Here is a 136,666-nt window from a genome sequence, read left to right as displayed (position 1 = left end):
AGGCTACGGTTACTACAGTCTGCCTTTGTGTTGCTCAAAGCTGTTACTACATGCAACGGGAATCTATTTGTGGCCGTTCACTCAGCCTGGCAGTGGCTCGCCCACAGCCATGTTCCATGATTTATATGAAAAATGCCCCTCTCCGCCCAGCTCGGGGTTTGCGGTTAACTGTGACTGGCACGCGACACATGGTATTTCCTCCAGAATGATAGTAAGAGAGTCACACACCGGCACTCTCGAGGATAAACAAGGTCCTGAAAGGCACACGGGACGTAAACACTGGAGTCTCTATGGCAAAATCACAAGAGGACAAAGAGGGAAAGAAAGAGAAGAAGCAAAAGACATGGGCAAAGTGAAACATCAACAGCGAAGGAGAAAGAAGAGGGAGGCTGAGGTGAAGGGAGGTTTATTTATATAGACTCTTTCCAACGCAGAGGTAATCACTAAAGCATTAAGTGTATTAAACAAAAAAGATAAAACAAACCAGGAGAATATGATGGATTATATGAAAACACACAAAGAAATAAACCTTTAACAGAGAGGGGAAATAAAAACACGTTCTACAACACCGTCAAGAGGGACAAAGTTATTAATTTACACGTTAAGATGTTTCATCTATCTTCGACAGATATTTCCTGTTTAATATTTGCGGATTTTTCCACTCGTTCACGTCTCCAACTGCAAATGGAAAGAACCCCGATCCCGTGAATGCCGGATCTCCCAACGTTTGCAGCATTTGGGACTCGGGAAAAACACCCGCTCCATTTTTTCTATTTCGATCCGGCGACGAATTCGTAATCTCTCACAGCTGTACACCGCCACAGAGACACAAATATAAAAAAAACAAAAAAAACACAAAGACGCTGTAACTGTACTCTGCCGCTGGGTTGTGGCTGCAGTGCAGCATATTATGTTGTTTTGGAACAATAGCACCCATTTGCATGTTTAAGTCACATCTTAATTCCTGTCTGCTCACATTTGTGGATGGAGCTGCCGTGGGATGTTTTCATGACTGACAACTATGTTTCTCTGGGTTTTTTCCACTTAGCGAGAGACACGACAAAGGCTGAACGGCCAATTTAGCCGCTGAAGCTGTTGTCATCATTGGTTCAGATTTAATTCATGAAAGAACCGCCTCCAGATTTATTTTAGTCGGACTTCCCCTGCCACAAGTTTGAGTGAGTTTCAATGGGATAAAAGCATCGCGCCGCAGCAGAGGGTCATTCAGCCAGAGATAGAATTATTCATCATCAGTGAATTTGATTCTGTGTCCCCTCTACTCATGCGTGGCATAAGGTCTTTGGGGCTTGTTTACGTTTTTATCCAGGAACATATCGTTTACCTGAGCCCCGGCCTAATAATATGCATCCAGGGTACATGTGGGCGAGAACCAAGTGTCAGCAGGACATTTGAAAACAACACCATCAACAGCACAGCGCTCGGCGCGGCTGACAAACACCGGTCGCTTGATCCTAACAAAGCTGCGTGTGTGTTTGGAAAAATCTGGCACCGAGTCGCAGGTGGAGGCAGTTCGTCTCCGAGCCCCAACCACAGGATTTATCTCATCATCCCTGTCGCGGTCAAAGATTTGTCTTCTGATAAAAGAGTCAACAACATCATTGTCTGGCTTTTTTTTTTTTTTTTTTTACTTTACTATGTTACTATGTTGTTTCGGGCTCTGGGCTTTCCCCCCTGTACATTGACTTTATAGAGTGCGCTTTTATCAATGGCACTACGCCCTGGCCAGTCCCACGAATTACAACCAGACCTCCACATGGTGCGTTAAGCTCATTGTTTTATCAATCATTGTCTCACAAAGGAGACACCATTCAACGAGCTGACCACAATCTCTGCCATTTAAGACACTTTCCTCGCCTTCACAGAGCTGTGACACAAGACAAGTGACAAACAAACAAGCCAAAAAAATAAATAAATAAATAAATAAAGCAACCAGTGATACACCCAGCACAGAACAAAGCGGAGGAAATGGCAACCAAAACCCACTTTTTGTTCCAATTTATAGAAAAGCTGTTTTTTCATCTTTTGAGAAACCCAGACTTTTGCCTCAGCTTTGTTGTGGTGAACTCTCTTGCATTGTAATTCAAGTTATCAATTATTGAAGCTTTGTTTACAACCTCCCATCAAATTTACTGTTTGGGCTTTTATTTTTAAAGGTTTTATGCGGCTAAGGGGCTATAAAAACGAAACAGAAAAAAAAAATAAAATAAAAATGTCTATGTTGGGACATAAACCATGAAACAAAATGTTCTCAGTTGAGTCAAAAATGTTCGGAAACAGCGTGTTCTGTGTGAGGGTGGCGTCGCCACGTTCCATCCATTGGCTGACCGCGGCCTTTCTGCATGGACTTTGCATGTTCTCCCTGTGTCTGCATGGGTTCTCTCCGGGTACTCGGGCTTCCTCCCACCGTCCAAAGACATGCTCATTGGGTTCATTGGTGATTCTGAATTGGCCGTAACTGTGAATGTGAATGCGATAGACTGCCGACCTGCAGAGGTTGTGCCCCGCCTCTAGCCCAACAACAGCTGGGACAGGCTCCAGCCCATCCACGGCCCTCCAGAGGAAAAACATTGCTTGATTTGCTTATACGTTTCTTAAAATGCACACTGGTCTTCTATTGCCGTCACTGTTCTAGAATAATATGTATGAAATATATAAAATTATATTAACCACCATCCCTTCCCCCTTTCAGTGTTAACAACCTGTTAATGATTAACGTGTAATTTATTGTATGTGGCAAAGACAATCTAAGAACCCATCGTAATATAATTTTATGACCAATGCTATGCTCATACTTACTATGTTGAAAAACTAGGCCAGCCACATTGGCCGTGAGTCTCTTTTGAAGTGTTGCCAAAGTGTCCTTGATATAGTTAGACTGTCACTTGAAAGGTCACATAACGAAACATGTGATTCGTTGCATCAGCATCACGTGACGTGTTAGCAGGTGCAGGTCCTTTAATGGCCACTAGGAGCTGGCTCCAACAGCGAGTCAATGCTCCTGGACTTCTATGTTAAAAAAATAAATAAAAATAAGTAAAAAATTACATCAGAAAAAAACAGTTTTGGTATATGTAGCTGGTTTTTCCTATTCATGACAATTGCACAAGGGTGAATCTCCCCTAAACTCGCTCTTAAGGCTTAAACCTAAGCATAATTCCAGGTAACTATATTAATCATTAGCTGGGAGAAAAGCTGAGTCAGGTGCTGCCAAGATGGCGACGCCCGGAGACGCCACCCTGAGCTTCAGAGCCGCTCTTCAACTAATCAGTGTGTGGCATCAATGAGAGTTTGTCCATCTTTAGATACACTGCGTGAGCATTCTGCCACTTTTGCTGTTGCTGTCAAATGCAAGTGCAGCCAAATTTAGATCTGATTGGTCAACAGTGTTTGGACTACAAACAGAAACCAGAAAGCCTCTGATATGAAAATCTTGTCACTTGCGTACAGATTCCCTTTAAAGACATGGACTAAAAGAAAAGAAAAATAGCCACCAAAATCTGGCAGAGGGTGGTTTTCTGAGGGTGTCTAGAATTGGGAACAAACCACAGACCACAAAGATTCCCACTGTGCAGCCCGTGGGGGATTAAAAGGTCCAGGACTGTTTAAAATCCCGGTTCTTTCTGTTACACGTGTGTTGTGGTATTGACTGGTAGTTTCTCATAAATAGGCGGCACAGAATCCGACCGATACTCTCTGAGCCCTTTTACTATGGCCTCTAACAATGTTATGAGGTTAGCCCTCTGCGGTTGGCCAAGTGTGTGTGTTCTGAGCTACTCAGTTATTGACTTAGAGAGTTCAGGGAGGAGCTGATGTCAATAAGCTGGCCTGCCCCATGCTGGCTGCACCATATGGAGGTCTGGTTGTAATTCGTGGGACAGGCCGGGGCATAGTGCCAGGGAATTAGAGAGGCGGGTGGCAGGAGACATTTTAATTTGTGCTGCCATGCGCAAAGGCATGCACCTCTAGCCCGGGTCGGTTCCTGTGATTAGGCCAGCTAGCGTATTCTTAGAAGAGGGGAGGAGCAGAAAAACATGGGAAATGAAACAAGACCCAGGAAATGCTATTGACCGCATGACATGCACCGTCTTAATATAATGATGCGATGGTCTTAGGAGAACTTCTACCGTCAAAACAAAAGTTTTATCAACGAGTCATCCACACATCGTCTGTCATGACCTGTTTTTAATTGTGATCACTGATCATTGAACGGTATCACAAACTAATTTCTCCTGGTGGCGCCTTGACAACCGGCTTCAGACAGCATCAACTATACAACACCCCCGACCAACATTAATGAAACGCCCAATTAAAAAGCTTCATTAATCAATGTTCCGATGTCCACGTTGTTTAAAATGACTCTGTCACAAAGAAAACAAGCCACCAATCCAGTCACTTCAGCTCTATAAACACTCGTCAGCCGTCGCTAACTCATTGTTTTGATTGTTCAAACTATGCTTTCATTAACCCTGTCAGCCAAAGACAACTCATTAACCAAAAGTAAATGTTTGGAGGTGTTTGGATGTTTTCGCCCGCCTGCTATATTTCAGCACAACGTTCCCTCTCTTTATACGTTCCCCCGTGCCAACACACATGAGGGAAATATCTGCCTCTTTCTTCGCTAACTAGCCGACTCGTTTGTATCTGTCTGCTGTCTTTGGACTGAGCAGGTAGAGCACGGGAGTTTTTGAGGGCTTTTTGACTGAAAACAGCTGTCAGCTGTGGTTGAAAATGATGCTAGCAGAGTCGACCAGAACAGTGAAAGCAGTGAACCCGTGAGATGAAACTCAATATGATGTTCCAGAGGGCTTAGGGGAGCTGTGAACTTGGATGATACTTTTCTGCAGGTTCATCAATATGAGCTACTCCTTTCGCATTCTCACACCATTTTGACAATCTAATTCTCACTTTGCCCTTTTCCTTGATGTCGCTTTTGCTTTGGGGTTTTGCACATTTTCTCCATGGGTTACAGTTACTCAGGGCTGATCAAACCTTTATTCATTCAGCCACGTGTTGCTGCTTCTGGAAACATAAGACCTACTCTGCATATCTTGTCTCTGTTTTGTAAACTATGCTGTTGCACAACCTGATCTCTGGCAGTGGGCTTGCACTGTGCATTGAGTTGTCTCTTTCGTGTATTTGTGTCTTTTTGTGTCGTCTGGCTTTGGTCTTGTATGCTGATGGTGAACCTTGTGCTAGTCATTAGCAGAGTTAAATAAACAATGGACATTTAAATGCACGCTCCAAAGAGTTTACTTTAAATGCATTTTTTTTATGCATTTCTGAATCTGTTTTCAACTGCTCATCTGATTCTATCGTCTGTTTGTTGATATCTGTAAACATACAGAGTAGGACACGATGCACAGTATGGCCCAGGGTCCAATTTTAACACGTAACACACAGGATCATAACTGTCATGTAACAGTTAAGCTCTGCGTCTCCTGATCGTCTCATTATGAGAAATCAACCTGTGCATTGCTGAGGATGGATTCGGTCCAGGGGGAATGTGTTGTCGTCTCTCCTGGCTGCTGCAGGCAAGGAGCACCTTTACATCTCCACGGTGACAGACTCCCATGAAAGGAGCGGAGCAGCAGCACTCTGAGCAGCGACCGAAAATGAAGACTTACTCACTGCTCACAGATATGTATTATCAATCTAGAACCAACATCTCAGCTATAGTCACTTCTCTGGCAAAGCAAAAAAGAAAAAAAAAATCTCTAAATAGGGCCGAAATTATATTGTATATCTTATACCTGCAGAATATTTTTGATATTCACAGTGAAGCCTTTCCCTCCCCCCTTCCTGCCCTTGGCTCACATTCAGTAAAGCCTGCGAGGCAACTCAGAGCTGATTGAATTCCCCCGAGGTTTGTCAGGTATAAAGCCATTAAGCATTCCCCTATTTATTCTCGACTGTGGGATTATGGGATATAGACAGCGAGATTTGTCCAAACCTGAGGCAGCCTGGGTAGAAGGAATGGCTGCGGTCTCATTAGTGAGCTGGGAAGTTGGTGGCAATTACCACTCCGAATCCCGCAGGAAGACGGCGGCAACTCTAAAGGGTCTTGTTAGGTGTGTGATACACTGTATGTAAAGGTGACGCCTTGTCCTCACTGTGAGATGCTGAATGTGATTCTTTCCCAGAAAAGGTCACCGCTACATGTAAGTTTGAGTTTGAGGGATCACTTATTACTATTATCTTATATTGTAATAACTATTAGTATTATAAACAATGGCATGTTTGCAGTGGGTATCCGTGCAACTGAAAATCACTGTAAAATAATGGAGAATCATGAATGTGAAGCTACATTAGCAAACACAAATACACTCAGCTAACCTCATTTGTAATCCAAGAGAACAAATTATGGAGAGTACACATTACTCTATATGGTCTGCTTCCATCTTACTGCATGGCTGCGGACAACCAGAGTGAGTTTTGTTTCTTTTTATTTATTTATTTATTTTTTTGCGCAAGTTTGTTGGACACCACAAATTTTTCTGCAACTTATTTTTATGTTTTTGACCTTGATTCACCATTCAGAGACTATTTTACTCCGTGGGTTATTTCCTGAGAAAAAGGGATAAAAGAAAACGACCAGGTTTGATCAAATCATATCAACCAAACATTTTATTTACACGTAAAATTACTATTGCAAGTAAAAAAAAACATCAGCCAGGTTTACATGGAGCCAAATATTCCGATTAGAATTGATTTAGAAGCCCAAACCGAATAAAAATGCTCCATATAAACACCCTATTCAGAACAAAGAGGCCCAAACGGAAAGAAATTTAATTCTGTTTCGCAGGGGTAGGATATTCCTTTTCCCAAACTGATTGAAAGTCATGTAAACGATGAATCGGAACGAAGTCGAAAAGCACATACAAAAGGTCCTGTTCGGTACGCCTTCTCCTCCACAGTGCCTCCAGTAAAAGCGCCTTAGAATCAAGATTTTGCTTTAATAAATGTGTGAAATCAATCACAAATCATGATTAGACGAGAGACCTCAATCTTTGATCAGTCACGTGATGTTTTCAATCGGTATGCACATGTCACAAGTCTGTTAAATGGCTGTGCAGATTAAAAGTAGTGGAATAGATTACCTCACATGTAAGCAGTTGACCTGAAACCTTCAATCAGAATGAGCAAAAAGTCTCCATGTAAACCCACACACTTCTAATCGAGCTCATCTATTGGATTTTACATCTGCTTTATATTTGACTGTACTGTACGTATCACAGTGTGCGTATTGTCTCCCGGTGCGGTAAATGATGTAGGTAACTGATTAAAATCCATTTGTGCTTGCAGGATTAGTCATGTTGAATTCTTTAACGTTGAGTTTAATCTTGCAGACTGTCTTGTGGGCGGAAAGAGGTGGTATTTGGGGCATTTTTATGTACCTCTCATGTCATAACTTCGTTAATGGCACCATGATGGGATCTAAACGCATGAGCGCGGTATGCCAACTAAAATAACCGAATTAGCCTTTCTCTCCATTTCCTCACTAAAAGGTAGTGTAATGGAAAGGCCTTTAAAAGGATGGTTTATCTTGAGAAGCATTCATAGAGGCTATTTCTAAAGACACGGAAATGTAACATTAATAAGAAAAAATAAGGGAAACAGATATAGATGAGAATCACTTTGAGGCACACTCATACATTAGTGTTAGTGTTACTCAGTATGAGAAATGTGCGCCTGCCTGTGTGTACATCGTGTGACAAAGAGAAGCTGTGAATGTGTGTGTGTGAACCAATTCAGTGTTGCTAATGACTGCCTTCCCATGAGCTTAATCAAAGATTTGTACATTTAATTGCTGTCAAGTCAGTGCTCACCACCTGCCACGGCTTGCCACACGTGTTCACCCCCTCTCTGGGAGCATTTCCAGCTCCATCTATCATCCCTGGCTGAAGCCTGAGACAACACAGCCTGCTGAGCAACCTGCACTCAGCCGTCCAGCCGGGCCCCGGCCAGGCACAATCAGGCCTGCGCAGCATGGACCCGGAGAGAGCCTGCTCAGCGTGGAGGGAGGTCTGTCAGCACCTGGGCCTTTACAGTTCCAAAACCATTCCTTGCATTATTAGAAACAGACTTTCCTAAAGCTGACACCGAATGGAGTCAGTGAGATGTCTGTTTTTGTTTTCTACGCTCGCGGAGACGTTCACACGGCCGCTGCTCAACCCGGCCGTGACATTAGATACGTATCAAAGCACTGGAGATCTGTGAGTCGCCGCCAACCCCGCTCCTCTGTAGGCCTCACACTTACACCCATGCATTCAGCTATCACGATGTGTGAGAACTGGTAGTCTGCTTTGTCCCTCAGTGCAGCCCAGGAAGGAATGTGGGCTTGATCTGTTATCAGTCCCGGCTTGTTTTCCCAGCTGATGCCCACAGGCCTGGTGTAAACGCAGCCACACTCTTGCGTGAGCTGGGCAAGGATCTGTCAGGACTCCTCACTAATGCCTCTCACCTCTGGATTTGTGGCGCTATTACAGTGTGCATGACAGACATTATTAGTCCCCACAGACCTGAGCATCCCAGCGAGCTGTAATACGACACAGCTTGCAGCATCGCATGGATTTTGAAAGTATGGGGGGCGGGGGTGGGCAATTCTGGTCAGGTTCACCTCTGCAAGATACGGTAGTCTTAATAATAAACAGTTACTCTTAATTTAGACACAAATCATACACTGTACTCAAGGTTTTATTAATGCTAATAAGTACTTTCAACTTCACGGTGATGGCGAGGTGCTTGTCTAACCTCCTCAAGGCAACAAGTACATTGACCAGCTGTCAAAAGGCAGGCATACCAGGGTTCCCAGGCTGCATGGAGCACTCCCTGATGATCTGGGAACAGATTCAGACAGCCAAACGCAACAAGTCCATGTATTTTGGCTGGATCTGGCTAATGCCTATTGGTCTGTCTCCCACCAGCTCATCTGGTGCACCCTCAACTGCTTCCACTTTCCACCATGCATCCAGAGCCTCATAACCACATACTTCAATAACCTCCAAGTGTGCTACTCCACATCAACAGCCACAACTGGGTGGTACCAACAGCAGAAGCAAATTCCCAATGGGTTGTTCAATCTCCTCAATTCTCTCCACAGCAGTCTTTGAGGTCATCGTAGTTGGACGGACAAATGAAGAAAAATGGTTAAAGGAGTCAGGTCCCAAGCAGAGCAACGACTTCCAGCCGTCCAAAGGCGTATTGGTGAGATCACCACTCTTCTCCAGGCAGCAGCATGCACTCACAGACTCTTAAAGAGATTTGAGGAACTGTTGACACGGGCCAGGAAGAAGATAAAGTCATTCAAGTAGCGCGGTGTCTCAAAGGAGCCAGGAGAGATGACATCTTCTCAGTGAATTGGCGAGGAGATTCCATGCCTGGCAGAACAGCCGGTGAAAATTCTGGGAGGGCTATGCACAGCTGACCTGTCAGATAAAAACATGGCTGTCACTGTGACTGCACAGATCACAGCTGGTCTAAAGAATATCGACCAAAGCCGACTACCTGGCAAGTTTAAGGTCTGGTGCTACCAGTTCCCCCTGTTCCATCGTCTCATGTGGCCCTTAAAGCTGTGTGACATCCCCATTTCAGCAGTCCTGAAGATGGACGCTAAGGCAAACAATTACATGTGGAAATGGCTAGGCATTCTCGGATGCCTGTCAAGTTCAGGTCTATTTGGAAGGAACACCTTGAGACGCCTGACCCAGTGGCACACAGTCCAAGTTCGAACAGGAAGCAGATGGGATCCAGCTGAAAACACCATTATGACCGTGCTATGGGAGGATGGGCTGGAGGCTGCCTTTGAAAGGATAGAGGAGATTCACCTGCGTGCACACAAGCTGGGCAGAGAGCACACACCTACCCAGTGGAAGTTAGTTGCAGGTGGTGATTCCTCAAGATCTTTAGGATCAGAGGTGCCAAACTGGAGGGAGTCCTCAAATAGCTGGCAGAGGAGACAGAATAAAAGAGCTTGTGGCTCTGGCTCTGTAGAATTGACAAGGCTTGAGTGAGACCCGGATCCTGGGGCTGGGTGCAGGAGTCGGCAAGGAGGCTCCCCTGCTGCTGCTGCTGCTGCTGTTCCACCACCCGGAGAGTGGGTGTCTCTTGGGCTGATGACCAAAAGGCACATTAATCAAAGGTCAGTGTTATCTATATTAATGTCTTCATAAAATATACGCCCATTGGGCATAACATTATGACCACTGATGGGCGACGAAAATAACATTGACCATCTTGTAACAATCTTGGGAAACCTTTGGATCTGGCATTTTTGTGGGTGATACTTAGACATGCACCCGCCACCCCTGACTGATGGAGGTCTGAGAGTGGCTGGTAGTTAATAAAATGCAGTAATTCAGAAGTATTACATTTTACACTACATACACCAATCAGCCACAACATAAAAACCACCGACAGAAGAGGTAACATCGATCAGCTTTTGACAATATAATGTTGTTATGACTGAGGTCATTTTAGAGGGCTGCCTGTGTTTTTCTAATCCCATATGCAAATAGGCCTGTGCCACAGCAGAGACGTGATTGGGAGAAAGGGCCACACCTAATCTGCGATTGGCTGCAACGGGATGCTCTACCACCTTTTTAAGGAACCAAGATGGCAGCCGTTGGGTGGCAGCAGACTACATCCTCCGCATCTCCCAACTGGTCACAACCTCACGCAACAGCTTAATGACTTTAGTCCAGTTATCTTTGAATAGTAGGGATGGACTGCCATTTTGTTTTGATCGCTTTCTCCTGTGTATTTTAGTCAGGAAGGTAAGCCTTTATTGTTTTGTTTTTGGAGGTTAGTTTCTTTATTTTCCAGATAGAGATTTTTTTTTTTGTTGTTTTGGCCTTGGTCCACCCTCAAGCCATTAGTTACTTTATCAGAAGATTATCGGTATGGACAAATTAGTTTCTTCTATTGTAAGTTAATCCTTTTTTTTTTTCTTTTTTTTTTTCAACCCAAAAATCTACTGGTGTTTGCTTGGGACTTGGGGAAGATAGTCACTTTTCATGTTGTGCTCTAGGCACCCCTAGACTGGGGCATAACAATGTTCTGCTGGGAAACCTTTGGAACTGGCACTTGTGTGAATGTCACTTAGACATTTGCCACCCAACATGATCAGACCAGACACACCCATCATAGCAATAACACTCTTTGATGGCAGCAACCATCCCCAGCAGGATGCAGACTGACACAGGCATACACACAAAAACGGTTTAGGAACAAATCAAAAAAACATGAAGAACAGCACAAGATATTAACCTGACCTCCAAATTCAATAAATCCCAACTGATCAAGTGTCTGTGGGATGATCCACAGAGGCCCCTCCCCTCAAGCCATAGGACCCAAAGCCCCCCCCCCCCCCCAGTATGAACATCCTGTTTCCAGACACCAGAACACCTTCAGAAGGCCCTTGTCCATTCCTGAATGAGTCACAACTGTTGGAGACATAAGGGAGACTTACACAATATTAGGTCATAATGTTATGCCTGATGTACAAGTTCTAACCAACATAGACCACGTGAGTTCACATAACTGCATCATTGGGGCTCAGGTGTTACAGTTAATCCAATGTTATACTCATCCTTGAAAGTTTCTTAATTATTCCATAGAAGGCTCCAGGCTGTGCGACGGAAAACAGGCCTGACCTGTAGGTTGGGACTCGGTTCGACTGTCAGGTGGCAAGTCTGGACAAGGATCTCTGTAGTCTGCCATCCCCCGAGGCTGGAGAGCTCCATGCAAGGTGTGATTCAAACCCGCTCCCGTGGGTGATTGTGCCAGGGAGCAGGTGGAAGGCTACAGCTGCCTTTTTGACTCCCCAAGCTCATTAGTGCCCCAGTATTTTCACTGGCTAGAGGATAATAGGCCTTCCAAAACCATATTATTTCCTGCACATTCTTTCAATCAAGGGATTTTTTTTTTATGAGGATTAGTAGCCATTGAACATTATGTCTGAGTGAAGGACATGAAGGCTGCTTGGTGATAATGACCAATTTAAATCCACTTTTAACATTTTCTAGCTCCCATTTCTAATTCACATCTGAACTTTACATAAAATAGACATTAACCCCTTCACACCCAGCTGAATTCATTGGGTATTAATCTGTATTTAACTTTAAAATATAAAATATGGTTCATTAACATATGATAGTGTAAACTCTAGCTTTTGGTTTGGCCTTTTGTGCACAGATTTGAAGGTCCGTAGCCTCAGTCCGTGCAGCACCCAGCAAACCAAGTTAAGTCATAGAGGTGCGTCATAGATCTCTCACTGTTAGAGAGTTTAAATTCAGACACTGTGAAACACAAGAGTTAATGCGGAGTAGCATTTCTTGTTGACGTTGGGATTTAGTAGGATTGAGATGACAAAGCACCGCAAATTAAGAGGTAAATGACTCTACTGCTGATAATGCATTTTCATAAAGGTCATGCTGTTCATTTACAAAATACTTGTGGTCTGCATCACAATCACTACACCCTGTTAGTCATTATGCTCTTTTCTTTTGATATGTTATATGAAATCAGATTTAGGCATAGCATTATAACCACCTTTCTAATATTGTGTGGGTCTCCCTGCTTCAAAAACAGATGTAACTCATCAGAGACTGGACATGTTGTAAGTAGGGGAGGGGCCTCTGTGCATCATCTCACGGATACTTAATCCAGTGAATTTTTATTGTTTTTTCAGTTGTTCCTAAAGCGTTTTTGGGCTGCTGCCATTAAAGAGGTGGGGGTACCCTGTCTGGTCTAGGTGGGTGGTACATGTCTAATCCCTGAAAATCACGCTCAGAAGAAGCAATTTCGATGTGAGATTTGCGTGACTGCAACACATAACTATTATCTCCTTGTTGTATAATCCAACATGTGCCGGCTCCGGAATCATTCGGTATTTGTTCATCTTTGAGCTGAACCTGCAGAAAACCGAACCAGACGAATGAGTTTTAGGGCTGAACCATCTGAAAAAAAAAAGGCTCGACCATATGGCTTCTCTTTAGGGAATTTAAAAAAAAAAATTACATCGAGTTCATAATCTCTCATATCGTGACAGCAGATGCAGTGAGTGGTCTATTTCGCTGACTCACATGTTTGGGCCACCCACGTATGAGAGTGGCAAGCTAAAAATCACACACTGTTTCCACGACAACCATAATTTATACCTTCAAAACAACTTTTTCTTTCATCTAGCACAAAAAAAAGTGTAATTAGAAACTAACTTGTGCACTCGGCATGTCATAAATAAAGCATATACGGCACGTTTTGAGCAATGGAAGTGTCACATACTGTTCCTGTTGGCCCTCGGTGCACAACAAGTGCAAGTGAACTGCGATAGATATAAGGCCTGTGAGACAAAATCTTTGAAAACAGATGTTTGTGACGGCTTGGCAAGTTGTCTTTACAGATGTCGAACAAAAGGAAAAACAGCACAAATCCTCGTAAATCACACTGCAGGACAAGAAGAAAAGTGTTTTGAGGAAGCTTGATCCTCCATTCTTGAATTTTATCTAACTTCCTTCTGTGATTTCCTATTTCAGGTCAAACGCAGCTTCCTACTTCTTGATCAATCCGGAGAAACGTGTACGTTGTGGCCAAGATATCACTTAAGAGAAAGTCAGGACCTTTCGGCGTATGAATGGGAGGAAATTGCTGGAGGGTTTACCCACCAAGTTGGCCATTCAATAAAAACACCCTTTCTATGCTTCTGTGCTCTCAGGTTAAATACCAAAGATTGTTTTCTCTGCGTGGATTTGATTTGCTTCCACGATTTGAAAGTGACCTTCCGCCTCCCCTCCGCCACCCCCGCCATGAAAACAGGGCCCGATCTGGCCCGAGGCCCCGGCACCCGGCTTGTTGGGACAGCTGCTCAGATGATCTGGGCCCTCCGCAGGTTCCATGATTCATTTTCTGAGTCAACACCGTGAACTTGAGCTTCAACCTCGATGTAGCTTATGATTCACAGCAGATTTGTGCATTTGAACGTTGAACGTCAGTTTTTTTTTTTAGCGCACCACAAAGGCTGCAAAAAAAAAAAAATGGACAAATTAATTTTTGCAAAACTGGGGCACTTCATGGTATTAATTATTAAAAGGAAAAGAATGAAAAGTTGGCAGAGACTCTCTGTTCTGGTCGTTTTCTAATTGGACACAAGACATGATTTTCTCCCAGTTCGCCGTCATGAGATTTCAGTTTTAGAAATTATTTGGAGATAATAAGTAATCTTGCATTGATAGGGGAGCGGCTGAATCGGTGCAACAGCTAACGGCCGCGCATGTGAGTTCTATTACCTATAAACGGATCATTTGCTTTTTCTTGTTTTTCATTTGTACTGGCGGAGGGGAAAACGCTGCTCTGCTGCTTTTGCACTTCGCATATTTAGTAAAAATAAATAATTTTTCCTTGGAAGCTTGTTTGCTGGGTTTCCCCTGATTTTACTTAACAAATTATTAGTCACTGAAGACCTTGGACCATTGCTATCATGCAGTGTACCACCAGTAAAGACCTGGTACCTGTATACAGCCACCTGAGGGATCTTCGATGGGTTTCTAGCGTTTGATACCTATTAATCAAACTAACCAATGGGGTCTTCTCTGACTGAGCTAATATGAGAAAAAGTCTCTATTTAAATTAATTAAGTCTTATATAGTCCCGAACAATACAAATTGTCTCAAGGCGCTTTAAAAAAAATTGTCCTGAAACCTCCAGAGAAAGCCTGAAGGCGACGGCGGCGAGGAAAAATTCCCTTTTAACAGGAAGAAACCTTGGGGAAAACCAGCTCATACGGAGAAACAGAGAACATAGAGAGAAAAGAAGAGCAGGAGAAACAAGCTAAACAAACTTCTGTCATAGATAAATCGGACTGGAGGAACTAGAGTCTAATAATACATGATATAGCTGATGATCTTATGTCATAGTTTGAGAGTATGCGAGGAATCATGGGCGGGTTGGAGAACTGTTCGTCGAGGTAGGAGTGGATAACCTGCAGGTCATGAAGGGCAGGTTCCTCCACAGACACACATCCAGTTCTTCAGCAGCTCCAGTGGCTTCATATAAAATCCCTTGTTACACATTGCATATTAAATACATATTACCTTTGTGTCAAATTCTGTAATACAAGATCCCGTTACTTACCTTCACAACCAAGTTCTGGGATATCTGTCTGAACTCCTCCCCGACATTCATATCCAGACAATTCCTGGAAAGTGCCAGGTCAGTTTCCTCATTCTTAACTGCTTATATTGTGCTTAATGCTGTTTAAAAGACTTTTATAGTAATGCAATGTATGTGGTACGATGTCATCCATTTATCCCACCGTGGGAAATGCAGTCACTTAAAAATGAAAGATAATTTTTACATATTTCTGCTCGTTTCTCAGTCAATCACATCAAGGAACTGACACATGAGAATGAATGTGTACTTTGAGAAAGCACAGTCTTGTTTTTTTTTTTTTTTCCTCTTTTTCTTCCTCCCCCTGACACAGGGCATCACCCGGTCACACCCACGCGGTGAGGGAAAGGGCGCCGGTTTCAGTGCGGCCGATCTGGATCGCTCTGGTTCTGCTGCTCACCCCCTCAACCGGTACCTCCCTTACCAGTCTGGCATGGCAGAGAGAGTGTGTGTGTGAGAGAGTGAGTGTGTGTGTGTGTGTGTGGGCTGGGACGGATTAATGATGTCAGGCCAGCAGTTTTTGTCACAGCCACTCCCAGTCTGCGTATAAAGCCACTAATCACCCATCTACCTTCTGCAGACTGCCCCGAGTTCCCTGCTCACGCTAAATATTATTGTTGTGAGTTGTAGGTCGGGTGACTCATGCTTTCCATCGACATCTCGCTCATTCAGCCGCTACAATGAGAGGGAGTGGCTTTCTGCTGACACACATTCCCACACATTTCACCATCCAGACATATTCATCCGTAGTTTACCCTCGACACATTTAATCCGCGTATCACTTTAAACCAGCGTAAGCCTTTCCTCACAAATCCACCACTGACTAATTCATTGCAGCAGCACAATAATAATAAAGTTCCACGTTCGTGATACGACAATGCAATAACCGGAGCCATAATCCTGCTACTTTTTTTTTTTTTTTTTTTTTTTTTTTTTACAGGCCGATTGACCTACATAGCTGTGATGTTTTACGATATCGGTCAAGAACAGAAGTGTGTCAGTTTAAAGGTTAAAATGGGAGGAGACGGAAAGATGAGCTCTGTGTCTCTAACTGACGGAGGTTTGCGCCGTCAGCTCCATGAAGAGTTTTTAAAACCCCAGAAATCTCTCGCACAAGGGCCACGTCAAAACTGAGCAGATGTTGGGTTTTAATTTGGGTCGTTCTGTGCGACGGGACAGTCAAAGCAGCACATTCCACCCTAAAGCGACGTCCGGAGAGAAGAAACTTCTGCTTAATGCACTTGTGTTTGCGTGAGCTGCTGGCTAAGCTTTCTTAGTGTGCGTGTGTGTGTGTGTGTTTGAGTGCACTCTATGGGGAGTCAGCATACAGGCTCACTTCACGTGGTTCGAAAGGTGAAGGGCTATGAGGGGAAAGGTGAGTATGGGACTGCTGCTATGGGTTACTCAGTAACTGGGGCTCTGTCCTTCCCTCCTCAGGCCTCTGGTGCTGCTAGTGCACAACCACCCCCACGCACACAAAAACACACGCTGCAGCTGTATCAGTGTGTTCTCGCCTTTCCTCGGGATCCTTCTCCGAAATTAGAAAAAAATAACGAAGCAATAATTCACTTCTCCTGTCCATTTCCTATTTCTTTACCTCATAGTTTGGTCATTGATGACTAAAACTTAAACAACAGGAGCCAGTCCCAACACAGAGATGTATTACCAGATGAATGTATTGGACTGATTACGACAAACTAAATGTCGCCATATTCGTCAGCCTCAAAACGGATCTGATTTGACAGAGCGTCTGCCCAATAAAATTTTGTAATTCGGGCAAAAACACGTCAGCGTGGTGGTTTCGTTTCCTTCGCTTCTCCCATTTTTAGGAGAATCGTTCATGACTCACTCACTTCTTTATATTTGGGACTAGCCGCTCAACAGAAATGCCATTATTTGGCAAGCTATACGTTGAGATACTTCGTGGTATTAAAAACGCTGCAGTGGTTAATTCTCGGAAATACAGCAGATGTGAGGCGGAGACCGACTATTGACCTTAAGTGAACGCAGTAAAAATGTTGTAATTCGTCAGATAGTGGAAGAGTTTCCAACCTACACCGATCAGGCATAACATTATGACCACACCATTATTCCTTGTGCCTCCAAAACGGCTGTGACTCATCAGAGAACAGACATGGGCCTTTTGAGGTTATCCTGTGATGTCTGGTAACACAGTGTTATTAGTTGGGGGGGGGCCATTGGGTTTGAGGCGGATCATCCCACGGATACTTGATCAGTTTGAGATCCAGTGAATTCGGATGCCAAGTCAACACCTTCTGCTGTTCTTTTTTTTTTTTGAGTTGTTCTTGAACTGTTTTTGTGTTTATGTAAGCCGGGGACACCTACTGCCATCGAGGAGTGTTATTGCGATGGGGTGGGGGTGTCTGGTCTGGTCTTGTCTGGTCTGGGTGGGTGCACTCACACAAATGCCAGATCCAAAAGTTTTCCCTGCAGAATACTGAGTTCTCACAAGATGATCAGAGTCTTTTGCTTCTCCCGTCTGCGGCTTTAATGTTTATGGCTGTGGCTGGAACCGGAGCGGATGTAGCCACCTGTGACTTGATCAAAGCCTCGCTCTCGTTGCATCACCGACCAGGCGCTGTGGCGTCAAAACACAGCCGCGTGTAATGCGGCTACAGCTTGTGCTCGCGGTCCCTTTTGTTTGTCTGTCCCTGGGCACAGACACATGAAAGTGGGATGACCGGGTCTGTAGCCGTGACCCCGGTGACAAGAGCAACCCCCTGTTCATATAATCGCTGTCTTTCTTCCTCTCCTGCACACACACACACACACACACACACACACCGCTTGGCCCAGATCTTTTGCCTCAGGACGGGAGTCACGGGACTGTGCTCTTTGAAGAAGCGCACAGCACGGCCGCATGAGGACCAATGGGTGCGAAGACAGTGTTCTCTGTGTGAGTAATGATTGACAGCATGTTGGATTACTCACCGAGGCATTAGTCACAGTAAATTTGTTACATGTTCTTGTTCTCTGTTCTGTTAGTGTGAGTAGGTCCAGAAACCTGACAGACATCAGGTTTCTGGATTGGGTCTGGTGATCTTTCAAAAGTTTGAGGCGTCTAAGTGTTTAATTAATATTCGTCGGTTTAAGGTTTCATAACAAAAAAAAAAACAAAAAAAAAACACGTCACTATTGTTCGTAGAGTTCTTACAAGGGAGGAAAAACCCAAATCCAACAACAACACAGGAAAAATCTGGTCATTAGTGACACAATTTGGAAATCGCTGAACGCGCCTGTGCTCAGTCCAGGACTCTGTACAAAGTGTTCATACCAGCAAAGGCAAACATGTTTCTGCCGAGAGGAAAAGCTTACACAATGAAGTATCAGCAGCCACACGCAATACTGTACAAGCATTCTGGGGCACCATCGGGGGGTCCAGCCTCTTCTAACAGTGCGAGGGCAAGGCAGCTCCATCATTGGCTAATCTCTGCCCGGAGAGAGCCAGTCAGCTCCGCGCTCTCCTCTCATCCCACAACTATCCAAACACTGCGCCGTTAGCGTCTCTGATATGCTTTGTTTATCGGGCCACCTGGACATGCATCTGGTCAGCCAGGGAGTATGCCCGTCAATAGCAGCGGCCAGATGGATGCGCATTAATATCTCACGTGTCAAAAATCACAAGCGGCAAATGCTGACTTCTGAGGGAGCTTTCAAGCTTCTGAAGCCCGCGTGTTGTGCGGAGTGGAGTGAATGAAATGCTGATTAGGGTGATGGGAACAGCAGACAATCAGAGAAGAAAATTAATTACTGTGCACTCCTGTTTCAGGTCAGTACTTCACAGTGTTCAACTTCCTGTGCTAATAGACAAATTACATAATAGCCTCTGAACAGAGGTTTGACATAAGGTAACCTTTCAAAATAACAAAAGCAACGCGGAGAAATAATTGCGGTAAGTACTGATACGAGGCAGGAGATGAGATGCATGACCATAGCCTACACTTCGAGCAGCGAGGGCACTAGCACGGACAGCATGCTGCATAATGGATGTCTTTATTCTAATGAGGTAAATAGGAGATGATGTTAGCACGAGAGGCTCAGGATTTGGCTGTGGCGGTAAATTCCAAAAACAAACTATTTTCCGAGCATTGAGTAACACTGTGTTACTCACAGTGACCGATAAATTAGATTTCGGGGGATAAACATGACCCTGCCCCCCACCTAACCACCCCCCACCCCCACCACCGACTCACCCGTGCACAAAGTTTGTGTTCAGTATTTGACAGGAAAGCAGGGCATGATGTAAGTGGCCATAATCTGCAAGTACGGCACAGTTTGTGAAATGAAAAAGCTTGACGGAAACAGATAATACATTAACGCTTTACGCCGTAAAGTGCGCTTATGTGGGGCATTACGGTCGCAAAGTCCATTATTTCGTCATTGATTTCCTAACAACTTCCTGTTTGATAGGACGTTATCTATGTGGGAAGATTAGAGCTGGAAAGGAGAGAAGAAACAGCGTGTTCTAAATGCCTGAGAGTATTGATTTTCATTTAGGTCCATCTGAGGTTAGGAGGTCAGACGTTTGTACGTTTGACCTATAATCAAACATTTGAAGAAATGTCTCGAAATGTGTTTTCTATTAAAAGTCTAAACAAAAACTAGAAGTCACTCTTTACTGTGTCATGAAGCTGTTTTCTACGACCTTTTCTATGCAGACGACACTGTTTTATATATCAGAATTTATCCACCCAGCATTTACAGCCTTTTCTATTTCCTGCTTGGGCTGGTTCTCGCCTGTCAAGAGTCGTAATATTTTGGTCATGTGTTGGGCTCATTTACAACACTTTCAACTTCAAAATGCAAACACATTAGTTACCATGCAACTTAATGAATTTGCAGCCGCCTCCAGCGCATGCAAGTTGATGATGCAAACAGGAATTTTGGATTGCAAACCTAAACTAAGGTGTCACTTCCCTCAAGGCTTGCCACAACAACAACAACAAAAAATAAAAATAAGACAGCGGATCCTAGAACTGTTGAGCAGCGCTGAGAACTAATTAATGCTGTTAAAACAAAAAAAAGGAGGTGTGTAATCAAAAAGTGAGGTGAAAATTAAATTAAAAGTCAGCTTTTTCAACATTTGACATACTGAGTGCGTGCTACTTATCATTAAAGAGTTTTTTGAAACAGAGTTGAAACTTCAATAACTAAATACGTGTCCCTCTTTATATTTAGACTCATAAGACTTGTTGAAACCTAACCTGTAACCTACAGTTACGGAAAAATCGATTCACTTAATATAGAGAAGATTATCTCTTCACTAGAAAATTCTGTTTAAAGTATTCTGCGTTTCTAGACAGTTCGCAAAAAAGGTTCATTATTAGACCCAAGTGATTGAGAATAGTGTGTTAGATGTGAAAAAAAAACAAACAAACATGAAATTTATCCGGTATCATGACTTTGACTGAAGTCCATCTTAAAGGCATTACCCTGGAACACCTTCACTGTGCCTTCCACAAGATAGCAAGTCATACTTTGAGGGGATGATGACTCATTTCCAAGCGAGGAAGCAACACATTGTATTCCTGACCATGAATGTGAAGCACATTTGATTTTTTGCGGTGGCTGTGAATTGCTTGAAGTCATTTTCCTTTCAAAGCTTCTGCTGAGGCTAGAGATAAGCCTCAAGTTGTCATCTGCCTCGTCATCGGCGTATATCACCCGCCACCGGAGCGTAAGGAAGGGGGGGGGGGGGAGAAGAAAAAAAAAAAAAACTCTATTCCTGGTATTATCCTTTAACCCAGATTCCCGCTGGGTTCACGCTTCAGCAGGCAGAAGCTTGGTAACTGTTGTCATATGGAGCGGATGATGGGATGAACGTTCGCCGCCGTGCTCACGACTACCTGCCTCTAAGTGGTGACTCCAACGCCTCTCGCATCTGCTAACTCATTAATACGCACCGTGGAAGGAAAAGCTCTCTCACGCTGAGCCGTGCAGGCCCACATGAATCCACACACCACTGACGCACAGCTGAGTAAGTGAAGGCGTGTGCCATTGTTACATATGCAGAGTCTCGTTATTCAATATTCCTGCTTGTCAGACATCATCCCGCTTTCTGCCAAAGATTGCCGAGTAAAAATACTGGAGAAACCAGCTCGTATCCGACCACAGCCAAGCAGAACTGGAAAGGAGCGTCGGGCTATTTAAAGGGCTTAAGAACACCGTCCAGATGCTGAACTTTGTGGTATTCCATTTATTCCCAGTACTCAATGTCCTGGCCAATGCTATCCGAGTAGCATCCGGCGAGCTGGGGAAATCCTGGGACTCAGTGCTGGCAGTGCTGCCAAGATCAGGCCTGCTGCCATGAACCTTGATGTCAGATAGCAGAAATGAATTGTTGCCTCGCAGAACAACAGATGGGATCGATATTCACTTATCTCCATTGTTTCACTGGAGTTTTTATTGGGGATAACGTTGGCTGGGTGGCGTCGGATTTTCGGAGATACGATATTATGTGTCGTCACGTCACAAGTGTCCATTGCTGCGGTGTCGAGAGAGATGAAAATTGAATCAAATGTCCTTTTTGTGCATTTAGAGATAAGTAAGACCCCCCTTTTTAGGATAATCCCTTTTTACGGGCCAGTTCTTCTAAGGTTTCACAAGTTTTCAAAATTTTGACTGTGATCCATCCAAATAACAGATTTTAGTTTCTCGAACTTAAAGCAGTATTCGGATAAAAAGACCATAAGAGTATTGGGGGAAAAACATTCACCAACTAAAACTCGTCGCAGTCCTGTATTCATATCTTAGCTCTATGGCAGACATTGTTTAAAAAAAGACAACTGTGATGGTAAGAGAGACTTTCCATTATAGCCCTAAAGCTCAACAGTGTTAAGGTTAAAATAAACATGACGTTTGTGCTGAAGCCTCTGAGGTTCCCCGTTGGCATCGCCGCCGAATTTTTCCTGACCACTTCTGAGCGAGGGAAAAAAAAAGACAAGCCTCTTAAATTCATAGTTTCTTTTTGTTTTATAGTGTTCGATATTTTCAATAAAAACTCTTTCTACAATTATAGAATCCGGGAGCGGTACATGGTGTGAAAAACAGACGGAGAAGACAAAGAGGGATGGATGCCTGCACCAGTGACAGTGAATGCATCGTACACATGTAAAGTCCTTTCTTCTTATATACAGCCACGTCCCTCTCTGAGGTCAGCGTGCCAAACTTCCCACCAAGAACCCCACCTTTACAGATACTTATGTGCATTGTGTTATTATACCACGTAAATTACATGGCTCTTTAAATAACCTGCAGACTGTCCTCTGCGGGGGGCTCGCCGGGTGTCTTTTGAGATCGTAGCGCTTCTCAGGACAGCAACGTCTGAACTTGCTGAGGGGATCTGGGTAGCAGGACTTCTGGGTCCTTGTAGGCATTAGCCGGGCTGGTCAGAGCCGCGTAAACCTCCCCATAGGCTCTGCACACCAGCTCTGTCGACTGACGGAAAATCTGCTCCCTGCACCAACAGAGGAAACTATTGAGAACTTGTGCTCACTGGACAAAGTAGCAGTGGTAAATGGGAGCTTTTAAACATTCCTAAATCAGACTTGTAAAGCTGTGTTGTAATTAATCACAGATCAAGAGCTGGAATAAGTCAGCCCAGAGTGGGAATTTACTTCTTTTTTTTTTTTTTTGTTCAGTGACCACTGTGTGCCCCCGCTGTATCAAAACAAAGAGTTACAGTGTGTGGTGTACACTGCCACCTATGGACACTCGTAACAACATCAAGACACGAGAATCAAGCGATTGCCACGACAACATATGCCGACTTCAATATAATGAGATGATTCAGTCAAAAATAATTTAACACATTTTACTGAAGTGAGGAGAATATTTAATTTCACAGGTGTCTGGATGCAATTCCACAGAAGATGTAATTAAGCATCGCAGACAGGTCTGTATTTATTTGGATTGAAGTTAATTTTCTTAAAGATCATCTGATTTATACACCTAAACATTTAAAGGCAATTAAACGGCAACTGTTCTGGTGTTTGATTAACAGTTAAATCATCAACACAAATGTTCTAACTTGTCAGATCACATACACTGAATTATTAGGTTTTGGAGAGTAGGTTAGAAAGAGCATTTGAAGATGTGACGTTTTTTCTATTCGTCGATTAAAAAATAAAAGGATCATATTTTAATTTAGAAGCAGTGCTATTTTCTTGATTGCCTAAAGTCAGGCTTGATTTCCTACCATCTCCATTTCAAAGTCAGGTTTGAGCGAAGAACATAATGTGACTATTTCACGCAGAGGAGTGCATATGGAGGATGCAACGCTTGGACCGGAGAGCCCGGCGAGAGGACTCGAGGACACAGTGGGAGCGTCTCGGTTGTATCCCACTCGGGCTCTTGAGAATCCATATTTTTAATTGGCCCGCAGAGAACACGGCACCACAGCGCTGTGTATAACACCTTGCTTCACACCGAGTGCAAAATGTGAAACGAAGGGAGTCTAAAAATCACATTCCCATTTTTTTTTTTTTTTTTTTTTTGCGAGCTCCGGGAGTGTTTTCAGAGAGCTGCTGGGTGTTTTTCTGCGTTTCAGGTGAGCAGGGAAGCAGCCGTGAGAGATGGCAGGAGGGAGAAAGACAAAGAGTGTGAGTGAGAAATGGACCAGAAGCTAATTAATGGCGTCCTGCCCATCAGTCCTCCCATGTCCATTAATAGAGAACATTAACCTGAGGTACAGAGTGCTCCTCAAGCCTGCTGCACTTCCCAGTAAACGTAACTCATAGAAAGAGCCCTCCAATGTAGCAGCTGGATTGAGCTAAAAGCATGTGCATTTTCTGATCAGTAACACAAATACAGGCAGGGCTGCCGGACGTGCTCTCAACGTGTTGGTGGCTTTAGCAATTTAGCATCCAAACTCCCCCCTGCATTTCGTCGAGTGTTTTGTTTAGAATGCAGTAATGATCGTGTTACATCTGGGAAACTAATGAATGTTGGACATTATTAGGTCGACTCTCCTGTTCTATTTTTAATCCCCCTGAACGCGCTCCTCATCCTGTTATTGCGCCACGTGATGTGGTAAACATTTAACTGAAAGCCCGGGCCATTCCTTACATTAACAGACAAAGCCACTATCCGCACATTAAGGACTCACTTGATGGCTGCGCTCAGCAGGAAGTTGAGCTGCGGCATCACGAGGGTGTCAGGCGACGACAGGTACCGATCAAACTGGACCTGGCGTTTTGCGAGCGGGACATGAGAGCTCATCGATCAGGAAATCTGCGGGTAGAATTTATCGATGCGCTGTTGTGCAACTCACCATTGCCGCTTTCACAGAAGAGCTGTCCATGCTGGGGAGGAGGGAGAGAGGACCCTGAGAAAGGAAGAAAGGAAACAAAAGGGATCGTGCAACATCAGTTTGGAATCCAATGCAAGGTCGCAGCGTTTGAACGGCAACAATGTTGAATCTCAGAACTGAATAAAAGGTCTTCGGGCCTTCGTTCATTCATGTCTGCACGGAGCAATGAAAAGGTTACTTTGTGCTATTTGCCTGCAGCAGCTGCAGCAGGGAAGAGAGTGAGGTCTGAGTGAATGGTGTTACTATACCACCAACCAACTACCTCCAACCAATGTAAGAACTTTATTAGCAAAAAAAAAAAGAAAAAAAGATCTTTTACTGTTTGCTGTTCCTGCGCTTAAAACGGAAAACTGATTTAAACTGTGACTTAGACAGTGTCATCTAATACAATGTCACATTTATCTCAGTAACTACACATCAGTGCGTGGCACATCCTGTCAAATGTCTCATATCAGTTCATGTGCTTAAATTTGATACCCTCATCATTAAATGCTCATTTATTGCCCTGAAAAAGATTTATTGGCAACAATAATCGACATAATCCACATTTTCTTTTTTTTTTAAAAATAACTGAACTTTGTAAATAAGAGAAATTTCCTCCTTAAATCCTGCTAACTAGACAGAGTAAATTACATGTCTGACTCTGTGTACACAACAGCAGGTACCTTTAAGGCAATTAGCTGTCACTGATTATCCAGAATGGTAACATTAAGTCAAGCTTAAATGGCTAAATTGCCAACATTAAAAAACAGCAAATAGAAGGTAGTGCAAGGTTCAAAGCACTAGTACAGCACCTAGAGTGGTTTTATAGGAATATGGGCACATTAACAAACATACTGTGAGCCGACTAACTCGTCTGCTAGTGACCAACATCGTGAGCATTTTTAACAGCGGTTTTCTTGTTTCTGACTAAAGCAGAAAAATAAAATGCCGCGCAGATAATAAGAGTAAAAAAACTTTTCAGTCACTGACATGTGGGAGGCCGTCGAGCACGGAGAGTGAGATCTAAAACTTGATTAAATGGGCGACCACTTAAAGAAAACCACGAGACACGGGCCACCCGGGGAGAGGAAAAGGCTTGCAGAAGTATGACAGTTTGTGATTGAGCTTTGCGTTGAGGAGGAGCAGCAACAGCAGCAGCAGCAGCAGGAGCAGCAGCAGCAGCAGCAGCAGCGTCAGGGTGTGGTGTGTCCTAACGTGACCCACAGTAAGGACTCGCATGCTAAACCACAACTATGGGTCTCAGTCAGCCCAGAGGCAAAGTGTGTTACAAAGACAGAGGAAGGCTTCAGGGCATCAGTTCTCTTATCTGCACAGGACGCTTCAGGAGGAGCAAATATATTTTAATAGAAAATGATGCACTCTGTCTTTCTCTGTCCCTTTCTCCGCTGAAAATCTGATAGAAATGCTATTATGCTCTAACAAAGACATGTGATCATGTGGTAACCATAGCAATGACAAAGGCTACAAATACTGCCCAAAGAGGTAAACAATGCTGCTCAGGTTCTGTGTCTATGTCTATGCTTAGAAGAAAAGAAGAAGAAAAAAAAAAACACAGTGGGCCATTAAGAAGTCTAAAAGGAGAGATGTGAGAAATAAATCCACAGTTCTATGACTTCACGAGTGAGTGCACGCAGACATGTGAGACCTGTTCGGCGCTGTGCTGCTGGACGCAGCTGTAGATGTAGCTCAGTCCGGCTCTTGTCAGCACGTAGGACGCCTGCTCGTTGATCAGAGTGTCAAGGTGAGCCTCGATCTGAAAAATGCGGGAGAGAGAGTGGCTAAAAACCCGAGTCGCGCGGCCTCCATTGTGAGCCGATGGTACTTGTGGTTAATGGAGAATCAGTGTGCTACTGATAATGAAACTTCTACAGGAGCTCTTGTGGTGCTCAATTACAAAAGGCGCGCTAAAAATAGAGGGATAGATGGCGCATGTGAGCACGGGAAACAATGCATGACGCACGCCCCTTTTATGTGACGGCAAATTAAATCTTTTTAGCAAAAGATTTGGTCTTTATGGATTATCATAGAAGAGATGAGAATAATTAACCATTTACAATGGACAATGCAGACAATGTGACGCCTGTTAGTTAAACCTACATTTTAAATAACATTCTTGTTTCATGATTCAATTTGTCTTGTACTCCCAGAGTGTAGTATATCATTACATTTACAGCTTTGACTAAATGATTAATTAGCTGCTGAAGGCAGACCTGGAACTCGAGCATCTCGAGCCTCTTGTCGGTGAACTCGAAGAGAGCCAGCGTGGTCTTCATGACATACAGCGAGTTGACCATGTAGGTAGCCATGTCAGCTGTGCCGAGGTTGCTGGCTGAGACGGTGCACAGCTGCAGGAGGGGATCCAAGATGCAAGAGAGCACCTGGAAGAGACAAAAGCAGACAGAGCCTTGAGCACTCAGTGAAGAGGTGTTTGTTCGTCGCAACTATAGTAAGCAGAACAATAAAGGGAGGCAAGTTTCACCCTGATCTTATTGTAGAAATGTGTGTGTTTACCTGAGCAAAGTCGGCCTGGCGGGCATCCAGAGGAACTACAGATGAGTCATGGGAGGCCAGCACCTCCCTGAGGAGGGAGAGGGTCTGAGTTATGGAGGCTGTGGGTCCCAGGTCTGCGGGAGGCAGCTCCACCTGTTGAGCCGAGGGGGGAGGGGGCGTACGACAAGATATAGGAGCAAATCAGCAAATGTGCACTCGGAGAGGTTAGCTTTGTGTGGGCTGTAGCTGTCGCAAAGAAAAGAAAAGTAGTTCTTCAAACATCACCAAAGCAAACATCACCTAATGAGGAGCGTGATAAGCCAAATGTACAACTACTACCTGCTGTTACGCTCAGCCTCAGCCAGTGCAGCTTTTGTAATGAAGAGAGTTTTGATTTCATTCACCTTGGGCACACGGTATAGAACTGAGCGCGGCCACCTTTGCCCACCTAATAGAGCAAATTATACGAGGGCTGTGTTCCTAGAATTAGATGGAATTGACACCAAACCCCTGAGGGTCTGCAATTTGATTAACATCGAGCTACCGGGATAATTCTTGTAACTGCTATTGATCAGCCCACAGCCAGCGTGTAATGTGGAAAAGCTCGTGCCCGTGCTGAGGTATATTTGGACGTCAATTTAACTAAACGGTAACAAGTCTGGCGTTTCTTGGCAGCCAGCGCCATCTTGATGCTGTGGCCAGCAGGCCCAAACTGTTTACAAGCAGAAGTGCTTCAGAAATAGCCTTGTTTTCTTTGAGGCTTCAGACACGGAGCTGGAATACACAATGTGTGTTCGCAGGGTGTAGCACTGAACTTAACTGCACTGTCATTTGAGCATTTTTATGAAAGAACACTGCGAACGGCTCCGTCTCCTTGTTTTGCCGTCAGTCACTTTCTCACATCTGCACGAAAAAATGAGGATCGTCCGAACACCAATCACGCTGCACATACTGCACCTTGTCCATGAGCTTGCTGGCATGAAGGCTCAGGCTGTTGAAGAACATCTTTTTGCTGAGGCAATGCATTTCCTCAATATTGATGAGCAAGGAGGCCACACTGGTCCCAATGATAGAGCTGGACAGAGATCAAATATAGGAAGAGAAGTCAATTGGGGAATAATTTAGTGATTCTCTTAATTGGCATCATCAAGAAGAGTTTATACTGTCAAATACCTGATGGTGTGATGGTAGAACTTAAGCAGGTTGGACAGCTTGTAAAGCAGGACGGCTCCTGGCTCTGCCACAATGACCTGTTCTATCCGAACCTGAGGGGTAAATAAATAACAGAGAGAGGAGGACATAGCGTGCGATCAACATAAATAAATAAAATAAAAAAAACAGCTGTAGAGTCTGATATTTATTTTAAACTAATTTGGCTCCCCACTTTCAGCGGCCTGCAGACTCCCTCTGTGATGTGACCAACCACTTCCTGCATGTTCTCCTCCAAACCTGATGTGACGAGAGCACACAGAAATACATGGGCGTTATAAGTAGAACGGCCAGTGAATGCAGCTAGACAACAAGAGTTCGTTAGACTGTGGGATATGTTTATATAGACAATATACTTCAACGCAATCCCCCCTGATGAGAGATTACGATTGTTTACATGGAGACTAAATAAAATAATTGAATTATCGTGGGTAGCGTGGGTTTCCCCTGTGCCTCCAAAACAGTTGTGGCTCATCAGAAAATGTCCTGTGGTGTCTGGTAAAAGGATATTGTTAGTGGGGGGCCTTTGGGTTGAGGGGAGGGGCCTCTGTGGTCACCCCACACATACTTGATCGGTTTGGGATCTAGTGAAGTTGGAGGCTAGGTCAACATCTTGAGCTGCTCTTCGTGTTTTTTGAGTTGTTCCTAAACAGTTTGTGTGTGTGTGTGTGTCTGTGTCAGGCTGCAGGGCTGCTGCCCTCAAAGAGTGTCATTGCTAAGGGGTGGGGGTGCCTCGTCTGGTCGGGTCTAGGTGGGTGGTACGTGTCTAAGTAACATCCACATGAATGCCGGTGCCAAAAGTTTCCCGACAGAAAACTGAATTGTCACAAGATGGTCGACGGTGTTTACTTTTCCTGTCGGTGGTTTTAATGTTGTGGCTGATCGGTATATGGCCGACAACATCAGTCAGAACTTTTTTTAACATGCACAAAGTGGCTCTGGCCGCTGTTGTGTGATGAATTCGCCTGTTTTAAGCGTTGCTGCCCACACTTCATTCATCATTTTAAACTCTTGTTTGAACAAGTGGTTGTTTTTCTTCCTCCTCGTTTCTGTCCTTCCTGGAAAGCTGTCACGTCACATGATGTTTACCCCACTTGGGGCAAACATGCACAGAGGGAATGAAGAAACGAGCAAAGAGAAACAATCGGGCCAAGAGATGGTTGATTGGTGCTAATGCCTTTATAATTTAACAGATTATCAGCGATTTATAGCACCTCTCTTAATCTGATCGGAAACCCCTCCTGATGCGGCCAGTCTGTTCTGATTGAGGAGGTTAAACTTGCGAAGATAATACATCTATATATGACTCATCAAACCTTGTAGAGTGACTTGCTTCAGCAGAGCTTCTAGATGCTCTTTCTCTGAGGCGGTAGCTTGGTGCAGCCAGGCCAGCATGTCCCCGACATACCTGCAAGAAACGCAAAACACTCCGCATTAAAACACTGCGTCCCTGTTAGAGAGCCAAGCCGAGGGCTAATCTTACAGCGCTGCGACCACAGTTACATCATGGGTCATCATGTTTCGCTCCCCTCACAAACACACATGACTTTGGGTGTTACGTAATAGTAGAAAACAGCCAGGTTAAACTTGAATTATTGTTTGTAACTCTGTGTCTGTGTGTGTGAGAAAGGGAGAGAGAGAACATAGGGAGCTGAGAAAGAACTTGATGTTCTCAGAACTGCTGATGTCTCCGACAAAGTGGAGGTGATTTTGTGTTCCCCACATGGCTGGTATTCTGAGAAAATCTCCCATTAGGCTCCTGGGCACAGGAGGAAGAGGGAAGAGAATTTTGTACAACAGGAAACAAAGACACACCGAGACGCCGTGTGATAAAATAAGGCATTTAATATCTTCCTGAATTGGATATTAAGGGACAAACTGTTGACTGACTGATTCACACTTCAGGGATGGTGGCGTGTATGCTCATATATTCACCAGATACAGCTGAGAAGATCATATTAATTTCGTATTAGGGGACTAATTGTATTTTGAGGAACTGTATTTTCCAAGAAATCTCGATTGAGACAACCCCACTGGTCTTATTTGAATGTTTCTGACTAATTTGGATTTCTGGAGAAACTCTTTCTCATGACTGCAAAAAGAGAATGATGAAGAAGTGCTTTCACAAGATCATGCAAAATTCTAATAATTGCAACACAGTCCGGCACTTCTGGTTTCTGCAGTGTTTACCGTGTTGTGCAAAGGTTTTAGTCACCCATAAGGCACAAGACTGACTTCCATCCGTAATGCAATAGCTGGGAAATGACTGACTTGTCCTTTATATATTCTGCAGAATAACTTTTGTCTCAGTGACAAGAAGAGCATTGAGCATTGCAGCAGTTTTTCATTATTCAGCATAATTTAAAGAGACTAAAATAGCCAATGTTAGTCAAGTAAAGTTTCCCTCGTCATCATTACGTTGCAGTGGGACTTAGCTGTACCTCATGGGGTCATGTGAATGCATCTCTATTGGGCGGGGGGTTCCTCCCGGCCCACCGCGGGTGAGGGCGTCGATGAAGCCCCGTACCACGGCAGACCTGCGTGCAGTTCCAAACTCATCCAGGGTGTACCTGGTCGGACAAAAGAGGAAAATCAAGCAACATTCAACAACCGAACCCGGAGCGAAAATCGCAAAAAGAAAAAAATAGATAAAATCGCAGCAGGCTGGGGAAAGAGGTGTTGTGCAGAGACTGTGTGTTGTGGTCAGTCGCTAAGTTCAACAACGTAGGCAGCTTTTCCAAAAGGAAAGAGTTTGAGGTCGTTCTGATGACATGGCGACAACAGGCTATGTGACAGACTAAACAAAAGATAGCGCTGAATTAAGCGGATATCCACTGCCTCAGCCTCAACATACACAGGCACACAAGAGGGACCTTGGACACTTTGCAGGAACGGTGACAGGTGTACTTCCGAGAACACAAGGCAGAAAAAACATGAAAACATACCAACGTGTGAAATTTTAAGCTTAAGCTTCAAAATATCTGCGTGTCCTATGCATTTATTTTTTTTTCCCCCATCTGCGGACAAATTACCCTCTCCCGAAGGAGATGTTCGTATAATTTCTACAGAAATTGACATTCACTGCTTTAAAAACAGGTTTCTTCATTGCCTGTGCATTTCCTGTTACTATCAGTGCGCTACTTTTCTTCTGTTCTTAAACCTCTGTGCTTCAACGTGACAATTAAAATAAAATAATCAACAGTAGATTATAAAATGTAAATGTAACTGTGCATGAGGTAGCGTCCAAAAAGTAAGTGGACAGAAATAGAAACAGCTTTTATTTTGACTGTGATATATCCTTTTTAAAGATTCAAAACTAAACAGACAATGTAAATCGAGGACATTGCACAATGCAGATGTAGCAATAGCAAAGTGCATGAGTGCATGCAGCTGAAATGTAGGTCGGTTTTAAAGCATGATAAAACCAAAATAATACTACATACATAAATAAATTTGATTATCTTTCTTGTTATCACTGCTTTAATAACTGTGTGCAGACATATATTTGGGGTAATTTATGCTAAATATAGATTGAAAGAAAGAGACTGAAAGAACTGCACTGATTTGTTACAACGCTAGCTTTTGACTGATTTTTTTCTTTCTTTTCTTCTAGTGGCTCTGCATTTGCTTGTCTGCGGGCTGTTTGCTCTGTTGTTTTATAACCGAGAAGCTCTTTGTTTCTCCCTCCCAACGCGATGCGACACAAATGCCCTCAGCTCTCACAATTTACCTGTGACTGACTTCCCAGAGAAGACAGTGGCAGAGTAAAATACAGAAAAAAAGACTGGGGGAAAACTGGGACTTTTTGAATTTAAAATAAACCTACATGCTTCCTGTATTCGTGTTAATGTGCGGTTATTTTTTACTTGTAAAGGACTGGTCGGTCCTGCAAGGCTTCCATGGCTTGTGTCAAGACGGGGCTGATATCACACGTCTCCTGGGTCAATCCCCTGCATTCATCTGTGTAGAAAGAAAGAAAATAATACAATAAATGCATCTACAACTTTGTGGACCATGGCAACCCTGTTGGTGACTATCAAAGCACCAAGAACATTTGTCAGTCAAATTTTTCCATGAGTGTTAAGACATCTGTTAGTTTACTTTATGTTTATATAGTACAAACAACGGATACACAGTGACCAGTTTTCCAGAATGTGACTGTAAAACTGAGTAAACCCTTCATCTGCTGTCGGCTGTAACCGAGGCTGAAAATACGATTGTTCTACAAGGCAACATTTTAGTAAACTGGCTGACAAACGCACAGAACACAAGCCGAGAAATCACCAAACCAACATTACAACCTACAGCTTTTTCATTTGACCATCATCAAACTTTCACTTGCCAAATTTCGGGAATTCTGTCAGTTTGGCATATTTCAAACCGCAGCGAACCATGTGTCTGTAGACAAACTCATAATTTAGCAAATACTCTATATTTTCTTATTGCGTAACTTCACCAGTGAGGTTTCTGTGATCTAAACGGTTTATTCCCATTTCCATTTCAATGGCAAAACACAGCTGTGGAATTTATTGTTTTCTGGCATTGTTTTAGTAGAGACAGACAGAGGACGTGAGTCACAAGTGTCCTTAAATATGTCTTTACACGCAATAACTCTCACTTGAAAGGGCAAAGTTTTGTATTACAATAAAAAAAAAAATGACTAAAACATTATTGTCGAGGACCAAAAACAGAACCCCTGACCAAGCAAGTACACTTTACCATAATAGTGACAATATGCTCTTGACTTGGATAAAGAGAGTCATAGAGAGTCCTCAGTGTACTCGTGATTGTAAGTGAGTGTACTGTACTCACTCTGAGCCCAGCGGTAGAGCTGCTCATATGATGTCTCCTGTAACACAGCCATCTGCTCCATGATCTCTAACCTGGAACAAGCCAAGACCACACGTTACATACTCATAACCCTGGAGCACAGAGTCACAACACTGACAGTGTCCCAGTTTACATGCAACGGAGATAATCGAATAACTGACGGGAACATGTCCTCCACCTCCACACTAGGTGGCGATACGCGCCTTGTCCGGTTGACCTATTACATCAAATAATAAACAGGAGTCGTTCGTGCGGCAGACTGGCATTTCAAACAGCAACAAGATGGATAATAGTTCAGCTTTTTTAATCTCGTACGTAATGTGTGTGCTACTTATGGTGCTGATAAGATGTGCGCTATCCCTCAGATGAATCTTCTACTGGCTCTGTTTACCTTCTTCTACTGCGACCGGCTTTCTTGGATAAATTTGTTCGTTGTGGAGTATGCACACACGTGTTGTCCAGTTAAAGTCTGATTAAGGTGTATACATGCCAGGGAAAATCAATTTCCAGTCGCATTATCTGGGTGTAAGGAGAACTCCTACTTTAGTCAGAGTAACGTGTTTACATGCACCTACGTTGTCCAGTTGAAGTTGGATCAAAGCAATAATCCTGTTTTTTTCACAGGCGTGTAAATGTACTGAGTGATGTGGATACTAAACCTGGATGTTTTTATTTCCACTTTCACCTTTTAGGGTTCGTGATAATTGCAAAGACCTTAGCAGCACTTACAAAGTCTAATTGTGCGTCTTACCCTGCAGTTTGTTGGTTGGTTCGCAAGAGGATTTTCACATCCTCGTGGATGTGCTTCACCCGGCTGAGAGCTTTGAAGAAATCCTGGGAAACACAGTAATTAGTGTACTTTTCTAGCAAAACACAAACAATAACAGCTTTGTAAAACTGGTTTTGGGCATGATGGTGTCTCTGAGATCATAAAATGTCACATTCACAAAATGGAACCTTGATTTGTGTTCTACCATTAGACATTTAAAACTACTCACCAAAACCAGAGCTTAGACTTAGACTTGGATAGTTTCACACACAAAAATACTTTTGAATAGGTATAATATAGCTTGAAACTCAGATTTTACACAACACACATAGCATGAGTCTGTGAGCAACAGAGCACAGTGAAAGGAGTTTGTTTCTTCTCTGAGAAGTTGGTGCAGCTCTTCATCTAACAGCTCACTATGGCTGCCCTGTCTTGTTCCATTTACTCCCCATGTGCACTGCCTGGCCAAAAAAAAGCCTTTAATATTTGGTTGAGCCGCCTTTAGTTTTGACTACAGCAGCATTCGCTTTGCATTGCTTAAATAAGAAGCTCCAGCAATGTCACAAGATTCATTTCCATCCAGTTTTGCATTAATTTTTCACCAATATCTTCTTCATCTGCCTCTCTTCTTACCCTGATGGCCCATCACTCTGGAACAGAGTACATCTGGACTCATCAAACCACATGACCTTCCTTTGCTCCAGAGTCCAATCTTTTTGCTCCTTAGCAAACTGAAGCTTTTTAATCCCAGTTAGCTTCACTGATTAGTGTTTTTCTTAAGGCTACGCAGCTGTTCAGTCCCAGTCCCTTAAGTTCCCTTTGCACTGTACGTGTGGAAATGCTCTTACTTTAACTAGATATGAGTTCTACTGTTGTTTTTCTTCAATTTGATTTCACCAAACACTGAAGTGATTGTCAATCAATCAGGATTTGTTTTTTTTTAAATCGTGCATTGGACAGTTCTAAACACAATTTTAGAGGTTTCTACTTCAATCTCTTTCAATGTTTTTGCATGTCAGTGACTTGAGCCTTCCCAAAGAGACTAACATCTTTTCCAATCACGGGATGTGACTTTCTACATGGTTGTTTCAGAAATGAGAAGTTACTCATTGCATCACTCGAAGTTAAATAACTTGTTGTCAGCTTATCCAATAAGAGGCGTGTACGTAATTGCTTTGTTAAATACATGTCCTGACTTATTTATGGCCAGGCACTGTATATGTCCAACTGATCCGCTGCATAAAAGTTGGAAGTAAGTGATAACCTCACTGACAAACCACACTGAATTTGCATTGTGAAGCAGCAGCGGCGGAAATCTCAAAATCCATCAGTTATCGTTCGATGACTATTTAGCATTCTGCATTCACATCCAGATCTCTTTATAGAGGATGACATATGCATTATAAACATTGCAGTGGTTTCTTTAATGGACCATAGCCAGTTTTATGGACTTAATATTCCGATCACATTGCAACACATCACATTTTACAGCACATTGGCACTTCAACCAGAGGATGCAGCTAATGGCAGGAGACAGCCTCTGTGTCTGATTCTATGTGCTCACATTCTGTGGCTGCCAACGGGAGGATTGTTCATGATGAAATTCATTAGCACACATGATAATTGAGATTACCTCAGTAATGGGAGCGTCCCGAGCCCCTCGCAGCGTGGCCATCTCCTCGTTAGATAGCTGGAACTTGGCAAGGAAAGCTTGAGCAACCTGAGCTCTCACCTCCAGACGTTGACTGAAGGGAAAGAGATAAATGTTGTAATTTCCTTCATGCATCATTGCTGCTCTTTGATATATTTCTGCAGGCATCCCATTCATCCCCAGTAGGAGTTTTATCTGTATTTTCTAGTGTTTTCCCACAAACAAAAAGAACAGCAACAATATACGTGTCCATTAAACTAAAAATAATAGACGCCATCAACAAGCTGTAATGTTCAAAGTCCTACAGCAGATGGCAATCACACTCCTCAAACACAGAGTTCAGTGACAGAGCGTGAGACAACTGGGTGGGACACAGAGTGAAGATATCATGTGCGGCAGTCAGAAAATGAATGTCAGGGGAACACAAGAGAAACAAAGCAAACACGGGACCAGATACCGGCCAGGATTTGTCACTATCAATAACGGCAGAGCGATGACTATCGGTGTCACTTTAAGTATCTCAACACAATAGTGACCATGGCAACTGTCCCAGTCAAACAGGGAACTCTGTCACGGGATAGCTGAACAACAGCGAGTCCTCCCTCCCGTTTCCCACCTCTCCAACCAAACCTCCCCGTCTGTACTCCCCTCCCTACTGGCGAAGGGCAGATCAGTAAATCACCAGGTTATTTTGGTAGAGCAGGAGAACCCAACATTATCGGACCATTGTCTCTCTCACGTGGCTATTACCAGGGCTCAGACAGCTGAAAGTAAAGGGTTGTAAAACGGTTACAGGAGCCTGTGATTCAGTGTTTGTCTGCAAGCATCATTTATAAGACCTCAAGGCTTCTTTTTGTTTTGTGTGTTGAGATTTTATTCAACACGCAGAAACACGACTGATGCAAAGAGACTTTAAAAGTTGACGTCTTTACAGCTACATCCCCAAAACTGTGGCATTGATGGCAGTGTTTCTTATTCTTTAGAGACACTTCCACTTTGGAAGGACTTTTCAGATTGCCAAAATCAGTTGACAGTTCAGTCTGTTAAGTACACACCGATCAGCCATAACATTAAAACCACTAACAGGAGAAGTGAATGATGTTGACCAACTTATTACAATTCAATGTTCTGCTGGGAAACGTTTGGACCTGGCATTCATGTGGATGTTACTTAGAGATGTAGCATCCACCTAGACCAGACAAGGCAACCCCCACCCCATAGCAATGACACTCCTTGATGACAGCAGTGATCTATAGCAGGATGCAATCTGAGACAAACACACACACAAAAATACTTTAGGAACAACTCAAAAAAACATAAAGAACAGCACATGGTGTTGACCTGGTCTCCAAATTCACTAGATCCCAAACTGATCAAGTATCTGTTGCATGATCCACAGAGGCCCCTCCCCTCAAAGGCCCCCCCACTAATATCACATGACACCCTCAGAAGGCCCATGTCCATTCTCTGATGAGTCAAAACTGTTCAAGAGGCACATGGGAGACCTACACAATATTAGGAAGGCGGTCATAATGTTACGCCAGATCATTGGTTGTGTTTATAGTACAATATTTAGACAATGCAACAGGACACAGTTACATGTTTTGCATCAAAAGCACACGCGTGAAAACAACACGCTCCAAAAAACAGATGGAATGAGAGAACACGTAACTCTGCTGCGAAAAAAAAAACAAATTAAAACACGCGGCCCTGATATCCCACCGCAATTACAATGAAACATAAAGAATAACAGGGTATGCAAATGAGGCCATAAATTAAAATGAGGGACGCATAAATTAGAGTATCTTATAGTTATTTGCGTGCGAACATGCTTGTCTTCACACACAGCACATGAGCAATATTAATACGAAACCTGTGGACGCGTGCAGAGCGAGGAGCTACAGTCGTCTCAGGGAAGGCAGTTTATCGCTAATATGCAAATTTATGCAGCGAGCTTTTACAAATGTCTATCTGAATCATCTGTTCTATAGACTGTGGTGTATCATGGTATTTCTGTCATGTAGGGCTCTTGAATTATGATCTTCACAAAAGGAGGAAAGAAAAACAAGCAACACACCCACAGACAACAGGGAATAAAAAAAACTGAGCACAATGGAAACTTTCATGTCTACTGCCGACGCTCTTATGGTTAAACAAACTTTCCATGCCGCGTACAGTATGACCCGATGAGTATTATATTAAAGCTGCACTTGCTCCCTACGGTTCCCCAATTTATTTTCCAAGTGTGATCGTGTTGAACTTCACAGAGCTGGCAGTGCCAGCGGAGAGAGAAAACCTTGCACGCACGTCAAACTCGCAGCGGATTCCCAGCACAGAAGATAAGAAATGCCCTCAATTTCTCACATCCAGGCCAAGAGTGGCAGACCTGTTCCTCCAGGATGTAAATCACAACAAGGAGACAAGCCGCACACGCCCATACAAGGTGAGGAGAAGGCAATTGTTGGAGCTCCCTGGTTGGAGAGAAAAAAAAAAAAAAGAAAAAGGAAAAAAAAAAAGAGCACACCAGAACGGCACAAGTGCAGGATCATTTTTCCACAGCGCTGTCAGGACATGACACATTCTTCTCCAAACTGCAATCACTGAATGCCACAGAGAGGGAACAAGCAGCAGCGTCACACTGTGAGGAACATGAAGGGCTACTGCTTCAGAGGAAAATGAAGTCAATAATGTAAGCTATCTCTTGAACAATCCCCTACAAGTGAAAATTTTAATTAGACCCAGGTTACACGAGGGGTTGAAGACAAGTCGCAGAGCCTCGGCTCGCGTCGCTGTGTGTGTGCGAGAATTTTTCCCAATTGATTTTGCCCATCGAAGCACAGAAAAACATTTGAGCAATATAATACGGCACAAGCTCATAAACAGCTCTGTCAAACTGCAAAATTACCGGCGGCTGCTTAATTACCTCACGGAGCCAAGCTTGCTCATAAAAACTAAGGGCTCGATCACAGAGCAGCGTTTAGCAGCCTCACTAACTTTTATACCGAGCGACTTAAACACATAATTTCCATAAAAAAAGATTTACACATTTTATTATATATTTTGACTCGTAACAAAGCGGCTTGAATGATCAAGCTGCTCTCGTAAACAAGCGAACGTCCGATGAACCTTACGAGTTGCCAACCACGTGGGTCGATTATCCGTTAGCATCCATTAGGATGCATCTGGGGCCATTTTCGAAAGAACCGCGTGGAAATTTGGCAGTCGCAGAGCTGCTGGTTAGCCGCACGCCAGCGATCACAGAGTCCGCGCAGTTACACCCGACAACACGAAGGCACACTCACAGCAATATACTCATTAGCAGCAAGCAGGGCCTTAATAACGCTCGAGTGTCATTTTAAACAGGTTCGTCATTTACTCTCTGACTGTTCTCTCGAGGGCTTCATCAACCTTGATTTATTAATGACCTACACAGAAGTCGTACTGAGCGCGATCGCGTATTTTTTTACCACGAGGAAAAATAGTCACAACGGCACACAACGAGGCTTCGGGATAATTCATCACGTGCCGTGGGAAATGAGATAAATTCTTCATTGTGGCTGCTGCCGCCGCATGCATCTACGTTGCACTTTACAATGTGGACACGTAGGCTTCGCTGGAGCTGCATGACCGGTTCAGTAGAAGCTGGTGAAACGAATCCAACGCTCCATCCTCTTCGGCTCTAGCCGTTCACGAAGGCGCAGTGTCAACAGGAACGTCCGTTTTAGCGCCGCGTTTCAACTTGTTCGGCGTGATGACATGTCACCCTAATACAAAGATTACACAGGGCAGGGGCAGGGGCAGGGGCAGGTGCGTAGCGCCGCGTTTCATTATGGAACAACACACAACACCTATTAGCGCCGTCGCTGACAGCGTCTCTGAAAAGGACGAGCCCAGAACAAAAGAGCGGCCGGCCCCCCGAAAGGCAGCGGAAAACACAGGTCGGCCGCTCGCAACCGGCTCACCTCGTCTACCTTTTGCATCTGCACACTACGAGCAATCTGCTGGTACTTTCCGTTTCATTAGAGTTGACAAATGACACAGTGCCACAGGCATACAGCAGTAAACAGGCTTCCTCTGCCAGTTAAATACAAATCAGGATCATGTGCGGAGCTTTGAAGACCCTCTCAGCAGAGCTGCCCTAGATATCGAGCACAACATGTGAGATAATGCTGCAAAAGCTGCTATAATAAGTGTCAACAGGACAAAGGCATAATATGAGAGGGTGGCTTGGGACTGCAGAGACGTATGCGTGTGTGTGTGTGACCCTGAAATAGAGCTGACCAAGAAGACCAGAGCGGGGAGGTGCAACGGGTGACTGGAGGAGGACAGCTTGACTGCACTCTTCCCCTGGCAGCTCTTCTGAGACAAAATTGCTCAAGACAAGGTCAAAGCTCGGCTCGTCCGCACAATATCCAATTGGGATGCGGGGGTCATTGTGGTCCCGCGAATGAAAATGTCACGTAGACGGACAGCAGGTCCCAACGGGGGCCACTGCGGAAATAAAAAGGGCGAGGCGAGGGGACGCTCAGAAGGGCGTTGGCGCAAAACCTCCGACCACTTACCATCAACGAGCCCCGTCTGCACGGGGCGACGTCTGAATTCATTCCCCGCACGTGCTCACGGGGAGCTTTTATCCCTACTAGTGTCTCACGCCGCTCTCAGACTCAGAACTCAGCGTGTCCTTCCCCCTCAATCTCGCCTCCCTTCCCCTCCCGCGTCACCTTTTTGTCGAGGAGGTCCCGAGGCTGCGCCAGCGGAGCACGGAATTGCCGCAGTACATCACAGCTGCCAGGTGCGTGTTTTAGCAGAAATCTACATTATCTCCACCCCGGCCTCCGCGTCAACCCCCAAGGTCACTGAGCACTGAGGTCACATCTGCCACGTATGATAATGAACGCCGCAGCACACCCCCCCTCCACCGCCGGCTATCAGCCGACGGGAGAGAGCGTTTCATTGTCACACAGCTGGCAACGCTCCAGCGGGTTCAAATATTAATTATGCCGAGATTCGTTTTATTTTGAGGCTTTCATCCCAAAGAAATCCATCAATATTCCAAAGAGTCGTGATGGAGCGAGCACCTACGATTTGACTCTAAGTCATGGTGAGACGCATATATAAGATCTGCACGTCTCCTTCTTCTTCTCGGTTTGTGTTCCCGGTAAATCTCAGTGCAAACAGTCAACTGCGAGGACACACCAGCAGGCCGCTCTCCAGTTTTTATAATCCAACTTCGCCATGATCAGGGAGTGCCGCCGTGTAAACAGGAACTACTTTCATGTAAATCTCACGGCCAAACATCACAGAACAAGACGGATAAAACAAATACAGTTCCATTAATGATGACTGCTGCCCCACGTATGCAAATAGACAACTGCAGGAGAAATATTAATCAACCTCATGAATCATTCAGCCCCTCTCATCAAAAATGAAAAGGCGCTTGCTAGCTCTTCCTGCTCTGCACTGAATCTCCCAAACTTTTACTGACTAGAAAGGCAAGTCTTCAACTCTGAAGTTACTTAAAGTGAGAATTTGAGAGAATGTTTTAAATGATGATGAGGACGACAATAAGAGGCGAATCCTGGCAGCCCAGGAAGGGCCAACATGGTTGGTTCTTCCAAATACGTGTGCAATTTGGAGCGGGTCAGCAAAGTTTTAATGAATTGTTATCTGTCTGGAAAATTGACTAAATAGAAAAAGGGTGTAATGATAAAGCAGTGAGAGCAAAATGTGGGCGTCTAGTTTCAAGTTGATGAAAAATCAGTGACACATGCGACGGGTTCTCCTGAACGGATGAGAGGAGAAATGATGGTTTGAGATATCTTTAAAAATTTCTGCAGGTAATTTAGAATAAATGTTGTCAGCCTGTCTCACTGGTCTCGCCCACATTCTCACTTTAGAAGTTGACAGCCTCATCATACGCTCCTATTTTATATTAACACTCCCATCACTATTAACTCCTGGGCCAACTTTATTAGTGGACCATGCAGGGCTTATACAGCACCTTGCATATAAGGTCACTGAATCTGCCGATGGTGCATTACGTGTGCTATATACACCGATCAGGCATAACATTATGACCACCTGCCAAATAACGATTTGTACTTATTAAACGTGCCTAAATCTCATTCTGAATTTGGTAAACACTGTTTTAAGTTCTCTGCACCTGCTGCTTGGAACTTACTGCAGAAAACTTTGAAGTAAAAGGAACTTGTCACCTTTGGATCTTTAAAAACCCGTGTGAAAGACCTTGGAGCAGCTACATATCATGCTTGTTTTATTGTTTGTGTATTCCATGTATGTATTTTATTTGTGTTGTGTGAGTTGCTGTCTGTTCTTAATTGGCGCTTTCCTGCGCTGCTGTCTTGGCCAAGCTTCCCTCAAAAATTAGGTCTTTGTATCTCGACGGGATCGCCCTGGTTAAATAAAGGCTAATAATAATAAAAATTATAATAATATTTTATATGTCTCCCTTCAGGCTTGTTCCAGTGGATACCACAGATACGTGATCAGTTTGGGATGTAGTGAGTTTAGAGGCCAGGTTATTACCCTGTGCTGTTCTTCATGTTTTTTTTAATTGTTCCTTAATCGTTTTTGTGTGTCTGTGTTAGGTTGCATCCTGCTGGGGTGTCGTTGCTATGGGTTGGGGAGTGCCTTGGTCTGATCTAGAGGGGTGCTACATCCACACGAATTTCTAATCAAAACACTCTATTACCACTAGATGCTCAATGTTATTTACTTCTGCTGTCACTGATTTAAATGTTGTGTGCAGATGAAGTGTTCCATAGTTGAATGCGTAATACTAAAAGAAATGCCAAATATTTGGTCCACCACACATAAGGAGCAGAAGAGCAGAAAAACCGGAAAATGTAATTTCTAAATATGCAACAACTGCCTCAAAAGTTGAGGTGAAGCTCATTTACTTCATTTGTTCTACACTAAGTTTTCAAAACCTAGATCATGATTCCTGTAGCTACAACACCAACAATGTAAACCATGAAGCCTAAATGCTAAAATATTAAATTAAATTTGTCAATTGATTTCTTATCTCTATATTATTAGATTAACAGCTACACACACACAAAAACAAAGAGGAAATGGTTGCGCCATAGAATAAACTTACTTTTCTCCCTGCAGCTTGTTGGTCTTTACTATGAGGTCTTGAGTTTGCGCTTTCGCAGCCTGTGGAATAAAAGTGACAGTGTTTTTAAAAAGGGGGTTTGCAAATATTACGTCGTCTCAAAAAAGTAAATAAAACACATGCATTTTTAAAGATCAGATCTGGTCCACATTATACTGAAATAATGTTAAGCTTAGACAAATATACTACTCTCCATTAGAACATCAGTGCACTTAAAGAGTGACATGTGGAGCTACTACATACCTTTAATCTGTTGGTCATTTCTTCACAACATGTGCTCATGGCCTGAACATCTTCATTAACACTTTCCAGCTCCTGCAGAGAATATGAAGTTATAATAATACATATTCAGACACAATTCTGTCCAGGCATGAAAATTTAAAAGACATGTGACTGGGTGCTGTGTTAAGAATGTATTGTTAACTTTAACATAATATTATTAATATCTTTAGTTTTAATTGCAGATTGTTCAAGGGAAAATACCTCAATCAGAATGTGTTAGTACAGCACATCCAGTAACTATTAACTATTTAAACCATTAATGTCTAAATAAATGCAAAAAAGCAGCCGACTTGAATCACAAGCTGTATTTTTTTTCTGCTTCGTTTTCCGATCTTATGATTATTCCTGCTAATAAACTCAGTCTTACCTCTTTGACATCTTTAAATATACGGGCAAACTCCTCGTTGATCGCCAGACTTCTCCTCTCTATGTCACCGCGAAGATTCCTCCGGGTGCGCAAACTGTTCTCGGTGAAGAACACAGACAGAGCCTTCAGAGCCTCCAGCATTTCCTGGAAAAGCAAACAAACACGTTGAAGATACTCATCCAGGGAGCGCGAGGACTCGTAAAGTAAAAGCAAGGTTCTACCCCTGTTGCCGATAAACCAGATTATAACTACAAACCGCAAGGAAATTGCGCCACTTTAAAAGAATATCTAATACAGTGAAATTCAATTTGAACAATTTTAAACAAACACAACCTTTCATAACACTTGACTAACACAATCAATGATTCACTTAATTCACACATTGAACTGGCAGGTGTAAATACATGTAGAATCAAAGAACCACTCATAAAAAATAATTGAAGGTCCTTGATAGAACACCAGTGCAATGTCAAAACATTTTTTTAAAGCAAAATTTAATGAGCTTTGAGAATTTCATTTTATTGAAAATTTGCTTGTGTGGTGGACAAGGTTTTATGTGGACTTGCTGTACCTCCTATGTCTGCCTTTCTTTAAAAAAAAAAAGTCTACCACTTTCCGTAAGGGAGCGTCCCACATTACAAACATTGAGAACACACCTCAAGCAACAGATGAAAGCAAATCAGTCTTGTAACCACTGACTTTTAGATTAGATTCAAATTTATTGTCATTACACATGTACAGGTAACTTACACAGCAACGAAATGCAGGTTAGCATCTAACCAGAAGTGCAATAAGCAGTAAGTGCATGTAGCATAAATAGCGTGGTATATGGTGCGGGTTGGCTTTATAACATATCAACAATATTTACAATTGGAAAACTGTTTACAGGTGAGACCATATATACAGGTGAGTGAGCAAGATATACACAACGATTAATTGAGGTACAATGAACATATTATACAGGCGGATTTGTGCGTTAAATGTAAGTGGACTATAAACAGGAACTACAGTATAATTTACACCACAGGATGTAGGCAGACGATAAATTAGGTGATACAAAATACAGATAAAGTGAGCATTAAGCAGTGCATAATTAATAAGCAGCAGCTACCTAATCTAACTAAACTAGTGCAATGCTTGGTACATTAGCACTGTGCAAACATATTGTTTAAAGTGTGCGTGTGCAGAACAGTCCAGTAGTGCAGTGTTGATGGTGTAACAGTCTTTAACTCCTTAGCAATGTTTTCATGTCTTGTAATGTGCTCTCTTATTGGGATCCATTGCCCTGTTCTATGTCATGTTTTTGTGTTGGGCTTTTGGGATCGTGTTTTTGTGTTACTTCCTCGGGAACACGGATGCAAATTAGCATTGTTGCTATATTCCGGCATATTTACGCCTATTGCTGTCTGAATAGTTAATGTGCACTATCCATATCAGTTAAATAAACAAATAAATACATACATGAATAAATAAATAAATACATACATACATACAAACATACATACATACATAGATAGATACATAAACTAGCTTCAAGACGTAGCTACTGTTAGCCACCCTCTCCCTCCTTCCTCACCTTGTCATTGTCAAGTCTCGTCTCCAGGATTTTGTTGAGCTTCCGTGAGAGCGGGTTGTTGGTCTGAGACGGCGCATTTGAATTCTGCACCGCATTGGAGCCGTCAGCTGAAGTTTCTACTTTTGTATCAGCCATTGTACACAGACAGACGGGTCCACGTCAACTATCAAGAAGGATGTTTTGGTCCGTCTGTGATTAACGTCCGGGCGACGTGGAGACTCCAGGAGGGAAACGAAAGAACGTTCCGCTTCGTGGTAATTCGTTTACGTCAGGGGCGTTAACGTAGAAAAAAAAAAAAAGTTTTTGTTTTTATAAAGCGAGGTTTGCCTATGATAAGCTGACAAAAATAAGCCCAATGGTAGAGAGTATGTGGCAGAAGGGGACAGTTTTTTTTTTTTTTTACTGTTAATAGTCTGCAGGGTCTGTTCAGTCCAAAAGATGAGACAAAGGACAGATTGATGTTGTCTCACCTTCATATGCTTAAGTTCACTTATTGTACTTACTTCATCTCCTTATTTGAAAGCAGTTTATTTTCTTTCTTCTGCTTTTTTTTTAAACCAAATGACAGCTTTGTGACACGGTAGTTTGACATTAAAGCAATTCTAAAGCTCTGACCCTACAATCACTGCTAGGTGTCAAACTCATTTTAGTTCAGAGGGCCACATACAGCCCAGTTTGATCTAAAGCAGTCCAGTAAGAAGACCGGTAAAATAACAGCATAATAATAGCGACAACTCCAAGACTAAAACAGTGGATTACAAATAAGGGACAGCAGTTATTTTCACTGAAAAACTGCAGACTTCTATGTAATTTTTGCAATTTGCAAATTCATGCTGTGGGCCGTATGTTTGACATCTGTGATTAATGTTTAATTAAGTTGTAATTTTCAGTTGTAAAGAAAGCTTGATGATAGTGCTACTGATATGACACTAATACAACAGCCTCCTCTCCCCATAAAAGTAGTTTAAAGTGGAACATAGAAAAGAGCATTAAAGTTTCATACATATTAAGTTACATCATATTATTATGACACTGTGATAATCCCAGTTACTCAATAACTCAAAGGGCATGAACACTGATATGCGTCACATGTACATGCATATAAATACTGTTCATAATATCCCACTTTTGAGTGTATCCAGTGACATGTCTTAGAAAAAAAAAAACCACATGTTTCTCACTCAAAGCTGCACCCTTTTAAAACGTAACATTTTAAAAAGTTAAATCATCTGCTACTTCACAACCAAGACAAATAATTTCCGCATGAATGTTAATAACAGTGGTAGGAGTGCTGCAAATCGCTGAATGACTAATAATTAGTGGGGTGGTTTCCCCAGCTGCAGCAATAAATTATATTTTTGAGATTATAGTGCAAGTATATAATAAGTCACCAATTAAGCTAATACGTTTACAGTCCTGTACTGCTGTGGCTTGTAAATCAGCCTGTTTCTAGTTTTAGTTTAAGCAAACGCTGATCTACAAATATTGCCTTTTTTTAAATTATTGTCCAGGCAGTGTAATTGATCCATATATTGCATGTCCATGAGGTAGAAAGTTAAAACAAAGGCATTATTTATTGTTGTTGTCATTGTGATCGAATCGAAATTGCACAGGTGAGACCATACATAAATCCCCTGAAATCAAATGTGATATAATTCATCACACTTATAATCATCGAAAGAACCGTTGTTGAAGTAAACTAATCAATCACCTGACGCTGCATAATCGATTGTCTGGCCTGGTATGTTAAAAGGTCAAATATTAAAAACTAGGGCTGTCAAAATTAATCCATCATCATGATTAATCTGATTAAAAAGATTTAACACAATCAACCCATCTGCAGCGCATAATGACTCTGTGCAGTTGCAATCTGGTGGTGACAGGCAGTAGAACCAACACATAAAGGAAAGGAAAACGCCAAACAACATGTTGGCCCTCTCCATGGGAAATCTGAGTACAGAAAAGAAACAAAAAACAAGACTGTTCCATGTGAGAGACTCTTCTCAATTGCAGGCAACACTGTAAATAAGAAGCAGTCAGCTCTCCTCTCGGATAATGTCAACAAGTTAGTTTGTCTTAGTAGCTGCCGAAAGAGGAGAAACAGGGCCACACTGATATTTGTTTTTGTTTTAAAAAAGATGTAAGAAGATGTTAAGTTGTTTCAAGTTGTTGAAACTGTTGAAGGTGTTTAATAAACATAAGTGTATATATATATTCCCTTCTTTCTTAAGTTTGTTTGCTCATGCAAATTTAAACGCGATTAATATAGATTAAAAATTAATGATATTTAATCGTGATTAATCGAAATTAATGCACAGCAACCGTACGATTATCTGATTAAAAATGTTAGATGTCAAAATTACAATTACTGTAATATACACGTTTTATTTAATATTGGGACTTTAAAGGTTCACGATATCAATGCAAGGCTTCATAACACGCATGCATTTCTACGATTCAACTCTTTCGTTCTGCACGAACGCGATAAAGTGTTCCGTCTTCGAGGCGTTCGTGAATGCACCAAAAGCACCGTAGGAATGGTAGTAGCGGTGAGTCCAGCCCCTGGGTGGAGAACAGGCTGATTGATAGTCACCTCCCGCCTCTCCTCTCTCTCTCTTTCCCTCTCTCTCTGCCTCTCTCCCTCTCTCCGAGCAGGAATGTGGATCAGGAGTCCAGTCAGTCAGCGCAGCGCGTTTCTGCACCGCGCAGGAGTAAATTATTGATCATCGCCTCGTCTCAAAACATTGATGAGGAGGAGGAAGTGATTTGCGATCAGGATACTGCGGGTGACTTTTTTTTTTTTTTTTTGGGGGGGGATTTACATTCATCGGCTCCAACGCATTGCCCTCCTCTTATCCCTCGACTGAAGTAAAAGTTTGCTTAGAGAGCCAACACAGCTGTGGGAGTCCGCAGATGGAAGCAGCCTCTCCGCGTACAGCGAGCGCACCTTTTTCCGGAGGTCTCCCAGCATGTAAGCCTTTCCTCCTGCCTTCTCTCCTTCTTTGCCGAGTTTGCTTTATTTTCATTCCGGCGGTGTAAGCACTGCGATAATGGTAGTGCGTTCCTTGAGGTCACCCCTAACGAAAAATCATTGTGCGCCGCTGGAGCGGCTACTCCTGCAGGGACTGTTCCCTGAACTAAACATCCATTGATTTACGTGGGTGCTTTACATTATTCATACTTAATTAACATGTCATAAGCTCTATTCTTTCTTGTTTTGCCATGTCTGCAAGATAATTTAAAGTTTATAATATGAACAGTGTTGCTGTTTTTAGAAGAATTAACACTTTTTTTTAAAAAAAAAAATACAAAGCTCAAAATAATTTTCTCAGTGACTGTGCATAATTATACCAGTTGATTTAAGTTTACCCAGCTGCTGCTCTTGCTGCTTTTTTGTGAAGTCATAACCATTATTTCCTATGTTAAAGAGAAACGCCTTGAACAAACAAGGAAGATGGAGACCAATGATTAGTAAGGTTAAATTAAATATATACCTGCCAAAGTTAATCAGGACTTTATTACTGTTTTACATTGATCAAATCTTAATCTTATTAAACAATGCATTCCATTTAATCTTGTCCACTCTGGTTTAGTCTGGTTTAGTTCACCTAGCAGAACTTGGTCATGTTATTTCTGTGACTTTGTTGAAGAGTGGCAACCCCGTCATAAGTTCTCTTATATTTCTGGTTTTTATGACTTATCTTAACTTTGTGTTCAACCGAAACAACTTCTTCAACCAGATGTTTCTCTTCTCTCCCCGCCTGACAGGGACCCGGAGTCACTGAGAAGGTGAAGACTGCTCGTGTTAAATGCTCCCCGCGAGGCTCGGTGCAACACGGCAACTGCTCATATAACTGCTGTTAGCTCAGTTACTGTGTGAACCGTTCGCAGACTGTTTACCATGGCGTCCAGTCTGACATGTACGGGTGTTATCTGGGCCCTGCTGTCCCTGCTGTGTGCTGCTGCCTCCTGCGTTGGCTTCTTCATGCCCTACTGGCTGCTGGGAGCGCAGATGGACAAGCCCGTGTCCTTTGGCACGTTTCGCCGCTGCTCCTACCCAGTTAGGGACGAGGAGAGCCAGACCACGGTGATGCTGGAGCAGTGCGGGCGCTACGCCTCCTTCAACGGCATCCCCAGTCTGCCGTGGAGGATCTGCACGGTGGTGACAGGTGTGGGATGTGGCCTCCTCCTGCTGGTGGCGCTCACGGCTCTGATGGGCTGCTGCATCTCTGACCTCATCTCTCGCACAATCGGTCGCGTGGCCGGCGGCATCCAGTTTGTTGGAGGTGAGTCGCTGTGGTTGTGCTGTGCTGCGAGAACTTTTTAACAGTCATCTCACTCTTCCTGGTAGTACTCCAGATTCTCCATCACTCTTTGAGATGTCGATGTTTAAATGTTACTATAGTGGCTTCACATCAAATTGTTTAAAACAAACACGAATGAGAATCACATTAGTGAAGAAACAAGGAAATCTCTATACTTTACTTGGCCAGCAGACCTGCTGAGAGCCCGTTGTTTCCTCACACGCTCAGCTGCACAGGAAATGAAAAGCCTCCCAGTGAGAGCTGGGGGTCCCGTTCCACACTTAATGACTTTGGATCATTTTACGTTTTCTTTCTCAGCGTTCTGCACATTTCTGTGTGGGATTAAACAGAATTTCTTGTTTGTTTCACTTCAAGTGAGTGTTTGTGGACATCATGTGCACATTTTGTGATTGGCCTTTGGCTGTGCACAACCTCGGTCCTGTTCGAAGTTAAGAATGTGGCGGAACATAATTTGATACAGTAAAACAATATAATAGTTTCCTGCGTTTCATTTCATTCTGAGCAGCGCTTTTCCATACACTCTCTTTTATGTGCAGCAGACTTTTGGCATCAGTCCACATCGTTTGTTTGTAGTTTGGTGAAATGATGGAAAATCATGCGCCTGCCCACGGTATGAGTGCGTGACTTTCTGCTTTGTGTTTGATAGTTCTGAAGTTTGGAAAAGTTGACTCGCATCGACGCGGCAGCTTTGTCCCCTGCAGGCTGCTGTTGTTTCCCTGTTTGTTTTGTTGCAGTAAGTGGACACAGCTCCACAGCATGGCTCCGTTTGTGCGTTTGTGTGTTGATTTTGCACATGTGCACACCCGGGATGTGAGGTCTGGGGGAAGGCTTCCATCGGAGCTGCAAATTTCTCTGCCCTAGTTTAAGAAGCTGCGGCGCTGCAGCCCTCTCATTAACTCGGAAACGTTTGCTCGCATGCTGCGGCTCACCGCTCTGCTGTTTTTACGATCCCCATCACTTCGCTTTGGCTTTAAAAAGTGATGTGACGGAAAAGCAGGTTGCAGACAGATTTGACAGAGCCGCCAGGTTTTTGAGAAGGATAAATCTACAGAGGAGCACCACAACATGCCATGTCCTAGTTCTAAAAGGCTTAGCTACTTAGGAATATCAGTATTAATGATGCATAATGTGGAGGATGATTAAGGTGAAGGCTGGCTGGTTTATTCAGAAATGTGCACTTTTCTGTAAGGAAAGCTCCTTTTAAGCTCACAGCAGCCCCATACATTGCAGAGTCACGGCAAGCTACTATTTTTGGTCATAGGCTTAAAAAAAAAAATAAATTCCTGTCTGTCTTCCTCTCGGTTTCCCTCTTTCGCAGACTCACAAATCCAGGCACGCATGAATTTAGAACGTGGGAGTGTGAAGGAAGGCTGCTCACAATACAAGGGACGCCGCTCAGATCTTTTTAACTCGAAAGCTGGTGAGCCAAAGGGCAGAGATGTCTCTGAAGGGCTAATTGGAAGTGACACGACTGGGAAGCTCAGTGGGCTGTCCCCTGTATTGTCTCCTAAACAGCGGCGAAATATCGGGGCAGGCAGGGGAAGTTCAGAGAGAGAGGGAGACAGAACAAAAAGTACCTGACGATTGAAACGTTCAGCGCTCGCTTCTCATTAACCGAGAACTTGGCTGAGGAATAAAGATCTGCGGGGGCAATGGCTGATTCGGGTGCTGAGGAGTGTGTTCAAATCTCAGCGATTAGCGGGGAGACGGGGAGGGGGAGTAAGCGTGGTGGACAGTTTGGGACGTCAGGGGTCTAAAATATTCACATCACATCTGTATTATATAGTAGATTAGCCGCAGCCACGACAATAAGACCTTTTATTGTGGCTGTTGTTGTTGTTTCTAATGCTGTTTTCTTCCCAGGTTGTTCCCTCGCTTTGTTGCTAACAACCCAGAGGGCCAGATTTCTCCTCTAGCATGGAGTTAAAGTAGAGGCTGTGTTGCTCATAAATCAAAGTTCTGAGAGCTTTTCGGTGCTCACATTAAACAACTGCCTGCTTGTCTCGGTTCTGCAGCGGTGTGGACTCTAAACGACGGTGGCACAGATGAGAGGTTCAGACTTTAAAAGATTCTTGACTCGGATTTGGTTGTTAGGGATTTTGTTCCTCCCCCTCCCGCGGAGCCGTGCCTTGTCTTTTCGGGCGCGTCAAGCCGAGCTGCACGCAGCTGGGAAGCTGGAGTTATTTAATGTTCAACTTTGCTATGATTTAAGCACTTTCTGTGACATTTTCCCCAACTTTGTAATTCACATTTGATTGCAATAATGTGCCTTTAAACCTGCAGCTTTTGTTTGCGCAATTTTCTTTTTTCTTTGACTGATTGATGACTGACTTGAATTTGACAGGTCCTGTGAAAGGATACCTTGTCTGCCATGTTTTCGCTGTGTAATAGCTCTGATTGGTTGGAGCTTATTAAACGGAGGCACCCGATCTGCCCCCTGCTAGTTTTTAGAGGAAAATATCTCTCACAAGCAAACTTAAAATATTTAAAACTTTTTTTTTCTATCGCTGCGGTGGAATTGCAGCTTGAGATTAAAAGATTGCAAAAGTTTAACTTTGTGTGAAGTCAGATGCGTTAAAAGAAAATAGACAATGAAGGCTAGATGGAGGAGCGTTTGAAATAGAAAGAGAGAGTGGTTGAGAAACTAAGAAAGCCAGAGATAAATAGAAAGAGATAAAGGCCACTTAAAACATCTAGACTGATGACTGTTTGATGCTCTTTTTATGGAACTGTTTCATAACCGTGACCCTCACCATCAGGTCTCTGACCTTCCTGCTGGATTGTCTTCCGCTTTCTCTGGCTTTGCTGTTCGTTTTCCTCCAAACCTGCCTCATGTGTCATACTCACACTGCAGAAAATACTGCAGATTCTGCACTGAATAACTTCAAAAAGGTTTACAAAATCTGCAGATGTCTGAAAACGCTCAATCCCTGCCTCAAGCTGCCTCTCAGACCAGATTGAACCCGGAGATCTCAGTGGCAGCCGTGTGCTCCGAGTTGGCTCCGACGTCAGGATTTTTGTCTCAGATCTAAAGACCTCGTCTGAGACGGTCTAATTCACGCGCTGTGTGACCGGCCTTAAGGGATTAATAGGCTTGTGATAAAGCCAGATGCCAAACCCAACCATAGCTTAAAAATGAAATCTGAAAATCATTTTAAAAACTGGCAGGGAAACAACGTAGGGACGCCAAAAGAAGTGTGACCTATTTTTACTTTTTCTTTCCTCTCACACCTGATCAAAAGCCCGGCACCCCAGAAAAAAAAAAGAAAAAGAAAAAAAAGGGAACAATGGATGGATAATTAGAGCTGTTGCAGTTCGCAAAGTAAGAAAAGATAAAGAGATTTGTCTCTACATCGCCAACAATAGAACAGCCAAATTTGAGGAATGCCTTTGTTGTGCAATGAAAGAAGTATGTGTTGTTGGGTTTTTTTTCTGGAATCAGATTCGACATTGTTAGGCCAGAAGATGCACTGATTACTATTTACTTGAATTGCAAATGAGGAGCCAGTTTATTATGATGCAGAAAAGTATTCTCCGTTGCCCTTTCAAGGCAGTCAATCAAATTAAAGTTACTTGTCTCATTAGGAGAGAGAACATGTGTAGCCCTGTCCTGCAGCAAATGTTGATTAAAATCCATTTAGCTGTTGGTAAAAATGTCAGGAGCTACTGTAAGGCTGGGAGGGAGGGAGTGGTGTGGGGTATTTTTATTGAGTAGTACGCTTCGAAGTGGTGCATCTTTAGCAGTCAATGTCATGGAAAGTCATGGATCGTATTGTGAAAACAATACGATCCATGACAAGCTGCACATTTTAAGGTGGTTTGCTGGGAAAGTATGTAGGGTGCTATGAAAGGACTGCTGTTTCAGAGGAGGTGTAACATCCCCCAGGGATGTAAAACAAGTTTGAAATAGCTCAACGCAGCATTTTCTTTTTTTTTTTACTGCCATAAGAGAAGTCTGCGGTCAGCAAGGGAACCTATAAAGTTTTAATTTTATCTGTGATTGTTGGGCCAAGTGCATAGAACTCTCTTGGGCGAAAATCCAATGGCATCTCCATGCGAAGTATTTATTATTGATTAGGAGCATTTAATATCTGGTACATTAAATATTATCCCGGGTTCTTGACAGTTCTTTGATGAAATGAGATCAGAAGAAGGTGGGGTTTTCTCTGCTTTCCGCTCCCCTGTGATGTCCCCCGAGTTATATGACACACATTTATGTTTTGATCAGTTGTAAAGGTTTGGAAAAGCACAAAGAGAATTGAATAGGGGTGGGTATTTGAGTCAGGATAGGATACATTATTGCGATATTATGATGTTACGATATATTGCAATATTCTACATTGTCCACTGAGAAATTTTAAATGCAGCTTAAAATACAAGCTGTATATATGTACATCTGATGACAGTGATGATTCATTGAACAAACTGAGTCAAAAAACAATATTAATTCAAAATATCTATTTCCAATTTATTGCACCACAGAAAACGTGGATCCTGTCTCTTGTCACTCAACTGTCGAAACACAGTTTGCAAACTGCATCCTCTTTGTCCACCTTCTTCCATTTGAAAGCAAAGTGCCTCCAAATGCTTTAAATTTCAATGGCCTTTTACGTTTTGCGGCGTCTGCTGCTTGTCTGTCCACTTCTTCGACCTGCTCCTCAATCGCCAATGCAGGAAACATGACGCAGCAAGGTGGAGCTACAGCAACGATCACGATCGACCGAAAACATGACTTTTTCTTTTAAAATCGATATTCAGACATTCAAAACGGATATTGTATCTGATTAAGTATCGCAGTATGTTGCCATATTTTTCCCATCCCTAGAATTAAATAGATGAAGCTGCATTAGTCCTAGTGGAGGGACGTGTTTGTGTGGGGGAAACTAATGCTGCGGACTGGCTCTCGCCTCGGCCGTTTGAACAGATCTGCTGGCCGTGCCGGCTGAACACCTTCCCACACTGGTCTCCACTGAAGCTGCGGCTGATCTGAAATATCAAATAATTGGCTGCGTTGCCTCCTGGGAAAGCTTCTATAGTCCGTTTTCTGGTTGATTGGCTCTGTTTACACCTCTCTCTGCCGGTAACTCGTTTGCCCACACCCACACAGCGTGGAATATCAGTAAATGAAGAATATGAAGCTGCAGAGAGGATACTCGGCCTATTTCAGTAATGTTTCCCTTTAATATGAGTTCGCCATTCCCTTGAGGATCCCTGTTGTTCCTGCAGAGGTGACCTGTGGCACACGGCATGTATTATAGCATCCTGGTCATGTGTAGTTCGGGCCAAATGAAATTAACTTTCTCAGGTCCGCCTGCACTACCTCGGCGGCTCAAAGGGTATATCAAGGGCAGGAACGTGAGCAATAAATTTAAAGACATATGAATAAATTACAGATGGGCAGCCTTTGTGGCTTCTATAATGTTGCCAAGGGCTGTTTGGCACGGTCTAGTGTTGTCCTGTTTCGGAGCCATACCAGCACAGCCAGGAGCTTTGTCCTTGTGTCGGGCTTTGTGAGTTCTTGCCAGCTGGATCCCGCCCAGTCCCAGAATGTGTGCTTCCACTCCCCTCTCACAGCCAGCGTTCATTTTCAAGAGGTACAACTAAATGAAATCCATATGCGGAAGGCACCGGCGATGAAGAGCTCATCTTTCCTGGGGAATATTCTTTCTGAAACGGCGTGTCCCGACAGCCATTGTTGAATGGTGTCAGATCACGAGACATTTCCGGGACGATGAGTAAATATTTCCTTCGACTTCCAAAACCGGAATCGGTATTCCTTCCTCCTCAAGGGGCTGCCAGTTTGGTGTGATGATGATGGACTGCACTATCTCATCTGTCATGTGGGGAGAGATGATATGCAGCGCTGGTCCATATGTTTGAAAGGAGAAAACTGGAACTTCTCACTATGGATTAGGGCTGCACGATTATGGCCAAAAAGAAATGTGAAATTTCCCAGTTTGGGATTAATAAAGCATCTATCTATCTATCTATCTATCTATCTATCTATCTATCTATCTATCTATCTATCTATCTATCTATAAGAACGATTATTTTGATCAATATTGTTTATATATTTTTTACTTTAATTTTCCCCCACAAATTTATATTTGTTTAAATACACATTAACATGAATTGGCCCGCAATTGGCCAAGAGCCTACGCACACTTTCAGTATTATGGCCCCCCTACTATTTCACATGTTTGAAAAATTAATATTCGAACCTGTGTATTATTTGAATAGTTTAATTTTGAATGCAATGAATGTATATTTAAAAATAGCACTAGGCTCAGTTTAATAAAGAACACACATAGTAGATAGGGAGTCCCTAGTTAATCTCTTCATCAGTGTGAAAAACACTGAAGACCCCTGTTTGTTTTAGATGAATGATCAGATTAGTTGTGTTACCCTGCAGGGCAGACACAACCCTGCTGCACTCTTTGCATATGACATGTTCTTGTTTCACGTCATTCGCCCTAAATCCAAAACAAGTCCATGATGACTTGCTCTCGTTAGCACAGCGGGTAACCGTGCACTCGCTTGTTTTACTGGTTGAGAAAGTGTTTGATTAGATATGCAGCAGAAACCGCATTTTAAATATAAATATCGCCAACGATCAGATTCATTTAATCGTGGCAGCCAAAACCGTGATCGTGATTAAAATTTGATTAACTGTGCAGCCCTACTATGGATCAAAGCCTCACCCAATGGCGTTTAGAGCACAGGTTCGCTCTTCGTTGTGTGCACTTCCGGCCTGTGATGGTTATAAAGTGGATCTCTCTCCCTCTGGGTAGATTGATCACCTAAAGTAGAGACCACTTCACTGTACTATGCTCGTTCAGCAGCTATTTTTCCTCCATATACTGTTCCCCCAATCCCCCACCAATACCACCTCAAGGGTGTTTGAATCCAGAGAGCAGTGAAACGTGGCCTACGCACCAGAGGCACTTTATTCTCCCCAGCACTCAAGTCTATCATTCTCCTTCACCCTTCACTCTTCTCCCTATTCCTCTTCTGCCCTTCCCCTTTTGGGTTCGTATTATTTCCAGTGCTCTCCGTCTTTAACTCTCTATTTTGGGCTCGTTTCACCTTTCCCCTAATTCTGCTTTCTGTCCACCCATCTGTGTCCTTCCTCTATTTTTCCGTCTCCCTCTCCTACTCCTTACAGCGACTGTGCTCGCTCCTCTATGCTGTGAGCAGAAAAAAAAAAATAGATTAGGTCAGTACCCAGTGACCCGAAGAGTGGACCTGAGTTCAGCCAGAAATACAGAAAGCGAGAGCAGATATAAAAAAAAAAAAAGAAGAAGAGACACACATTAACAGAGAGAAAGGGGCGGAAAGCCCAGCATCAACAGGGATTTAGATTTGTCAAACAGGAAGTCTGGTGGAACCAAAGGACAGACAGAAGGGTTATTACAGCCTGTTTCTCTGTTAAGTCATTGTTTTTGCTGCTAACGTAGCAGGCGCGCCGCATATCGGGTTGTTTTTTTGTCACTGGGAACTGAAGTGTTCCAGAAAACGTGTTTGCAGTCGTGCCTGGCATTAATGCAGCAGTAAAAGCACAGGACTGGTTCATTTACAAAAAAAAAATATTATTAATCCACCCACTGGTTCCAGCTACTCAAATCTTTTTTTTTTTCCTTTTTCTTTTTTTCTCCGTCGCATATGTTTGGTTTTAGTCGGGTAACGCGAGTCATTTTGCAGGCAGGAAATTGAGATGAGCTTTCTCTTAACAATCTGACAAACTGACTCATCCATTAATCAAGAAGGTTTCAAAGCAGAAGCGCTTCGGGTATGACAGCATGCATTAGTGGTTCACAGTGACAAAGTGGAGATGCTGCAGCCACGACATTAAAACCACTGACAGGTGAAGTAAATAACATTAACCATCTTGTGACAGTCCACTATTCTGCTGGGAAACTTTTAGACCTGGCACTCATTCATGTGGATGTTGCATGTACCACCCACCTCGACCCGACCTGGTACCCCCACCCCGTAGCAATGACACACCTTGATTCCAGCAGCCATCCCAAGCAGGATGCAGCCTGACACAAAAACAGTTTAAGTAAAAAGAAAAGCAAAACACAAGGTGTTGGCCTGGCCTCCACATTCACTAGATCCCAAGTCTCTCTGGGATGATCCACAGAGGCTCCTCCCTTCAATCCATAGGACCCAAAGCCCCCCCCTCCACTAACAACATCCCGTATCCAGACACCACAGGACACCCTCTCTGAGTCACATCTGATTTGGAGGCAGAACCGAGACTTACTCAGTCATAATATTATGACTGATCACTGTCTTCAGCAGTTATAATATTTATATTTGAATCGGGATTAATGGTTCCCTGTTTTTAGTATTCACAAACACACAGGTGGAAAGTCTGGGAAGGGTTTGAAAGCAGTAGTGTGTTTGCTGACACTTTCAGAAATGACAAAGATGAATATGAAGTTAATATATTTTAATTTAATCTCTGTACCTGATATTACACTGCTCAGGTGAGATTTATCTGCTTACTTCAAACTATCATAACTGGAGCTGATGTTACTTTCACTGAAATGACTGCAACACACAACATACTGAAGACATCTGGGTAAGTTGTGTGTAGGAGGCAGAAGAAAGGAGAATTTTCTGCGCTTGCTCAGCCACTGAGAGACACAAATGACGGATTGCATCACTGTTGTTGCGGCCGTAACCAAGCTACGGCGCAGGCTGAGGCGTAGGAAGCTCCCCCAGACCGGTGGCGAGCCTACGGCAGGGATCTGACCCTTACCATAAATGTAGACGGTAGCCAACAGTTGCCTAGCAGAGATGTTCGGACAACTTACAGCTGGTGTTTCCACTCAAACACTTTGTGGATACACAACTTCCCGTAACCAGGAGATCACATTTTTTGTTTTAAAGGCAGCACATGTTGACATTTGCCCATAAAAGCGAATTAAATGATGGAAATCAGGAACCAGTGGGATGCTTACTTTACTAGAAAATCCATCCAACCCTAAGGCTGAAGTAGTTGATAAACACGTATGGATTACATCATAACTGTTAGTCCTGGAACTAAGAAACCTCATCTATTTCTTCTGGGTCCTACTCATCTACCTTAACAGAGAGGTCATTGTTGATTGTTAACACGTCCTCGCCACAACACATATAACAGTAAACATGTGTGAACGGATGAATCAGCGCTCAGACAGATGCTCAACAGATGGTGGAGGCTCCTGCTTCTCTGTATCACCGCTGACACACATTGCGGAGGGCATGTTTCATGTCACTGCCCTTTCCTGTAGCCGCGGTGAGCAATGCCTTAGTCAGAAACACAAATAGAGAACAAAAAGAAGAAAAAAAAAAAACACCTGTATCACCACATGTTGTGTCTAATTAGATACGAAGACGATGGAATGCCCACGTTTGACCTGCGGTGCGTCTCCGTGGGAATCGGGGACCGCAAGTTGGGTGAATAAATGAATCAGTATGGATTGCATGGACTGGGTCTGAGCCCGGTGGGATGAAGTGGTTTGCTTAGTATTCATACCCAGTTTTACAGTCTCAGACGCGCCATGCCTTTAACACTACAGTTAATTATACCCGGTTCTTCCCAGTGAGGGGAATGTGGGGGGTCAATACTTCTTTTATGCTATGCTGTCTTCTCGTAGGTCAAATAGCAAGCAAGTGAGGAAATAGATTATACGGATGTATGGAAACAGATAATCAACAAAAAAAGGATAGCGGGGTCTCTGAATTGAGTCTATCTGTGGTAAAGAAATCCTCTGTGATTGTCTATACCCATATACGCAAACACCAACTTGGAGCGTGCCATTTTTCTCCTTTGAGTTGCAGAAGTCTAATTTAATTTAAGTAACTGTGGCCAAGTATTTTATCCCTGAGGGGCCAGGAATAGCTTTAAGAGCCGCGTGGAAAAGCCGGAGAAGAGTGTTGTCTCTGTCTCCGGGAGAATTAGATCAGGGTCAGCGTACTGCTCTGAGGAGAGGCCACGTCCCTCTGTGTCACTCAAAAAGACATGTGACCGCGGTGCCAGACGCTGAGGACAGGTGAAGACAGCGTAAAAAGCAGCTGAAAGTCAGACCGGAGGAGGACGGGGGCGCTGGGGGGGGGGGGTCACCTGTGCTTTGGATGTTTATCTGCCAAGTCTTGTAGTCTGTCAATGGTCCGGTGACAGTAATTGCATCCTATGAAGTGGGACGTGCAATCTTCTCAATTTTGTTGCTTCTTGCGTTTGTGTTTTCTGGAGAGCGCCTGTAGATTAGCCGGCATGCGGCTGAGTGTATTAATGTCCCTGCGGCCAAGGCCTGGGCCTGCCTTTCCTGTCTGCCTTAAGGAATGCTGGGAATCTGGGGTAAATATATTCTGTTGCCACCCCCGCTCCAGTCCTGCTTTAATTTGAGAGGTCTTTAATGAACGTATACTTGCATGTGTTGCACGAGAGAGCTAAAAGCTAAAATCTATATTTAGTTTGTGGCTGTGAATGCAAAAAAAAACAAAAAAACAATCAAAAATATAAAACAGAAAATAATTTTTTCCTCGTACATATTCGGCTCGTATAAACTTGTGTTTGTGCTTAGCAATCAATATAAACAAGATTTTTTTTAAGGAGCAAAATGTGCATGGTAGGCTTTTTTTTCTTGTTGTTGCAGAAACCCCACCACCACCAAGTCACCTTGGTGCAGTAATAAGCAGAATGTCACTCCCGTCATTATCATAAAATGACAGCCCTGTAATTGTGCTGCATAAAAATATTGTCTCAGGGAAAAAAAAAAAAAAAAAAAAAAAGTGCATGCCTCAGTTTTTATAAGGCTGACACAAGCTGAAGAGCTATCGCCATTTTGCGGCCGGTGGCTGCACACGAGTAGACTGGGGAGGTTTTGGGTGGAAGTCAGTTTTGCTTTGCTTCCCAGACTCTCATTCCAGCTGGTCAACAGAAGTTGGGTGGGCTTTTCCCATTATAGGATCTGGTTTCCACAGCGGCAGGGGGCGCAGACCGAGAGGTGGGGGGGAGCGAGGGGGAGGGAGGGCAGCGACGGTCAACATTTGGAGAAATCCCTGGAGTCTTGTAGCATTTATAGGGGTCTGTTGCTTTAGATAAACAGGTTAAGCCACAAGTTGCCTTCGAGAACCTACACACACACACGCACAATTCAGATAATAGTCAGTGCAGCTCCCAGAAACTATTTTCACCCTTCCCCGGGCAGATTGTTGTCAAGCTTCAACAGCTAAACGGCTCCTTGTTGACTGGCCTTCAGCTAAACCCGAAAAAGGAAGAGGAAAAATTCCTGCAAAGCACAAATAAAATCCAGAATAAAAAAAAAAAAAAGGCTTGAAGTCGGGCATGTATCCTATCTTGCTAACAAAGACTACCAAAGTGCACTGGAATAAAAGCCCCAGAGATGAGACCCCATTCACTTCACCCTATGACCAAGTAGCTGGTTGTATTTAGAGCCGCTCAGTTCAAAATGTAGCCTTGTGAAAGCATAACACAAGGCCTCTGGAATGCAGAAAGCAAGCGTCGTGTCAGAGAGCGTTCGAGGAGGCTATAAACAGGCTGCAGCCATATTTGTATGTGTTTATGAAGATCGGCGAGAGCCGATGGCCATATATAGGGATCGCTGTGGAAAAATGGCTTTGTAGAATGGCCGCACGGAAGAGTGAAGTGTCACACACAAAGAGCAGTTTCAGTGAATATACTCTCTAAATTGAGCGCTGAGTCCTGGACTTGCTTTGACATGTTGGGTGAGGTGGAGTTTACAAATAGCTCTGTATACAGTGGAGGATATCAGCAGTGATAACTTATCTCTTGCCTCACCTGTTACGAGCAAAGCAATCTCTCCTCTTTGCCCTCTCCGCCACTTGATTACCATTACTCACATGCAGCGATCAGTCATAACATTGTGACCACCTTCCTAATATTGTGTATTTCTCCCTTGTTGCCTCCAAAACAGTTGTGACTCATCAGAGAATGGACATGGTCCTTCTGGGGGTGTCCTGTGGGGGACTTTTAGGGGAGGGGCCCCTGTGGACCATCCCACAGATACTCGATCTGTGTGGGACCCAGTCCGGTCTAGGTGGATGGTACTATGTCCACACCAATAAATGCCCAAAAGAACACTGTACTGTCGCAAGATGGTCAATTTTATTTACTTCACCCATCAGTGGTCGTATTGTTGTGGCTATTCTCTTTTCTGTTTTCCCTTAATTCTCCCTTCGCTCCGGTGTCTGCCCTTTTTGCTTTAAAATGTCACAGAAAACCCAAAAGTGAAAGCTGAGAGTTGTGCTCCTCTCCAGAGGGAGCACGGGAACAAAGGTGCTCTTTGATTCAGCAGAGCGACTTCGCTGTCTGCTCTAATTCTGGGTCTGGGATATTCTGATTCCCCTGCTGTTGTTCCTGGCCCGTGGGGTCAATGCAGGTTCCTCTATAACAATGAGGACCTGGCTCCAGCTGCACCAGAATATTACTGAAACTCTTCCTGGGTGTGATTAAGAGCTACACTGTGACTGAACCCAGGGCATTTTTTTTTTTTTCCCATCACATATTCCTCATATTGCTCGAGCTGGCTCATGAGCTGATGGCTCCAGCGGAAGACGGTGAGGTTGAATCGAAATGATTAAATATGAGTTATTCCCGGGCTCTATGGGCTCGCCACCGTAATGAAAACACCAATCTTCACCGAATAGCTCCAAGATAATGCAAACATTGACCACTATCATTTGTCTGCATTGTGTGGTGGCTTTCATTTTAAATAAAGCCCCACAAAAGCGAAAATGGGATTAAAAAAAAATAAATACAATTCTTCCAGGCTCTGAGCTGTTTCAGAATCCAGCATCTACACAAAGTATTGATTTTTCTTTTTTTTAAATGAAACATATGAACCTCATTACAAACCCCACATCCCCCCGGTGTTGCAGCTTGACTCCAGCCTGTAAGTAAGCACCATTATAGGGGAAAATTGGAGGGAAACCAGAGCCGTTAACAGAGACAACTAAAGACAAGGGAAGCACCTGTTAAGGTGAAGCAGAATGGAGGATTTGTAATTATAGAGTGATTATATGTGGAGCCAAGCCCTTGGGAGGTGAACCGCATTGCTCCACTGCCAGCGATATCACTCACTCTACTTATCTCCTTGCACCACCAGCTAAGACTCGATCATTACCGAATGTGTCGCTATCGTGACTGTCCTAATAGCGCTCCTCCATCGCCTGTCCTTTGTTGGCATTGCCCTTAGGCCAACCCCTTTCCTTACCTCCTGTCTCCCTGCTAGGAACGCTAAAACGCAGGAAATCTGAAGATATGACTGTCATAAGGAAATTCTTAGAATCGCGCCTTAAATCGAATTTGGCTCGTTCACAAAGCGCGCTCTTGATGCGATTAGTTAAGGGTGAAATTAAACAAATAAAGGACGCTTCGGCTGATTGCCTGTCATCACAACGCGGCTGGGCCTCGGTAAACTGTCCTGATAAAAGAATAGCAGGTGAGAAGGCTTTGTTATTTTTCCCTGACATCGCTGAATCTCAGTGAGAGCCGCGGGATCAGGAAGTGAAATCCTCCAAAGCTGTTCTGCTCAACGTGTTTCAGCCTGACGGTGATGCGCCCCGCCATCTGACATTTGAAGATAACCGCGGTGTGAGCGGCTGGCCAGAGTATGTGTGTTTCGCTCAAACAGAGCACTCAGCCTCTCTCATGACGGATGCCAAACGACTCGTCATGTGCAAAAAGGGAGATAATAGGAGCTGAGGAGTCACAGGTGCTCGGGCCTGCTGATAACACGGTGCAAATTGTCAGCCACACGGTGGAGTGGACAAAGCATAGGTTGTACCGCTTTGATTGCCTGTTGGATAGCTGATATCTGACCTGATGTGTAGCGATGTCTTTCTTTCACGGCTGACTGGCCCTGAAATGAGATGTTGCAGTAAATTGTTTTTTGGCTGCCTCTATAACTGCATAAGCTCTCCGGAGTGAGACGGCAGTGATGGCTATTATAGACCAAGGTGAGTTTGACATCAGTCATCCAGTAGTTTACTCTGAACGGCGCCCGTGAACAGAAGCGACATCAAGGTTATTCTGTTAGACATCTGGTAAACTGACTCAGGCTGCATGCTCGAACTGTCAATAAAACCAGAGGCTGCTGAGACTCTGCTGGGTTTTGCCCAGTAAACGCTCGTTATTATCTCGGCATCTTCTCCTCCAGTCTCCAGTGTGTCTGGAGCTCCGCAATCATTTAGCTGCTATTTTCTCAGGCAGTTCAGTTGGAGTTGTTTTAAAGATTAACTCGCGAGTAAGTGGAGAAACAGCTGAGAAGCATGTGTGCTCACCGGCTGTCCTCTATGATATGAGAAAGACTTTAATATGTACCTCGGCTGCCACCGGTTTTGTAGCGGTGTGTTGGACCAAATTTTGGATTAGTCCGCAGAGCAGAAGCTGCACCTCAGGTGGCTCGAAAGAGTGATTTGTTGAAGAAACTGGTGTATCTGCGCATCCAAAAATAAATTTGTGTCTGCGTAGGGGCCATGGCAAGCAGATGGTTGGCCATTGGCGACCATGTGTGGCCCTATTTTTTTTCTTTTTCTTTTTTGTCCTTTACCGCTGGCACTAGTCGGACCCCTGTCAAAAGCCTTTCATCCGATAAAGCTTGCTGAATCTGTGTCGGAGTGTGTGAGAGAGAGGCAGTTCAGCTTAGAGAACAAATGCACAAGAAGAGAAACAGATGTGGCAAAAGTAGGCAAACCACATAGAGAACACACAGGAGAGGTTAGCTTTATACAATAATTTATGGCTCTTTCTAGGCCTTCTGATTTCGTAGAGCCTTTTGAATGACAAATAAAGAAGATGGCCATCTGTCAGTATGGAAAGTGTTTTAACATGCAAAGTGCAGTGCATGCGTGCTAGTTGGCCCTTGGATGAACTGTCTGAGTCGTGTTCAAGTACAACTTTTTTGACACAGATGTAGGCAGCCTGAGGCAATGCCACAGTTGGCCCCTTGTCATCACTTGTTTGGCTTGATGTGTCTTAAATCTTGCCACTAAACGCGCTCTTGATCGTACTCCTTTGGCCGGTTACCAGAAACCAGTGTTAACTGCAGAGTTACAGTACTGAAAACCTTTGACAGAAAAGTACGAGCAGTACCATTAAAACGGTTATTCCAATGTTAGCCAGTATAGCTCCCCAATGTCTGAGTTTTAGCTCCAACCAACCCCATTCCCACCTATCCTCGTTAGTATTTTCTCTTATTTCCTATTATAAAGCTTTAAATATAGACATGGCAATAGAAAAAAGAGCCATTGGGTGATGCGTTATGTAAGTACAAAATTGCTCTCCAAATATATGACACATACTCCGTCTTGTTCTGCTAATAGCCAATCTAGAGCTTGTCTGTCGTTAGTTAAGGCTCATTTAAGGTTCTGTGGGACTAGAAGCAATAACCTATGCCGGTGTGAGACATTTATACTTGTGCGGCCTTAAGTCTGGCTGGCTCTGTAAAAAGCTAGTCAGACGAATACAAATATTTGTATCTCCAAAGCTCCTCAGTTAACCTTTCCTCTATGTGTTCTATCTTTATTGATCCAAACCAACCAAACTTAAAATTGCAGAGATAGAGAAGCAGCCGGAAATCCTAAAGCAGAAATACTACCAAGCGGACCAAACACAGCTCTTAATGCTCTGCGTTGCCGGTGCATAGTTACATTTCTGGGGAGTTGCACGTCAGGCTATGGCATTAGGCCACGTTCACACGTACCGAAAACAATCTTTTTTTCCCCAGGTTTTCCTTGGTGTTGTGTCGAGTATTTCTCTAAATTGCAAAACTGCATCTAGTTGTAGAACAGCTGTAGCACATATCCCAGGTCTGTGCGTGTTGCTGTTTCTTCTACAGTTTGAATTACAGTCCGTAATATTTTTTAGGTCATGGCAGTGACGAAGCAGACGATATATTGGACCTAGACACCCAACAAGGGTCAATCTGGTACAACAAGCCTATGGTCCACCATTAATATCGTTGTATCAGACGAATGAAAAAAAAGGAACCGCACACACTCCATATTTTTCTTTTTCATCCTGGGACCTGGTTTCAAAAGGGTGCAGTTTGAGTCACAGGAAGATCTGGATCTGTTATTAACGGCAGGCAGAACTGGTTTCGCACAGAAATTGTATTTGTGAAAACGTGGTCTTAGAGTCTGCGTATGGTCTGGGTTATCGCTGTAGAGTCAAATTGACACAGAAGCATAAAACGTCTGTTACTCTACTGATGTTTTGTAGCTTTTCCCCCTGGGCCATGAGAGCTTCATTAGTATAAGTGATGAATCACTGTTGTTTATAGTAAATGTAATTGATCCAATCTACAGTTTTATTGGGTGTTATCCAAAGGAGTATGGATTCAAGACCGGCCTTAATTTCATTTCTTGCTTTAAATTCTACAAGAATACCACAAGGCTGACCAATGCTGTCCATAAAACTATTGTTCTCATCTTAACACTTAATATATCTTGACCAAAAGATGCCCCACGTGATCCAAAATAAGAGCATTCACCATCGCTGAGTGAAGCGTTAATATATCTATTGAAAATTTGGGATTTAAAATATGTGGTTTATCAAGACAGGAAACACTGGCGGGAGACAAACAGAGTGAAATGAAATGTCAAAGGTTTCTCGGGGAAATCTGACAGTTTATTATTTGAAAAGATTGCATTCCCGTGTGTTTTGTAGCTTTCATGCGGCAGTGTGAATCGCACACTCCCTGCCTTTTCAGCACACTCTCAACCCAGAGGAAGGCTCCTACTGAAGAAAGACAGCAAATATATGTTTACTGGTCAACCCACAGCTTTGTTCTGTCTCCTTCAGAGACCCTTACTTGAAAATCTTGAGGAGCTGAGATTTTTTTTTTTATTCTTTTTTACTGGCCGGTTGTTGGCTGCCTACTGGCAGCTGGTGCATGGAGATCTCCCCCGGTGGGTACATTCAGTTTGAAGAGATACATTTACACTACACATACGCCACTCTGAGCTTCAAACATGAAAAAAATAAAGTCTTAGAGGAGTCATAGAGTTTCTTTTTGTGTAGTCTGCTTTCATTACTGAAATGTGACGGTGGCCTGTAAAGTGGAAAATAAAAGCCTGCGCGGATTCATAACAAAGCCAGATACATAAATGGGACAAAGTAACTTGGGCGTGGTTCCTAAAAAGTCCTTTTGGCAAGAGTTTGTGAGTTCCTTAATAGAAAAAAAAATCGTTTCCTCTTTAAAACATCCAGTCTGACAATCCTGTGGGTTTCTACAAGCATTCCTTTTGTTGGAAGGCGGCTGAACAAAACAACAATTTAAAGCAGACATCTTGCACGGAGGTATCAGATGTTCAAAGGTTTTGTTGTCAGCGAAGGTAAAGTATTCAAACAGCCGTTCTTCCTGCTGCTTATTGATGGGCTCTCTGCGTGGCGTTGCTGAGTCAGGAAGACACCTGCCCTGAACCCACGGCAATCTGTAATCATGATCAAAGCTCGGGTCCGTCAGCTGGGAGCCCACTAGTGTCCTCGCTTTGAGGATGTTTTGAGCTCGCCCTGCTCCCCTGGAGAAGCCCCGTGGGCAGGAGGTCAGTGGGAGCTGTGGGAACAGACTCAGACGCAAGCAGGCACCAGGCACCAGGCTCAGGACAGCAGCATCTGCAGGACTTATTGATCTCTGAAAAGAGATCTACATCCTCCCCCGAGCTACCGGCAGACCCCCATTTGACACTCGTGGTGGTGAGCGGCTATTTGCTGCCTCGCCGTGTCCTCCAAAATGTGTTTTATAGCGCTTTTTCTTCTGACAACTCCATCAACATTCCTCACACGTGGCGTTTTGTTGGTCGCTCTCCCTCTGCGACGTGCAGTCGCAGTTGACCTTCTAGTTTTGTCTTAAAAAAAAAAAAAAAAAAAAGCCACCGAATGATTGATCCCGCATTGTGAGCCGGGCAATTAAGGAGCTCGGCTCACACGTTGGTTAAACACATCGTCTCAGCTCTTTGGGATAATTACCCTGTAGTTAGACCTTGAGCTTGAGAAGTAACACCTAGGCAAGGACACAGTGCCGTGTGCAGAGCAGGACTGTGATTCATTGGCATGTATACGGCCGGCTGTATATCTTCAAGGAAGGAGTAATAGGTGGGAGGAGGGGGGTGGGGGATGTAGTGAACATGGGGGGAAAGCGCTGCTGTCTCTTGAGTGGCTGCTAATGTGGTCTCTCCGTGATAACATGGAACACGTGGAAGGCTATTTGTTATTGTTATGTTCTTCCAATGAAAAGCCAATAGCACGTATGTTTTCACGATCAGTACTGACATAAGGCTGCAACGCGTCTCTATAGCACAAAGAGATACAGTCACAAATAATCCTCAATGCAAGTAATGAATATTTATAAAGCTGCAGTAATTAATTGTAATTAATGGCTTTTAACTTGAACATTCTGTGGATATAATAATGAATTATATCACCAGCAACTTCATGTAATTCAACAGAAATATTATGAACACCTCAAAGGCAGAATCACATAATGGCTGCTCCTCTTTGAAGTGGAGAAAAAAAACACTCCACCCTCTCTCCACCATCCAATTCCTTGCTGCTCTGGCATGTCAACTGCGATCCAGAGCTAATCTACCAGCCCAACAGTGGAGTACCTACGAGGAGCCCCGGGGGCCCCCAGGCCCGGCTCCGCTGCCTCATTCGTCTTCAAGACAGGCTACAGGCAGAGACCAGCCTCACTCCCGTCCTGTTGCGCTTGCATATGCAGAGCTACGTGGCGCCGCTGAACCCTGAAGCCTTCATCTGGTCACCAGGTGGGCACTAAAGCAGCTGCCTGTCTCTTCCACCCCCCCGCCCACCCCTCATGCTCTGTTGGTAAGCGTGGATATTAAAATCAGGGAAGATGGCCCTTACCTGCAGGGGGGCTACAAGCTTTCTCAGAGGCAACAAGCAGGTGCGACTGTGCTCACACACTGAGGTGGCGGTTAGCAAATAGCATAGCAGGTTACTTCCGCTATCTGGGCTGTTTTGTTTTTTTGGGGGGGGTTTTTTCCCCCTCGTTCTCACGTCTGCCTCCGGTTTGTTTCTGGAGAAGCTCACACATTTTGTTTGCCGAAACAACATTCAACGTTTTAGTTTTCTTCCTGTTGTATATTTCAGCTCTGTTGACAGCTCGGAGCAAACAGTCAGCCTTGTGGTTATGCAAACGCGTGCACATGGCGCAGGAGCAGCCGAAGATGCGCCTCATCCGTGTGTTTGCTCCCCGTTAAGCAAAGATTTCTGGAAGACAAAGAGCTGTTTGCAAATCATTTGTGCACGTGTTTGCTTGTGTTTTGTCGCACGATGTGCTGTGCGGACTGCAAGTTTGAGGCTCTGCAGTCCGACCTAGCGGCGCGGTGTGACTAAATCTTTACAAGCAGTGGCCTTTGCATGGAGTCCAAACCATATTTCAGTTTAAAATTTAAAACGATATAGTTTTTTTGTAGTCTTGGCTGCATAACCCCTCGCTCAGAAATCCCAAATGGGAGAAACCGAACAAAACCCTGCTGCTACTTTCTGCACAGACTGTGTTTAGTAGAACATTAAAGTTACTCCATACTGCTGGAGACAGACGGCCGGCCTTATGGTGAGTTGTTTACTCTGGCAAGAACATTCTGAAAGTCTTGCAATTGTGGTAAAAGGAATGACATGTTGCTCCTGACAAAGCTGCCACAGGCTGAGCTCTCTGTTTGTTCCTTCTGAGAGGAAGTCAAACACAGCTTCAGCAAACTTCATCCTTTAACACTGCAGTAAAGGAGACAAACGACCTGTTCCAGCTGAGGCCAGATGCAGATTAATCACCACATTAGAATTTACCCAGTTTTAACTGTTTTTTCCTCAGCAGAAAAATAACCCATGAAATGAGACGCTTTGAGATAGCGGCTCATCTTTGCCGATCCCTTCCCTCATCTCTCCCCTCTTCTCACTGCACCAGCACACTGAGCAAAGAATACATTAGAGGGTAATGAAATAAGGGCATTTAAAGAAAGATTTGAATAGAGTGTCAGTCATGGGTAGACGATCGCATTACCAATTGTCCATTGCAGTGACTTTCCTTCCCATTAAGAGGTATTATGAGCTCCTTTAAAATGCAATTAGAGCAGAAATGGGCTCGCGTCCGTGCCGCTGAAATGGTCAAAAGTAACATTTGACTTTGCTATTCTTCCTGTTGTTGTTGGAAATCGGTGTGTGTGTGTGTTTGTCAGTATTTGGAGACTTCATTAGATCATCCCGCACCACGGTTTCCGCGGAGCACATTTGCTGTGCATGAAAGACACTTCCACCTACACTTGGTACCTTTGTGGATACAAATCCTCGAGAAAAAAAAAAAAAGTCTGCTCCAAAACGAGATTCAGATGTTGAAGTCAGAGGGTAAAGATGGTTTTTAGTAAGCCTCTTCCCCTTCTACGCCCTAAACCTCAGCTCTGTTACCTCCGCTCCCCCCCCCTCCTCCTGCCCTTTCAGGGGGCTTCTGAAGGTTGATGGGAGGCTGGGGGGATGGTTGTGGAAAGGAACGGGGCTCTGGAGGCCGCCTGTGGAATCTTTGCATACCACCAGAGAAAGTGGGAGGGTTTCTTCTCCCCCCTCTCCTCATTCTCTTCCCAGCCAGCCAGCATCATAAAGTGTTCTGCAGCAGCTGGTGTCAGGGAGGAAGATGGAGAAAGGGTAGCGACGCCCTGTTATCTCAGTTGCCATCTTCTTTAAATAAAAGCCAGTAAGCAGAGAGGGGTGGGGGGGTGGGAGGTGGTAAGATGTGGCACCCATCCGTACAGCGAATCACCAGATGGAGCAGATCTAAATCAAGTTTTCCCCGCTATAAATACAATGGAAAACAAGCAGACACGGGGAATAATAAGCAGCAGCATATGCTGTGGTCAGCCTCTGCGGGTAGAGAGTGGTTCTGTTCTTCCAAGCTTTGCATTTCTCCTCTGAAATCATCCATGAAAGCACTCAGTTTAGCACGCACCGCAGCAGTAGAAGCCCTGGCGTCAGGATGTGCCAATCAGAAACACTGGCCCAAATTCCCACATTTCCTGTGTTGAGAGAAAACAACGTACGACCAGGGAAAATTAACGCACGCAATAAAACGCTGCGTTCGCCTTTATGGTCTGGCAACCGTTCAATATTACAAGGAGGCTCAGTGTCTCATAGATTTGTAATTAATTGTTGTAAAAGGGGCTAAAACTTGAAAGGCATTGTGAATTTGGGACAGGCGGAGGCGGGCTTTCTTTGTTGGCCCACAAGGATCAATTAAGCCATCAGGAGGAAGAGACAGCAATAAGACTCGTAATGGAAGGTGCCTCTTCCTTGGGGAGCGGTGTTAAATTCATCGTGTTCACACATTCATCACTGGCACATAACAACTTGCAATCAGTCACAGATGTCAGGGGTGTTGCTGACACTTCATCACTCCCTGGATCTTGACACCAGTATCTCTCACTGCATAATGCCTAAAAACGTCTCATCCCGAAAACCGTAGAGCTCTGCAGGAGGATCCCACGTGGACTTGTTGAATTAATTTGTCCTAACATCGCAGCGTGAAGCGTTATGATATTTTTGATTCGTAGATGGAAGGTTGCGAACGCAAATTGGGATAAACTCTTTTATTTCCCTTTGTGCGCCATGGCCCCGGTAGAGTGCTTCCAGTTGAGAGCACCGCGCGAAGTGTGATTGCTGGGTACAATTGTTTCATCGTCACATTATAACACATAGTCCACATGCCTGTCTGGCCAGCAGGGCTGGGTAAATCTATTTGCAGCGGAGCTGGTTTCACACTTCCTTCCACGAGCTGGTTTCGCCCTCACACTGCTGGTACCAAAAGTGGCACAGAGCTGTTTGTCAGAATCAACTAAAGGGCAAAAAAAACAGAAATTACCAACGGGAGATGGTTGACGTTATTGCTCCTGCTAAACAATCACGGGGCAGGCCGACTCCCGAGGTGACGACCTAATGGGAAAGTGTACACGTTGTGCTGCCGAGGTGAATTGCAATAACAGTCCAGCCGTTCAAATGTACTGACCAAAAATACTGCTGCACTGCACCTTGTAATTTCTGTGTTTTGGAATAAATGGTTTGCTCCCACCGCCAGGCCGCAGCTTTCGACTTTGCCCACTGTGGCCTGGCAAGAATTTCAACTATGCTGTAAAAGGCATGACTGACAGAGCTTCCCTTCACTCGTGTGACATTATGAATCCTCCGTGCACGCGACAGGGTGAGCGCACCGCTCTCCTGGCAAACATGGTTCTTTCCATCAAATATTTTTTAGCTGCTTGGTGCTTTCATTTGATGCACGGTGAGCTGTTACTGAATAGTCGTCGTTGTGTTTTTTATTTACAATTCTCGGAAACTATCAAGCAAAACTGGTCAGATATTAGAGCTGCGGATCCATATAGTGGAGGTAGCTTTGTGTACAGAGCTTTACGTCACATCATCAGAACCGCTCCCTGTAGTTCAGCGATTGGTTCGCCAGCTGTCGTCTGTTTGGTAGCATAAGGATGAGGCCTCTGGGGCCTTCGAGCCTTTTAGGTAAGCTGGAAAGCAGAAGATTCTTAACGATGTACAAACTTTTCAGTTTTTCTCATTTTTCTTGGCTATGCAGCTCCCGACAGATGAATATTAACGTGAGCGGGTCTGTGACCCACGAAAACCCTGACGCTACCGTAGGCCAGAGAGAAGGAATACAAGGCCTAGGATACAAACCTGAAATGTGACTGGTTAAAGGAACAGCGTCACCACTGTACTTAAGTCATCTTAAAACGATGTTAAGTCTAAATTGTTTGAATCAAGACTTCAAGTCACCAAGACAAGGTTCTTAACTTTGTTGGAATTTCTTGGACTTTCGATGAGCAGCATGAAGACCCACTTTTAAGTACTTTATTGGATCCCTTGAAGAACGAGCACGGAGCATGGCGTCGCCGGTACAGTCTCGCAGAGTGCTGCCGGTGTTGTTGGTCCTTGCCATATGGTGCTGGTGGAGGAGCCAGCGCCTGGGGAGGTTGCATCCGTATGTTAGCAGGAAATACACAGACACAGCAGTATAGCAACACAACAGAGGAGGAATGCAAGTCTCCTTTCTGCAGCTTGCGCGGCAGGTGTAACACGAGTACACAAGTGCGTGCATGACGGAGAAATGAATGAGGCGGTGACAAAGGAAAAGGTCAAAACTGACCTTCAAACCGATTCTCAAGACGCACATCCGGTTGTTTGCTCTCTTTGACAATTGCTGTCCTTTCATGACACTTTTTTCTTTTTTTCTCCCTCTTCCTGTCTTATTTCACAACTTAACAAAAGAGCTCTGATGAAGTCTGTTTCCCTCTAAAGCGCCACGCACTGAATTCAGCCTCCGCCTCCATCTCATCAGCGACACTGCCGGCTCCTCTGTGCTGTTTGACATTTTCAAGGCGTTTCTGTTCCCGTCTCCGTGTCCACACTTGAAAAGAATGATAGTGGGGCGTTTAGAGGATTGATGAGGGACTAAAAGCCCGAGCGCAATCCGGCCCGAGGAATCTGCGCGTGGCAGTGAATGGGTGGGTGAGTGACCTTTTCGGAACGCCTCAGAGGATTTCGGTGCCATCTGCGCCCTCCGGGTACCACTAATCCTATTGATGCTACACTCAGCAGTAATGGGTACCTTAAACCTTTCCTCTCCTGATCTTAGACACACACACACATCCACTCTGAGAAGAACACACTCTTTCTTTGAAGCAGTTCCCCCTGAAATACATGCGCTATATCCAATCTTGGCATTATTTACGTACTGTTTGTGCCATTTCGGCATAGCATGAGTGCTTCTCCGTATTTAGATTTTTATGAAGGGATTTGTCACAAATAGCTTATAGGAATGCATATTATTACCGTTCAGTAATTCCTGCTGCTGAAATGCAAAGACTAAATCGCTCGCACACAAATTTAATTAACACGCGCGCCGTTTAGACAACACGGAAAGCACTCTGGACTCTGAGGCCAGCGATCTGAGTTCAAATCTCAGTCGAGTCGAAGGGTCACGGGTCCACCCGAGGCTGCAGCCCACTGCTCCTACTGTACACACTAACGTGCGAATGGATGGACGGGGCGAATGCAGAGAAAGAATCGCCCCATGACGGATCAATAAAAAGAATAATTATTATCTGAAATAGGTTTTTCCTTCCCTTTTCAAACCTGCAGCTTGAATGGACTACAGATGCATTTATTGTTGCCGTTCTAGTTGCCGTATCAGTTCCTCTCCATCTCGAAATGCATTCTCCGCCAGCACAGATTCCTCTTTATTCTTTTATATTTTCTCCTGACCCCGTAGGCTGAACTTTGAAGTACTCCCTCCTTCCCTAAATGAAAGTGCGCTGTCTGAGTATGTTTGTTGACTGGCTTGCGCTGTCACGTTCGTGCCTGTGCGTCTGCCATGACTGCGCCTCGGATGAGAGAAGGAGAAAAAAACAATCTCTTCTGAGAGAATACTCCGGTCCCTGCTGAGAGGCAGTCTATTTTGGCTTTGGCTCCGTGACAAAAACTTAACACGCTGCATAAAATCATTCGGTATTGGACAAAGGGGGCGCGAATAACGATTTATGAATTAATTCTGGCATGTGAGCTGAAACATCATTCTTGATGTTGGTGATCCATCCCTGCCGCTCTCTCCGTCTGTGGCAACTTAATTTCCACTCTTGTTGTGACGATCTTTGAGACCGTGCAAAGTGTCAAAAAGGGGTTTAGCAATTTGTTTTGTTTGACACTTGCTTCCGCGGCTTAGTTTCCTGTCAAGGGTGCCGCAGTAGCTGGAGTTTTTCTGCCTCTCGTTTTATGACGCTTCACCTCATCTTCCTCTGCTCTGCATTCCCTTGTGTGGAACCTCCAGCTCCTCTGCCCCGGCTCTGTTTTCCTCTCCTCTTGGTGAGTGAGATACAGTGCATGATCAAAGGCATTCTGCCTCATTGTGGTGCAAAAAAAAAAAGGAAACGGAAGGAAGATATGCTTGAGGATATGGCATAGATTTCTCTCAGAGATGTATGCTGTGGACAGGCGGAAGAGTTCAACCTTCATTCACCTTCTTTTTAGCATTTTATGATAATTACGAACACCTTAAAACTGACTAACAATCCAGAGGCGATGTTAAACCCCAGAGACGCGTTTGTGCCTCAGTTACAACAAAATGCATACATCTTTTTGAATTAATTCTCTTCTCGTAGTTTGTAATAAGAGAGCGGAGGCGATGCATCTCACGTTTGCACCGCACATTAAAGCGTTAACAGCGAGATGAAAGAAACTCACGAGAGTGACAGTCCGGCAGTGAGCGCGAGAGCCCGAGCCAAACTCTACTGGATTTGTGCAGCACGGCTCTATGCATCGCTTGTGATTTATTATTGTGGGGCTCCCATGCACGACAGGTTTTTTGGTGTTTTTTATTAAACTGGCTGAAGTGTGTAAGTGCTTCCCTGAGGAATGATTCATCACCGGGTTGCCTGGACGCAACCAAAAGCTCGCCTCCTCCCTAATGTATGAACCACTGGAGCAGCCGGAAGTGTCCCCCCGGTTTCTGCCGTTCATTCATCTCAGCATTGATTTTAATAGTTGGGGGAGACGGGCGGGAGTTAGGGGGAGGTGAGGGGGTACAACTTTGAGGGATGGATGGTCCGCAGGCTACGAAGTCTGGTCTCGTTTATATTTTCCTATGGCTTACACGAGGAAACACTGTATTACAACGCGGAACAACAACACTCCCTCCTGGGTGATGAATTTTGGGGCGAAAGCCGTCGGGGATATTCGAGCCATGAGTCAGACTTTTACATTTTTTGCATGCTGGCAACAATAGAGTACGTGCAAATAAAGATCTCAACACCAGACCACCTCCTCCCAGCCGCTGTGTGTCTCTGATCATGAGATTGGTAGCGGAGGAAGGACGTGGTGACCTTCAGGTTTGGGGGGGATGGGTTTTTTTTTATTATTTTTTTTTGTCCTCTGTAGGGACTCACCCAGAGGGCTGAACTCCACCTCTCCTCCATTAAGAGTCCTCATGTTCCCAGACACCAGCAATTGTGTCTTAATGAATTCACTGAATATTAATCAGGCATCCTAAGTCCAGGGGGGGCGGGGCAGGGCTTGACACCGGACAAGGTCCTGTATAAATATGCAGAGGAATTTTATTTCCCGCTGTCATCAAATTAATTTTTCAGAGGAGCAAAAATTGTGGGGTTGTTTTCTTCGAGATAAATCTCAAATCTGAATCGTCTGTCGGTTAATACACGTGTTTGTTCTCATCACCGAGTTGTGACAATTCTATTTTGATTCAGCTCGTGTCCTGGGGATAGACTGCAACGGTTTCGTCCTCACTGACTTTATATCACCCCAATTCACTGTGCGTATATGACGCCGCCGAGACCCTGTTTATATAAATCTTTCAGCACCGCTGGCCACAAGTTATATCCCCTAACATTAATCAACACTCAACAGACTCCTAATCTATTATCCGAGTCCTGTTAGCCCCACGGACACACTCTTTATGGCTCAATCAATCAGGCTGACTAGCTCTGAAATGTCCAGTGGTACACTCTCAACAGCCTTTGGCAGGTTTTTCAGTCAGCGTGAGGCTGCCATGGCGGGTTTACAGTAATCAACATTCAGGGAAAAAAAAAAAATAAAAAAATAATAATAAAAAAAAAATCATCCCTGAATAATGAGTTTGCACATGCAGTGGCCTATATGATCTTCAATTCAGCTGTAATTTGCGAACAGGAACAAACCCCCTCAGAGCCAGAGGCACTCAGATTGATTCAATCAGGGCACGTTCTCTGGACGACCTCCTCTGACAGTCAATGGGAGCCTTTGTAGACAAATGACATTACAGAGGCCAACTTCTCTGCCTCATCTCCTTGAGCCCTATAATGACACAGAGCTAATTCTGCTGCGAAATTTCACAGTTTCGTCCCACAAAGCCCATCTCTGATACATCATCAGTGTAGCAGATCCCGAGTTTTATCTCGCATTTTAAGCTTCTGAAGACACGCGTGTCCATGAATACTGATACTGAAGTTTATAATGGATCTTTTGAAAGCTCTGCTCGCACTGAACTAATGTAAACTGAGGCTGGGAAGTAATTTGGGTGATACACACCACCTTCCTAATATTGTGCAGGTCTCCCTTGTTCTTTTTTTCATGTTTTTTTGTTTGTTTGTTTGTTTGCTGCAATCAAGGAGTGTAATTTCTGGAGGGTGGGGCTGCCTGGTCTGGTCATGGTAATGAATGCCAGGTCCAAAAGTTTCCCAGCAGAACAGTGAATTGTCATATTAAGATAGCCTTATTTACTTCTCCTCTCAGTGGGTTTAATGTTGTGGCTGTTTTATGACTTCCTGTTATAACGGTCATAATGTTACGCTTGATCGGTTTATGGCTGCAGTTTAACCCTTCCCACCCAGCTTTCCTAGAACAGGGCGATATCACGACACATCGCTTTCATTTTGAGACTGACCTCTGACCTGAACTCTTTTATATCTGTCATCATTTTCCTTGTTTTATCCTTGCTCGACAAACTTAAACACACAGTTTGTGGAACGTGCTGCTGTGGTCTGATAAGGGAGCAACGAACTCATCCGCGAAGGCTGGCAACATCACAGGCTTAGGGCACGGAGACGGTTGAGTCAGGGAGGAACAGGAGGTCACTGTACAAACTGCCCCCCATCATGGACTCTCCCTCCATCTGAACGTCTTCACAGCACACTGCAGAGACACAGAGGAGCTCACTCTCAACGACTCATTCAGTTTCGCTGTCATGACCCACGCCTCAGGAAATCCATCCTGCAATAACACACTGTCGGCGCCACTGTTAGTTCACTCTGTTATACTACATACTCATATAGATAGGTAGATAGATAACAGAGCTCATTTTCCCCAAGTTGTCTTAAATGCAGCATCAGCTGGATCTCAACCATGCTTTCCAAAACCCACCCCACTTCTGATTGTCTAAGGTTGCTAATATTCTGCATCAACATTTTTTTAATTATATACACATATTATATATGTAGGGAGATACACGCAATACTGGTTAAAAAGTGTTTTGGTCTACCCCATGTTGGGAACCCACTCGTTAGTGTGTACAGTTGGTGTATTTTGGGGGTAAGGTGCATGGGGGACATAAATCAGGGACCTTTTCGCTCTATACAAAAGCAAACATAACTGTCAGAAGTGGGATTCGAACCCACGCCTCCAGGTGAGACTGCGACCTGAACGCAGCTCCTTAGACCACTCGGCCATCTTGACGTCTTGCTAAACAGAAATCAGCAACAATAACAGACACATCTCACTACTACACACTGCGAAACGGTGTAAAAAGTGACACAGAACTGTTCCTCACAATCACCACTCGATAACTGATCCCAAAGTGACTCATTCTCCATTGATGGACATGTCAAAAAATATGCCTATAAACATGCGTACAGTCTCAGCCTATATATTACCGTACAAGGGATTGATACTTATACAACTCAACCGTTTAACTTGCAGTAAAGCTTCAAGTTATGTATAATTTAAGAGCGGTTGCCACTTAAAATGAGAGGTGAGTGCCTTTACAGGCTGCTAGCTGTCTTCTATGACTTCATCCACCTGCATTGCCAAAGATGCCAACACTGAGCTTCAAACACGCTTTTCCTTTTGGGCACCTATGGGTGACGTCATGGAGGCTTCATCCATCATCATACACGGCTAATGGTCTTAAAGCCTTTAATTACAGTGGCTGATTGACGAGTCTTATGAAAAATACTTTGCCGCTGCAGGGTGGATTTAACATATGTGACCGTGAAAATTCACCACCCCCATGACTGCTGGAAGAAACCAGTGGTGCTTAAAGAGCTTTGTTCCTACATCCTATTGCATCTTTTTGTATTCAGATTTTTTTTTTTTTTTTTCTCTGTTACATCTCAGTAAAAGTCGGTTTTGGAGGGACTCAGGGAACTATTGATTTTCATTCGTCCTTGTGCCTCTGCTATGTAATCTGCGCATTCATAGGATCTGCCGACTCTTCCAGCATGAATGCCTGCTGCTTGATTGAAGCCTTGTGCTTGTGGGTGGCAGAAGTGTAATAGAGGTGATAAGTCAGCGTTGTGTGAAGCGTGTAGTAAAAAAAGAGACTTGGCCCGGGCACCATCCTGTTTTAAAAGTTCTCATTTCATTAGGAAAAAACAACATCATGCAGAATCCTACACTGCATTACTAAAGGGAAACTATAGGGGTAAGAAGAAAAGGAAAGCCGTGGATTTATTTCACATAACTATGGGTGTTTTTTTTTGTGTGTTTTCTGTAATTACTCGTATAAACTGCTTCACTTTCAGCCCACCTGCTCGCACTCAAGCCTTTGGGTTTTAATTTGTCGGGGTTCATACTCATCCAGCTGGGTCTATTTCTTTACCTTAAGTGCTTTTGATTGAGTTTGCCTGAGGGCCTTAACTGGCAAACTGTCGACTGTTTATGGAGAAGAACATTTAACGAATGCGCCTGTCAAAACAAAAATCAAGTCATTACGTTCAGCCAGTGCTCCGACCAAAGAAGCTAAAATAATTGCCGGTTTGGGAAAAACCATGTGGTGCTCGTCGTATTTCATCATGCTTTATTGTATTTGACATTTCAACGGCAAACAAGTGTCAGTGTCGTGTCTCCTTTACGTACTTGAGTTCGTTCTAGGGTTTATTTAATTAGCCGTGGGCTCAGAGAACTTCCTAACAGCGTAGAAGACGAGGCCGCGGTCTCATCAGCAACATTTTCCCCAACATAATAACAACATCCGCTTCAGTTTACCTCAGGACGTGGTGGTACAACCCTATCGCAGATGGCATGGCAACATTAAAAAGCATTATGATGGTACATTATCATATAAAATAGAATCAATAGCCCTTTTCCAGACGTCTGTTTGGTTTCGATTTGTGGAATCATCTGGAGTAGAAATAGCTTTTCATCCTTGGGCGGGCAGGATAAACCAGATATTATATGATTATAGGATCACAGCACCAATTCAATATCATACAAAATGTCATGAGCACACACACACAGTCCCACACAACCTGATCTCCAGCTTCTCCAGCGCTCTGGCCTTATTGTATTGCTCACAGATTACTTGACATGTTACCTAATCTGTTCTCGTTTCTGCTGTTCTCCTCCTCGAGGGCTCTCAAATGTCACCATGGCAGCATGTTAGGAAAGAGGAGCCGCTTAAGCTCCATCGCACAGTGTAGCCTTTATCGGTCAATACATAGGAACTTAATAAAGGAAACTTTGACATTTTTAGAAACGCGTCACAAGTGATAACCTCAGACGAGAGTCTCCGAGTCTCTTTGAAAATAGTTTTTGCGCTTCCTTGCATATGAGAAGCTTTAAAAACTAGAATAGAGTAGAAACAAGCTGGCTGTCCAAAATTATTAGCTCAAACAAAAAGTTGGAAACTGTTTGGAAAAGAGCAGGCCCTTTCAAAGAATACTTGGCAGGTGATTTGGCTTCTATCTATCAGATGGTCCTTGCCATCTTTTTGGGAAGATTTTGTGCATAATAGGCTTACGGTGAATTGATGCTACTCGTAGGCTGCGATGTGAAGCTACAAACTGGAGTAGGACGATATGCATGAAATTTTACAAGTAGCACCGTTCCACTGAGGCGCCCATGCAGCAACAAAACCAGCTATTTTTTAAATGAATAATGAAATAAGGCAAACAAGGGTTTCGGTAATGTTTAAACCGCGACTCTGTCACAGCGTGGCTGCGTGTGCTTTGCATTTTGTCCCTCGAAGTGTCAATATAGCATTAGTCATAAGAGGCATCACAGATAAAACTCCTGTAGCTGACAGTTGCAGTTGTTAACAACACGCTGGCTCATCCTCTGAGGCCTTAACCGCAAATTACAGTTTAAAATCTGTACAGACCGGTTACTGTTAGGCAAAACGTTGTTACCACCTTGCTGATATTGTCCCTTGTGCCTCCAAAACAGTGAGGGTGTCCTGTGGTGTCTGGGAACAGGGGCCTCTGTGGATCATCCCACAGATAGTTGATGAGTTTGGGATCTAGTGAATTTGGACCCGGCTTGGTGTAGGCGGGCGGTACATCGTCTACACACAACGTCTACATGAATGCCAGGTCCATGTTATTTTTTTTTCTCCTGGTTTTAATGCTCTGGCTGATCGGAGTGTCATAATCTGTCATGAATGACACAATATTTAACCAAAAAGTGTCACAGAAAACTGCACACACTCCCACCTGCTAGCCACTTGACCGGCACTGGCATCAGTCACTTCCCTGAATAACTCTGGTCTGAATGGATTAATGTTTTCTCAATGTAAAAAAAAAAAAAAAAAAAAAATAGTATTTCTTCTGGAGACTGGCACATTTTCTGCTGTTTTTCTGCTGTTACAACTCTTTACATAAGCCCCATTCTGGTGCTGTTTCAAGGTTGGAATGGGCCTCCCATCCTACTGAGATTTCCGCTCTTAAAGAATTGTTTTTATAATACACCCACACAATGAAATCCTACGAACAGTGACCTGTTAGTTTAGGATATGTTTGTTTGGGGTTTTTTTTCTGCAGAAGGGTAAGGCTGCTTAAATTCAATCCCTGGGGGTAATAAGCTAGCCTGGTGTGTGTCCCAGAAGACGGAGAGAATGCCGTGGGCCGGGACTTTAAACACAGGCTGTGGAGTACTTTGTACACTTGGCAGTGGGAGTGAGTTTTTCCTTGATCCCTGAAGCGTTACATTGTCTTTTGAAAGGAGGCTCTTTGTGTTAGTGGTATGGAGCTGCTCACATGATGAGCCCCAGTACTGTCAGAGAGGCATTCTGATGTGACAGTGTCTGTGCGGAGGATACTAAAAGATTCATTGCATATTTGGATGCCATTAATGTGAATATTACAGCTCAGATCGCAGCGTCTTTTGATCCCCCCAGACGGCCTCGCGTTAGCATGCTAACATCTCATTATAAAGGGTAATTAAGACAGGAGCGTGCTGCTCTAGGTGTATGTACTGTACGCTGACTTGTGGACACGTGGCCTACTGTCATGCCTTTCAGTCAGGCTCTGGCAGCGGGAGGAGGGCGCTTCTCAGACATGACCCAGTTAGAGGAGCAACACTTATAGGACCCTATAAAGTCGATCTTACCCAGAGGAGGATTTTCACACCCTGGGGCTTTGTTGTTCTCATCACTTGACTCGCTTCTGTTTCTTCCTCTTTTGACTCGATTCTAAGATGAATGGAACAGCCACCACTTTTTGCACTGATGCAGTTTTACCCAGTTTTATAACTGAAATATCATGTAAATAAAGCTGGAAAACTGCATCTGGTTCATGCTGGCTTTGATTCCAGCTTATCGTCAACACCCTGCCACCAAACACCACTGATTGTAGGTCATTCAAGTACTTCAAGATATTTCAAAAGCTAATCTTTCCCTTGGATTGTGAAGAAAAAAACTACTAAACTGATACCAGTGCAATTTAGCAGCGGCAAAACTAGAAAGCATCTTTCTGTGACACCAGCACAGACCTCAGTGTTTTCACTATTGCCATGCTTTGGATTCCAACACTAGTTTAGCACATGAGTGACTACATTTACAAGAGAGAGGTAAAAGTATACAATGCATTTTTGAAAAGCTTAAGGAGGAATTTCCCTTGTCGGATTCTGCTGCTGAATTCTTTCCCTTGTTCCCCTCACGTTCTTTTGACTTTGCTGAAAGGAGGGGTGGGGGAATGTCCAATTTGCAATATGAGATCAGGGGAGACATGGCTGGGGTTGCAGGGAAGGCATGGGTTAGTCACTGGAAACAGTGAGACGTAGAGAAAATCTCTGCACCCTTGTGTGAAAATCTGCGCATCCTCCACACACATCCAAGAGGTTTTCTCGTTCGAAAGTTATCCGCATAACCCAGCGCTGCTGCTGAGCTGTAGACCTAATGTTGCTCTGACCACCGCCTAATGAAGCACACGTTAATTCCGCTCTTGTAATTGGTGTGTTTATTAATTACTGGCTGTGGTCGGAAACTGTGTGACAAATGAAGGGTGTGATTGGATAAGGCCTGCTCTTGACAGAACGCCTGTAGCAGAAGCACTGAGACAGATCAATACAACACAAACGGCTCTTTCCAGCCAGGGCTGGTGATGGAGACTGATGGCTGGACTCGGAGAGAGGGGGAGAAGAGTGACACAAGCCAACCCGACAGCACGTGCATCGTCTTCAGCTTATTTTTGGCCTTTTCTTGAGAACTTTGCAATCAGACTTTAATGACTGAAGTAGTCTCATTTTGGCAGCCTCTTGTTTAAGACGGAATTTTTTTGTGCTTGTGACGTAGGTTGAGGCTTTTCAGTCTTTTACAAACTGCGATGGTGGTCCTAAACAGCATTCATTGCACTACACCACAACTTGATGCACTGTGCACCATTATTCATTTGTCCGTTCTGATCACCCCCACCCTCCACGTATGGTGTACCTGCTAAAGTGAAGAAAAAAAAAACAGCAGGTTAAATAGTAGGAAACCTTTGAGCAAATATTCCATTACAAACTTGTATGAAATAAAGGGAATTAGAAATAAAGGTCCCCTTCTAATAAAAGCCTGGTTCCCATAATAGAGGAAGATTCTGAGTAAATAAAGGCCCCGACCACTATTAGAGGAAATATGAAATTGGGCTGTATGTGGAACTAAAATGAGTAAGACACCCGCGCTCTAAACCAAGAGAAGATCACAAATAAACTGACAAACCAAACCGCTACTTAACTGTGCGGTAAAGCTCTATAATTCAGATCAGTCTGTCATCAGTAAGTCCCAGAGGGTAAGTGACGTTCAGCATGCAAGAGTCTAACGAAAAAAAAAAAGGAACAATGCACCAATATATCACAAAACAGATGGTGGATGCCGCACAAATACAGCAATGCATGAACATGACTCAATGGTTTGGTATAAAAGACCATTTGTGTGCGTCTGACCTTTCCTTGGGCCGGCGGTAGCAAAGTGGGAAATGCGTCACGGAGATGATGGTCATACTCCGTATGAATAGTCAGAGATTTGTTTTGTCGCAGAGCTCCGATCTCACTGGCCCGGTCAGAGATACAGTTTCCCGTGTTTGATATTCAAGACGGGAAGAAGACGAATCGCGGGGAAACAGAAAACCCAAGGAAAGACTGTAGACACATAAAACAAAAGCAATAACAGTAACTGAATACCAGGGCAACACTGACAAACTATGGAATAAATCTGGACATGCACCCACATGTCAACTCATTAGGTACACTACTACGGAATTTTGTTATGACACATGTTTCTATTATTTTGTCATTTGGCTTTAAAAGCACCACAAACTAAACCCAACATGTTCATACAGTTGAATTATAAACATAACTAAAACTAAACATTAAAATAAGGATAATTAAGATTTAGTGCATTTCTTTTACACTGGAGTGCATTACGTTTCACATAGTGTACTTAATGTTTCGGCGAGTGAGTGTAGCATCTTTGTAAACGTGCAGAAAACCAGTGAGTGAAGCCAAGCTTCGTGGCAGTCATTGCAAGAATTCATATGCTTCACCGTGCACATCGCATATCACACATACTCTTTTTAAAAAATAATAATAAAAAAATCCCTCCCCTCTCCTCTCTTCATCCCCCTCATTCTCCATCTCGCCATCTCCCACTGCATGCTTCAAACTGAATCTCCAGATCCAAACCCCAACCCCCCCTTCCTCCAGCTTCGTATTAAAAAAAATAAATAAATAAAAAAATGTGGCTTTGCCAGAGAAAAACGCTCACGGAGGAGTTAGCCCCGCTGAAAGCGCGTTTGCAACAAGAGGGAAATGGAAAGGCGATAAGAAAAGCTGGCGCGTGCGTGGATGTGTGCCCTGTGTTTCAAGTGAAAGGGGGGGGGAAGCTTGCCTCGGCATGCAGGGGTGGTTTCTGCGAGCAGATTAGTCGCACGGGATGTTTAGGCTGGTGTGACACTGGGAACCTGTGGCCGCTCCTGATTACAGATAAGTGAAGCAGGAGGGAATGAGGTCAGCCACACATTAACATCTCAACATTATCATACTAAGTCACTTACTTGTTTTACGAATGCCATCGGTTATTGGAGCGTTTATCGATCATAGTAGCTTTCATTCATTGCATTGTTTCACTTTCTTTTTGTCTTGAGTGAGGAGAAGGAGACTGAAGGGCATTTAAAGATGCCTTTTTTTTTTGGCATTGCACCGGCCTGCCTTCACAGGTCGCTCTTACATTTCCCTGCCTCTTTTGGATGATCCTCCGAGCCCAAAAGGGAATGTCTTACATTAAGCCAGCTCATTCAGGCACATCCCAACTCCAATTCCCTGCCCAGCTAAATTCTCTGCAGCTTTAGCAGCAGCTTTTTTTTTTCTTCCCCCCCTTGTCCTCTTTGGCCTCTTGAATGATAACCTTGAATGGTATTGTCTCGGGGCACGAAGGAGGGCAAAGAAATTCCTCGGGCCCTGACAGAGAGCAGGAAGGCTTGACAAAAGGCATCAGCACTCCCTAAATCAAAGAATGTGGGGGGATATGAAAAGGGGGCAGTTGTTCATTCAGGTAAAAAGCGTTGACAGAAAGGAAAAAAAAAAAAAAAGAGTGGGGGGGGGGGGGACAATTGCTCAGCCCCGATGGAATAAAACACTCCTCAGTGTGCTCTTTAAAGCAGCGCATTTTTAAAAGTGAGCTCAACTGCGATGATGAAATCCGAGGCAAGGAGGAGGCAGGGGGACGGGCGCTATATTAGAGCAGATTTTATGGATTGAACAATGATACGTGGGACCGATTGCATTTGGCTAAGTCCATTCAACGCAACTCTTTGCCCAGTTCATGTGAGAGCCCTTTCAGAGAAGCCATTAGGGCCTGGGATAGTCGTTCTGATAATGAGCACGCAGAGAGATCAATTGAAACTCAATCTGTGAAATGTTTCCTGGCCTCTAATATTCTGCGCCGCGCGGCTTTATCTCCGACTCCTTTCCTCTTCCTGCTCACCTCCTCCAACGCCAAAGACCATCGAGCATCATCCGGTTGTCATAGAAACTAAAACAACACTCCGAAATGGGCTTTTTGTTGTGGTTTTTTGTTTTGTTTTGTTTTTTTGCAAGCACCGGCTATAGGCAAAAGGCGCAAACAAACACACCTCCCAGGTTTGTGTCGGCAGGACCTTTCAAGATCTCCCATAAAGCTGAGGGCATCTTCAAGTTTGACCCGAGGTGTTGATTGATGCTGCAGAAGGAGAACTAGTTATTTGGATTCTTTGGCGCACACACACACACACACACACACAGAGCGCCTGGAAGCTGGCAGATTTCTCACATTTATCATATTTTCTGGCTGTCTGTTGTGCAGTGTCACAGAGTTGCCGCATAGCTTCTGAACAAGCCTTCTGGTGAAACCCACCAGCCATCCTCGTGTCTGCTCGGTGCAATCCTGCAGACTGCCATCTGCTCGGAGCGAAATGAACTTCTTAATGTCGTCTGAAAGGAGAGATTTCCTCTCTGTGCTTTTGGGGAGAAATATGAAATTCACAGCATCGGTAAGAGCTAAAATTAATCTGAAGAACTCCACAGTGCAACGCAACTTTCCAGGCGGTGAGAAGCTGGGTGTTGTTGTAATGTTGTCAGTTAGAGTGAAGCCATTTTTTTTTTTTCCCTCCAGTTGAACTCAATCCAAGCCCACGGATTTAAAGCCACATAAAACAATAAGTGCGTTTATGCGCTCTGTGATAGGAGGTCACGAGAATGCTCCGCGGCACTTTGAGAGGTCAGAAGTCAAAAAGGAGAAGCGCCGCTGCAGCTGACAACCACATGCTAAAAGACACAAACATGTTTGTGCCGATGGATACGTATCCGTGTCAGTTTAAGATAGAAGAAGGACGGGAAGTATCCGCCTACAGCAGCGTGCATGCAGAATCAGAGCCTGGGGTAGTTTCCCTCTCAACTTCTCTTAAACAGCTTGGCTCATAAACATTATGAGAAAGAAGGTTTTTTTTTTTTTTTCATTCTTGGTAATCTCTTTCCCAGCATCCCAGTCACCAGCCTCCCTACCTTTGGTTTCCAATAACCCACATAGTGACTGTGGAGGATGGGATTTGATGGAATTAACCATCCCCGGGTAAATAAATAAATAAATGAGTGAAATAAATAAAGGGTAAAAGAGAACGGCGGGACCACTCATGATGCATATTACATTCGGCTTTTTGTTCCCGCACTCCCACGGCGCATCTGCCTTAATGGCGGCGGCGTCGTAACCCGTGAACGCTCGCACCGACTTCACTCGACACGGCGTCGCAGACTCAATGAGGTTCGCCCCCAAAAACAATAGAAAACTGTGACAGCTGACAGGAAAACCTTTGATTTTTTATTTATTTATTTCTTTTTTTTTGTGCGTGTGTGGTTACACAATAGAAGTCGTCTCTTTGTTGTGGAAATAATTCTTCCTCTGCCTGTAGTCAATTTCAAGCTGTCATCATCATAATCTGACCTGATGTGGAAACTGCGCTCTGAAGTCATGTCTTTTTTTTTTTTTTTTCCCTCATTCTTCTCTCTGGCATGCGGGTTTTAGCAATTGCGTTAATCAAAGTGTGATTGAGAATCCCCATGAAGCTTGATTTTTCCAAATGGAAATATTACACTTTGGCTGGGTATAATAACAATGTCTTTGGGAAACAAAGACACATCTTGCCTATTTTTTTTCTTCTTCGTGTTTTTCTTCTTCCATTTCGCTGCAAGGAAATTCAATTTGATTACATGCTGCTGCATCTCTGCATTACACCACACTTGAAAGGGAATTTTTGATTTTGTTAAATATTAATCATGAATACATTACCACGCTGGCATGCTTTACAGTCTTTACTGTTACAAATTTGAATCTAAACACGCTCAATAACATTATGTAACCGAGGGTATTTAAAGGTATTTGCTCCTGAATGGGTATCTCGGTTTGTGTTTCCTGTTCACCAGGCGTCCGCGGTGACTGCGTGAACAGGGATTTTACATCAGACGCTGCTGTTTTTATTCTTACTCTGCTCTGAGATTGTAATTTTAGGTTTCTGTGGCACAAACTCATCTGAAGTTCTCTTAAAGGTCTGAGGGAGAAACGGTTGAGTTGGTAGGTATATGAAAATCCCCCGGATCCCCTCTGATCCTGAGCTGTAATGACACATGCTTGGTCAAAGCCTTTTTTTATATCCCTTCATTCTCATCAATATGGCAGAGTCTCACCGAATTGATTTTCTTCCATCAGCGCCGTCAGTGTATTTTTCTCACACGGCTGCACAGGTGACATTCGCCGCCCTTTAGAGTGCGACTGGGGAAAACACACAGGTCCTTTTCACTTTCCCTACTCCTCCTCAGATGTTCGCTAGTTTGTCGAGCCCATCTGCATTAGCATGTGGATTAATTCCTGCTTGTTATCTGGCCTAGATGTAATAAGGCGGTCCTGGACGGCGAGGGTAATCAAACTGGAAGGCTGCGCTTTCTTCCCTTTCCCCTCCTCTGCTGCCATCCTCACATCCCAAAAAACTGATAGCAGGCCAGACACATCGGAGGGGATTAAGCTAATGTGATGGCAGAGCCACCTACCAGGGGCCCCCACGGGGTAATTTTAAGAGACAGGCCTTGACATCCAGGGAATAACTTGTCAAGACCTGGCTTCTAGCAAATATTGAGGATATTAATCCTTAATGTAATGGCTTTGACTAGATTTTTCTCTTGTCTCTGTGTGCAGCTTTAAGCACACACATAAGTCTCTTTAATCACTGACATAAAGCATTCCCCCAAGGATTTTCCACAGTTTTACAGTAATTATTGCACACTGAAAAAAAAGAGCTTGTTTTTTTTTTTTTTTTTTTTTTTCTCGCTGTTGCCTCTGTTAGAAATTACCAGGCTATTTGTATATGCCAGTTGCTCATTTACAGCAGTTTTATGCACTGCTGGCGGATGAGTGCTTTGTTTTTGTTGCAGTAAAAAAAAAATGGGAAAAAAAATAAACGGGATGAAGTGGTAAAAATCACAGTCCGTGTCAATTTACAGAGGAGCGCTCATAGTGCTGGAACGTGTCAGCCTCCTCTCTACATCAGGTGTCTTTGTCTTTTTAATCGCTTTAATTAAAACACAAAGCAAAGGGAGAGCGAAAGGAAACAACACGAAAGCTCAGTTTAAATTCCTTCGCTGGATATCTGCACGGGACGAGGAGAGGAACGCCGGCTCGCCGCTTTGCATTTTTATTTGCATGAATGAAAAGATTCTTGAATTATGAAAACCCACAGAGGCAAGGTCTCCTGAAAAACAATGCAGACCTTCCTCAAGGAGCTGAGCGGGCACCTTGATGATTAGAGTCCGTCCTTGCTGCGGGTTTCCTGCGTTTTCTCAGGCTTCTGCTGCGTTTTGTGAGATTATTTTTTTTTTTTTGATTCTATCTCATTACCTGACTGACTCTTCCTCCTCTTTATCTTGTTCTCAGGTCTGCTCATTGGATCGGGCTGCGCTCTCTACCCACTGGGATGGGGCAGCGAGGAAGTAAAGCAAACCTGCAACAACAGCTCAGGCCACTTTCAGCTAGGTAAGATGTGCGCCACGCAGATCCATCACGCACGCAGCCTGAATATTTTGCTCCAGGAATCGGAGAATCGATGAGGAGCCGGCTTTTATATCTGACACTTGACATTCTGCCTTTGCAGAAAACAGACTCACGTCTCTGGTACTGTCACGTAGCGAGGAGATAGGATTTCCAGGTGTTTAGAATCTATGATAAAAAGTCAACAGAACCTCCGGTAGCTTGGCGATTTCTGAAGTGTTTTACAGCTATAAATATGTGCTGAGAATAAGCAGGAGCTCATTTTGCGCTCTGTACGCAGCTGGCATTTTAAGACGGATCTCGCAGACAGTATTATGCTACTTTATCAGACACCAGGGAGGTGGAAGAACTATTCGCGCCGCAGCTGCTGCTTTATTTGACACTAAATAAATAGTGTTTGACTTTATTTACTTAGCATAAAATATTTTACTGGGGGATATCGGATGTCACAGCAACACATGGAAAAATTATTTATGGTCCCTTCTTCTAAAAAAAGGAGGTAAGATTCCACCTTAGATCACTCATGAGTTGGACCGGGTGCCAAAATGAAAAGGTTCATTGTTGTAGATGGAATAATTTATTCAGCGAATGTCTCTGCAATCTCTCAACGTCTGGGAATTTAATTCAGTTCTATTTTATTTATATAGCATCAACAGGAATCCATATTGTCTCTTTACACAGAGCCAGAAATCCCAAGAGTGAGCACTTGGCGAGGTCTGATTTATACTCCCACAAACGGTCTATGCAGAGCTTTTGCTGTAGGGGTCCACCCCTGTGAAAGCATTTAAAGCATTGTTCTGTGCTAAAATGCTAGATACCAACTACTTAGCTGTGTTGAAGGCAAGTCAGACTGATAAGCAAACGAGTGTGAATTTGTGGATACAGGCTACAAGCGTAGATTATGGCGTCCATGTCCGGCAGTACTTTAAACGTGCCTTCAGTGGCCGGACAAGCACAAAAATAAATAAATAAAAATCCGCCCTTCTTCAGCCTCCTCCTCGCCATCTCCTCTGTGTTATGTGGCTGCATTGCATTTGAGTGGCGTAATTAGAGAACAACACAGACACACCAGCCCGCGGATATAAATGAGAATACAAACCAAGCTTTACATTTCTGGGGAGGTGCACCTCCCCATCATTAGGCTGCACCGCATGGCCCTGGGTAACGCCCGGAGAAGAAGCCAGCTCTTATGAGGAGACCCACCGGGCGGAGAGACCAAATAAAGAGGGAGGATGAGTGGAAGAGAAGGGAGGAGAGAGAGCGCGATCTAAACAGGGGCCGACGGTGCTCGGTGATGCCTGTCACATGGGATATTGATAACGGATAACGAGGAAGAACAGAGCTAGCATTTAAAGTATTTCGCCACGTTACGTGTTTCTCCCTACAGTAAATCACTTCAAAGTTATTTGGTTGTAAATCAACTCAGCAGGTGATGTGTACGACTGCATCGCTTTGACTCATCACCTCGAAAACACTGCACGAATTATCGGCCCAGCAGATCTTGACCTAATCAACTCAAGACCAAAATTCCCCCATTAACATGTGTTTTTTGTGCGCAGGGGGAAGCTGAGGTTGACTTCCAGGCTATATACCACTATATAGGAAAGATTTACACCGATCAGCCATAACATTACAACCTTACAATATTGTGTATGACAGTTGAGACTAATCAGAGAATGGACATGGGCCTTCAGGGGGTTTTCCTGTGGCGTCTGGAATCAGAATGATATTAGTGGGGGGCCATTAGGTCCTATGGGTTGAGGGGGGGGGGCCTCTGTATATCATCCAACCGATACTTGATCATCCAGTGAATTTGAAGGCCAGGTCAGCACCTCGTGCTGTTGTTCTTGTTTTTTGAGTTGTTCCTAAATGTTTTGTTGTGTGTGTGTCTGTGTCAGGCTGCATCCAGCTGTATTTATGAGGGGGTGTCATTGCAAGGGGTGCAGGGGGTGTCTGGTTTGGTCTTGGTGGGTGCTACATGTCTAAGTAACATCTACACGAATGAATGCCAAGTTCAAAAGTTTCCCAGCAGAACATTGAATTATCACGAGATGGTGATTTTAATGTTGTGGCTGATCGGTGTACATCCCATGAAAAGTATGTTAAGTACTCTGGATGGATGGATAGAGGGATGGATAGAGGGATGGAAGATCAAACAGCACATCCTGTTTTAATTTACAGCCAACAAGACAAAAATAGAATCAGGCTAACTTAATTCTCTTTCTTTCAAGTGGAAATATCCAGGTCATAAATCCAGGTTAATAACAATCAAAGCGTTAATAACTGTGTAAAGATATTTAAAAAAAAAAAAGAAAAAAAAACTAAGCCAACGTTGTAGCACTAAGTCGTGGTACATTTTCTTTCGTGTACACTACAGATTCATACAGGTAACACAGCTGCCACCGCGTCAGCAGACAGATGTTGGAGCTGCATCTCGAGGATTTAAATCCTCAAACATGTCACCTTAATCGCTGGCATTTCAGAACGCGTCAGCAGAAGTAGCCCTGTTTTCATTGTGTGCTTTCCTCTTTGAAAGAACAGGCCCTTTGTTCACGTAAGTCATTGTTAACCAGCGTGTCTCGCTACTGGCAAACTAAATTAGCCTCACCTCGTTCTTGTTAGCGCCACCGCGGGGAAGGAAGGTGACGTGGTCCCGCGTGAACGGTGGATTTCACACAAATTATGCCGCACTTGATCCCAACTCATCTCCCATTCATTAATCAAGAACGATCAGACGACTGCCGCTGCGGCGCGCATTAAATGAACATTTGTTCAACATGTTTTTCTAATCGATTCGATTAGATTTTAACGTCTGTATTGTCCCAATTTGGGCAATTTGGTTTGCAAATACCAAGAAACAGTGCAGCACAATACCCAGACACATAGAATACCCCTGCTTCGTTTCTTTTAATTAATGCACAGATAAAATACAAATTGAGGCAACACAGAAATGAGACAAACACGAGAGAAATAAGTGTTGTCAGCTCCAGTCCGTTGAAATCAGATTTCCGCAGTGAGAAGGCAGCTGATATGATTTGTTAATGTGACGCTTCCTCCTCCTACGAGCCAGCTGGTAATTACAGGACTGAAGTGAGTCAGACATCCTCACAAAATGTGATATTTATAATGAGAGGTCTTGATGGTCACAGCATTTTGTAGAAAAAAAAATAAAAAAGTAGAAATTAGAGTCAGTCGGATCCTGTTTAATAATCCACATAATTTCTTTCCTTATCGTAGATGCGTCTTAATGAGGCTCTTTTTGTCGTCAGCAGGTATTGCGGATTTGCCACATACCACGCCGCTGTTAAACTATGCTCTGATGCTCCGTTTTAACGACGCTAACCGCTTTCCACACGAAGGCGGGAAATGTAAAGCCGGGACAGAAAATGCCCAGCAGTTCACGGCATTCTCTGTGCTCGACACCGACATGCTAAAGATCGATTAAAGTGCAGCACACGTGCACTCGCCAGCCACTTTATTAGGTACGCTAGTGAAAGCGAACGCATTCTGATGTGGCAGAGATTGTTATAATAAACAATTTATGTGTGTCCGAAAGGCGGTAATCAAACTGGATGCAGTTTGCGGTGCTGTTAAACCGCACCGATCACCCGTAACATTACGACCACCTTCCTGATATTGTGTAGGTCTCCCTTGCGCCTCCAAAACAGCCGTGACTCATCAGAGAATGGACACGGGCCTCTCCTATGGTGCCTGGTAACAGGGCCTCTGTGCAACATCCCACAGATTCAATTTAGCATCCAGCGAATTTGAAGGCCAGGTCAACACCTTGTGCTGCTTTTCATGGTTTCTGAGTTGCCCCTAAACCCGTTTTGTGTGCGTGCACGTGTCAGGCTGCATCCTGCCGGGGATGGCTATGGGGAGCGCATGCCTGGTCTGGTCTAGCTGGATGCTACATGTCTATAAGTAACATCCACACAGCAGCAGAACATACTATCACAAGAAAGTCAACGTTATTTACTCTTAGTGGTCATAATGCTTTGGCTGTTTGGTGAGTAATGAAGTAAGCACTTCTGTTTAGCTCACTACAGCGGGGCGTTGTCTAAATAATGAAAACACGTGTCGGTGGAACACAAGACAGTTCAATAGAACTGCAAACCACAGGCTCTAAAACGAAAACACAGCTGAACCGACGCGCTGAACACCGTAGTCCTGGCGAAGCTGAGATTTAGTGCACCGCCGCTATAATAGAATGCCTTCATTTTCAGCAGTGTGCTTGACAAAGTGGCCCGTGAGTGTGTGTGTTCTGCGTTTTTAAATGAAGCATGGTTAAATTATCATTCAGGACATGGATGATCGGTTGGATCCAGTTTTTCCTACAATCCATTTAATCTCAGCGGAGTTAACACTTGAGCTCTGTTGTTATTGCAGAATTAATGCGACATATATATCTACACCAATCAGCCACAACATTACGACCACCGACAGGAGAAGTGAATAGTGTCAGCGAGCAGTTCCTCAGCCAGAGGCCTAACGGTTCAGGTTTCATTAGTTTGTGTATTACAGGTGTTTCCTGACAGACAGACGCTCTGATCAAACGAACACACCGCCCTGACTCCTCTGCTTGCCTCTGCAGGTTCCTGCCAGATCGGCTGGGCGTACTACTGCACGGGGGCCGGGGCGGCGGCTGCCATGCTGCTGTGCACCATCCTGTCCTGCTTCGCGGGGAAGAGGCAGAAACAGTACCCGTACTGACGGCAGGACCGGAGAGGAGGCGGGGACAGACGGAGACCTCGGGCGGTACGACAAAAGGGAGAGGGCTCTGACTCTGTGGACTCACATCAGTACAGCACATCAGGCACCAAAGACATCAAGTCATTATGGTGCTCTGCACATCATGGAACACTACTCATCTGACAACTGCAGGGACTGTTTCATAATGCAGCACACACACACACACACACACACACATGCACGCACATACACACGACTGGTTATTCTCTTAAAAGCTGTTCTTAAATGAAAAATGTATGGACCAACCCTATTTGTAAGTTGTTACATAACCATTTCTTTAATGAAAAGAATATTTTCTCTTTCATTGTCTTCCTCTCCCTCCGTCATTGATGTTTATGTGGTAGTGTACCCTGTGACGAACAGAAAAGTAATGTTGCCTCATTGTTACGTGAAGTGTTTCCGTCTCTTCTACGTGTCTCATTCTTGCCTTAAACACAAACTGAAATGCAATAATCCCTATAAAGCAATCCAACACTGGCTGCCTGCTTCTTCCACTTTTCAGAGTTCCAAAATAGTAAAAAAAAAAAATTAAAAAAAATCTAAGCAGAGTTTATTTAACACGTTCATAAGATAGGCTATACATTGTGTATGGTAATGTATTTTATCATGTTATCACATGTTTTGTATTCACTCTCAAATTATTCTTCGTGGTTATTTTTGGTTTTTGTAAATAAATGTTTATTGAAACACTCTGGAGTGCTCTTTCTCGGTTTTCGGACTTCGCCCCGAGGCAAAACGAACGGGGCCTGAACTCGCATTCCTAAAAAGCCTTTCCCATGACTTCTCGGTCTTGTTCGGTACATGTGGGAGTCATTTATTTTCTTCTCTTTTTTTTCCCAGCCCAATCAATAAAGAGGATAAGGAATTTGACTTTTTGCTTGTTATCGATGAGGAAAATCTCGCGACCTCTAGTCTGAGTATTTTGTCTTTTGATCGGGTTTCTCAACTTCAAAGCTTCAGACTAGGCTTCCAGACAAAGCCTGAGATGTGATCACACCCTGGGAAACGCTGGAGCTCCGCATCGGCTTAACCTCAAGGGGTATCTCACAGTTCAAACCTGGCTTCGTAGTGTGAAAAACAGTAGCAACCTTTTCTTAGCAATTACCATGTGTCATCGGGGATGAGAGCTCCCTGTTTTACCTATGTCTTTCCACTTTTGATTAACAAACAACATATCCAAGCGTTCAAAGTCAGCTCATTTCCAATGCAGCTGCACTGCATGTATACTTGGCCCTCATTAGCATGCCCGTTTCCTCACAATCTTCAGTGCCCACCAGATACCAGGCAACGCCCCCTCCTCTCCAGACGCACTTGAGGAGTATTTCCCTGCGTACTTGCTCTGTTTGATTTGATAGCGCGGCTCCTCTGCTTTCTGCTCCCTCTCTTCCTCTGATCTGCCGTGCTGATTGATATCAGCGGTGATTGTTACAGAGTGTCAAACAGATGCCTCATCAGCAGAGGCAGACACATTGGGGTCAAGCCGTAACGCCCGTGCCGCAGACTGACAGGGGGTGCCATTCAGTGTGAGGCCTCGTTACGAGTGGGCGGCGTCCGATTGTCTTAAAACATGCACGACGTGCGGCAACTGGGGAGTACAGCTGCTCTCATCGGCTGCCGGATGAGGAGATGCTAAAGCTGTCATAACTGACGTGAATTCGGGCTGACTAGGTCGTCGTGAGCGCTATGACTTTTTTATGTTGTGAGCATGTGGCGACCAAGCGGCAACCCCCGGGTCTGAGCGATGAGTGCAGAGGGCAGATGAGTGCAGTGCAAAACGGTGCAGTTCATCAAGTGGCCGCTTGAGGCTCCAGAAGGAAGCAAATCCCCAGAGAACCCCCATGTTTAAAAAAAAAAAAACAAACTTTACTTTAAAAAAAAACGATTTAGTCTCAATAGTTTATTTCAGTATTCGTGACAACTATACAGGGGGTAAATATTTTTCTAACCAATTCGTTTATTTTTTATTAAGGTTTACAATTCTGCAGAACTAAGCTCAGGTGGTAGTTTGAGCTAACGGGAGAGTTGAGTGGGTGAGTCTCGACGTCCGACACGACCCTCGCCTGTCCGTATTTGGAATATCCGCGTGTGGGCGGAGAAAAACTCATCCAACACGGCGACCCCCCCCGGGCTCCGCCCACTTCGGGCTTCGTTTGCGAGGTTCAGAATCCAGTGGGTGACGTCACAATGGGTTTGAGAATGAAAAATAAATCCAGGTGCCCAAACCTGCAGTTCCTCAAATGGAATGTGTTGTTGAATTGTTCCTAATTTTTTTTTGTGCGTGTCTGTCCTGTGTCATACTATATCCTGCTGTATTCATCAGGGTTATGCTATGGGTATGGGGTGTTGGTGTGCCAGGTCTGGTCTAGGTGGGTGTCTAAGTAACCTCCACATGAATGCCAGGTCCAAAAGTTTCTCAGTAGAACACTGAATTGTCACGAGATGGTTAATGTTATTTACTTCGCACTGTCAGTGGTTTTAATGTTATGGCTGATTGCGGTATACAGTTTATATACGTATATAAGTCCTGAAAACTGCAGTGAATCTTTATGTAACTCGCCTGTTTTAAGTGATTTCAAGGCTGCCGGTTTTGCATAATTTAGCGCGTTGCCGCATTCAGTGACAGGTGGGTGATGTCTCAGGTTGCAAGCTGTCTGCTCACGCTCCACCTCTCTGACCGTTTTTGAATAAACCGGGATTAAGGGGGAAGTCACGGCGCCGAGGATGGTGACGTCTGGACTGAGCTTCAACCCACTCTGCAGAAATCCCACGGGGTGACGTCACGCGGGGTTCATCCATCTTTATGTACAGTCAATGGCTGTGAGCATAGACATTAATACGTATTAATGTCTGTGGTTGTGAGGACCACGCAGATTTACACTCATCTAGGAGCCGTGTGACGGATGAAGCTGAACATGATTTTGGGTGAACTGGCCCTTCAAGTGACATAAAAGTCAACCGTGAAATGGAAATTGAATATGAAGTTGTGCATAAAAATATAACAGATGGATTACAAGCTGGATCTGCTGTAAAATAAATATATATAATAAATGTATTAAAAGGTCAGGTAAAGTCGTACGAACTCAATCAAGTTGGCAAGTGCACTTGGGATGACTCCAAAAAAAAAAAGAAAAAAGTAGCCTACAATAAACGATCGTTTTATTTCCCTGTTAATTTTCTTTAACCTTTCACAGAAAATGCCAGAAGGGGAAGAAAACAGCACAAACCAACCACCATGTGAATACTAACAGATTTACGGACCTGGGAACTGTGCGGCGTCTCGTTTAATGTGCTCGAAATTATGATAACGATGCCTCACTGTGTCGGCGGTGTCGGATCGGTGAAGATGTTCTTGAGGCCGGCTTGTGTTTGCCCGTGGCTGCTGTGTGTTCAGCTCTCGGGGTTGCTGTGATTATTTAAGGAAGACAGCCAGATACGCCCGCATCAATTAATTCTTTCCAATTAATACCCTTTTTTCCCCTTGTGAGCGAATCTCTGCCCTTAAGAGCAACTCTACTTAAAGAAGATTTTGTACTTCTATAACAAATTTCCATACAGATGTATATTACTGCAAGATAATGACCCATAACTTGTACCATTGAGAAAAGATATTCAATATTATGCAGCTCAGTAATAATCAGAGTCTACAGGTGAAGCATACTAACCAAAATGTAAATGAACAACAAATAGTTTCAGGACTTTTGAAGTCACTCCATCTTATCAATTAAAAACTCAAATCCCAACCACACGTTCTGTCCTTTGTTTCCCGCTGTGCTTCACTACTCAGCTTAAAGGAAGTGCCAATTAGCCGTCTGTTGTTTTTTTAAGGGATCTGACGATGTTAATGTGCTAAAGGGAATCCATGGTAACGTTCAGCCAGACAAACCGAATCAGCGGAGAGGATCAGAGGTTCAAAGCGGGCAGACAGACAGCTCAGGGTTCACTGGTTCACCCCGAGGGATACTCAGGGAGGCTGTGGATAGCAGGGTTTCTAAATGAGCAGTTTGTTTGAACCCAGAAAAAGGTAAAGCCCGCCACCGGGAGGGGATGTTTGGGCAAGGGGAAGTATCTGCTCAGTAGGACTGCTTTTCTTTTAAGCACAATTTAAACACCGCGCACGCACACTTTCAAATCTGGACGACTACACCTCCTCGGGTTCAGAGCTGGTGGAGCTACGCCGCTAATTGAATTCAGAATATGCCAGCAGATCAGGCGTAACAATATGACCACCTTCCTCCAAAACGGTTGTGATACATGTCTAAGTAACATCCGCACAAATGCCAGGTCCAAAAGCTTCCCAGCAGAACACTGAACTGTCACAAGATGGTCGATGTCATTTACCTTCTCCTGTCAGTGGTCATAATGTTGTGGCGGATCAGTGTATGTTGTCCTACTCACAGTAGGAACTGCTCGGCCAATACCGATAATATTATCAGTTCACCCTGAGGCTCAGTTCTATTCAAGTTTTCCAGTAATTAATGACAGCGGCTCACATGAACTCATTGAGAGATTCCATCTTATCTGTGTACAAAGGCCCTAAATACAATCATCTGTTAAAGTATACTGTCGTGTTTACATTCCTCAAAACAAAATCAATCAGAATAGAAGTGTACAGAGCAGTTCTGCCCACTGTGGAGTATTGCATCTGCCATAAATGTAACAGCAGAAGAAGAACTGGACTTGTTTTTCCACATTATTGAGAACAATAACTTAAATTCTTCTTTTCATCCTTTCAAACACTGGTTTAAACAGGGTTGTTGCTGTCCCTCCTAGAAGCTCACCGGCTGATCTTTAACCCACGTAGGTCGAACATGTGCAGAAAGGCTGTATCCATTCCACCCTGAGAGAGAAATGATCGGATCGTCCTTTCTGATCAGGTCGGTCTGTCTGTTTTGATTCATTAAATATCTGGAACCTGCTGCTACCCTCTATAAAGGTTTTGGACATCTGGGGCCATGTCCCCCCCAATTACGTAGATATTTCCGCTTTCCATTTGATTTCAAAAACAAATCTGACCAACTTTCCCTGACATCAGCAGCCTAATAAAAGAAACCTGTGGGCCGCGGACCACACAGTCAATAACATCTCATTTTCTCATGATGAGATAAACAGCCAGCTCTCAGGCGGCCTCCGCGCTGCCTCGCCGCTCCTCTACACCACTTCATTTCATCATCTCCTCCAAATTATTTCCTGGTAAGAGGCGACTGCCACTGAGGGATGAGAGGAAAGAAGGAAGAGAGAGAGAGAGAGAAAAACAGAGCTTCGGTTTCCTGTGACAGATGTAGTCGTTATGAGCAGTTAGCATCAGTGATGTTCGATACCACGGATTTACTTCTTGATCCGATACTGAGTAAAATTCAGGCTGGTATCGGCGCTACCGATCCAATACCGATACTTTGTGTAAATATATCTCTAATGTGTCTGGTAAACCTAAAAAAAGTGTATTCACAAAGAATACAAGACATCACAGTGATTTATTTATTTTAAAGTCGGAAGTATATTGAGGTAGTGGCCTCATTTACTATAAAGCCGAGCTAAGACAACAAAAGAAAAATCAATCAGGACACAGTCACACAAAGTATGTGGAAATGTTGTTTCAAACACTTAAAGAATAAAATAATAAGAGCATTAAAATATTCTGTGTTGTAGTTACTTTCCACTGTGTTACCACATTACCTCGAATGACTGAAGTATCGAAAGTATTGATATTTTGATTTGAGAACCAATTTTTGAGCACAGAGACCTGGTATTGGAAGTATCGATATTTCAGTATCGATCCACACATTACTAATTAGCATCAATGAGAAACTGTCAGATGGAGGCTGACTTCACCTTTTAAAGCTGGGCGAAACCCTGCTGCAACATAATGCACTTTACCTTTTAATGTTTTAATTTTACACTATAAATACTTAAAGACCAAAAGTGCAGCATCACACACTTTCAAGGATATGAAACTGTATGTCTTGGCGCAGTCTCCAAGAGGAAAAGCAACACTTTGAAAGCTCCTCAAAGCTTGACACGCTTTTCTTGAATGAGGAGTTGGGTTGCGTTTAAAGCTCACAGTCCTCTCTGTGCTCCCTATGGAGGCTGAACATAACAGAGTGCACATATTCCTGGACCCTATGGAAGCCCTGTCCGACCGCAACACGAGATATAAGCAGAGAAGATGCAAGGGGAGCATTCTCTGAGCTCCTATCTAATAATTGCCACGACAACACAGAGGGTCTGTTTCTGTGTAATCACCTCTGCTATCGAGCCGCTGCAGAACAGAAGTCTCAGAGGGAGGGAAACGTGCTGAGTCTTTTATCCTTCGCCGCGAAAGTATCTGCCGCCGTTTTAAATGGATTTCAAATTATTTCCCTGACACGATTTTGTAAACATGTTGGTCACATGATGCGTTTTGCCCGTCACCCAGATTTCCCAGCAGTGGTCGGAGAATCTCTCAGCATCTATCAGCTACCAACAACGCTGTGTTATCAACACTGTATATCATTGAAATAACCTACCAAAGCTAACAGTAGCTAAGACCTTCTTTAAGAATCCAGCCTTTTCTTATTTAATTATTTGTAAGAATACATGTAACTTGTTTTTTAATCAATTTTCTTTGAACCAGTTAACACTTAAAAATGTATATTTTATGACTCTAGCACAAACCAAGACGAAGTCTTTAACTGCAAACCAAAAACACTTCACAAGCATTTTATCAGATCTCAATTTAAGGATTTAAATCTGCACTATGTTTCATGGTAATGTTGAATTGCAGAATTGCATGTGCACTTATAAACGTAGAAAACGTCAGACCATGAAGTAAAGAACCTGGAAAACAAACAAACAAAAAAAGTTCCACAGTTAAAGCGCTAGATATTTCTCTTAAAAACAAAATGAGGACTTCAAAACACTACATTCCCAGTGGTGAAGTACTGCAGCTCTGTACTCTAGTGTTTGTTGTTGTTGCTGTTCAGTTTTAATTTAATCGAGATTTTTGGGCTAGTTACATGAATTTAACTAGAAAATAAAACCAATTCTAATCAGTTAGAAAATATGTTCAATAACAGCCAATTCCAATTCGATTGTTGATTATGAAGGGGTCACGTTTAAATATATATATTTGGCGTTATGGTTCATCCGATCATATGTTGTCCAGGGATGGATGACGGGTGTGCCGAGTTGAATCTGACTGCAACACCATCAAAGGCTCAATGAGACGTCCCTTGGTCCTTTGGTTTACTTGTTGCTGTTTTAGTACCTTGTGGTTAATTGGTTCTCTTGTTAGAACTAAAATCAGATCAATGCACATTGCTTCATTGTCCCAGTTTGAAAGGATAAATCGATTAGAAAGCTAAACAAACGTAATTACATTACACAATCACAGAAGTTAACATTAAAACATCCGGTATCTAACTCAGAAGTGTGTAAAAAGTTTTATTCTTATAGCACCAATAACTATATTAATTGTCTCAAAGCGCTTTACATACATAAACATATATTTGACTAAAGCGTACACGCAGAATATGATGGTGATTCAAATACAACCAGACCAGAGACACTCACAAGAATTTATTATTATTATTATTATTGTTATTATTATTATTATTATTATTAATTTTATTAAAGAGAAGAAATTAGATAAGAAATTAGAGGACTTGAACTCAATGCCAGAGAATAGAAATTAGAGGACAGGAGCTTGGTAAGAGAGAGAAGCAGCATAACTAAGGGATGGTTCTAACTATAAGCTTTATCGAAAAGGAAAGTCTTAAGCCTGACCTTGAAAGCAGAGACCGTGTCTGCTTCCCAAACCCAAACTGGGAGCTGGTTCCACAGGAGAGGAGCCTGATATCTGAAGGCTCCATCTGCAGTTCTACTTCGTGAAATTCTAGGAACCACGAGTAAACTTACACTTTGAGATCGAAGAGATCTGCTGGGATGATATGGTAGAACGAGGTCTTTGACATAGGTCTTTGAGTTAACCTAAATTCTGTCACTGCTCCTTTTCAGACCATGGTGTCTGGTTTTAGCTGCTGATTTTTTTTTAGTTTCGTCGCAGACTTGTTCACATGATCCTCTCATGTCGTATTTCCGTCGTCACACCTCCTCGGTGAGAACACATTTTGCTGCATTCCAGGTTTGCGTCTGCTTGTTTGAATGGAGGGGCTGTTTCAAGACACTCTGGGGGCCCCAGGCAAGAGGAGGAGCCCCCCCCTCCCCAGTACTAACTTATTGCAGACACAGTGATTTGTGCACACAACTATTGGCAACAAAACTGGCGTCATTTTATAATAAACCTCTCAAACAAATTCAAACAGATCCTCTGGTCCTCTGTCTAACAAGCATTAGCTGTTGTTCTGATGCGTGATAGGACAGGGACAAAGTGACATGTGGCAATAACTACTTTTAATGTTACACACATTCATACTTACCACTGTCTCGTTTTTTTTAATCCTCCTCTTGTTTAGTTTTTCTTTTCTTCTTGCATGTCCTGAAAGGTAGATTTGCTTCACTTTGTCCGGTGTGGGTGGGGCTCCCAGTGTGTTGTCGTTCCATCACTGTCATTGACATCATTGATATGAACCAATAGCAGCCGTCCCTCGGGGGCCCGCCTCGACGGCCCCCTTCAACGGCGACGGCCCTGTTTGGATGATGTAACTGATAATCATATTGTTGTGTCTTTTTCAGACTTCCTGTAGATCTGATGTTCACTGTTAAGGTTCCTGGAAATGGCTGCAGGAGTTTTCGTACTCACTCATGTCCATGATGTTTGCGTCATCCTAGATGTGTCCACCGAGGTTTTCTGACAATTAAGTAGAGCTTGAGTGTTTTCCAGACATGGCAAGCACCACAGTACATTACCTCACCCGCAGGCGTACATTTATTTACATTATTGTATTTCATAATATCCAAAAAACTCTGGTTTTAGCTGGTTTACATTTTTAGGTGTCTCTGCCATGAAGCAGTTCCACCAAAGGGATGTTTCCAAAACAGGTTCTGCATGGTACGGTTTTTGGGTTTTGTTGTCAATTACATCCTGCTTTGATTTGAAAAGCAGCCTCATCAAGTGTTCATTGTTTCACTTCCTGCTCTTACCTTTGTGTTTTAACTTCACCCGCACCTGTATATATTATCCTCCTCTCCTGTTTCCCTTGAATTATCTGTTCAATCTGAAGGCCTCGCCTCAGTTTTTCACACGAGTTCTTTGTGCCACGCCCTCCACTTTTTCGTATATTTAGTTGCACCCTGGATTGTGCCTCAGCCTGCGTTGTTTGTGTTCGCCTGCACGCTATCGTGCAAAATCTAGCTATCTGCTTTCTGAGTCCTGCACTGGAGAGCCCATTTTCTCACCTCATGATAATGCTATTTCACAGAAAGTCCCAAAAAAAAAGAGACAAGATAAGATGTCGCTAATCTCAAAGATTTTCTTTGCAGGTCTTACAGGGGGCTAGAGCACAGGGTGCCACTAAACTTTAATACTGCAAACAGACAATACCAGCTCCACTGCACGAGCAGATGAGCCTATCTGGACCTAAATGAGAGATCACAATGGCCCTGATTTAAAGTGTTTGCTCTGTTTTACTGAGTATAAGATGATTTTATTGGTCTACCTGACTTCTGTCTATCTGACATGGTGCTGTACCCAATAAGTCCCTCAGGCCTGAAGCCCAAATTTTTCTAAATTTAAACTAACTCACTGTTTTGCTTAGCTTTTATGTAATGCACTTTCATTTCCCACCACGGGTTGTTAGATATAACAACAGATCAATCACGAGGGGATCTTTTTGTGCAGATCCAGTACTTTTCCTCACTTCCATTACATTTTGCTGAGAATACACGAGTCCCTTTAGATTAGCGGGACTTTGAATGCAGGCCTCGTGCTCGTGATGGAGTGTTTGAGGATCGGAGTTCGGGCCGTTTCTGTCGTCTCAGCGGAAAAGGCAGGCCCCGATCGAATGCCAAAAACCTGCGAAAGATAAACTGATAAACAACGCCGGGGGCAATGAGCGGAGGAGCAGGGGGACGCGGTGACAGCATCCGAGATAATTATGTGAGGATGAGCATCGCGGACGGAGCTTGAGGACGGTGATAAAATGGCAGTTTATGGCGCTCAAATGGACCTTGAACCTCGGAACAAGAATCGTCACCAAAGATTGACCTTCGCCGTCCACAAATCAGCGGCACAGTGACAGAACGCGGGCTGAACTCATCCTTTTCTTTTCAGTTCAAAGTGGGCATTGATCCAGTTGTTTGTAGCTAGGCTACTTCTTTAATGTTTCATTATCATCATCTTACTTCTCACACGGCGAGATTTACTACTGCCGTATTAATTTGTCTCATGTATTAAAATGTGTCACCTGAGTAACACTGTGTTGTCACAGCATATTACGACAATATTTCATATCCTGACAGTACACATTACTACTTATATATATATATATTTAAACACTAAGTATTATATGTGTCTGGGGTTTTTCATGGGTCTCTGAAGGACTTAAATATTCACCTTCTCAGACAGTGAATTTCCTATCGCCCATATGAACAGATATTTGATAGCTTCCAATACAGCGCGAGCTTCTCTTAGAAATTAGATTGGCAAGACATCAAGACGTACATCACTTATAATGTCCGACATAAAAAATTTAAACGGAGCTTAAAAATGACAGATTTTTATGACAGAGGGAGCGTCCTTTTGAAACTTACTGCGCTGTCATTGGTGCGAGACTTTGTTCGAGGAGTTCGGGCGTCATCAAGATGCCGTGTGAAGATGACATATGTCTGTATTCTCTTTCAAGAACGCGACTGAAGCGTTGTATGTATTATGTACTGTCTCAGAAATCTCCCGTGACCCTGTCACGCGGGCCGGTGGGGGTCCAACCGCAAAGATTGAGAAACCGCTACCCTTGAAGATCTTAATGTCATTCATTTTGAACTTTTATTGCCCCACTGCTGCTTGATCTCAGCCCGCCATCTGTCATTTATAAAGATGCACAAACTAGACACGGCATCTGAATGATTCCATATGTTATGATTATACACTTGAATGTTCAAATTAGAAAATGAATCAGCGGTAAAATGTTTCTCAAAAAAAAAAAAAAAGAAAAACTGCAGAGCTTTATCCCATTGTGGCCAACTACTTTTGTTTATTTACTGGTTTTCTCATTTCTGTACTTAATAGTTGACCCTATAAAAATGACTTCACTTTCCTCCTGTGCTCTATTAAATTCTGCAATGGAAAGTGAAGAGTTTTTGTCTTAAGTTTGCCTAAATTATTTGCAGACCCCACACATTTCATCCGCACAAGCTCCAGTGAGGTTTGTGCAGGACTTCGTCCCAAACTAAATGAGCAAACCTCATTTCCCCGAACAGCACGGGAAGCATAATCCGAGAGCTGTAAACAAACTCCTGCATCATAGCCAATATATACCTCATTATTGGCTTTATTTTCCTCCTGTGGAAGATAGTTTGCTGATAGGTGCGACCAGTCCTGCCAAAAGAGCGAAAAGCAGACAGTAACGAGGCCGGTGTCAGTAATTTGGACCCACTTTGGGGCCGTTTAGCCGTGAAACACGCGGTTTATGCTGCACAAGATGTGTGGGGAAATCTGCTGAACATTGAAGAACCACATCACGGTGTGTGTTCAAGTTTCAGCTGCTTATTACACATGTTTAACACGTGTGCTGATACTGTGCTCAGTGACTGGTCCGTTGCATTCATGACTGTGTCCAAAAATATGATTACCAACTATTGAATGTTGCTTTTTTGCTGCAAGTTATGTTTTGTTTTTTATCATTATTGTGTTATGCCTGTAGTGAAGCAGCAGATTGCTTTTGTTCTGCACAGTATCTCATAACTTGTAATTTGATATGCATAGCTTATTGAATCGATCACCTCCAAACACACCCACAGTTAGAGGGCAAGATCAGATAATCTGCACTGATACTGATATTATTTTTAATCATCTTCAGGAGGAGAATGAAAATAATAAATAAATAAATACCGAGGACAGAGAATTTCTACACTATATATATGTGTGTGTGTGTGTGTGTGTGTGTGCGTGTGTGCGTGTGTGTGCATAATAGTGCTTTGTGTTACATTGATACATTGACTGGAAAAAGTGAAATGCTTTGTATAAGTAAGTTACAAGACGCGTCGAAGTATAGTTGTTTTGCGCGTCGTTTTTGAAGCGTGGTGTAAAAGGAGGATCGCCCGAACAGGGACTTGAACCCTGGACCCTCAGATTAAAAGTCTGATGCTCTACCGACTGAGCTATCCGGGCTCTGTTGCGTTCGTGACGTGAAGACAGTGTAGGAAATCACATTCTTTTTCACATCCGATCACTTGGTTAATGTCTAATGACTCCATACGTGAAAAGCCCATCAGACACTGATTAGACTCGACCTACTCGTCTTTTAACTACCTGTCTATTAACGGCGTTACCTTTCCATCATGAGAGTATTAGGCATTTACATTTTTTTGTTGCTATGTTTAAACTTTGCACGACATTTTCAGTTCCCATGTATATGTACAATGACAATTGAAATATTCTATCGTCCCCTCCAATCACGTCGCCCTGTCTCCATCTTTGCTCTCGGCCAATCACTGTAGCCATTGTCCAAAATTGCGAGGCGGACCAATCGCGGCCCGACATTTCCATCTTTCCGACAGCCAATCACGACGGCGCTTCTCCAAAATTCAACCGGCCGGCCCGCGCGCAGGCGCAGAAGACCTCTACTGTCATTTCCAAATTACCGCTTCGAATAATTGGAAAGACGTCCAACCTTCAGCTGTCTGTAACTACAAAAGGTAAATATGTGGCTAATATCATTGTATTCCGTCAACTGTCTAGCTTGGTCGGAGTTAACTTTTTATTCATCGCAAAACGTAAAGACGCTAATTTTTAATGTTGTATTAAATGAACTAGCGGGTAGCTAGGCAGATATTAATAATATATTAAATAGAGAAATAACTATTAAAAGAAACGACTTTGACGTCGCATCGCGTCTGCAGTTCAAACGTGAACGTTTTGCTCCGAAAGTAACGTACGTTACTGTAACAACCGGTAACGTACAGTAACGCTCTATCACTGTAACGTGCTGCTTATCAGTATGCCAGTATGACGTCAGAGTATGAGAGTATGTTCTCATGTACTTTTAGCATAACATTATGAATGAAATCTGTATAGTTTTCACTTCTGTTGTCACAAAAGTCTTGAATATGCACTGTTACCAGTTACTAATAAGCTACAGTAACGTTAGGCAGTAAATCTGTCTGCTGGTAACATTCACTTCTGTTGTAACCAAAGTCTTCAATATGCACCGCTGCTACTGGTAGGCTACTAGTAGATAATAAGCTAGTATTCACTTCTGTTGTCATAAATATATAATATGTAGGCTACTTCTATTAGTTTATAATTAGCTGTTTGTTTGTGTGATTGTATGCAAGTAAGAACCTACAGTGTGCACAAATATCTGTGTATTAGTAAGTTACAAAAGTGTGCACATTGTTCATATTTGTGTTATGAGCAAATATTAGCTGTATTGGTATAAATATCATTTTCCTGTTAATAGCAAATGGCTTCCAAACAAAAAAAAAAAACCATGGGGCCGTGGGAGAGGAGGAGTGGAGATCAGGCGTTTGGCCTCTGAGGCAGGAAACAAACCAGCACCTCGGCAGAAGAAGTGGCATGATCTATATCTGAAGATAAACCTGGACAGAGTGATATGTGTATCATATTAAATGTAAACTGTGGTATGATCCACCAGAGTCATCCCTCATATACCATCAGGTCCTCACTCCTGAGCGCTTTTTCCACCACCGACTTCTCTTATGGAAAAAAAATGGTGTGACATTCTTTGTCAATATGTATGTAATGTAAATAGTTTTAAAAGTAAAAAGTCTTAATTTGCTGCTGTTCTTTTTTTGTTGTTTTAACTTTAACTGCGAGTGTGTGTGTGAAACTTGTAATAAATTTGTTACATTTCAGTGAGTGTCTTCTTTTTCTTCTGCAAAAATGCAAACTCACTCATAGAAAACAATAACATTGTTGCAGTACTTTATTCAGAAATATTAAAATGACTATAAATGTACATTTAGGTACATGTGATAACACTTGGTAGTAGTCCGTGTTAAAGGCCTCATGTTCCAAGGGTGGAATCGAACCTGCGACCTTTGGGTCAAGAGCCTCCTACGCTATTCTGCAGTTAAGTGTCATGTTTGGTTAGATTTCTCAAATTAATAGACCAGAATATGTGCGCTTTTACTTGTGCTGGACAGCAGAGACACAAATAACTACAGGCTCCTTCCATTTTTTCTAATTTTTCCAAAATTTCCTCTCTTTTCCTTCTTTTTCCTTCTTCCCCCTTCGCCCCCCGCCTATTGTTCCCCAGCTTCTATCCGGGCTCTGGTGCGTTCCTGACGTGGAGACAGTGTAGGAAATCACATTCTTCTTCACATCCGATCACTTGGTTAATATCTAATGACTCCATACGCGAAAAGCCCATCAGACACTGATTAGACTCGACCTACTCGACTTTTAACGACCTGTCTATTAACGGCGTTACCTTTCCATCATTAGAGTATTAGGCATTTACATTTTTTTGTTGCTATGTTTAAACTTAGGACGACATTTTCAGTTCCCCTGTACATGTACAATGACAATAGAAATATTCTATTCTATTCTATTCTATTCTATTCTATTCTATTCTATTCTATTCTATTCTATTTTTTTATTATATCCTTCGACCAAACCAACGCTGATCTGGTGTTATTTTCATAGAATCTATATTTAGTATTCTAATAGCTAAAATATAATGTGCCTATATGATATATAATGCTTAAGGGAGATAAACACAACTCTCCTGACTTGATCACAGCCATGAGAACTTCTCAGTCAACGATTTAGAAATTGAGATCTACTGCCATCTTGCGGCCACGCTATGCAGTGCGGCTGCGCGTCGCCTACGTCACACAATAACACGGAAGTAGCTTCCAAAACGAAGAAGCCTGAAGATTTGTCTTTTAGATGAATGTGTATGAATATTTGACAGAGTATTTGGCAGAGTATTCCTGTTAATTATGAAGACTAAAACTTAATTTTTTAGACTAAAACACACAAACAAATGTAACGTGACATGTTCCGTTGAGGTAACTAGTTGGTTTATATGGTGGTGTCTCTTTGTGTCTTATAAACAAAAAAAAAAGCTCAATGGAGAAATACTCACTCCTCAAAGTCATCGGAGAAGGATCCTTCGGTCGAGCTGTGTTAGTCCGTTGTAAAGACAGTCAGGAACAATATGTGGTGAAGGAAATCCAGCTGCCAAAGGTACGTGCAGACGAAGATTGTGATGGCGTTGACCCCCCTCAGGGCAGCAAATGTTTCTGCAGTAATAACAATAATAATATGTTGGATTCTGTCGACTACACGTGGAGAAGCTAACTGACTGTATTTTAATCCAAGATGTGATGTTATAGCCTGGGGTTGGATATAGAAATGTTGTTTGCGCCTTGCTGATAAGCTCCCAGATAAGCAGCCCGCACTGAGACATGGAGGCAGTGTGTTTTGCATAATAGGGAATGCATCCCTGCTTCTATTTGCATTTTTATAGAATCAGTCCAAATTGGAGAATTCGAGGAGAGAGGCCGTCCTGCTGTCCAGAATGAAACACCCTCACATCGTGGCCTTCCGGGAGACTTTCGAAGGTAATCGCATATGCTTTGCCTCCCTTTAAAACTCATTACAAGATAGTTTGAGGACGTGCAGTTATGATTATGTTTGGATTGCTGCTTAAGAGATGTGATTGTGTTTGCCCAGCTGATGACCTCCTGTGCATAGTTATGGAGTACTGCAGTGGAGGAGATCTGCTCCAGAGGATTCGGCAACAGAAAAGCACCCAGTTCTGCGTTGAGAATGTAGGACTTGACCCAGTGGACCTTATTTTGACAATCATTTGAGACCTTTTTAATTATAATTCTCAAAAAAATATGTGTTTTTTTTTTTTTTTCAGATTTTAAGGTGGTTTGCTCAGATGTGCGCAGGTGCAAAGCATATCCACGATAAGCGGGTTTTGCACAGAGATCTTAAGTCCAAGGTAGCGTCATTTATATGATCACTTAGACCAGAGGTATCAAACTCATTTGATATTGAAGCGATTTGACCTGAAGCAGGCCAGACCAGTACCATAACAGGCTAACAACCTATGAGTGACGACAACTCCCGATTTTTTTCCATTTGCTTTAGTGCAAAGAAGAACAAGTAAATTAGGTGAATGTTTACATTTAATAAATTATCCTTTAAGAATATAATACATATATTAAGAACAATTTGTGCAATTTGGGCACATTGCTGTCTGCTGTTTCGTCTTTGGTCTAAGTGAAGTGTTCTGTCCATTTCTCTTTCTAAAATAGAGGACAAATTAGGGTTAGCAGTTATTTAACTTTTGCCCTTTGCAAATTCCCTGCTGCAGGCCAGATTAGACCCTATGACGGGCCACTTTTGGCCCACGGGCCCTTTGTTTGACACCCCTGACTTTAGCTTTAGCTTCCTTTATTTTTGTTCTCTGAATCAACAAAACAAGTCAGTAATTTACCTTATCAGTGTGATGCATGTTGTTAGAATCTCTTCAGTGTTAGCGCTGGAGAATGAAATGTACAATGAATAAATTGAGACAAGATCATAACACTATCTCTCAGTTGTGCGTAAGATCATTATTTTGCCATCGCTGAGTGCTCCTTTTATTTTCGCTTCAGCCTCTCTCTCGTTTTGTCATCCAGAACATTTTCTTGACAGATAATGGCACGATCAAGCTCGGGGACTTTGGCTCTGCTTGTATTCTGAACAGGTATTTGCCCTTTTCTTTTAAATGTGATTTATTCTTTCAGCATTTCATTTGTCGGCTCTTAGATTTTGACTTTATCAGTCTGTTGCAGCTCGCAGGCTCACGCTCATACATACGTCGGGACGCCGTATTATGTGGCGCCGGAAATCTGGGACAACAAGCCGTACAACAATAAGAGGTATGTTACCATAAGGAAATGTTTGTGCCTCGAGCAAAACACGTATGACAGCTGAACAATGCACCTACAGGAATGCCTGTAATTCATATAATGAACGAGGGATAGACAGTTTCCAGGCATACGGGGATCAGTGTTACAGCTTGTTAGCACGGTCACAGTTCAATGAAAAGTGATCATGTGGAAGAATGACATTTAATGGAAAAACAAGAGCCTGGGAGAATAAATAGATAGACTCTAGTGAGTTTTGTGTAGAGGAGTCCTAGTTGAAGCTGTTAAATAGGGACAGAACACAGTCTTGACGTTGGTTGATGGGGACTAGAGTTGACAGCCCTTGGGCAACCAGGTTGAGGTAGAGATGGGTGTGGGGGCACGACAGGCGCTCTGAAAGGTGGATTGACAGAACTGGAATGAGTTTAATGAACAGGGACTTCAGACTCATTGGTTTGGAGAATACAGACAAACAGATCATTGGATGATAAGGACGCTGAAAGCGATGGAGCAGCAGAAACGGTAGAGGAGTACAGACAGGTCTGCCTTTAAAATGAATATTGGAATCTTTATTAGGGAAATCAGAATGTGCAAATACATACACATACATACAAGATACATTCACATATAAGAAATGGACCACAAACATAGTAGTAAATAAAAAAAATATTAAAAATGTATTTCAGCTTGCCAGCTGCTAAAACGTCTGTATATCTCATGTAAATTGGACTTTTTTTCTAATTTTGTACTTCTACCTCATTATTATATTATTTTAACATTTCATTCTTATTCTTATGTCTCTGTCTGGTTCATATATGTTCTTTCTTATCTCGTGACACTTGAACAAAATAAATAATATTAATATTAAATAAATAGAAAATAATAAATAAAATAATAATAATAATAAAGTGATCTTGAATCTTGAATCTACTGTAGACTATCTGACAGAAGAGAAATTCCCCTTCCCCAGTTCTTTAAATTGTGGTTTTACAGAAACAAATACTATTGTTTATTTGTCAACCAAGATAATATAAGATAAAATTTAATGATCCTCATTGGGGAAATTCAAATTCTACCGCATCACAAGTTAAGAAAAAAAAACAGTAACCAGAAAAGAAATTAAATAGGAGCCAAAAAGACTTTAAATAGGACAAAGGCAGTTGTGGATAAAGTCACTATAAAAATAGATTACCGCACAGCGGTTCAGTGAGGTCAGGGGTCCTCAGCTCTCTCATAAGTTCTCAAATTTGCTTAGAGTCTTTCAGTTCAACACTAACATGGATTTCTGTCACGGCTCTGCCGTCGTTATGTAACTCATGGAAGCGTTAACCGGCCTCGTATCTCCTTGACTGTGCCAGGAAGTGACGAACGTCTGGTGTGAATGAATAACCGTCTCTATCTTTGTGTGTCCCGCAGTGATGTGTGGTCTCTGGGCTGCGTTCTCTACGAGCTGTGCACCCTGCGACACCCGGTACTCCCCCCTCCCTCTCCCCCTTTTTTCACATTCTCCTTCTATGCTGCATGCATCTGACTGTGGGCTTATCTCCAAGTGCTGTCAACGAACCGCTGTGTCAAATCCTGTCATCTCGCAGCGCAGCGGGACGCTGCCCTGCACTGTAGTAAAACACACGTAGTCTCGTTGTCTTCGGCTGCGTTTGATCATCTGCTCAGATGTCGGGGTGTGGTTTTGTTGTCTCAGAAATCCTCGCTCCTGTGTTCAGTTCCAGGCGCCCAGCTGGAAGAGCCTGATCCTGAAGGTGTGCCGAGGCGCGTACCCTCCGCTCCCCGGCCACCTGCCCTACGAGCTGCAGCACTTGGTCAAGCAGATGTTCAAGACGAACCCAAAGGACAGGCCGTCCCTGCACACCATCCTCAACTCTCACCGGGCGTCCAGGCTCATTCGTTCGCATCTGCCCTCCCAGGTGAAAACATAAACCCTCCCGACGCGGCGTCGAGCCCGACCCGGGTCGGCGTTTGCGGCCCGGGGCCGTTTATCACAGCGACGCGCGCTGTCACAACACAATGGCGCAGTGAGGATTTAAAGTCTTGCGCAACTTCCCCAGCTGTGGTAGCCCCACGTGGAATCTGACCTTTGACAAGCCGCTGTTGGTTCAGGTGGCTGCAGAGCTCGTGTTATCCATTTGATTTACCGCGCTGAACCGTTTCGCAGGCCGCGGACGTGGAGGAGCCGCGGAGGCGAAAGGGTCGCTGGAACAGGGAAGAGGGCAAGAAGGTGGCCGATCTTCTGGGGGAGAAGAGTTTATTGAAAACATCCACGCTCGAAGGTAGTCGGTGGTGTCGTCGTGGGGAAAATGTGAAAGAGGTTTCAATGATTTATGCCCGAGGAATATGACGAAACGTGTCTGACATAACCCTTTTCCCCAGGTGTGGAGTCACCCAAAGGCTGCAGTGAAAGCGGGGAGGCCGGCCCTCGAAAGCAGTGGCCCACCGAGCCGTCGCACGCCGTGCTGCAGGTGCTGGCCAACGCCAGCCTGGCTTCCTCCGGGTCGACCTGCGCAAGTACGACACCAGCAGCATTTTAATTTCCTGAAAGCGTTTAAATATTTTATCAGAGTGCCGCGTCTCCTGTTTTCCCAGGTGTGTCAGAGGAGCCGGAGGACGGCGGGCAGAGGAGACGGTGGGAGAGGGATGCTCCCGAGAGGCTCCTGAGTCTGTTGGAGAAAGCCCAGCTGAGCAGAGCCTTCAGCACGTTTATAATAAACAAAGGAGGTCTGTTGTATCTGATACGCATGTCGCCTTAACACGCGAGCTGCAAAGCACGTGCTGAAACAGTCATTTGTTCTGGTTTTCACTATCAGGTGAGAACCCTCTCGTGGGACCACTCACGCAGCCGCAGGGTGACGACACAGACGGCGCCGAGTCAGCGGTAACTGTGGACGAGTCCCGGCTGCAGCCGCGCTCTGACGACGAGGACACGTAAGTGATCATGATTTACAGACCTCTTTACAGGCCACGTTAGAGGCCGAAGAAAAGGGGAAGAAACTGAGAAGCCGGCGGTTTGCTCCGGCGACTAAATGCTGCATCGATAGCACCCCGCAGCTTCTCTATGGTTTAGTCTTCATACGGAAAGTCATGCGAGGGTTTTTTTTTTCTATTCCAAAAGCGGTTAGAAAAAAATTAACCACGAAAACGCATGTGCTCTCTTCGCAGGGACTTCGAGGAAGATTCCCCGTGTGACTGGATACACGAAGTTGAGAAAATGTTTTCGCAACACTGAAGCCACTTTCCCTCAGAGTTCTGAGAACTTTTTTTTTTTTTTTTTTTTTTGCCCGTGCCAATATCATTTGTTATAAAAAAAAAAATGTCATTTTGTCTCATCCAAGTTTACAGAAAATCCAGCTAAGCTCAGACAATACAATTGTTAACGAATGTGTTCCACGGTTTCGGTTAACTCTAGATTGCTCCCACACTGCGACTCTAAATTGTTATTTTTCTTCTTCTAAAATCCTTTTTTTCTTTGTCTACATGAAGATGTTTGTTGTGTCTGATCTGTTTCTGATTTAATTTGGAACATCTGCTGCATGTTGATGATAACATTCCCCGGTAGACTGAGGCCGGCTGGAAGCTCCTGTTTGGCTCGTCTGGAAGCAGGAAATATGAGACTTGTCAAAGAAGCTAGTTTTCAAGCCGGCCTGCGACATTTAAAGTTCATTTCCTCTGCAATGTCCAAAGCAGACTAAACATGTTCAGTCATGGCGTTCCTTGGCTTTTATTCCCCTGACAAGACACTAATAAACCATACATCAGGCCTCTCTAGATGGAGTGTTATTTTTAGTTTGCTGCGTGTACCACTAGGTGGAGTTGAAATCACTGAGGAGTGGGGAAGCCCATAAAGGGACCTTTTCTCATGTTAAATGTCACATGCAATCAGATGAATTGTCCTTCTGGCATGTAAATTTAAGACTGTTTTCCCACTTAATTAGCATGCAGGCGTTTAATAATAGGGAACAAGTAGAACCTGTCCTTGTCTACACAAATTAAAAGCTTGACAGTATGGGATGAAGGCAGACAATGGAAAAAAAAAAAAACCACATGTTTGGCAACAGAAAGAGAACCCAGGCCTCGCCCAGTGTCGGTTTGGGATCAGCAGGATATAGATACAACAGACCCTTGAGTCAACAAAACCATAGTGATGCTGATTCACCAACAGTCACACCAGGGATGGATTATCCTGCTGCCAAAGTTCCTCCAGCAACCGGAGCCGCCCCTGAGCTGACAGGACAGCCCCGCGCTGCCAGCAGCGCCCTTTTGTGCCCACGATGTGTTTTATTGAGGAAGCCGGGGGCCACAGCTGGGCCCTTATCTCGGAGCCACCACGGATCCCCATCCACGGCCAGAGGCACGCTCCAGCCCCCCGGCTTCTTTAAAATACTTTTAAACCTCCGTAGATGTCCATGTTCCGCAAAGATACAAAGAAAGCGGCGTAGCGTAGCACGCTCTGTGTCCTGCAGATAGGAGGGTCTCCCGCTGGCGCCCATGACGGACTCAAGAGCGTCTTCATGGTTCAGTGTCATCCAAACTGACAGGATCCTATACAGGTGCTGGCCAGTAAATTAGAATATCATCAAAAAGTTGAATTATTTCAGTAATTCCATTCAAAAGGTGAAACTTGTATACTGTATACTTTCCTTCCACACATAGTGATATATTTCAAGTGTTTATTCATTTTCATTTTTATTATTACAACTGACAGCTAATGAAAACACCAAATTCAGTATCTCAGAAAATTAGAATATTCTGAAAAGGCTCAATATAGAAGACACCTGGTGCCACACTAATCAGCTGATTAACTCAAAACGCCTGCAAAGGCCTTTAAAAGGTTCCTCAGTCTTGTTCTGAAGGCTCCACAATCATGGGGAAGACTTCTGACTTAACAGTTGTCCAAAAGACGACCATTGACACCTTGTACAAGGAGGGCAAGACACAAAAGTTGATTGCTAAAGAAGCTGGCTGTTCGCAGAGCTCTGTGTCCAAGCACATTAACAGACAGGCGAAGGGACGGAAAAAATGTGGTAGAAAAAAGTGTACAAGCTCTAGGGATAACTGCACCCTGCAGAGAATTGTGACGACAAACCCATTCAAAAATGTGGGGGAGATCCACAAAGAGTGGACTGCAGCTGGAGTCAGCGCTTCAAGAACCACCACGAAGAGACGCATGAAAGACATGGGATTCAGCTGTCGCATTCCGTGTGTCAAGCCACTCTTGAACAAGAAACAGCGTAAGAAACGTCTCGCCTGGGCCAAGGACTGGACTGCTGCTGAGTGGTCCAAAGTTATGTTTTCTGATGAAAGCAAATTTTGCATTTCCTTTGGAAATCAAGGACCCAGAGTCTGGAGGAAGAGCGGAGAAGCACAGAATCCACGTTGCATGAGGTCCAGTGTAAAGTTTCCACCGTCAGTGATGGTGTGGGGTGCCATGTCATCTGCCGGTGTTGGCCCACTCTGTTTCCTGAGGTCCAAGGTCAATGCAGCTGTCTACCAGGAAGTTTTAGAGCACTTCATGCTTCCTGCTGCTGACCAACTTTATGGAGATGCAGATTTCACTTTTCAACAGGACTTGGCACCTGCACACAGTGCCAAAACCACCAGTACCTGGTTCAAGGACCATGGTATCCCTGTCCTTGATTGGCCAGCAAACTCGCCTGACCTTAACCCCATAGAAAATCTATGGGGTATTGTGAAGCGGAAGATGCAATGCGCTAGACCCAACAATGCAGAGGAGCTGAAGACGACTATCAGAGCAACCTGGGCTCTCATAACACCTGAGCAGTGCCACAGACTGATCGAGTCCATGCCACGCCGCATTAATGCAGTGATTGAGGCAAAAGGAGCCCCGACTAAGTATTGAGTGCTATACATGCGCATGCTTTTCATGTTCATTCTTTTCAGTTGGCCAACATTTCTAAAAAAAACATTTTTTTCATTGGCCTTTTCAGAATATTCTAATTTTCTGAGATACTGAATTTGGTGTTTTCATTAGCTGTCAGTTGTAATAATAAAAATGAAAATGAATAAACACTTGAAATATATCACTATGTGTGGAAGGAAAGTATACAGTATACAAGTTTCACCTTTTGAATGGAATTACTGAAATAATTCAACTTTTTGATGATATTCTAATTTACTGGCCAGCACCTGTAGTTTGTGCTATAACAGCAACTACTTCAATTATTCATTCACGTTTGCTTTACAAAAAAAATATGAAAATAATAAGACAAGATGAATGGAATACAAGGTTAGAGGGCTCCATACAATAAAAACACGTTTTAAGATTGATGATTTGAACAGGATATTGAGATTACTGAGCAGGGACTGTCACAGATAAGGGTGCGACTCTTTGTTGGGCATTTCCAGAATCATGTAGGAGGAACTTATCAAGCAATAAAATCTTTAATTCAATGACGTCTCTCTGGGACATTGACGGTGTAGCCTACGCCGGTGCGAGCCATTTATACTTGTGCACTCGCTCTGTAAAAACTCCACCTAAACACTCTGTCTTTTTTTTTTTTTTGTCAATCAGATTAATCTGTTTCTACTTCCTGCTTCCTTTTCAACAATGGCGGATGAAACGTTCTGCAAAATTTCACACAAGACGAGTCGTGCGAATGTCGTCTCAAGACTTCCTCAGCTAACCCTCCTTTCCTCTTTTACGTGCTAAGCTACTGTGACCAAGTAACTTCCCCCGTTGATCGTTAAAGTCTAAGTTAATCCTCCTTTCTTTGACGTGTTCCATCGTTATCGATCCAAAAGCATCAGTTCTGAATTTGCGGGAGATGGAGAAGCAGTCGGGAATGTGCTACCACCAAGCGGACGGACGGATGGACGAGCGTCATGTGATCGTCCCCGTTAGCACGTGTTAAGGGAAAAACAGCAGTGTGTTGTATCGACTGCCCTCTGCGCGTTTCGCCTGCTGACACCAGAGTACGGTGCATTGCAAGAGTTAAGTCTAGGGGAGATAAAAGCATGGACTTTTTTTGCGTGACCTTCTCTAACTCTGCAGAGGAGGGACTAGATTTCATTATCTGCTCCAGTTTGGTGATGTCTCAGCCTTCAGTTTGTCGTTTTCAGATTGAGATCAGTAAAATTGTCTCATGCAATCATTTGTGAGTCTAATTTGATATGTTCATGTTCCCGCAAACAACGGTATCAGAAAATTAGCGGCGTATTGTTCTGATATGATATCAAAACCAAATCTTCTGGGTTCCATATGCGGGTAAACAATTTTTTTTTTGTGCTCCACACTATCTCAGAAGTCTGGCCTTTAAAAGATTGTCGCATAATATTTTTTTCATGTATATAACGGTTTGTGTGAAAACTGTAGGCGTTGTTAGTGCCTTTTTGTCCACCTCCACTGACTGTTGGCGCAAAAGATGCGCGATGATAAATCCTGACTGAAGCAGCAGGCCGGACGAGCAGATGAGCAGAGGCTTCCTCTTGCAGGAAGGATGTAAAGTTTTGTCTACTCTGTCTCAACACCTATGTAAAAGAAAGTTGGAGCTGTGTTTTTGAGCACAGAGTGTGCAGTACATTAATGATGCAACTCCGTAGTGAGTCACGTTCACGAGATGACTCAGTGCACAAGAAGTGAAATGTTCCACAGCGACCATGCCAGGTTTAATACTCTCGTCGCATTGTTGTGTGCTTGTTGACAAGCGCAACGAAACCACAAAGTGTTTTTTTTTAATTCCCCAAGTACAAGCTGAGTAACGTAGTAAAACAAATTTAAATAAAAAACTTGATGCCTGCTTGGTGATGTTCTGTTTCTTATGCCTCTTTCTGTTTTGCTCATTTTTGAAATACGCAACATCCTGTCTTTCATAACGCGGCCGTCTTTCCAGGCACTAATCTGAAGTGCTTCATTGATTTTTCCTCCTGCTCATCCTGGTGACCCGATAGCAAACATCCCCCAGCTTATCAAATGATGCACAAAAGGCCTGTTTTTTTTTTTTTTTTTTTTTTGTCTTTTTGTCTTTTTTTGGGGGGGGTGCTCGCACACACGCACGCACACACACTTCGACCCTCGGCTGCTGTCATCACCCCTCTCTGTAAAATATTGTTGCGTCTTATCTCAGGCAATCCTGATTCCCCTTTTGTCTCCGTGCGTTCGTGACCTGCTTTTTGAGCGCTCCCAGTTTCGCTCAGGAAGAGCTCCGCAGATGCGAGATGACCCAGTGATCTCTGTCTGGCTACCAATGCTTAGAAAGGCATTTTCTAACAAAGTCCCCTTTCGGCTTTTTGAAATTCGGACCAAACTGGATGAACTTCGGGGGCCTCTGTCGTGCAGCACGGCCCGACTCTTTCTTGGCACTTGGACGCACCTACTGGTATCCAGTAAGGCCGTAAAAAAAAAAAAAAAAACCGCTAACATGACTCACCCAGTAAAAAAGAAGTGCTGTTTATTCTTCACAGGGAGCCGCTCTTCCTGTTAATAACAAAGCACTTAGGCGTTGCAGTCGGGAGTCTCTTTGCAACTATAAATACAGGAGCTGTCATTGTTATGATTATTTCAAGCCCTCTGCAGTGACCCTCCATTGTCTGCTGCCACTGTTTTGTTGCTCCGTGTCAGACAATAGAGAATGGCGTGGCCAAGCAGAACTGCACAATTCATCAAAGTAAGAAAAAAAAAAAAAAAGGTCAAGCACAGTTAAATTTGAAACCCAGATTTTATTTTATTTATTTATTTTATGAGACACTGCTGACTCTGTGCAGGTCGTGGAGCCACTTACGGTTTAAAATGCTGGTATTGTTTGTGAGAAACTCCGCCTTTAGCCTGGGTTGCAGGCTCTCTTTGCCATCCGTCCTTTCAGGAGATAATAAGATCAATAGCAGACAAGATTCTCAGCTTATGAGTCTTTAAAAGATTTTCTCTCGTAGCTCAAGGGCGCTGAAATCGGCGGCTTTATTTGTTCCTCATCCTCACACGTCCCCCTAAGTGAACCTTTCTGTCTTTGCTACCACTGAAACTCACTGAGACTTCAAACGACAGGAACAAGTGAATTAGATCTCGCGCTTCCTTTTCATCACCTGCGAGCTGGTCTCAGCACGACACGCTGCTCGGCCTACATTCACCCGTGGCTCAGCTTTCGGCGTGAAAGATCTCACCCTCGAAGGCGGGTTTTTTTTTTAACGCATCTGATGCGTGAGAGGAAAAAGAAAAAAGAGTTCACATGGCGCTGTGGAGGCCTTGTACGCTGCACTGTTTGCAGATTTCTGATGCATCGACATACTTGTGAAACCCCCTCACCCACGGTGAAGGGAGACTAAATGGCAGGGAATGGGTTTTTAAATAGCTTCTCAAAACGCCTACTAAAGTGCATCCTTTGAACTGTGAAAATCTGGCTAATCTGTTTATTTTTTCTTTTGGTGCCGGGGTTCTTTCGGAGGGATTCACCGGCCGGGATAAACATAAACCTTGTGATTCCGTTTAGTGCCACGTTTAGTGTTTGTGTCTCATTGATCTCAAATTGCGCGGCCAGCTGCACAAGTTCAAACTGCGGCGGATGATCGATGACGGGTTAATGGTTAATGTTTTTACCGGCCGTGACGCTTCGACTCTCCGGGCGCACATAACAGGAGTCTCTGTGTGCACCGGCGGGAACACAGTTTTTCACTTGGAAGAATGTATGAAGACAGAAGAATGTACTGATCTGTGTGCATGCGTCCAGCGCGCTTGGGCTAATTTTCTAAATCGCTGTTACGAGATTATTATTGCCAAACGACACGCGCAGACAATCATCTGGAATCTGAAGTTACAGATGATTGTCTGAAAAGAATGATTTTGCAAATTGTCCCCTTGATTTAGCGTACTTCGTACACGACCATAGGACGTCTCTTGCGGATCGTCTGGCTGCTCCGCGTCCCCTGGGATTATCTTCTCCTTATCTCGTCTGCTACGTGGAGCTAATTTTGTGCGGTTTGTTTTGGAGCGACGCAGATAACCTCGGTGGCATCAATGAGCCGTGTCCTTCCCACCCCGAGGCCAGAGTGTCAATAAACCAAGTGTCTCTCCAGGATCCTGCAGTTCAGAAGGATGCAGACGTTGCCTTTTAACAAGAAACCCAGAATCCGGGGGTTCTGTTTTAGTAGTGTTGGTGGGGGGCAATGAACCCCTGTTAGTTTTATGATAAACAATAAACATGGTTCAGACTTACTAAGTGGTAGTTATGCACAAATTGAGCAAATGAGGGAACTAAACGGTGGCTCCAGCAGACTGAGGAGGAGGAGGAGGAGGAGGAGGTGGAGGAGGAGAGAGAAAGTATTGTGTGGTCTGAGAAATTCCTTGTGGGGAACACGCTGACCTTAAGGCTGACCTGCGAGCGTCAGCTTTTATGTGGGGTAGAGCTGTGGACTGCGCCGTGGGCATTTGTTTATGAGTGTGTGCTGTAGCATTAGAGAGGCCCGGGAGGGTATCACTAATCCTGCCTTGTGCTCGGTGGAACCGCTCTGCAAAACGTAGTGGACGGATTTTAGTTCACCACGCGTTTAGTTACTTCACACTTAAATTAAAAGTTTCGATTTTTCACTTGTTTTGCACTTATCCCAAGCTATATATGTATAGTTCCAGATTCAGATAAAGTGTCAAACTAATAATATCTGGATTTTAAAAGACACAGAACCAAGTTATTATTACTGTGCTTCAGATGCAATGATGAAATGTAACAAATAAAAGGAGATTTCACAGCGTTCTGTGGGCGTTTATTATGATTTTCCTCCAGCAGGACGTGCAGGACATGTGGCCCTTGTGGGGTTTGACCCCGTCACCTTTCCTGTCTCCTACCAGGCTGTCATTTGCACCGGGAGCCTCTGGTTAGAAGCCGCGGCTACAGGAGAGGATTAATGTCCTCACAGTGGCCGGTCACACGCTGTTTAAACCCTGAGGACTCGTAAGAGGAGGACTTCCAGCTAAGACAATCCCAACTTGCTTCATCAGGCAGAAGACCCCCAGTTTTTATGTTTTCCTTAGACGGGAGTGAAACCCTCAAACTCATACCAGCCACAGGCCGAAGACTGGATGTGCTTTTATATCTCGTGTGCGTGTGTGTGTGCAGTCTGTGTATTGAGTGTTTGCACGAGATAAATCAGTCAACATGAAACCTGGAAAACATGGATTGCAACAGGTTTATGCAGCTGCGTGAGTGTGGGGGATTCCCATAAAGAAGATTTGCAGGGAATTTACTGTAACTCTAAACCTCTCTTCCCTCAGTGTCACCGTGCCTGCCCAGACCTGCCATGTTTTCAAGTGAAACTGTGACTTTGATGTATTACAACATACTTATTCTCTCCAACACGTTCCGCCAGCACCGCAAAAATTAATTTATAGTAGTATTCGTCATTGCCTCATTTCGAAACTCTCCTGACTTCTCCCACTTTGAGCAACCGGACGGTCTTTCTCCATGAATCATCTAATGCCACAGGAGCAGGCAGCGACAGGCTCAACACTTACGCCGAAATGTAATCAATAAAGAGGAGGACAACGAAGGGCGTGGTGCACATGGATGCTTTTTTTTAATTTCCCGGCCGTGTCTCTTAAATGTACAGCCGTCCTCCTCTCTGCGTAAGGCATGCGTGCATTATTAAACACAAACGATCCTAACGAAGTGGAACGTTTTATCAAATTTTCTTTTTCATTCCTGAGACGTTGCGCAACGACGCGAGCCGGTCCAGCCGCGGAGCTCCTCCAGGAATTGATAAGACCTGTTTACGGTTAGAGGCGACAGGGAGTAGGGATAAGATTTCCATTATTCATCCTACCTACCGCCTCCTCCTCCTCCTCACAGACACCGAGCCTGACCCACTGGTCCCTGGTTATTAGTTCAGTGCTGCTCCTGATTTTAGAATGAGTGAGGCTGTTGTCCTCCTGTTTTCTAAATCCGCATCCCAACTGATTACTAATGTGTTTTTATTTTTGCCTTCTTCGCGCTCAAGGAAAGTTACCAGAATGTCGTTTGCTTACCGGCCTCTCCACCTTGATATTTCGCTGGTAATATCGTGATGCATGTTTTCCGATGAACCCGTCAGAGATGCTGTGGGTGAGGTGATTTGTGATCTAACTGTGGGAAAATTGTGCCGATATCTAAATTGGCGCTGGTTACATCGGGGTAATAACAGTCATTTCCTCCCAATTTTATCCTGCGTGACACACGCAGGGAAAATGGTGGATTATCCTCTCCAGATACCCCCCCGCCTCCTTCCCCCTTCCCCCGGTTCCATTTAGCAGGATGGACGCTTCCCTTCTCTTCGCTTCATGTGATCAGACCCAGTCTATCTGCACCTACCCCACCCAACCTCCTCCTCCTCCTGCTCTTCCCCGAAAACACACGCCCGCCGAAGCCTCTGTCCGTGCCCCGGCAGAAATCACTCCTGACGCGGGCTGACGGTACTTCAAAGAAGCCATTAAGAGGTTCACTGGAGAAAACATGCAGGATTCATATGGAGCTGAAGTCCACATCCAGACTTGTTTTTGTCTCCGTTTGCAGATAACTGTGATGACCTTGAGGAAGGCAGGCGGCTCCTCGGCCCGAAGCATTCTTCTCCCGTTGTTGTGTCAGATTGGAGGATTCCGGCAGTGAATTATTTACATGTTGATATCTCTACGGGCCGATGTGCAGGAGCGGCCGCGGGTCAGATCTGCCCTGAGTGTCATTATCCTAGAAACGTTTGATGTTTCATGCCCATCTTTGTTTTCCTCACAGTAACACTGTGCGCAGCAGTTTTGAGCGAAGACGCGGCAGAACTCAGGGCTTGAACGCGCGCTCTCGCCTGTAATTACTGGAGCAATTTCAGAACCGAGTGCACGCGCGATGACAAGCAGAGCGGGCGTCTGTGTTTTCTCATCCTGCAGCCCCGCTGGGAAGGAGAGGTCAAGCTGATTAGATAACTGTTGTGTATGCAGAGGAGCATGCTGAGCTCACATGAACAGCCCAGTCCCTCACACGGCCACCCTAGACAAACGCTGAAGTTAAGCGTGGAAGAATCTTCACGTTGACTGGTAAATGGGAACGACTGAGAACTTCAGGAAGTTACATAATATGCTGCAAATGAGGAAGACGGGAAGGGATGTGGAAACGTCCAATTTACTTCCTTTATTTCAACTGCTATTGGTCCAGAATCTAAGTTACAGTGATTACACATCCAGTGTGGTCGTCGCAGCTGCATCTGATCTGAGATTTCCCTTCGTTTTCCCCGTCTGTTTCTGTTTGTGCCGTGACCCGAGAGGTCAGATGTCACGCTCACTGAATACGTGCTCATTTAATACATTTAATAGACGCAGCGATGAATGTTCTCGAAGCCTCGTGACGCTCGGCGCGGTCGCTCCGTTAAAGATGTTGGTGTTTGTTTTCATAACAACGCAGGTTTGCGGCCCGGCCGTGCAGCCACCCACATGGCCCAAATGCGCTGCTGGCTGACCTTCATGCTAAGTCGGTAAAGTTTGAGCACCACGCACCTTTGGTTTTTCTCTCAAACGCTATTCTCACTCTCACTGACGCAATGCGGTGGTTAATTTGTCCACAGTATGACAAGTTTTCACTTAGGCTTTTCGTTCAGTCAGTTATACTGATTCACACATATATATATATATATATATAATCAAAATGTATGCAGTTTCATGTCTTATTTTACTCTGAAATGAAAGCATAGACATAAACAACTGGTGTTAAAATCAATATATAACCCAAAATATATTCTCAACTTTCGACTCATCAAAGTAACCGTCTTTGACTGAGGTAGCTCTGGTGTAGCTTGGACTTACTATTAGCTATTAGCAGCGTAACCTTTCCTCCATCAAAGGCATCGTGGCTTAGCGCTCGGCTGTACAGAGTGTACCAGTTTCGTGCGAGGGAGCAGCCTTGTGAGATACGACAGAGAAAAACACCATGTCCTTGTGAAAGAGGAACACAAACTTTTACAGGATGATAAAATGAAAGTCCTATTTAGTTTAAGAGAATGAAACACCATGCCACTTCAGTGCTCTGCTGGTGTGAGTCGATGTGAGCACTGGAAGAAGAAGCAATTATAACTCACTTACGCTGTTATTAACTCTGCGGTTCTTAAACCACATTCACAATTGGATCCATACAAATGAGAGCAGTCTGTTTTGTTTTTTTGTCCGTTTACCACCAATAAAGACTTCCTCTCTCTAAGCCCACTTGTTACCACACAGGAAGTCTGCACTTGCCTGTGGGATACAGACAGCCCCCATTAGACTCTCTGCTTCCACTACTTGTTCCACTTGTTTATCTCCTTATTGCGTGTAGCACAAACGCCGTAGAAGAGGTTTAGCACTTAAGGCAGCGCGAGGTCACACCTGTTTTCTCTACTTGCCCCAGTACAATCTTTATGTGACTTGTGCACACTGGAGGGAGATAAAGCGCCTCGCAGCAACCGACACGTTTTGTGTCCAAGTTTTCTCCAGTTAAAAAACGAAAGATTTGCTTGCTTTCCACAATACAAGACTTTTATTCATGACTATGGCATGAGTGCAGCAGGAGGAACTGTCAGTGCATTTAAATGTCAATAAAGACACAGCGTCTACAATGAAATGACACCAGAACAAAAAAGAACAAGACAAAAAGAAAGGCACTTCTGGGACCTGTGTATAGTTAACAACGTTTTTCTTCAAAAAAAAAGAAGCACTGTACATCTAGAATCTGATATAACTTTACGTTAATTTAACAGATATATTCTAAAGTTAGCACCACAACTTACCATGACAATGCACAGATATACAGGCACATGAGGCAGTCAATATCATAACTGTCCTGCTGTTCTCTGATCACATTCCCTTCCAGGTCACTGGCAGGGTAATCGTGCTCGACACAATTACAGTGTATTCCGCGGGAAAGGGAAATTAGTAAGCAGTAATAACAAATCCACCGACGTGAACAAAGGGTCGTGTGGTGATACTGCAAAGCGGACGGGGCGCCTCGACGTTTGTGCCCTGAGATGGAGACCGAGGGAAAATCCACTGTCTCAAAGTCATACGTGGATGGACGGGTGTCACACAGAAGCGTCACCGTGGAACACTTTAGCTTTGAGAGTCCTCAGGCTGCACTGGAGATTGGAGCTGGATTCTGACTGCAGGGCCTCCGAGAACTTGACGTCGCATTTGCTGTTGGCCTGAGACTTCCTCTTGATGGAGTTCTGGATGGTCTCCGAGGTGAAGTAGTAAACAATGGGATCGAAGCAGCAGTTGGATACAGCAATGCAGAGGGCTATAGGGTAGATGGTTCGAACCACCGACTCCACGGAGCAGCCTTCTAACGTTTTGGTGCGGACCAGGGAGTAGAAAACCAGGTTCACGTTGTAGGGGATGAAGCAGAAACAAAAAATGCAGAGGTGCACAACTATCATGCGCAGGATCTTTGTTTTGTTCAGCTTCCCCCCGCGACTGACCGTCTGGGGGCGGCGCAGTGTCTGCAACACCATGATGGAGCAAAACACATTCAGCAGCAGTGGGATGAGGAAGCCCACTGTCTCTATGAAGATCACCACTTTTGACAGGTGAGATTTCCACTGTTTGGATGAAAAGTTCTCGAAGCACGAGGTGGCGTTATCCTTGCTGGTCGTGGTGCTGTTCAGCAGGAACCCAGTGGGGAGACTCCCGGCCAGCACCAGCACCCATACGGCAACACACACGATTTTAGCATTTCGCTTTGTCCTGACCGCCCGCGATCGGAAAGGGTGCACAATGGCCAAAAAGCGATCCACGCTGATGCAGGTGAGGAAGAGAATGCTGCCGTACATGTTGGTGTAGAAGAGCGAGACGGACACCTTGCAGAGCATGCCTCCGAAAGGCCAGCTCTGGTTGATGAAGTAGAAGACTCTCAGCGGCAGCGTGAAGACAAACAGCAGGTCCGACACCACCAGGTTCATCATGTAGGTCGTGGTCTCGTTCCTCAGCTTCAAGGAGCAGGTGAAGATGTAAATGGCCACGACGTTGGTGATGAGTCCGATCACGAACACGATGCTGAAGACTGTGCTGTACAGTGGGTATTTGAACCCATCATTCTTGGTGCAGTTTATGTCTGTGGTGTTGTTCATTATGACAGACAAAGAGTGTAGACACGCAGGCTGTCTGTTATGCAATAGCTACACGATAAAAGCAACAATGAACTGTCCATATGTGAAAAGCAAAGGAAAGAACAGTCCAACACCAGGGCACGCCGAAAGACTCAAATCTTTCCCTCCAACACAGCTGCCCATGTTAGAGAGGACGGCTGCACATGGCGATCCCCTCCCCTCTCTTGTTGCAGTTATTTTGGGGGTTACCTCAAGTTGAAAGGACCCCTCCCAGAGGACAGAGATCCAGGCTGGAGTGTCTTCCCCTCCCCCTGCCCTGTCTCTCTACCCGCTTGCACCCCACAACTTCTTCCAGCTTGAGTTGTACTTACTCCGAAAAAAGAAAAAAGAAAATCAGTCACACAAACATGCCTCCTTTTCACCCAGAGGGTCCCTGGTCCTCACCACGAGCTGCTCAGTCTACAGAGACAATGAAATCACATCCACGTTTAGGTCCTTTAGAGGGGAATCCTCCGCATGGAAAAAATGTTGTCAAAACTTCATTTTTTTTTGGAACTGCCAGGTTGTCAGCGTTCCATCTTTCGCAGCGTCCTGACCGCAAACCACCATGCGTGTCCTCCAGAGCACAACAGATGCCTGTGTTGGTCCCCTGCTGTCTCTTGTGACAATGTGAATGTGTTTCAGTGTCTGTCCTCCTCCGGATCCGTTGGCTGTTCCCTCTCTACTTTCCCTTTATTGCGAACTGACTGAGGCGTTCAGCGTGTCTCTCTGCTTCTCCTTCTAAATGCCCTGGGGCTTCTGCGGAGTATTTCTCCTTTGTGCCGGTATCAGTTTTTGTACTTGGTTGGTTGGTTGAGAGAGAGAGAGTGAGTGAGAGAGAGAGAGAGAGAGCAGCTGTAGTTACTCCTCCCACCCCCTGCAACTCCTCCTCCTCCTTTGTCTGCTCACAACACTGCATTGAGAGGCAATTCATTAAAACTTCATAATGAGTGTTCCCCCGACAGCCCTCGATGACGATGTTCAGTGCCACAAGGTGATGTATTTAAAATCATAGCTTCATAAAGAATAACAGACATCACAGTGTTTTATTTATTTAGCCGAGACAATACAGCAGAAAAGCAAAGGGCATCATAAAAAATATGCGAAAATGAAAAAAGAAGTAAAACAATAAGACCAATAAAATTAATTATTCTTTAACCTTTAAGAACTACTATAAAATGAAAACTTACATCTTAATTCTGACTCTGTGCTCTCCTTTTCTGTCCACCTCATCATAAATGCTTCGTATTTTGTGTTGTGGTTTAACCTGAGGTGTGTCACAAGGTTGGCTGGCCAGTAGCTCTTAACTCACGTACACACGAAGGACATCATCACTTTGCACTGCGTTTCACCCGTCTTATGAAAGAGTTGGAAAGCCTAATTGAACATTAAAATATGGATCTCGAGTTCCAACTTTCATTCAGCCGCTCTCGTTATTCATTCCTTTTGTTAATTAAAGTCATAGCGCAGATGAAGTTATCTTTCAATTAGCTTCCCCCCAAACAGCATCATAAAACTCTCCTTTATGCGAGACGGATAACAGTTTAAATTCAGAGCTATTATAATTTGTACAGTTAATTTAACAGTAACTCGACTTCAACCAGTTGCATAATGAAATTCGGCTTTATTCCTAATGTGAGGCACTGGTGTGAGTTATGTTTCATCTTAACAAATGTCATTACGTTGGATATTTTAAATGCATTTCACGACTTTTGTTTGCATGCGTTTACGTTTTAAATGCAGGACTTGCACGCTCGCTGCTTTCAAGTAGTCCGCCGCTGTGCAGCATGCTAAACAAAATGAAGACAGGAGGTCAAAAGTGCCTGAGAAGCCTGTTGAAAGGTGCCCGAGGTGACAGCCTACACAGGTCTGATAGGATGTCTCTGTCTTGTTTGTGACAGACTGTGTGGGTAGCAGCTTTTTTTTTTAGTTTCTTATTTTACAGGGGCCATTAGAAATGACATAGAACAAAAAGCTCTCAGTGGTTTTTCAGCTTCCTTTGTCTATCCATGCCCACAACTTTCTTTCTTCAGCACACTGTGCTACACATAACGCACAAATTCAGGTTCCCCCCTCAGCTGAAAGTCTCTACTTGGCAGTCGGTGAAAAACATTGGGCCATTTGTTGTGAGTGAAGTAGCTTAGCAGTGAGGAATGTTACGTTTTTTTTTTTTTTTTTTAATAATAAGTCTCAGGAAACTTGTAAAAGCTTCTCAATCACCTTTGTGCCGAGTGAACACTGTTAATTCTTTGAGTGTATTTATGTCATGCAGGCGTTACTGTGTCAAATAGGAAGCATACAACCTGGTTGAGCTTCCTGTTAGTAAACGAATGCTTGCCTGGCAGATCAAACCGTTGTGTATTCTGCCTGATCCACTCCTTGCACTCAAAATCATGCATACATAACCGCAGCTGTTCGTTATCGGCTGAAGAAATATTTTCCTGACTGCAGTGGTGGCGACATGACACCCATCCAAGGATAGCTCATTTTGACTCCAGGGTCAACAGTAACAGTCAAACAAATAAAGGAAAATCTTGCAGAGAATCAAAGACACGGAGGCCGTTTTATGGCCAGTGCGCCTCTCTTTGTCAGCCCGCCGCAAAACAAACAGAACATCAAGGCTAGAGTGAAACGTTCAAGAATAATCTGTACTATTGTCTTTCACTCACAAAATAGTTCCATCCAGCACAGAAAAACAAGCGCTTCACATGCAAGCGTGCGGTCGGCAAACAAAAATATGTGCCTGAAGTTCCTGGACTGTTAAATTTCTCACAATGCCAGGAAACTGTGTGCTACCTCCAAGGCCAAGACTGAAGGCTTCTAAGGAAAAGGACGACTGGTGACATAACCTTGTTGCGTACAGATCATCGGCGGCATTCACAATCGCTTTTGGTCAAATTTCACGACAGAATTTTTGCGGGTGGGTGAGTTGCACCATGAATTCATGAGAATCAGTCATTTAGCTTACTCAATGCGACTTCCACTGAAAACCAAAGCCAATATTCTACACGAGTCAGACGAAACATTATGATCACGTTCCTGATATTGTCTACAGCTGTGGCTCATCGGAGAATAGACACAGGCCTTCTGAGGGGGTCCTATGGGTTGAGGGGAGGGGGCTCTGTGGATCACCCCACAGAATTCAACTTTCTGACTACAGTCCTTGTCCCAGTTTACATGCAGCGCAAGAAATTACTGTTCTCCTCTTCCACACTAGGTGGCGATACGTGTCTTTTCAGCGGGATAATACCACCTTAATACGGCCCGATTTCCGGTTGACCTATCACGTGATGTAACAAACAAGAGTCGTTGATGCGGTTGACCGGCATTTCAAACAACAACCAGACGGATAATACTACATTTTTTAATCTCGTTCGTAATGTTCGCGCTACTTTCGGTGCAGGTGAGATCCGCGCTGTCCCTCAGACGGTTCTTCTAGCGCCGGGGTCGGCAACCTTCAACACTGAAAGAGCCATTTGGATCCGTTTCCCACAGAAAAGAAAACACTGGGAGCCACAAAACCGCTTTGACGTCTAAAATGAAGATAACACTGCATATATCGTTTTTACCTCTATGCTAGGCATATAGTGTGTTGTATTTATGAAATGAAAGAACTGCTACAGAGAAAACGAAATTGCATTCATGTAACATAACGGGGATTTATCCGTGGTTGTTTTAACTGGGGTCGAAAAGTTCAATAACACTTCCGGGGGGTGTCGCACGTCGGCAGTTGTGACGTATATTTTGAGCGACAAAAAATTAAATACCTTTTATTTTAATGTTAAACGATCACCATCAATTCAAATTTAGAATAATATTAAAAAAACTAACGCACTAAAATAAAAACACATTTAAATTAAATACTTGATAGCAACTAGTAAATGTGCTGCAATGCACTGTGGGAGTTCAGTGTTTTTTGGTTGTTTCGTGTTACAACCGTGAGTGTGGTGTGGCATTCAGTGTCATTCAGTTGTTGTGTAGCTCTCGCTCGTTCACTGATGAGTGACTAGTTGCCGCTATTCTGAGGCAGTTAGCGTAAAAAAAGTGAACAGCTTTGATCAGTGTCCTTGCTCCGCACCACTCGCCACAGAGAGCCGCAACAGAGGAACGAAAGAGCCGCGGGTTGCCGTTCCCTGTTCTAGCGGCTCCGTTCCTCCTCTTCTTCTTCTACGACTGGCTTTTCTTGGACGTTTTTGTTCCGGGTTCACACGCCAGCGCAGTAGTTTTGAAGCATGCACCTACGCATTATCCGATTGAAAACTCCGATTCAGTCGCATTATCTGGGTGTCTCAATTGGATAATGAGAACTCCGATTTTCATCGGAGTAACGTGTTTACATGCACTTAAGTTCTCCTGTTATAGTCCGATTAAGGCAATAATTCATATATTTTTTTTCACGTGCATGTAAACGCACTGAAGTTTGGGATCTGGTGAATTTGGAGGCCGGGTCAACAACTTGTGCTGTGTCTGTATCAGGCTGCTGCTGCCATCAAGGAGTGTCATTGTTATGGGGTGGGGGAGCCTGGTTTGGTCTAGGTGGGTGGTGTATAGGTCCAAAAGTTTCCCAGCAGAACATTGAATTGTCACAAGATAGTTAATGTTACTTACTTCTCCTGTTAGTGGTTTTAATGTTAATGTCAGATCGGTATATTAAAGTGAAATGTGTGTGGTCGGCTGGGGCTTCTGTGTGTGGAGTTGTGAAGGTGTGAATGGTTGTTTGTCTCTCTGTGGTAGACTGTATGACGTAGGACCCCGGAACAAAAACATCCATGAAAGCAGGTCGCAGAAGAAGAAGAAGGTAAACAGAGCCTATAGAAGAACAACCTGAGGTGAAGTGGGGTCATATCTGCACCAGAAGTAGCGCGCACATTACGTATGAGATTAAAAAAAGCTGTACTATTATCCATCTGGTTGTGGTTTGACTCTTGAACAACTCTTGTTTTGTATATGATGTAATAGGTCGGCCGGAAAGAGGGCTGTATTAACATGGTATTAACCCACTAAAAGGAAACGTATCGTCACCTAGTGTGGTGGAGGAGGACATGTTCCCATCAGTTATTCATTATTTGTTTTTCTCCGCATGTAAACTGGGACGAGGAGCACATACAGAAAGTTGAATTTCGAGCATAGATTGATTAAGCGAAGGGTTTATATTGCTTTATTTGGCCTTAGTGTGTTGGCAGGCAAGATTTAATTCTTTTGTTCCGAGCCAGTGCTAAGCTATGCTAACTAAGTTAACCGGATGTACTTTTCCAAATGTCAGGTTTCATTTAAATACATAGAAAGTAATTAGAAAAGGTAGTTATTTAGCAAAATAACCAAGCTTCAGAAATGCTGGCAGGCAGACTTGATCACCTTTATTCAGGCTAGCTGCTAGGCTAAGTTAAGATAAGCTAAGCTAAATGGATGAGCTTGAGAACGTCAAGTTTAATTTCAGTTCAAATGAAAGTACTTAGTTTCAGTGGCCCAGCACATGAAACATGATGGTCACAATAAGTGATCATAAACCCATGTGTCACATTTTATCACTTAACTCAATTGGAAGAGAAAACAAATGCAACATGTCATCATACCCGCCTGACACCCCCAAACCCTTGAGATTCAAACATGAGCAGTTCAAAGGAAGCCAGCTGAGAAAATGTGGTGCAGATGCCCTTTCACCAGGTTTCACAGACAACTTTACTGTGAATAAAAGGCCCTGTTCACAGTTGGTATTTACATGTGGTTAGCTCTGAAGCTGCACTCACCACATGCGCCAACAGGTACACTGTAGCTTAGTAACCGCCATAGCGTCAGATGCACCCCTGATCAATTAAATGTCACGGTTACACAGACCCTGCATCTGAATCAGGAAGTTCAGTACTTAGTCCCGACTTCCACAAACAAATAGCGATTGAAACCAGAAGTGGCAAATAGAACTGAGACGTGGCGCAAATCTCTCTTTTCTGCCTGAACTGAAACAGAGAAAAACAAATTATTATATAAACTAGGAGCTCTGCTCTCTGTAAGAGTTTCTTTTAATGTCCTAACAAAAGGGCCAAATAAACAGCATTATTCTGTCACACCTTCTCTAAACGTTACATGTTTGCGTGAGAGAAATGCATCGATTCGTATCATCTTCATCTACACCTTCTCTGGAAAATTTGTAAATGAAAACTGAACTAGAGTACTGACATCCGATCGAAAAGAAACAAACCAAGAGAGGTTGCTGTGGGTCTCTGAAGAGCGTAATCTCCCCCCACTCTGCACATACCGCAGGGCACATACTGCCTTATCAACCAGAGTGTTTTACTGCTCTGTAAAACAAATACTCCCCACCCACCAAGCCTGGGCTCTCCCCCACAGATTGCATTTAAAGTATTGCACATTTTTCTCACACCAAGTCTTGACTCATCTCCACACTCATTTTGAAACATTTCTAAACTGAGACAGGTTACATCATGTTTGGCCATGTATACATAACAGATGATCAATGACTATACAGGAGATGTTATAGTATTTTATATACTGTTCATCACCATGACTGTTTTTAGATTTTAGATTAAAAGAGGAGGTAGATTAAAGTGTAACGGTCTGTTTCCTGGAAGCATTTATGCAGTGTTGCATGCACGTACAGAGTGTGCAAGTCACAAACATCACATTGCTACCTTTTACCCACAAGTCTGGGTTGCGCAGAATTAGGTGACAACTCTCAGTAAAGTGTGCAGCTGGTATAACACCATCCTGAGCGAGCAGACTGTAAAACCACAAATTTTCATTTTATCTCAAATTTGGAACGAGCTACACTGCATGCCTGATTGAAAGGCTATGCAGGGGGAGATTTCACCGAAACTTCAGTTTGAAAGGCCAAAATGTCAAGTTATGTTAGATGTGTTTAGAAATCAGTGTGCCATAAGGCTGCAGTGTTAGGAGTGTTCTGCCTGAACAGTGGGTAGAGCAACCAACCACACAGGAGCCACTTTGAAGCATTAAAAACAAAACAAGAAACCAGAAGAGGTGCAGCTTCGCTCGATCAAACCAACAACCGCTGGCGTGTTAAAAGATCAGTGCTGAGGCAGATGCTTTTATTCTTAGAACGGGCTAAACCAAACCATGAAACAAAAATATTGCGGTTGGGAAGTTCAGAAAACACGTTGAAAAAATATCCTGTGCCTCTGAAGTAGTTTCACCTTAAAATATCAGTCTTCTCAAGTCGCCTCCAATGTATTTATCTGGCAAAACGTCCTTGTTGGGATCAAACTAAAGTTTAGTGAGTGGCCAGGTACTTTAAGCAGCTGTATGCACTTCCTCATTTGACTCCAAAAGCCGTTTGCGGAGCTGCTATGTTGAGTAATTTTGCATGACTGTGTGCATGTGCTTGGTCCTATTCAAATCATAGTAACTCAACTGACTCAGAGGATCCGAGTGCAGACTCCATGTCTTTCTCTGGACTTTATTCCAGACACAATATCTTTTGTATTCAATGCATTCTTCATCATTTCAGCCTTAATAACAATCACCTGAATGCAATGACATAAGGTGCAACCAGCATTTTCACTTTGCATAAACACAAAACTTCCCCTTACATCGCACCTGTGTTAAATATAGATCTATGTGCATTTCATCATTATGAAATAGTTTTATCTTTAAATCTTAAACTTTTACATTTTCCTACTTCTTTTAAGTACTTTATAATTATTGCTTGTTTTCACCCTTTCTCTTAGTTTTTCCTCACTGGGAGGTGTGCCTGGTCTTGGAGATCCCTCAGGCCTGGATGACTGGGAGGTTCTGCAGCTTGTGTGGCGTCTATCTTGGTCTGTCCAGGTCGGGGTGGTGTCTGCGGCGGCCCTCCCTGTAGTCACAGGCTGTGGCGCCTCTCGGCGTGGATGGTCCCCTATGCCACGTTTCTGGACTTGCATGTGTGGGTCTATATGTGGGGTTGGTTTTTATTATTTGTTGTAATGTTCTATGTTTTTATGTTTCGTGAAGCACTCTGCGGGCCACCCAGAGCTGAAAATTCAATAGAAGACAGCGGTTTTTCTCAATGAAATGAACGGCTATTCCTAATTTGTCCACTTTTTTTTTTTTTTTAGAAAACAAAACAGTGAATCTGCGTCTTGCCCAGAGGGCTGGGGATTGAACCACAGCCACAGCTGTGTAGAATACACTTCCTACCACTACCATTACTAAAAAGAAGTAGCACCTTGCCATGTTATGTAAGGGTGTGACTGTGGGGGTGTGCACAGTTAAAATGTTTGTGCCCATGTATGCATGAGAATGAGAAGTGTGTGTCTGCATGTGTGTGAATGGAGGGTGGTTGTGGGGAGTCTGCTCGTTTGATGTTTTCATTCATGTGAAGCACTTTGTGTTAAATCCGATAAAAAGTTATATAAATAAAGTTTGATTTGATTTGATTATTTTTTTCTTTAATCATAAATTTAAGTAACAAAAAACCACAAGATTTCCTTTAAGGAAATATTATCTATAACAAAATGCTGGCAAAATATTTCAAGCTATCAATCACATGGGAAAGAAAAATATTCAGTTTAGCATGCACCCCGTTTCCTTACGTAATATGATTATGTTTACGGCACTGCTGTGTAATCCCTCTTACCATTCTTCGACATTCACAAAGAATATACGGTTTTCAAAAAAAAATAAAAATAAATAAATAAAAAATCATCCAGTACGATTATTAGTTATTATTATTATTAGTTATTATTGCAGACTGCACCGGATGCAGAATAAACTTTCAGCTTGTGAAAATGGCATTTCAACCGGAGCGAGTAATTCAATTAAAACTTCGGTCGTAAATCTCGATTTTGCTTGAAATGTACCCGAAAGTCAAACACTGTCACAGAAATGTCACTGAACATATAAACTGGTTGATCTGATCATGATGCGAAACCTCGTTTCCGTGGTGCAACGGAAAAGCACAGAATAACAGTAATGAATGTTTTATTCCGTTTAGCTGTGACAAGGAGCGAGTCCTATTTTAAAAAAATAAATAATAATAATAATAATAATTCCCCACAATTTTATCCGACAAATTTAAATTTCATTATATACAAAGTAACACAAATCCAACATATTTTAGTAAAGGGATAAATGGAGGCAGAAGACGTTATCTCTCCTGGACACAGTAGGCCCCGCCCCTGTCGCTGCTGAGCCAATCACGGGGCCCAATATTACACGCCCACTCTGTAAGGTCCACCGCAACTGGCCAAGAGCCTACTCCTTCCCCGGGGGAAGTCAGAGACACACTTTACAGTATTAGCGGAAGAGAAACTAACAGTGCCTGAGATATATATATCTATATCTATATATATATATATATATATATATATATATATATATATATATATATATATATATATATATATATATATATATATATATATATATGTGGGTATGTTTATGTCAGGTATGTTAATGTTTACAGCAGTTGCCCGATGACTGCACTCTTGCACAGTCAGAGTTGAAATAAAAAAAAAAAAATGAATATTTGAACTGGTGTATTATTTGAATAGTTTAACACTGAATGCAAAATGATAATGTGCATTAACAAATAGCACTAGTTGGAGTTCAATATAGAACACATATGGAAGGTCCCTACTTAATCTCTCCCTCAGTTTGAGGGTCCTCTGCAGTAACATAACAGAAACGTATTACAGATTCATGTTCAGTTCTGAACATGAATACTATTTAAAAAGTTGACACTAGGAGACAGAATTAGTGCCGTGTGGCTATTAGGGTAATGACGTTTGTGGGGGAAATGCCTTTAGACAGAGAAGTGGACAGAACACAACACTGAGACCCGGGACTAAACAGCAAATAGCAACGCGCTTGACGTGCACTTATTTTTCCAAGCTAAAATGAGTTCAACACCATTGCTTTAGAGAAACCAACACAACATTTATTTTATTGCAATGCAACAGTTCTAAGCATAGAAGGCAAACTCAATTTCATTTCAAATGACTTATAAGAATTATTAAAAAAAGAAAAAGAAAAAAAAATACAGGTAAATTTCCTAAAGGTTGTGGAGTAAATGTGCAAAATAAGTGTATAAGTGTATTGTGTTGCATTATAATTAAGTTGCTGGTGAGAATTAAGTCTCGGTTAACAGTTTTGACACAA

General features: G+C 43.6%; 4 protein-coding genes, 1 long non-coding RNA gene and 2 other non-coding genes across 8 annotated transcripts; 2 read left to right on the top strand and 5 right to left on the bottom strand.

The window, feature by feature from the left end:
* Window positions 1–22,152: 22,152 nt before the first annotated feature.
* cog6 (component of oligomeric golgi complex 6) lies at window positions 22,153–45,038 on the bottom strand. Its single transcript, XM_047595075.1, has 19 exons — window positions 44,830–45,038; window positions 43,254–43,397; window positions 42,848–42,919; window positions 42,587–42,645; window positions 35,449–35,560; window positions 33,798–33,880; window positions 33,029–33,099; window positions 32,083–32,176; window positions 30,658–30,786; window positions 29,533–29,624; window positions 28,392–28,456; window positions 28,181–28,272; window positions 27,965–28,082; window positions 27,029–27,160; window positions 26,728–26,895; window positions 26,163–26,270; window positions 24,476–24,529; window positions 24,311–24,390; window positions 22,153–22,660 (listed from the first exon to the last, which is right to left on the bottom strand). Exons 1-19 carry the CDS (start codon window positions 44,962–44,964, stop codon window positions 22,513–22,515), a joined length of 1,956 nt encoding a protein of 651 aa, XP_047451031.1. The 5' UTR covers window positions 44,965–45,038; the 3' UTR covers window positions 22,153–22,512.
* A 2,417-nt stretch (window positions 45,039–47,455) lies between these two features.
* On the top strand, window positions 47,456–94,176 carry LOC125013493 (LHFPL tetraspan subfamily member 6 protein). The gene is made up of 4 exons (XM_047594222.1): window positions 47,456–47,800; window positions 48,598–49,115; window positions 88,619–88,717; window positions 93,327–94,176. Exons 2-4 carry the CDS (start codon window positions 48,731–48,733, stop codon window positions 93,443–93,445), a joined length of 603 nt encoding a protein of 200 aa, XP_047450178.1. The 5' UTR covers window positions 47,456–47,800; window positions 48,598–48,730; the 3' UTR covers window positions 93,446–94,176.
* Window positions 77,342–77,424, bottom strand: trnal-cag. The gene has a single exon. It is a non-coding gene; the product is annotated as a tRNA-Leu (tRNA).
* An 11,497-nt stretch (window positions 94,177–105,673) lies between the features above and the next one.
* Window positions 105,674–105,746, bottom strand: trnak-uuu. The gene has a single exon. It is a non-coding gene; the product is annotated as a tRNA-Lys (tRNA).
* Window positions 105,747–108,429: 2,683 nt separating this feature from the next.
* On the top strand, window positions 108,430–114,247 carry nek3 (NIMA related kinase 3). 2 transcript variants are annotated; one of them, XR_007113436.1, is made up of 13 exons: window positions 108,430–108,791; window positions 109,075–109,168; window positions 109,281–109,378; window positions 109,474–109,557; window positions 110,240–110,307; window positions 110,396–110,482; window positions 111,887–111,941; window positions 112,192–112,392; window positions 112,641–112,755; window positions 112,856–112,990; window positions 113,044–113,200; window positions 113,290–113,407; window positions 113,642–113,676. XR_007113436.1 is itself a non-coding variant. In XM_047595208.1 (13 exons), the coding sequence occupies exons 1-13, from the start codon at window positions 108,675–108,677 to the stop codon at window positions 113,706–113,708; spliced, it is 1,371 nt and encodes a 456-aa protein (XP_047451164.1). In that variant the 5' UTR covers window positions 108,432–108,674; the 3' UTR covers window positions 113,709–114,247. The 2 variants fall into 2 exon arrangements, 1 of the variants encoding a protein (XP_047451164.1); XM_047595208.1 differs by having other exon boundaries at window positions 108,432–108,791; window positions 113,069–113,200; window positions 113,642–114,247.
* Window positions 113,768–120,455, bottom strand: LOC125014148. Its single transcript, XR_007113437.1, has 2 exons — window positions 116,627–120,455; window positions 113,768–115,021 (listed from the first exon to the last, which is right to left on the bottom strand). It is a non-coding gene; the product is annotated as an uncharacterized LOC125014148 (long non-coding RNA).
* A 4,469-nt stretch (window positions 120,456–124,924) lies between these two features.
* lpar6a (lysophosphatidic acid receptor 6a) lies at window positions 124,925–127,369 on the bottom strand. The gene has a single exon (XM_047595089.1). It carries the CDS (start codon window positions 126,530–126,532, stop codon window positions 125,489–125,491), a length of 1,044 nt encoding a protein of 347 aa, XP_047451045.1. The 5' UTR covers window positions 126,533–127,369; the 3' UTR covers window positions 124,925–125,488.
* Between the last annotated feature and the right edge of the window lie 9,297 nt (window positions 127,370–136,666).

The sequence above is a fragment of the Mugil cephalus genome, chromosome 9 (genome assembly GCF_022458985.1).
Source record: "Mugil cephalus isolate CIBA_MC_2020 chromosome 9, CIBA_Mcephalus_1.1, whole genome shotgun sequence".
Classification (NCBI taxonomy): Eukaryota; Metazoa; Chordata; class Actinopteri; order Mugiliformes; family Mugilidae; genus Mugil; species Mugil cephalus.
The sequence above is the reverse complement of the archived record's forward strand: the minus strand, read 5'-3'. Positions and strand labels throughout refer to the sequence as shown.

Excerpts from the sequence above, each read along its gene's own strand:
- cog6 (XM_047595075.1), bottom strand. The coding sequence starts at position 44,964 with ATGGCTGATACAAAAGTAGAAACTTCAGCTGACGGCTCCAATGCGGTG. Across the intron at positions 42,646-42,847 it reads AAATGACCAACAGATTAAAG|GCTGCGAAAGCGCAAACTCA; the intron begins GTATGTAGTAGC and ends TTTATTCCACAG. Across the intron at positions 28,083-28,180 it reads TTCTACCATCACACCATCAG|CTCTATCATTGGGACCAGTG; the intron begins GTATTTGACAGT and ends ATCTCTGTCCAG.
- LOC125013493 (XM_047594222.1), top strand. The coding sequence starts at position 48,731 with ATGGCGTCCAGTCTGACATGTACGGGTGTTATCTGGGCCCTGCTGTCC. Across the intron at positions 49,116-88,618 it reads CGGCATCCAGTTTGTTGGAG|GTCTGCTCATTGGATCGGGC; the intron begins GTGAGTCGCTGT and ends TCTTGTTCTCAG. Across the intron at positions 88,718-93,326 it reads CTCAGGCCACTTTCAGCTAG|GTTCCTGCCAGATCGGCTGG; the intron begins GTAAGATGTGCG and ends TTGCCTCTGCAG.
- nek3 (XM_047595208.1), top strand. The coding sequence starts at position 108,675 with ATGGAGAAATACTCACTCCTCAAAGTCATCGGAGAAGGATCCTTCGGT. Across the intron at positions 109,558-110,239 it reads ACAGAGATCTTAAGTCCAAG|AACATTTTCTTGACAGATAA; the intron begins GTAGCGTCATTT and ends TTTGTCATCCAG. Across the intron at positions 113,408-113,641 it reads CGCTCTGACGACGAGGACAC|GGACTTCGAGGAAGATTCCC; the intron begins GTAAGTGATCAT and ends CTCTCTTCGCAG.
- lpar6a (XM_047595089.1), bottom strand. The coding sequence starts at position 126,532 with ATGAACAACACCACAGACATAAACTGCACCAAGAATGATGGGTTCAAA.